Source organism: Rhinolophus hipposideros (genome assembly GCF_964194185.1).
Source record: "Rhinolophus hipposideros genome assembly, chromosome: 23".
Classification (NCBI taxonomy): domain Eukaryota; kingdom Metazoa; phylum Chordata; class Mammalia; order Chiroptera; family Rhinolophidae; genus Rhinolophus; species Rhinolophus hipposideros.
In genome coordinates this window covers 20208460-20352638 of record NC_138069.1, presented here as the reverse complement: position 1 = coordinate 20352638, position 144179 = coordinate 20208460, and the positions used below count along the sequence as shown (strand labels likewise).

Sequence of the window (144179 nt, the reverse complement as noted above, 5' to 3'; positions counted from 1 at the left end):
TTTGTACTTCGAAAGGTTTGCACTGCCTGCCTGGTGTGGGTAAAGAGATGGAGGATGGCAGACGGTTGCAGTCAGGGAGTGAGAGAAGACGATGGCCTGGCCTAGGGACATGGCAGCAGAGCTAGAAAGAAATGATAAATTTAAGAGCTGTTTTAGTTGTCTGAATTGATAGGTCTTGGTGATTTACTGGCTGTGGAGTGCCAAGGAAAAGGAAGATTTAAAGAGGATGCTTTCCGTTTCTGAAAACTTGGTGGCTGGTGATGCCATTTGCTGAAACCTAACAAACAAAGGAATACTCAGTTTTGGAAACGTTGGTTTTGAAGTGCCCATGACATATCCAAAAGAATGTTCCTGAGGGCTGTTGTACACAGGATCTGGCACTCAGGAACCTCTGAGAGAGAGAGAGAGAGAGAGAGAGAGAGAGAGAGAGAGAGAGAGAGAGAGAGAGAGAGAGAGAGATATTTAAGAATTATTTGCAAATAGATAGTAATTGAAGCCGCGGGAATAGATAAAACAATCCATCATCTGTGTAGAGCATGAAGAAAGGAAGATCTAAGTCAAACTCCTGAAGAACACCAACGTTTAAGGTATAGGCAGAGGAAGTAGCTTCCAAAAGAAGCTGAGAATAATCAGCCAGAGATGTAGGAGGGGGGAAAATCAGAAGAATGTGAACTCATGGAAGCCAAGGCAAGAGAAGACTTTATAAAGGAAGGAGTGGTCAACAGTGTCAGATACAGCCACGAGGCCGAATAAAATGAGGTCTGGGAAAAGGCCCATTGAATTTGACCATGGCAGCGATGAGGGCGGAACCCAGACTGCAGCAAACTGAAGAATGACTATGCGATGAGAAATCGTAGACAACAAATGTAAACAATTCTTTGAAGAAGTTTGTTATGTCTATATGTTAAAAAAAGAAAAAAGAGAGAATTGGATGCAAATATTCACACGAATTATCTCTTAAAAGACACATTGGTCTTGGGTGTCAAAATATCTCAGGGGAAACATTTTCACATGAGTTTCCAAGATAATTTTCTCATCTCTCCATCTTGTGTGAGAGCATAAACTCAGCCAAAGACAGTTATTCTAACTCAGCTTAAATTTCCTTTCTTGGGGCAAAATTACATATGTTTAGGTAGGCCTTACAAACCTGTCACCTGTTAATTATTTTTGTGACTGTCCTCAGAGTGCGTTCCAAATTCTTCAACCTGCTCTCTAACCACTGAAAGATCATGAGATGAAAGTGTACATAGTAGGGACTCACTGGCTAAGTGATAGAAACTAACTGGTTAACTTAAGCAAAAAAAGGGCGGGAGAGAGGCGGATTTATCAGAAGGCTAAGAAGGAGCTCACACAAACATGCAAAGCTAAAGAACCAGAAAGGACAGAAAACAAAGCATCTTGGGGCATCTACGTGGCAGGAATTGATAAGAACTATCTCCAGGGTATCATCCTCAGGTGCGTGGCTTCCTTGGGTCACAAACCTACCTATAGCCAGGAGAGGGAAGGACACCTTGATTGACAGTCCCATCAAGGGGAGGAATGGATGTCTTCCAAGAAAAGCTGAGGCTGGACATTCACCACAGCCCGTAAGAGATGCAAGTCCTGGAGCACCTAGCTGCCTACACGACCTCCTATGGTTGAGCCTGGAGCAATGATCACTGAAACCAACATTCCCTGCAGCCTGGCTTTCCCCTCACCAGCAACGCTCCTTATTTGGCTACGACTTCTACTTGCCTCTTCTTTCCCCATCTCCTTGCTAGGCTTCCACATATAGACAAATCTTCATGCACTACAGCAGAACATGCTGTTGATCTTTCTGGCCCACCTACCTCCTTCCTCCAAATTAGAGTTTCAAATCCCTAAATTCAGCCTGGGACATTGATGGTTGGAGCTGCTGAACTCCACACCTCCCCTACTTGGCTCATCTGATGAGTGGAGACAGCTGACATCGACAATTCAGACCCCGAAGTATGTTTGGAGTCTGGATGATTCCATTTGGCTGAATCCCCAGACAGAGGAACTGGAGAGTTATCAAATACCCACTTTCCTTCGTGCTGGGCACAAGCGCCAAGCTGAGAGTCCCAACGTCTTTGTAGTAAACAACCTCACACACTTCATTGTTATCCGAGTCTACCATTGTCCAATATGCACCCCAGTCATTAGTTAATTGTGTGCAAAGAGAAATGTCAGATCTTCCTCTTTTTAACTCAAACATGGAGGAATAGTTGCTTAGCAAAAAGGTGATAGGCAAATCTGACTCTTCTTAAACAGGAGGCTTATTTTGCAAAACAGATGTGTTTCTGGACAGATACATGTAAATGATTTGGGGAGTTGTTTTGTTGTCAAATTCACTAATACCCATTTTCCCTCTGGCTAATGAGTTCAGAACAGCTTCATTTCTGCCTAAACTTCTAAGTTTTTAGAAGCACAATAAAGTGACAATAAAAGGTTCTGATTTGAAAAATTCAGCTCCACTTTTTACTAGGTATGTCGCATTGAGTACATTACTTAATGTTTTTGAAGCCCATTTTTTATGCTTGTAAAACAGTTTGTCTTTGTCTTAGTGACGAGGGCTCAACAACGCACAGTACTTAGCACAAAGTAAACAGCCAATGAATTTTAGTTCTTGAAATCTCTGAGCTCTACAGCTATGTTGAACACCACTTGAAAACAATGCTCTAAAAAAAATTTTTATTGTAAAATTAGAAAATATCTATTGTAGAAAATTTGAAAAATATAGAAAAAGAATAAAGAAAAAAAAATGTCCCTTAATTGCACCCTTGAGAGATAGGTAGATGCCTTTTTCGCACTCAGTTCTTCAAAGTACTAAAAAAAAAAAAAAAAAAAAAAAAAAAAACCTATTAATTAAAGGTTCATGTAGATAAATCTTTAAAAAAAATTTTAATTGAGATGTAATTCATATATGATAAAATTCAACCTTTCAAAGTGTACTATTCAGTGCTTTTTAGTATATTTACAAAGTTGTGCGACTATCACCACTACCTAATTTCAGAATATTTTCATCATCCCCAAAAGAAACCCCATACCTACTAGTAGTCAGTCCTTATTCCTCTCTCCCCCCAGCCCTTGGCAACCACTAATCTACTTTCTATCTGTAAGGCCTTGTCTATTCTAGACGTTTCATATAAATGAAATCATACATTGTATATGACCTTTTGTGTCTGGCTTCTCTCACTTAACAATATTTTCAGGGTTCATCTACGTTGTAGCATGTATCAGTGTGTCATTCCTTTTCATAGCTGACTAATATTCCATTTTATGGGCATAATAAAATTGTGCATCCATTTATTAGTTGATGGACATTTGGGTTGATTTCACTTTTTGGCTATTATGAATCAAGCTGTTTTGAACAATCATGCACAAGTTTTTTGTAAACATATGAGGTGACTTTTTTAGAAAAGTAAAAGCTTTTTTAAAAATCTGGTAGATCTCTAAAATGCTTTCCATAAAGCAGTTTAAATTTATTATTAAATATTTCAATCATTGAGAAAAGCACAAAGAATAATATAAAACCAAGAACCTATCACATAAAATTAATAAATTTTAGCATTTTAACATGCTTGTCCCAGACCCAAATATTACACTGAACATGACCTTTGAGCCCACCTGCAACCCAAAGTAACCACTCTCTTAAGGCAAATTAAAAAATTAGTTCTGCTATATAAGTATCCTCAATCAACACTATTTTAAAGATTTATCTGTGTTGCTGCACGCTGCTTTGGTGCATTTATTTAATCTGTTATACAAAACCCCACATAGATTTATCCATTCTCTCTCTTACTGCTGGAGATTTAGGCTGTTTCCTGGGATTTGTTAATAATATAAACAGTAATGCAGTGAACATATGAGGTCTTGCGCATGTCGTCTTGTAATTCTAGATGTAAAATGGCTGGATTGGAAGTTATGCACATCTTCAACCTTAATTGATTTTGCCAAAATGCTCTCAAAAGTCAGATTTTCTTATTTGAGGCACATTTGTGCATGGTCTTTCTTTCTTTTCTTACTTCCCTTCTTTTTTTGTTGTTATTTTTATTTTGTCTTTTGAAATTCCATCCACAGAGCCCTGAATTTCCTTTGATCTTAAAACTTTTGTACAGTCCTTTTGTGATTAGCTATTATTCAATATATGTAACTGAGAGCATTTACCTTTTCTCTATTTAATATGTAAGATTATCTTTCCAGTTTTGGTGTTCAATGACTCAGGCTGCTTATAAGAAAGATACATTAGACTTAAGAGATATCTTTGATTCCAAGGTGTTTCTGGAATTCAAGTGGGAAGAAAATTTTCCCTGTAGAAAATGTGTGGGAAGAAAACATTGGTAAGGACATTTTTTTTTCTGCTTCTTATGCCTATGACATGTTGATTCAGGGGGAGAGATACTTTGGAGGAAATGGTGTGGGCTTCTTAGAAGAAATCCAAGTGGAAAATCCATGATAGAGTAGAGAGAAATTCAGACAGAGTGAGGTTTATGAGTAAAGCAAAGGAATTGAAATGGCCTAATTATTACATAATTTGAACAGCAATCAAAGAACGGAAAAATCAATTATGGGATATTGTACAACAGAGCTCACAAGTGAGCCAACGCTATATAGAGTCTCCACGTCACACATCATTTCTGATACGGTTCGTCCTCATCCACCTTATTCACCGGATCTGGCACTTCTGCGACTTCTGGTTCTTCCCCAAAGTCAAAATGACCATGAAAGGAAAATGTTTTGAATCGATTCAGAACATCGAGGCAGCCACAACAGCACAACTAAAGACATTCACAAAAGAGGACTTTCAGAACCGCTTCAGAAAGGGGCCAAGAATGATGGGATAAGTGTGTTTGAAGTGAGGGGGAGGATTTTGAGGGGGATTAATAGCAATGTGTCTTTTACTGTAATAAATATTTTTTTATTTAAACATTCACCGTGTTGTTTGATTATACCTTGTAGCAACATGGACAAATCTCAAAAACATGGAGTTGTTTAAGGATAATTCTAGAGCAAAAACAATTGTTTAATGTGCATGAGTAGAACAGACATAAATTTAGCATAGCAGTTACTTCTGGAGGAATGTGAATAGCAAAAAAGAAGACTGAATTTGCAAGCACTTGGAAAGGGTTAAAAGCCTTGTGCTTACTAACAAACATATATTCTGTTAGGTAAGTTTATGTATGTTATCTCCAAATCGTCACAATTGTCTCAAGAGGTAGATAATTTTATTATCTCCATTTTACAAGTGAAGAAACTGAGGCACAGACAGGGTAAGTAGGTTTCCAAGATCTCACCGCTGGTGAGTTCTAACTCCGGAGACTGAGACCTTAAAATCTACACTGTAGGGTCTTCTACAAATGTTAGAAATACTCAATTGCTGGGGATGTGATTACAAGAGATATTATAAGAGAACAGAGCCTGTTTCAATTGTTCTGCTAGAAACTCCTTTAAAAGAGCAGGCAGCTTCTCTGGAAGGATCAGACGATCACTGGAAGCTTAAATATTACTCTTGGCTTATAGGACAGCTAAGCTCGTCCATAAAGCTGGGAGAGGAGGGGTAAATGGTAGCATTTAGCTTTTGTGACTGAACTGTGGGGGCCTTGGAACTCTTCCACCCACTTGAAAAACGGTCACCCATCTGACATTAATAGAAAAAGACCATTAAAAAGCTTTATGCTATTCTGTTCTCCTGGTTCTGGTCCCTCTTTGTCTTTGTTGCTGCTGGCATTTTATAAATTATGGATGCGCCTAGGTGCTGCTGTTCCCCCATTTCCTCTGTAGTGCCGCTCGCTCCCGGTGCCTGCATCGCATCCTTCCTCTGAGCAACGGACCACGCGGCCCAGACCCCACATCAGTGTAATTAGCGCGCCGCACACAGCTCGGGTGTCAGGACTGCTTCCACTCACTGCCAGCCCTCTGCCAGCCCCTGTCACTCACGCAAAAGTCAGCCAAGGCCGGCGGCGCAGGCCCCCACAGCGGAGAGGGGATGCTCGACGTGGAAACTCAGGGTCCCCTGCTGCCAGCTTAGGTCTGGGGATAACTCCGGGGTTTGGCAGCAGCCTCAGACCATGCCTGGTCCCAAAGGCAGACAATGTGGAAAAGAGGGAAATTCATATCTGTCCCTTGACTGGCTACAGAGGAGATTGGGGAGGGAGTAAATGGAAGGTGGCAGAAAACTCCTAAGGAGCCTAGAGCTGGACCAGTCTGGGGGACACCCCCAGACAGGTGTTTCCCCAAGTTTGCTGCTGGTGAGAAGTGTAGTATCAGTGGCAATGGAGAGTATTTGAGGTGGTGTACACAGGAGCACTTTTTATTTTAATGGATTGGTAGTTATTTTAAAGTTCATAGAGAGAGAGGGATATGGATATGGCTATGGATATGGATAGATACCAATACATAGCTATACAGATATAAATAGATATAGCGATAATCTTGCTCATCAAACCCACACTCACAATTTTATGGATATTGTTGTTAAAGTAGGTCTACTCTGGCATCCGATTTTATTCTAGATAAAAATTTAATTAAGCACTGGTGATAGACATGGCAAAGATGATAAAGGGCACACAAACGACAGAGGTTTGGAAAGAAGTGCGAGAGGGCCAGCAATTCTTAATTGTTTCAAGGTCAAGTTTCCCTATAAGAGCTTCATGAAAGCAGATGACTTACCCTTATACGTACACATAAATTTAGGGTACAAAAGCAAGGATTTTGCAGCTCCCCTGAAGGCCATTCCTTGACCTCTAAGGGATACACAGACTCCAGATGGAGACTCTCTGAGCTATACTGTGAACTCCTCAAAGGCAGGAACTGGGCCTTTTCCCTCACTGTATCCCAGGTACACAGGAGATGCTCAAAAATGTTTGCACAAGAAATCAATGAACTGGACTTCAAATACTCTTTTTTTTTTTTCTAGAGGGCCCCAGAGAGATCAATGGATTTGCTCAAGATCACAACACTAAGGCAAAAACCTATGTCTTCTCATTCCCAGCTACTCCACTAAATGTCCCTGTCTCCCACCCACCTGTCTTCTCTTTAACCATTCCACAACTTCTTGTGCCTCTTGCCTGCATCCTCTCTCAAGAATCCAATACTTTGGGGTTCCAGAGATGGAAGAAAAGTAGAAGGTGAGAAGGAAAGGCAGGAAAGCATCAAAGACGATGTCAAGTTTGTCCTGGGCCCTGTGACACTCCCACCCCACCTTCCCCCAAGAACCCTGGTCAATACAGGAGACACAGAGAGGACGCTGAGTCCAGAGCAGCCCTCTGTGCCTTTTGTCAATGATGGTATGGAGTAAAGAGATGGGTATACAGATTTAGTGTGCTTGGAGTATTCTACCTAAGCCCCTTTCCTGGATGGTTATGAGATGCGCAAAGTTTACATAAGAGACCCGTTAATGCTTTTCTCTGGGGTTAATATTTAATTAGACAGTTTATAAAAATGCATACTATTGCTGGAGAATCTGCTTCAGTGTTCGGGTCTTTCCTCTGGGATGCAGTGTTCAGACACAGAATTCTGAGGCCTTTCTAGTTCCCATGGAAACCTTCACCACTGGTGACTCCAGACAGGGTATAGGTGGCAGCAAAGGCCCATGAAGACCCCAGACATAGGATGCAGAAAACTTAAAAAGCTCTTGAATCTCCTCCAAGGGTTCAGTCAGAGATTATCTGGCTGACTGTATATATATCCAGTGCCTAGGACCTCACTGCTCCAAAGTCAGCCTATCCAATTTTGGGACCATTCTGATGGTACCAGAGACTTTCTATAGATTAAGATTGAATCACTTAGCTTCTAGTGGTCTTGGTTCAACAACTTGTGGCCACAGAGACCAAATCTAATTCTTCTATTATATAAGTTTCTAGCTATCATCCTTATTTGAGCATTTGTCTGTGAGTCAGTACTGTGCTAAACAATTTACATACACATCTCATTTAATCCGCACCCAACCATGTGATGCAGGTATCATTCGTATTCAAATTTTACAGATGACATGACAAAGACTACATAGCATGGAAACATCAGAATGGGATTCCAACAAGCCCAGGTGTGTCTATAGTGCATGCTTTCCACCATAATGCCACACAGCTTCTCACTGCTTCCCCTCAAGAGTCCTGGAGATACCTGAAGTAAGCACTCATGTTCCCCTCCCTTTGTGCCTCCCTCAGGCTTCTCTTTCTAGACTAAACATGCTCAATCCCTCCAGTCCAGAGTACATGGTTTCTGCCTCCCCGTCACTGGGGGCCAACCCTGATGATTCTCCTGTACCCACATTCTACTTGGTCTGTGCCCCACTTCAAGGGGGTGCTACAACCTCTCCCAGCATCCCTACTGATTGGTTCGGAGTGCCATGGGCCTTTTAGCCCCTTGTTCAGTGAGATGGAATGAAGTTTCTGTTGGCCCATATTTTATGTTTAGGCTTAACTCCAACCCACTTGTATTTTGTTGCATGATATTTCCTTTTGTTAAGCCATATTTTCCCATCCTTGGCCTTTGTAATTGTTTGTTTGGCACTCTGTGTACATTTTAATTTGTATTTCTCACTAAATTCGATTTTTAAATATGGTCCATCATTCCAACTCCTTGAGATCTTTCAAAACTTGGTGCTGGTTGAATTTGGCCTCAGCTCCCAGCTCTGTGATGTTCCTAAATGTGATAAGCCTGCCTTCCAGGTTTGGAGTTGTTGATAAACATTGAACAGACGTGAGGAGAGAGCTCTGAAAGTGAGATGTATTTGGACATTGCAGGGGTTTTGAGGGCCCTGCCCGTGGCTTCTGTCACCTGACTTCAGAAGTGCAGTGGTGGGCAGCTCACGGTTAGCACCTAGCTCCCGCTCTGGTGTCTTTCTGCTGCTATTCTGCTCCCAGGTTTTTTCCCAGGCCAAGGATGATGACTTATCCCAGGCCCAGCACAGCCTGGATGCTGGGGAGTGTTAACGCTTCCAAGAGCAACCCTCAATCAATGGGACATAGGAGTCAATGGATAAATGCCCAGCTTCCTGTCTTTCAGCTGAGGCACAGATTTCATGGTTCCTCAGTGGGTGCCCAGGGAGGCTGAGCTCCAGCTGCTCCAGTGGTAAGCAGCTCACGAATGCACCATGGATGGATTAGCTTTCCTTCATTGTGTCTCATTTTCCTCATTCTTTCAGCCAGCCATCCTGGGTTCACCTCCTGAAGGCAATACCTGCACCCAAGCTTGTGTCTCGGTTTTTGCTTTCGGGAAACCTACACTGAGGCAGATATTAAGCTGAAGGTAGCAAAGAGATAGAAGGTACAGCATTTCTGTTTGATTTTAGGACATCTTTTAAAAATATTTTATGTTTGAATTTTACGTTAAGAAAATTATACATAAGACATAGAGAAAATTTGGAAAGGAGAGAACTGACGGGGGAAAATCTTGCCATAATACCACCACCTGAATAAAATTACTAGCCACCATTTTTATATACTGTATTTCTTATCAGTCTTTTTCTATGCATATTTTAATAAGAGATTTACACTCTGTATGCTACTTTACATCTTAAGGTTTAACTTAAGGTCTCCTTATTCTTTCAATGTTATCCATCAGTTCTAAAACCATTCCTTGCAATAGCGCTGTTTAATAATGATCTGTCAGTCCTCCCAGGGGTCCCTGACCTCTTGAGGGCTGGGTCTATGTCTTGTTTATCTTTTTTTCATAGCACTAGCTCAGTGCTTGACGTACATTAAGTTCATTAAGGTTCATTAAATTGATGGGTGAAACACCATAGTTTGGCTTTTTAAAATGTGTTTCTTTGTTTGTTTATTTATTCATTTATTGCACCACGTGAATTGTTTCCAAATTTTCAAGATTGTCATTCATGCTGTTATGAACATACGACATTTAGAATGCCTTAGAGTTTCCATCACCCTTGCTCTCCCCGTGGGTAGTATTCATATAACAAACTATGGCAATCCAGTTCATGTGAAAAGTGGTAGAGCAAGCAATTCAGAACATGTAACCGATTTCATTGGCTCTGCAGCTTACCAGCAGGAGCAGTTTAACTTGGATAAACAAAACCGGGCAGGTAACACTAAACTTGCCATCCTTACTGGAAACTTCCATTAGGGTTATTCCATGCTAAGTAGTACTCCACAAGTTCCTGGAGCGGGCACATGTTAATTCCTTCCACTGATCACAGACCTGAGCATGTCCAATTTATTTACCTGCTGACATCACCTAGTTTACAAACAGCTTCTAACACCATGCCAATGAATAAATGAGAATTTAGTAATAGTAATAATAGATCAAATTTCTTTTTCACCTCTAATGTATCAGATACTTTACATATATAATCAATCACATATATTGTCACAGTACAACTTTTTGAGGTAGCTCTTACTATTCTCCCTATGGAATAAATGTAGAAATGGGGACTCAGAGAGGTTAAGTAACGTGCCCGGGATTACGCAGAAGAATAGAGAGTAAAACACGTTTTATTTTCTGGACTAAAATTATTTTTTACCAAGGATTAAATATTAACTGCCAGAACCGGTTCTATGCATAGGTGGAAAAGTCGCCTGCTTGAATTGTATGACCTCAGGGATATTAAAATATTGTTGTAACCCCAAAACTCTACCTATTGATTTATCCCATTATGGGTCCTAGAGATGCCATCGTGAACTTACTTTTTGTGCTATGGTCGTTGCCTGCAAACAGTCCTTGTGAAAGAAAAATAGAACTGCCCTAGTTGGGATAGTATACTGAGACATTTGCACCCACTGACATGTCAACCCAAGTTAGGTTATCAGATTAGATTAGTTAGCCCTGTGCTTCTCAACTCTGGCTGCACATTATAGTTACCGTATTTCCCCGAAAATAAGGCCTACATGGACAATCAGCTCTAATGGGTCTTCTGGAGCAAAAATTAGTATAAGATCAGGTCTTATTTTACTATAACATAAGACCAGGTCTATACTATAGTATAATATAACATAATACTGGGTCTTATATTAATTTTTGCTACAAAAGAGGCATTAGAGCTGATTGTCCGGCTAGGTCTTATTTTTGGGGAAACACGGTATTATTTCTGGAGGGCTTTAAAAATTATTGCTGCCTAGACTGCGCCCGTCCGCCCCCGAGTTTCTGACTCAGTTGAGCTGAGAATCTCAGGCAGCCTTGAGAATCCCTGAGCTAACTGTCCATTTTATAAGACTCAGGAAAAAATGAGATGCAGAATAAGCAAGGTTTGTTGAGAATGACTGTTATGATCCCAAGTGAAAAGGCAACTCCCAAGTTCCATGTGTAAGTGGAAAATACTTAATAACAAAATGGGAGTGAGAAGACCTTAAAGATAAATTTTCTCTCTGTGTTTGCCTTAGACCAGACTGTTTTATTAGAGCTTTATCTTGGAATTCTTGGTACTATCTTCCATCTTCTACCTAATTATTTATAGTTTTTTTGATGACAAATGGGGTCTTAGGCTCTATGCTTAGTACGGGGGTTCCAAAACCTGATTGGGTATAAAGTGGGAACAGTACCAGCCAAAAATGAAACCGAGGTTAAGCCACGCAATTCATTCTACTCAGGTCTCACTACATGAGGGGCAAGCAAAAAAATCAGAAATTTGGCCTGAACCAACAGGATGGGAACTGTGGAGTTCAGGTTAGACAGGGAGGTTTTGAATGGAGGAGAAAACGAATAGCCTGGAAAGGTCCCTGAAACTCTGGCACATAGATGAGGGGGCTTTTATAGGCATTTCTACTATGACCTCAGGTAGGGCCGGAGCCGCTGAAGCCAGTGAGGACACTGAGCCAGGTAGAGATTTCTCCCATCCTCAGAGGAAAGTCAACCTGTCATCTGAAGAAAGAATAATTCCCTTTGCTTATTTTTTGAAAATGAAGCATTAAATTCCACTGCAGTAGTAGTGTTAGAAAGAATTTATTGATTGCCTACTTTTTGCTAGATAGTGTTCAAACTATTTAATTATCTGATTTAATCACCCTAATAACTCTAGAACATATTTACTACCATTTTCTAGGCTGGTTATGGTCAGTCGGTACTCACCAGCAATTTCCATCTTCTTTTAGGTACCTTTCTGTTTTCAAGAGTCTAGAAAGCTAATAATTCACTTCCAGATTCCCTTGCAGCTAGGATTCTAGATGTGAGATAGGTTTCATGAAGTAGATGCAGTCAGGCAAGATTTAGGTGGCAGAAATGAAGTGAAGGGCAACTTGTTGCTATGTTTGCTATTTTCACCTGGCAAGGAAAAGTTTGGAGATACTAATGTCTCATCCCCAGCTTCCAGAGGCATTTTTAGTGGTAGTGGAATCTGGTTGCAGTGGTCCAGTGTCCAGACAATCGCGTTTGCAATGGAGACTTTCCTGATCTCTGGATAGCATCCAAAATGGTATGTTCCAGACTTCAGTTATTACAGTGGCAAGCTGCTGATTGCTTATCATCCCAATAGTGACAAAAGTCATAGCTCCCATAATATTCTGGGAGTCATTCCTCTATGCCCAACCTACAGCCCATGCCTTCAGCCTTTCCAACGATGTGGTAAGTACTTAATTTCCAGTATTAAATCCCTCTTTGCCTCAAAATTCCTAGTTTGATTTCTGTTTACTCCACTGAACCTTTTTTCAAAGATAAGAAAATGGAGTCTTAAACAATATAAATAAATGTCCAAGTTTATACAGCTAGTAAAATGTAGATCCAGAATTCTATACATCATTAGACCCCAAACAATGCTCCAGAATTTAGAAAAGCAAGAATGAAAATTCACAGGCCATATTTCTAATGGATTTGACAAAGCAAAGTACTGCAAAGCCAAGTTCACATACACTCTCTTCCCACTTTTAAACCTATGAGTTGCACTTGTGATTGCGGTAAGTGCTTAACTTAATTGGTTTGCATCCATGCCGGGACCTCTGGGATGCCACTTACATAACTCATCCACAGGAGTCTGTCTTGCCAATAAGTACTTGCAGAGGCCCTCACTCAACAGCCACATTAAATACAGGGCTCTATTCTCTGTGACTAGCTACTTACCTACCCTAATTCTTGGGGGTCAGAGGAACTCAGGGCAAAGGAATAACAGCAGCTGACACATATAAGCACTTGCCACATGCCAGATATTTTCTGGTGTAATCCTCACAACAACCCTGGGAGGCAACCATGATTATTATCCCCATCTTAAAGATCAGGACACTGAGGCACACAGAGATGAACTGTGCCCTGTATGACCTGCCCAAGGTCATACAGCCAGGGAGTGGTAGGGTCTAGACCACCCAAGTGCTCTCTCATTATAATGCTATTTTGCCTCCAAGTCATACTGAGGATGCTTTGTTCAGTTTTATGTACCATGGTAAACTGCATGAAATCCTCCCTGTAGTAGGGTCAGATATTAAATAAACCAACGAAAAAAAATTATGAATGATGGCTCCCTTGAGGATCAGTCCTCCTACGCCTTGCCTCAGCCCACCCCAACCCTCCCAGCATGCAGCCTCTTCCAGGCCTTGTTGCATTCGTGCTTCTGATGCTGTGAACAAGCCAGGCCAGGACATAATCACCCTCACTACAACACAACGTGGGGCTACATTCATTTGCTCCAACCTTTCTTGTCAACACGTTAAATCACCTCATGCACAATGGCTTCCCTTTCCAGGGGTATACAGGGCACAGATATGTATGGTTATAGCACAAGTCTGCGGGCGCAGAGAAAGAAATCAAAGATATTACTAGCAAATGGTTATACCTCACCCTCGGCAGTCTCATGAAAGTTTAAAATCAGAGTAAACACAGGCTCTCTAATTAGACAGCCCTCTTTCTCCTGCCCAGCGTTTCACCAACTCCCATTTCTCCTAGAAATAGATCTTCATGAAGACGAGCATCTTTTTAAAATTCTGCGCTATGGAGAGCCAGACTAAGATGGTTCTGTCGAAATTACAAAACACTATACTTTCAAATAGCTGCTGAATTATTTAGTGACTTTACACTGTCCAAATGCTGGGCTCTTTGGGTAGACAATGTCTTGGTTTCCCTCCTATCTCTTTTGTTATGACATTCAGTAAATGGAGAGATATTGCTCTTCTTAATAATTTATAAAATAATAATCCACATTAAGGATCAAGCTCCTCTGATAGGTTTGGGGTTTCAAATAGGGTAGTGAAGAGAATGAGAAGCTCAAAACTCTCTCCTAGTTCAGTTAAGTGATTGGTCCTGGCATGTTCAAGCTTAACTTTTCAGTATTTGCTTTCTCTCATGACACTGTTTTCTCTTTCCTGTAACTTTGCCTTTACCTGATTGTGTTTTCTTGAACTGTAAACTGTGTTTGCTATCATTTCTTGGCATCTATTTCATTTGGTCTTAGAGTAAAATATGTCTTTCTAGAAGCAGAAAGCAGGGTACTGTGGTGTTTTTATTTTGTTTTGTGTTTTGTTTTGTTTTTGTCAAGCACCTAACATTTTAAAGTTTCCTATTTACTTTGGCAAAGTCATTTTTTGCTTCACCTGTTCCAGGAGGGAGGGAGGGAGAAAAGGAGGGAAGGCTTATTTAAGATGGACATGGGTTTGTGTGTGTGTTCTTTTCTCTCCTGAGTGCACATACATTCCCTCTGTGTACAGTTCATTGCAAGGTTCATGTGAATTCTGTGATGGCTATAGAAATTATTAAAAAGGACAGGTATCCACTTACCAGGACCAGAGAGTTCTAATAAGCTCTACAAACTCCTCAAGAGCAGGGCTCCTGCCTTTTTTCTTACTGTTTCCCCAATAGAGTTTAGTACAATACCTTGCACATCCATCCAGTAAATATTAACTCAACACTTACCGTTCAAACTGAGGATACACAGATGAGTGAAACCTGGAGTATAAGTACATAAACACATATGACATGTGTGAAAAGTGCTATAAAAATGACATGGACACAGTGCTGGGGGAGATCAGAAGGAAAAGCTACCAACGGACTCTGCCCAGGGAAGACAGGAAAGCATCACAGAAGAGGTGGCATTTGAGTAAGGACTTGAAGGATGAATGGCATTTTGCCAGGCACAGGGAGCAGCCTGTGAAATTCATGGCAGCAACAAAGAGTATGACACAATGAGGAAACCACGACATTACTGCCTGTTGGGAGCAGAGAATCCACACAGAGTCTGAGTATGTGGAGTAGAGGCTGAGAAGATAAGCAAAGGAATGTGTATGGCACGCTGAAGACATTTGGGAGTGTTGGCCAGAGTGGCGATAAAGGGGCAGCCTCTCATGTGACTGCTGGGTATGTTCAAAGCATAACCTTTATGACAGCAAATTGGCAATATTGAGCAAAAGAACAAGCACATCCCCTTGACTCAGCAATGACACATCTAGTAATTTATCCTACAGATACTGTGAAATTCCCTATGTACAAGGTTACTCATTACAGCATTGCTCATAAAAGCAAAAGACTGGGGGGAAAAACCTTAATTCCATCAACAGGGACTGGTTACATAAATTATAATATATCCCTAGAATGGACATATGGGCAGCGGTTAAAGACATAAAAAAAAAGAGCACACTCCTTATATACTGGCAGGGAATAAGCTCCAAGACATAGTAAGTAGAATACAAAAAGGATAAGAAAATAGAGTATGCTTAATTGTCTATCATTTGGAGAAAAAAGAGCACACAAAAATACAGATACATAAATACATATTTATACACAGAGACACACACATACATAAAAGCAAATATAGATGCCTATAAGTAATGAAACTTCTCTGGAAAGATACACAAGAAATTGACAATAGTGCTGGGTGGATGAGAAGAGAAGTAGAAGAGGGGAATTTTCACTGTATACCACTTTCACCTCTTCAATTTTGAACCACGTGAATGTGCCACCTAGTCAAATAAATTGAACACAATTAAAACTAAAAAAGAAAGAGGTACGACATAATCAGATGTGTTTTTCCAGAAGGTGAGGACTGTGAGAAGCGAGAACCCGAGAGGAAAGAGACCAGAGGCAAGGAAGACTAATGCAGCTAGCTACGGCCCTCATCCAGCCGTGGCCAGGAGGCTGGGAAGCCCTGAATCCAGTGACGTGAGCATGAGGGAAGGGTACAGATTTCAGGCATCCTTTGGGAGTGATGTGACTGACCTACCTTACTTTGAGCATTTACTGTGTGCCAGTTACTCCATATATATCGAGTCATTTAATTTCTCCTACCAATATAAGAGATTTTATTTGCCTCACTTGACAGTTGAGAAAACTAAAGCTTCAGAGAAGTGAAGTGACTTATCAAGAGTAACACACTTGATTCAAACCTCTACCCCCATGCCATTCTGAGGGCTTTTGTAGCAGCACAGCAAGTGACTAGATCTGGGGGCAACTTGCTGTGAATAGAAAACGAGAGGGACCTCAGAGAGCGCATAAAAGACTTTTGGCATCTCTCAAAGACTTCTGGAGCCCCTGAGGCCATGGGTGGCTTAGGAAAAGAGCCAATGCCTGTTCCCTGGTCTGTGGACTGGAATCAAGGGATCCTTGAGAGGCAGGTGGTTCCAACATCCTGACTCTGAAACTTTGCGAGAAGCCTTGACCTCCCTAAGACCCACTGAAGCCAGAGGCTCCATAAGACACAGCTCCCTCCCTGCCCTCCCCAGGGGTTCAGCTCACTGGCTCCTGGGGCCTGCTAGGGCAAGATGTGCCTCTCCCTCCCCAGCAGGAAGTGCTAGAAAGGTGTTCCCCAGGGTGCTGTTTAGCTGCACCAGGCTCCATATTTTCCTCTCCCATCTCCCTGCGGTATCAAGTGTGTGACTATTGATTTCCTCCCTGCATTTGTTTTCGTTATCCATTATTTATGGGATCATTTTCCATCCTTCGTGCATGAAGGCAAATTTTGTGTAAAAATCAATTGAGTGAGCGCTGCCGATGGCTTGTTGCGTTTTCTTGGCTTTCATCTCTGAAGCACCAGTTCTCAGGAGAAGCAGAGAAGGATATTAGGGAGCATGCCAGAATGGGAAAGGGAGGTGGGGGACGGTGCAGGGTTCAGAAACCTGCCTTAAGACACCTAGCCTGTCCATCGCTTTTGGTCCCTGGAACATTCACACTTGGTTGAACTCACCTGGAAGTCCAGGTAAGGGAGCACTGTCTTCCTGCGCTGATCTAACCCCTGCTTCCCTTGCCCATTTGCTGAGCTGCAGAAAGTCTAACGTTTCCTATAGATTATTTCAATGTAGAAATCCACAGGACTCTCCAGGATCGAGGTTTGGGGGCCTGCTCTCTAATGGTTTATCCTGAAGGTCCCAGGGAAGTCACCCTGATGGATTTGATGTGGAGGAGTGGGGTGATTAAGGGCAGGGCTGACATCTAATAAGCACCTGCTATAGAAGTCAGGCTGAGCATTTCACATATATACTTATTTGAGCTTCAGTACACCTGGTGAGGTAGGAGAGGTGTAAAGGAAAGAATAGGGGGTTTGGTGTGAGAAAGTCCTAGTTAAAATCCCTACTTGGCCACTTTCTAGCTGTGTGCCCTTGGGTAAGATACTTAGCCTCCGTGTGCCACAGTTTTCTCGCTAATAAAATGGGGATAACATTAGTGCTTACCTCAAATGAGGTAAGCCTTTAAAAGTAGGTGACTGGCTCATGGGAAGAACTCAATAAATAAAGGGTCCTCAGTTTCCATATCATTTCTACAGAGAGCCCATCCCTTTCAACCCCAGCTGAACTGGGTACTTCCAACTCTGGCAATTAATTTCCATTGTGTGTATCACAATTTGCCCCTCTCTAAATTACTGTGTACTGCCCACGACCCAGTTAAAATGGAAGTTCCACGAGGGCGGGCATCTTGTGTGTCCCTGTGCAGAGTCTCATAGAGTGCCTGCATGGCACATAGTGGATACTCAATAAACATTACTTACTATTACCATTCATTACGTGCTCCAGGTAGGGGCAGCAAGGCGAAGCCATGGACCTGCCCAAAGTCACAGAACTAGTAAGTGGCACAGGTGGCATTCACCCCCAAGTCTTTCTGACACCAAAGCCCATGCTCTTTCCACTCACCCCACTTTCAAGTTGCCATGAGGTCAAATTCGGGTTACCGTTTGACCAAACTGAACACTGGCAGGTGCTGTTTCCTCTGCTGCATCCTGTTCCCTTTTCCACCTACTTTCACAGTTTGGTGGTGGCCGAGATCTGGGGCTTCCTTTCTTTTCTCTGATGAGCAATCAGTCCTCAAGAGAATGTCCTCCTGCACATTCCAGGGCCCTGACGCTGCCCTAGAGGCAGCCCACTCGAGCTCCCTGCTGGGTTCAGGACACATTTCTATAGGGCACAGTGCTGTCAAAGGGACAGGTCTGCACAGGATGGGAGGCACAGAGAGTCACTGACAGCTAATTCGACTTCCAGCCCCTCTCTGGAACAGCGACTGTGTGATACAAAAGTCACATCATTCGCATAACAAAAGACACTTTTATGCTCTCATCGCTTAGGAAGTTCCAAGGGTTTTAGGAGCTCTGTGCCAGAACCAGAATGAAGATCAAATATATATTTCTTATTATAAATCACAGTATCACAGTTGCATGGCCCAGTTCAGTTGCCACTAGCCACAGGTAACTTCTAAATTTAAATTAATTAACATTTCAGTTCCTTAGTCACATTAGCCACATGTCAAGTGCTCAATGGCCACATGTAGCAGTGGCTGCCATATTGGACTGTGCAGATACACAACATTTCTATAATTGCAGAAAGTTTTATTGGACAGCACTTCCATTCTAGAATCTTTCAGTACTACTCAGCATTGTTGCATCGCTCACTATCCCAACCCCCACCCAATTTTGTATACCTCTTCCAGCAAACTCTGAGAAGTACGAGTATAGCCACTGGGGCCAAAGCCAGTATTCTTTCTTTATCTTATCTCCTCACTAAAGTTCACCCCTCCTTCCCCCCACACTCTACCTCTCGTACACACACACACACACACACACACACACACACACACACACTCTACCACCACCAATTTCCACCTTTTGACTATACACAAGGATCCAGGGGTCTAAGGACCAGTCTAGAACCTCCCTGGGCCACACTGACATGGGAGCTTCCTCATTCTGGGCCACAGGCTCCCAATATCAAAAGAAGATTGGATTGGATTAGCTCAAATATCACAAATTGATGGTCTGTGAGCTAAATCTGGCCTGCAAAGGTGTTTAGTTTGGCCTACCTGATTTTTTTTTTTCACTTTTAAGGAAAGAGACAAAAAGAGATAATCACATTTTAGAAATCTAGATTTCCAGCTCATCTTGAAAAATCATTAAGATTTGCTCACATTGGGCTCATTGCCCACATGGCAGTCACTGGCTGATGCTGAGTAACTTCTGCTCAGCATCACCATGAGATGGGCACCCCTCTGTAGCCCTGTTTGTGGCTTGTTGTTCTTATTTACAGGACCTTCTGGAATTTGAGTCTGTTACTCTGTGAATTGGATCATCTCAAAAGTTTGATCAGCTACATTCCACCTACAATTTTAAATATGTGAGTGCTCTCTCCTCAGGGATAGTGTGGTAGTTCTTTGGACTTAGGTGAGAACTAGGTAATCTAGGGAACAATGAATGAATTGGTTTTCAAGGACCATTCAGTCTCTTTGATTGGAAGCTTCAGTCTCTGTGATTGGAAGCTTCATCGGTTAGCAGGATTGAAGAGTCTGGGCCTGACCTTATATTTTTCTAAATTTGAGTATCTTTAAGCCAATGGCATCCTCTTCGCAATGTAACACATACTTGGTCTCTAGAGGCTTGGTACTTAGATTTTTGAAGAGGTCACAGATCACTTTGAGAGTTTGCTAAAAGCTGTAGACTTAGTAAGGGTGGTAATATACAAATAAAGAGACATAATTTTGCATATAGTTTTAGTGGGTACAAAGTCTCTCTCCACTAAAGCACATTCCCAGCTCTCAGAGAAATCCTCAGACCTTACTTTAGAATCTGGAGATTCCGATTTAAAGTAGGAGATTGGACCCAGGTATCAGCTCCACTCTCTCCCAAAACCTAACCTTAAAATGACCATTAAGAGGTATTTATAGCATGAGCCTAGAGGCACAAAAAGAATGAGAAAAAAGACAATTGGAAAAAAAATAATTGGGGCACTGGAAAGCAAACAGGTAAGAGGCGATTGGTTTACTAAAACTCAAGAAAGCTGAATCCTTCATCAGCAGTGGGAAAAGCTGATAAGCAAACAGAAATGCACAGCAGATTCCCTAAGAGACTTGAGAAGTGATAGCAGCACACATCTCTGGAAGTGGGAGTGAAGATGAGACTGCGGATGGGGGGCCTGGCTGAGAGTGTGCTTAAGAAGTGGTTAGTATTATAACAGCTATGTGTGGTATCAGACGGTTACTACACTTATCAGGGTGATCACTTCATAAGTTATGGAAATGTCTAATCACTATGTTGTACACCTAAAGCTACTATAATATTGCATGTCAACTGTAACTGAAAATTAAATAATAAATAAATAAATGAAGTGGTTAGATGCTCACATTACCTCACCCACTTGGCACAGGTAGGCAACTACCTCACCCAAACCTGGCAGAATAATGATCATTTATTCACTGAAAAATGTTTTTTGTTTTTTTCTTAAGTCGTTACATTTGGAACACCAACCATATAAAAAAACAAAGGAATTAAATAAGATTTTACGTTCTAAATGTTAAAAGCCTTTTTCCTTTTCCTCCACTTAGCACCCTGAACATGGGCAGCCAGATATATGTACTCCAAGCAGGAAATTGAGAGATTCTTCTTTGGAAATCTAACCAGTCCAAGAAAGAAAACCAATAAACAGACAACAACAACAAACACTGCCATTACAGAATTCCATGGAAACACCCCAACCCAGTCACTCTAATAGAAAAGGAAAGCAAACCAGGCCAGCTCATGAGTACAGAGCTTCCATTAAACTTTTTACCTAACTAACCAGTGTCTAATACAAGGCACAGAGACCAAAACTCATATTGAAATACACGCACTTTGAGGGAGACAAACTCTGAAGCAATAAGAAATTTAAAAGAAACTATTAGTAATATTAGGGATATAACTCAGATATAACTAAAAAAGATAGCATCCATGAAACAAACAAACAAACAAACAAACAAACAAAGATTTCTTTTTCTTTAAAAAAAAAGATCTGTTAGAATGTATGACTGGAGAAATGAAAAACTCAATAGAATGGTTGAAATATAAAATTTAGCAAGATGGCGTGGGCTTAGGAGGATGCTGAACTAGCTCGCTCCCATGAACAAACTCAAATATACATGTACATAGAGAGCTGTTAATCACTCCTGTGTGACAACTGAGGGCTGAATGAACAGCTTCTGACAACAAACTACAGAAAGAGACCAAATAGAGGAGGTAAAGAAACCCCAGGAACCCTCGGGGAGTTGGGGGACATCTCAGGGTCAGCAGGGCTGATGAGCGCCATTACAACCCCCTCCACTTCCACAGTGTGGGTGGGAGCTCTAGGTGGGTGTTGACCTACCTGCAAGTTCAAGGCAGTGCCTTCCCAGCTACATTGCCTGGAATCCTTTGCCTGTGAACAAAGAGCCAGAAGGATCAACCGGGTGTCATAACAGGCCCTCTCCTCTGCTCCAGCCTAGTAGGCCAGTGCCCCAGGCGTCCTAAGCACCTGCGGGCTCTCAGCAGTTTGCCAAAACTATTCAACACTAAAGCCTACGCAGAGGTCACTTCCACACAACACCATTTCTCTACAACAAATGAGAGACTGTATAGAGAAGGCTGGGAAGCAGTGGGAGCTCTCCCGGGACTGCGAGAATTCTCCAGGGCCTAAGGTGCTGGGAAGGGTCACTGTCTACCTGCCCTTCCACTTTTATATGGTGGGTGGGCAGGCGCTCTCTCCAGGTGCTCTGGCCTACCTATAAGGTTGCTGCTGTGTGTTCCCCGTGTTCCCCCACACATCCCGAGCCCATTTTGGCACAGAACAAAAGGAGCAAGCAAGATCAACAGGGCTTTACTACGGGCACCTGGTCCCTGCACCTGGAGACACTCAGCTAGGTGCCCCGGATGCCTTAGGCACCCTTGGGGCGGCTACCAGCCTGCCAAAAACAGTCGACACACACAGTCTACACAGAGGCTGCCTCTACATAAAGCTGCTTCTCCAAAACTGGGAGAGATAGCTATTTTGTCTAATTATATAAACAAACATGGGAAGTTAAACAAAATGAAAAGACAAAAGAATATCTCTCAAATGAAGAAACAAGAAAAATCTCCAGGGGGAAAAAAAGGAAAAAACCCTAAGGAAACGAGGTAAGTAATTTGCCTGATAAAGAATTCAAACTATGGGCCATAAGGATACTCACCAAACTTGAGAGTGGACTAGAAGAGCTGAGGGAGAATTTCAACAGAGTTAGATAGCCTGAAGAATACAATAACTGAAATGAAAACCACATTAGAAGAAACCAACAGCAGATTAGCTAATACAGAAGAGCAGATCAGGAAATGGCTAAAAACTTTCCTAACCTGGGAAAGAAAACAGACATCCAGATCCAGGAAGCACAGAAAATTCCAAACAAGATGAAACCAAGACATATTGTAATTAAAATGGCAAAAGTTAAAGAGACAATCTTGAAGGAAGCAAGGGGAAAACAACAAATTGTATGCAAAGGAAATCCCATAAAGCTATCAGCTGATTTCTCAGCAGCAACTTTACAGGGCAGAAGGGCGTGGCAGGACATCTTTAGAGTGCTAAAAGAAAGGACCCGACAACCTAGAATAATTTACTCAGCAGGATTATCATTCAGAATTGAAGGAGAGAGAGAGTTTCCCAGACAAGCAAAAACTAACGGCGTTCAATACCATTAAACCAGCTTTATAAGAAAGTTAAATGGTCTTCTCTAAGCAGATAAGGAAAGACCATAACCAGAAATAAGAAAATATGAGAAAGAAAAAAAATCTCACAGGGAAATAAAGTCAAATATTTAATAAATACAGCAAATCAGACATTTAAAAAGCTACTGCAAAGACCAAAAGGAAAAAGTATCAAACTCAACTCAAACTACAATAAGTAGTTATATCCCTAAATGGGATATAAACTTAAACAGAAGATACTGATTCTGGGAAACTGAGGATTCAACCTGAAAGGGGGTCCTCGGATAACAGTTGTCTGCAGGCCCAGAAAGCAACTAATTCAGCTTGGATTAGGTTAGAAGGTTCCAAGAGAGGTTTCTCTAGGAAGATTAAATTAGATAGAACACTTTGTGTGTTTAAAAGTTTGAGAGGAGATTTATTTAAATGACAAGAGGCTGGGCTTATTAACAAACAGAAGGAACAAAACAAAGGGAAAAAGCAATCATTATTAATGCAAAGAAAAACAAAATATTATGCAGAAAGGAAAAGTAACATAGTACCTTACATGGCTCAGCAGTAAATGTTATTTGGAGTAAAATAGATGAACACTGAATATTGATCTAACCAAAATTAAGATTTAATTAGATTGGAATGGTGAAGGGATGGTAATTGGTATCGGGCATGAGAGAATACTACATCCTCATCTCATTACAGGCAAGTGAATTGGTAATGCCTATAACTGAATGGTCAAGAGTTAGCAATATAAACATGGTATTTAGAGGTAGTGAGGTAAATAGCCAAAGAACCAACTAACAGGGTTGAAAGTGAATTGCCCTGGGGAATCAGGGTATGAGGGGAGTAGAACTGTATATAGTTCTTTATCATAACAAGTCTTGCTAAACTATTTGAGTCTTTAAACTTTGGGCACATATAACTTTGATTTTTTAACATACATTAAAAAGAAAAAGAAAGTCTATTCTGACCCTTGGGAATAACATAAGCACTGACTACTTCCTGTCTAAGCTTCTAGAACACAGTCTGTGTTCTCTTGTTGGCATCAAACCTCTCATCCTTCAGGAAAGCAGCAGCTCTTCTCATGCTCCCCTTCCCCATCCTATGAAACCATTTAAACTGGGTTTAAACTCTGAGGAGTCCAGCTACATACAGGCCAGCAGTTGGTTTGTTCTGGAGAAGATGTGTCCATCTCAACAGGTCATATACAGAGGAGGGCCATGCCAAGCTGGATTCATGCAATTGGTGACCCTGCAGCGACAGAAGGAGTGGCCCCACCAATGTAGTGATCCAATATGGTCGCCAGGAACACACACCTTTCTCTCCAGTTGACTGTTACTGCCTCCTGTCATTTTTTTTAAAAAATCATAGTCAAGTTCCATAACTTGGTGCCAACCGATGTTAAGCTAAATCACAAGGCTTTGGAGGTACTGGCTTCTTTTCTTTTCAGCATCCATGACTTTTCTCTCTGAAGAGGATAGGATACAGGGAGGAGGAGAATACTCGTAGTATTCATAGATTATACAGTATGCTAACAGAGATACTCAGAAAGGTTGGGACTGGCTCCCAAACACTACAGACAGCTAATGGTCAGGTTAACTTGGTCAGCATCTAACAAACAAATTGGTCCTGAGTCCCAGGAATGAGATGTCACTAGTCCCCAATTTGAGTGTGCGCTCTGTGAGGACGTGTGCTGAGCAGGTCTGTTGAGTCCTCCACACCTTGCGCACAGCCTGTTGCTGAGTATTAGCATAACGAATATGTGTTGAATTACCCCATTCTATTTCCAGACCTCAGCTACTTCTGGTGAAGCCAGGCATCTACACAGAAATCAAAAAGAGACCTCATTTCTCTTCAGTTCTTCCATCAACCTGAACTAGAAGATGAAAAATGAATAAATAAGCAAAATTCAGGGTATTCATAGTCATTTTTATAATTGTATTTATTTTGTGTTGGGTCAAATGAAGATCTTTAGAGGCTTTAAACACTGAATACTTTGTGTTACTCCTTCCCCTGTATGAAATTAAAAATACAATCTCATAAAATACATGGGAGGAAGTCCAGCACAATGCTGAACCTGACTACCAGCATGATTTTTTAAACACCAACTATTGAATTCGTCCAAAATATAGTTTTGTTATTTGGGGGTCTTTGCTTTGCAAGTGCTTGAAGTGCACGTTTAATCTGCCTTTTGGTAATTGAGCCCTGGCTTAGAGCTTTCTACACAGCCTGTTGCCTCTGGAACATGCAAGGGTCCAAATGAAAAACTTAAAAATAAAAAATAAAAAATAAAATAAAACTTAAAAATAGTAACCTGTCCTCCCAAACAGTGACACGGTGATCAGGAAATGGAGCCAGGGTGCGAAAGAATGGAAGGAACAAAGGAAGAGAGAAGATTTTTGCTTATTTTTATTTTTATTTTTTTCGTTTTTGGAAGAGGAGTTAAAAATGGGAGAGAACATAAAACCATGTCAATAAGCAAAAGGCAGTCTGGGCTCTCCATCTAGTCCCTACTCTGCAAAACCATGTTTAAATAACAACTCCCCAGTGATGTCTCCTTTTCCCCTCGAAGTTTCAAGTGACCCTCTACGCTAACACTACAGATAGTAGAGTGTTGAGTTCTTCTAATACACTAAGTTGATAAATGAACAGAGCCTAATGTTTTCATTATTATTATTTTCAGGTCTATATCTTGGTATTCCGAAGGGAAAATGCAAAGATAAAAATATTAAAATAATATTTATTTTCCATGCTCCTTTAAGCAAGTTGGAAATTTGGAGATGAAATTTATATTTTTCACTGCAGCAGCCGCAACTCTCAGGTTGGAATGTCATCTCTTTCAAGCACATATCTGATGCTAAAATCGCCCCCACTACAGAGTCACTCACTAAAATCTCTGCTTAAATCCTCCAACATTAGGACTCTTAGCACAGCCCATTGCTTAGACCATGTTGACTGCCAGAGCCTTCTTTTTTGTATGAAACTGAAATTTTTATCTCTGTGACTTTCATTTCCCATCTAGTTATACCTCTTGGGCTTCACAGAACAAGAGTGAGACTTCTTTCACATAAAAGATTTCACCCCTAAAACCATAAGTCCACTTTCTTCTGCAGGAGCAAGCATAGCACAGTGCAAAGAGTACAGCTCTGGAGGCAGACAATCCTGGGTTTAACTCTTCGGTTCTACCATGTATTAGTTGTGTGAGCTTGGACAAGCTGTTTAACCTTCCTGATGCCTCACTTATAAAATATGGGGGGGGGGAGAAAAATATATATATATATATATTATATAAAATATATATATATATATTTCACTTAGGTTTGTAAAACATCCTACAAGGGGTAGCCCTGTGAAATAGGAACACCCCATACCTTCAAATTATCTCCTTAAATTTCAAGATTCAGCTGGATGTACCACACCAATGCAAAATATTAATAATAAAGGAAACTGCTGAATTTGGGGTGGGGAGTGGATATGGGGCGGATATATACAGCGCTTTACTATTTGCTCATTTTCTGTAAGTGAATTATTAAAAAATATAATCAAATTATTAAATTACATTTAATAAACCTACCTAGAATCTTTTTGTCCAGCGGAAAAAAAAAAAAATTCTCTCCTTTCTTCCTTTCACATTTGGTGTGGTCAGGAGCATAATAAGCAAGGCTAGCTCATTCAATTTCAATTTCAATTATTTGATTGAATTCAAGATTCAATTTCAATTATTTGTTGAATTCCTACCATTCTAAAGTGATCACTAGAGATGTTGCTTGTTTTACTGTTATTTGTCATTATTTACTAAATTGCTTTTAGGTCTAATTTGTGCCCAACAGTAGAAAGGTTGCACTAGAATTTACTTTTTTTCAAAAGAGACCACACGTACCTATGGGCCACATATCATGCACAGGATGTAGCTGTAGCCAAAGGTTCTGGGTGCTGCAACCACTGACTCCATGATAAGTAAATTAACATAGCAATGGTGGGGAGGGCAAAACAGGCACAGACATGTTGTGAAATGCAGTGTAAAATTTATATAAAAAAAAAATTTATGCCACTTTTAATGAAAAGAGAATTGGAAGAAATTTTGTGTTTCAGCCTATATACCCAAACTCCAATTTGGGGCAACTGGTTGGGGAGAAAGTGTAAGAAACATCTTCCTAAATCTGGGCAAGTAATCAGAGTCACATGGAGAGACTGTGAAAAATATAGATGCCTGGGCCCCTAGAAATACAGCATCATATTCTCCAGCCAGAGGATGTCTGCTCACCTTCTAACATTCCATGTGTTTGACGGTGATAATAGAATTTCAGTAAATATTATTAAGACTCTTCTTTGTGATGGAGAAACCCTACTGTTGACAGTCAAGAAAAGACGAATAAGAAATTATTGGTCTACTAATAAAATTAGTAGGCTAGATAGGCTATCCTACATGAAGCCCTAAGCAATAGTAAAATACTATCAGAGAAAATGTCAAGTTAAAACGTTGGGACAGGGGAATCAAAGTGATCAAAGTGATCAAAAGGTGCAAACTTCCAGTTATAAGAGAAATAAGACATGGGGGTGTGATGCACAACATGATGATTAGAGTTAACAATACTGTATTGTATATTTAAACGTTCCTAAGAGAGTAGACCTGAAAAGTTCTCATCACAGGAAAAGAAAATTGTACCTCTGTGAGGTGATGGATATGAACTAATCTTACTGTGGTAATCATTTGGCCATATATACAGAGGGTGCCAAAAACATGTATACACATTTTAAGAAAGGAAAAAAGTATTAAAATGGTAATACTCAATGTATACCGATACCAAAAGATGAATACGAGTCACGTTTGACGTCTGCAATGACAAGAGGTGCTCAAAGCGGTTCCCATCAGCGTCCAGACACTTCTGATTATGGCGAACTACTGCTTGAGCAACGTTGGCCATCTCTTAAAATATGTATACGTTTTGGCCACCCCCGGCACATATATCAAATCATTATGTTGTACATCTTAAACTAATACAACGTTATATGTCAATTATATCATAATAAAAATGGGAGAAAAAACTTCAGAACAGACAGAAGAAATTCTGGGAAGTTGGAGACAGAAGAGTTGAAAGTGGTCTGTGTTCTAATCATTCTAGCTGAGCAATGTAACCGGTAACGCAGAACCTCAAAAACTGAGTGAACTTACGGCTACAAACATTAACCCAAGTCAGAACGGTAGAAATACGATGACCTGAGAGCAGAGAACAGGAGCTCTGCTCAGCATTCTCTTATCTGTGGATTCCGGCCAGAGCTGGGATCAGTTTGGGTGCTTGGTGCTACCCTGCTCAGCCCACAGTGAACCCCAGTCCCTCGGCTCCCCACTGGGTTGGGTCTCCCCAGACCTAATGATGAACTACCTGGCTTGGCTAAGCCAGGACTTAGTCAATAAAATGTTCTACTTTCATCTTGTCTCCTACACTCACTCTGACTTTAATTTTTAAACTTACAAATTGTTGGTGTTTTTATTTTTTCATGAGAGGGTGGGAGTTGTGTTTCTGCCACATGGTTTTAGAAGCCTCAGGGCTGGGAACTCAGAAGACACCACGCTTGGTAACCCCTTCTTCTAACTCCACTTCGATTGCTCGACTATCTCTTTGAAAACAAAATAGAAAATAAAAGAAGCCCCCAAAATATCAAATATAAGATATGCCAATGCCGATATACATAAGCTCATGTAATGTCACAGCTGGCGGTTTCAGAAGTCATCTGGTCCAATCCTCTTGTTTTACTGATAGGAAAAGAGGGAGCCAGAACAGGAAGGTAGGTCTCCAGCTCAAAATCTCAATCCTAGTTGCTGGCAGGGCTGGTTAAAAAAAAAATTTTAAACCTAGATTTTGATCTCTGATGAAGTGCATTTTTTTAGTCCACCACACTGTTTCTTAAGAGACTGACTATTGATCTGAAAAATAGTTTTGCCAAAGCTATTTGGAGTCTTTATTAACATTTGGCTCAAGTCTTTATTTTTGCCTTTGGTAAAGTTCTTCCCAGTTTGCTACACTGGTTTCAGTGCATGAGGGTATTTGACCATAAATTCAGATAGTCACATGAAGAATAGCCTTTTAGATTACCTAGTCCAAGAGGTCTTAATGTGGCACCTATAAACTCACGGGTAGAACCCAAGAACTTCAAGAAGTCAGCAAAAATTTTGAGTGTGCAGATGTACATTTTTTCTGGGTTAGGAAAAGTAGTTGTCCTCAGATTCTCAAGGGAGTCCAGAATCCTCACCAAATTGAACTACTATCTAATTCAATTTCCTCAAGTTAGAGTTGGGGAACTCAGGCACTGAAGGTGACTACAGTTGCCAAGGTCACATACAGAGTCAAGCCTGGAACTCAGATCTCCAGGTTCTTTCCACTGTACTATGTGGCCTGTGCGCTGTATGCTGACCACAGATGATTCCAATTGTCCGGATTAACTCTCTTCCCATTCAAGCTTTCACTACTAAAGGAATTCATTGAGAGAGTACACAGGACTCCATACAAATCAATCCCACCCTTGGAACAATGTCTCCCTGTACATCTCACAGCAGTCACTCAGGATCACCACCTTGAAATTCTGTCCGAGATGGAATTGACATTCTAAGGATCTCATCTCCCGTACATGTAAGAGCTCAGCTGGAGTTTCTGCAGTCTGGTTTTCCATACTCAGTCCTAGGTAGGTTATGAAATAATGTTGTCAGTGTCTTCTGCAGTCCCATCATAGCTGTGTACACCAAGAAAAACTCATCTTACTGGAGAAATAGGCTCACTTAGAGGAAGTAAAAGAGTGAAGGGAGATTTTTAACAGAATCTAATAAAACCAAATGCTATAGGAACTGAAGTATCCAATGCATAATGCATAAAGGTACTTCCATTATAAGTATAGTGTCTAATTCCATAGTAATAACAGATAGGTTGCCTTAAATTATATTTGGAAGGAGAAGGGATAGAACTCAAGTCAACCTTAAAACACTCTACTGTTTGTAAGAAGGCAGTTTTTGTGGTGTCTGCACCTCCAAATTGATTTTTGGTTAAAAAAATGAATCAGGATATTCAACTGCCCATTCAATTTATATTTTTTTATTATTGATTTTGTATGAAACTTCCTAGGGTTCTTGGTGTGAGAAGATTATTCAAGATGGTTATATCTCTAGTTCTCTAATATCATAGCAGAAAGTTAACACACAATTACTAAAAATGACAAGTCAAGAAATGACAACCAATAAAATATCTCTGAAGTATACACAAAAGTTGATCATGTTATTTGCCTTCAACAAAGGGAACTGGGTAACTTGGGTCAAGGATAGGAGAAAGACTTTTCACTGCAAATCTGGTTCTTTTGAATTTGCATCATGTAGTATTTAATCAAAATATTAAGAAATAAACCTTGAATTTTAAAAAGAGAGATAGTGCCAAATATGTACTATTTAGACATATAATTAACTTCTAAAAGAAACAGCTGAAAGTGGCTGAGGTTAGGGGGTTGGTCAATTTGCCTTTCTGTATTCAATTTTTAACTATATGCATGAATTACTTTGACAAAATATAAAACTAATTTTTAAAAAAGAAAATCACCTCCCAGCAACTTGTTTTACAGGTAAGAAACAAGTTTCTTGGGGCTCTAAGGGTGGGAGAAATTAGTGAGAGAGCATAGATACACACTCAGGTTGCTGTGCCTCAGACCAGAGCTTTCCTTAACATGGACCAAGAATCTTCCTACGACTGGTGTCTAAATGCCTTCTAATTATTGTTATTATTAGATTAAGACATTTTTAGAATATTTGAATAAAATGGACCTCTCCTCATTCTGATCTTCTGTGCTAATAATTGTACCCCTTTTTATTCATTCAATTACAAGCAAATTGACAGGAGACATTTATATGAGGCAGCTTAAACCCCAGCTAATGGAGTGCCTAATGACTAATTGATCAGATCCCAACCCAGAGAGCAGCTCTGAGTGGCCTAAAGGAATTTATGCAATTAGTTTAGGTTTGGTAGAAATTGAGTGCATATGAAAGTAAGCTTTTTATGGTCTTGATTTATGAGAGCTGGACATTAGCGATATCTGCCAAGAGGTGAGCCGCCTAGCACGCCCCAAGCACTGGGGGCCTCTGCCCCAGGAAGGGATGTGGGGTTTTGGACTTGGGCTGATGTGTGTGTGGCGGGAGGCGGGGAAGGGAGACAAGTAAAGAGAGAAATAGGGGTTGAGAGTGGGACTCCACCAGAAACCTCTTGAAATTACGGTGGTTCCCCCTCCTGATGTAAATCAAAGTAAAGACAATATTAAATCCTAAATTTAGGATTTAAAGACGTCCCATAAGAGTCTGATTTTCCCAGGACGAACACTAGTATTTGTGTCTGGGAAGTCCTAAAATTTAAAGTGAAAAAAGAGAAAGAGAGAGATCTGTTCCGGTACCAGTTCGCCAGGCTGGGCAGGGCAGCGCCGAGGGGGGGAGCGGAGAACTGACGTCTCAGGGAGACAAGTGCTCCCCGCGCCGGCGATGGGAGGTGTGGGGAGGACTCCCGGGGAGGAAGCGGGGCCGGGCCGCCCACCCCTGTCTGCGCAACGCTCCTCCCAAAGTCCGGGGAGCTCCGGGCGCGGAAGGCAGCCGCGGGGAAGCCCTCGCGGGAGGCGCCAGGCGGAGCCAGGCGAACCCTGACCCCGCAGGGGAGCCCTGGGGGCCCGCGGCGGGGGCAGCGGCGTCGGGAGGGGCGGAGGGAACCCTGACCCGATCGCAACCGAGCGATCGAAGGGGAGACTAATTTGTCCGCCGGGGTCCTCGCTGGCTCCATCCGCCCGCGGGGGCGGGGTTGCCGCCGGGGCTCCCGCAGCTCCGCGAAGAGGGGAAGGGGACAGGGCTGGCTGAGCGCCCCGGGGACGCGACCCCCTCGCTCCTGCACTGTGGGGTCCGAGGGCCGCGCCTACGAGGATGGAGGGAAGCTCAGAGCGGGTTGCGTGGGAGACGAGTACACAGACCGACATAGACACAGAGGAACCGGGACGTGAGAAGCGGCGCGGGACGCCGAGGGAGAGACCGCGGAGATGGAGCGCGAGTGCGGGGCCCGAAGCCCGGCGAGGGCGGCCGTGTGCTTGGGTCCCACCACCTCCTCCGCGCTGGCGGCTTCTCCTGCCGAACCCCACGCGCCTGCTCCGCGCCCACCCCAGGCGTCCCCCCAGCCCTGCCCCTGCCGGGGTTGGGTCTCACTCGGGGATGGGTGAGGCCAAAAAGTAAATTTAAAAAAACAACGGGTTTTGCCAGATCTCCCCACCGAACTGCTGAGTTCACTACTTGCCCTGGGCAAGTTACATAAACACTCTATCTCCCGGTTCTCATCTGCAAAATGGGGTTTAAAATGGTGTCCACTCGTAGTGTTGTCTAAGGATGAATAAAGGAACGCACACAAAGTGCTTGGAACAGTACCAAGGGGGGTGGGGTCCGCATACAGGAAGCCCTCCATACGTGATAGATACCATTATTCTTCATTTATCCAACACGTTTGTGAAATACTCTGTGAGGCCGTGCACTGGGTTCAAGGAGGCAGGGGGTACTGGGCAGACATGGTACTGACTCGCCCCAGAGCGCATTTACTGATAAACAAACAGGGTGTTATCAAGGAGTAAGAGGACTAAGAAAGAAATAAAACGGTGTAGTGTGACAGCACGACGAGGGAAAAGAGCAATTTTAGGTAGAAGGAGCCAGCTAAGTCGCTCTGTCCATCTCTGGGCCTCAGTCTCTCCTGTAAAATGAGAAGCTTTGGGGCGCTCTGCCCTCGAGCTGACGCACTCTGACGCGGGGCCCAAAGGTGGGAAGGACGAGCCAGAGGCCGCATCACTCGGGTCTCCTCTGCCCACTGGAGCCCCGCCCCTGGAAGGGAGCGCTGAGCTGAATCTCCAACCACGACAGCTGCGTGGTGCTCACCGGGATTCTGCTGGGGAGGAAGGCTCCAATTCCAGGAGCCGCGGATTAGGGTCAAGCTTCTCGGAGGGCCCTATGTATTCGTACCATGGACTCCTGGAGAGCAAATTCATTGTCCCTTCCACAGCTGAGATGCACAGTTAGCAAAGAGATTTCTTTGATGCCTTTCTGGCTTGCCCCTGGCAGTAGGCGCTGCTTATTTTATGAATGAACAGACTGGCTCACGGAAGGAAAATGTTGATCCCACATGACTCCAAGCCCCGAATTTGACCTTGCAACACTACCTCTTACTTTTCTGAGTATAAACAATGTTTTGAAGAGACTACGTATCCATTAATGTCAGGTGCTGGGCTTATGTGATTTTATTCAATCATCAGAGCAATCCTGAAAGATAGTCTTTGTTCCAATTTTACAGATGAGGGCACTGAGGCTCTGAGCGGTAAAGTCAGTTACTAAAGTAAGAGATGGAGTGGGTACTCTACCCCAGGTCTGGCCACTCCAGACCTGGAGCTGTTTCCATCTCAGCAGGAAAGTAAGAGAACTCAAGCTCCAACGCAGGGTCAAGAGAAGGTCAGGCACACTCAGCAGGGCAGAGGTCACCCCCTGATGGTCTGCTCTGATTCCTACTCTAGGTACCAAGGGCTCATGGCACCGAGCACCCTTTCTGTACTCATGATCACCACTGACTGGGGCAAGGCCCCTTCTAATTTAAACAGGAAGGAAACTGGCTGCCTTGGAATAGAAGCATGAGATACACACCACTTAGACGCTGATCCCACCCGGGAGACACTTGTCTATTCTTGATGGTCTCTGTTCTCCCCTACCCCCTAGAATCCAGAGAGCATTGCTGGAGAAGGGGTCCTTTCATTTTTCATTCATTCATCCAACAGACATCTATTGTCTGCCACTCTGGGCCAGACCTTGAGCTGGGAAATGGGCTTGAAACAGTGAACAAAACTGACACTACCTTAGACACAGAGAGAAGAAGCTCCTAGCCAGAGATCACACAGCTCAGATTCAGGAAGGACAGGATTCTTGCCTCCAACTTCTGCCAGCCAGGGCTCCAACCACCCTGGCTTGTATGTGCCTGGCTCATTGGGGGTCAGGCCCTCGTGCCAGCCACACAGGTGCGTTGATGCCTTCCTCCTGCTCCACAGATGACTCTCAAAGTCCCACCTTGAGAAGCAAGATGCAACTTTCCATACAAACAGCCCTGCACACTGGCCTCACTTTTTCTTTGGTACAGTTTAAAGAAACTCCCAGCTAGACAGTGAACGTTGCAAGTTGTTGGGATTTAGGAAAAGATTATCTGCTATAGAGTGATTTTGATGACTCTTAAAAATATTTTTGTGACGGTTAACAGCCATCAGCAGAGGCTTAGAGAGGTGGCATGACTTGCCCAAGGTCACACGTTAGGAAATGACCCATCAAGATGCACACCAGGCCTGAGTAAACCCCAAACCAGCTAGTACCCCCCCCCACTACCCTCTAGGGGTCGGTTCCTCCAACAGACGACTGGAAAAGGCGACTGCACAATTCTGGAGAAACCACAGCTCCCGATGCTTCCTGAGCCAGCCCAAGTGGAGGAGCTGCGGCGCCGGTCCGGCGCACTCAGGGGGTGGGAGAGGGTGGAGTGCGTCCTGGACCAGGCCGCAGCTCCCGCCCGCCGGTAGAAACTGGTCAAAATACTCATGTGCGCTGGCGATCCCAGGCGCCTGGACCGGACCAGGCGCAGAGGCGCGGGTCCCATTCCTAACCCAGCCGGGCTGGTTCTGACGTAATGTTCCACTCGGGAGACGCATCACACCCTCTCCAAAAATGTCTCCCAAACTTTTCAGGTTATTAGTTAAAAAAATAAATAACAGCAGGGAACTTTTCGAAAAGGAGATGGAGGCGGATATCGGGTTCTTTCCAGGGCCAGAAAAGCCGAAGGCTCTTACCTGCAGGAAATCTCGCAGCCCGCAAAGGCGCGTCTGTCTGGAGCGCTTCGCTTCGTCGCGGGACGCTCACGGCCGCCTCCTCTGCAGCCCGGCTGGGCTCCGGCCCTGTGTTTTATACCACTATAGGCAATTAATATTGCATCAGCCGTATTTTAAATTTTCAAAACCCACAATATAATGTAATGGCATAAGGGCATTTATTATTAAAGGACACCCGATGGAGAGGGAGGTGGAGGAATCGCTGGGGCTATTTCGCAAGGCGGGGGTGAAGGGCTGAGGCTCGGGGCTGAGGGTGATCCCCAGGTTTGCGTTTGCAAAGGGGGGTGGGGTCCGCACTGCGCGGAGGGGAGACCCTCTCTGTTCCGAATTTCGGGCTGGAGGTCTAATGACACAGTGGGGAAATGTGCAGACGACTCCTGAACCTGGAGCATTAATTTTTTAAATCATGAAGGTGTTTCTGCGGCTCACAAATTAAAAGGTTTCCTCCCCCTTTTAGAGGGAGTGGAAGAGAGAGAAGGGACTAGCATCTGCTGAGAACCTACTATGCACAGGGCACTAAGCTAATATCTTTGCAGCGGACATCTCTTTTAGCTTTCCACCGAGAAGCCGAGATAGACCACAGAGTGAGTAACCTCCTGGGTGACAATTCCAAATCAATTTCTGAAGAGACTCCAAGGGGTCCCAACGGACTCCGTCCCGACACGGAACACTTTCCTCCCTCTTTGCAGCCATTCCTTCACTTCCTACAGAACCATTGAATCTATTAAAATGTTTCCTATTAAGCCCAACCACTACCAGATGCCTTAAATAAACAATCTTACTTAGTCCCCACAATAACCTTGTGAGGTAGGTATTAGGACCTCCATGCAGCAGACAAACAATGGAGGCTAAGAGGAGAAATTGGCTTCAGAGTGGCTCAGCCAATGAGTGGAGGCAGTGGGGCTCGGTTAGCAGTCAGGCTTCAAAATTTGTGATCTGAGTCACGTTGAGAAAACAGAGGTTGATAGATTCTCTTGCGGAGACGTATTGAGGGCATTGAAACCCTGAGGTCCGTTAACCTGTGGCCGGATCTCAACAGGGTGGGAGAATGAAGCACCAGGGAAGAGGAAAAAGGAGAGGGGATGGCCAGAGACTGGCCTACCAGAAGTGATAGCCCAGCTTTTCTGGGTTCTCACTTTTAAACCCTTTCTAAGACTAGTACGCTTAGCCTCGGAGAAAGAAAAACACTGTGATTCGGGTTGAAAAATAAAGCATTTATTTTAGAAGTTAATTCAAGGGGTAAAGAGAGAAGAAAACTTAATATTTTATTTGTATTTACTCGGAGAACGAAACCAAAGGTCACACAGCAACACGCAAATTACATGAAGCAACGAAAGGTAAAATGTGATGGGTCTAGAAGGAGTGGCATGAGAAGGATCCAGGCCGGCGGTCTGGCCCTTCTTTCCACTCACAACTATAAGTGAACTTCCACCGAAAAACACCCATATACGCGGAATGGAAAGGAGTAAAGTTAAATAAATAATAGAAAACAACAATGCTAACAATAATAAAAGCGCAACGAGGTTAGACGTGTTGGAAGGACTTGCATATGATTCGGAGACGTTATCATTACTTTCGAGCAGCCGCCTCTACACTGCGCTGGGAGTCTAGGTGGAGAAGCGAGCTGGGGTGAGAGAGTCCTCAGTCCATCCGGAACACTACCAATCCGCCCCCTCTCCAGCGGGCGGGAATTACCCCTCCAACGCCAGCACATCGTGGAGGATGGGTCCGAGCAGATGTTCACGGCTGCTTGCAAACAGCTAAGCGATCCCAGTCTGTGGGCCCTTTTCAGAAGCCGGACAAATGCGGAGAACAGCTCAGAGCCCGCAACTCCCCGCACACTTTCCCTGAACCTAATCCATGCTACCTTAGAGAATTTACAGCAAACCAAAGAATGAGATGGATAAAATTTAGTTGGGGAAGAGAGTATAAGGCTATCCTTTGGAAACATACATGATTTATATATTCTAAATAAATCTCCAGTACATGGTTGTGCCCAGTTAAACTTTGCATTACTATGTATTACTTCCTTCCTATCCCCCTCACCCCTTGCCTGATCGCGCTTAGCAAAGTGGCGCCTTTCCCCCAGAGTTGTGTGGTCGAGCCAGTTCACTATCCCCTGCGTTTGGGCTCCTGCCCTGAGGTCTCGCTGTCCAAGGCGCAAGGGCGCTTTTCAGCACCACGGACAGCACAAGACCCTCCAGGCCTGCACTTTTCGTGAATTTTTTCTTAGCGTCAAAACTTTTCGGGTGGGAATAGAATGGAAAAAAGAAAGAGAAGGCTGGGAGGCAACCAGGCGGGATAAAGGGGAAAGTCTGTGGCTTTGGGGGAAGAGAGCCTGACCTGCCAGGAAACATCTTGGAGTCCCCCATAACCGTCCCGCCGGGACGCACACTCAACTTTTCCTGGCCCCCGACGCTGCGCCCGCAGCAGTCAGTGGACAGCCGAGTACTTCATTCGTTTCTGTTTCTGTCTCTGGTTGCAGAACCAGACCCTCACCACGTTTTTTTTAAGGTCCAGTTTCTCCGCGATGGCCGCGATCTTCTCCGATGAGGGCCGCGGCTGAATAGCGAAGTAGGCCTCGAGTGAGCGCTTCTCCGGCGCAGCGATGGACGTGCGTTTGCGCTTCCGCTCACTGCCGTTGAAGAGCTCCGGCTTGCTGTTTTTCTCTCGATAGGCGGCCTCGGCTTCCTCCAGCCAGGCCTGGAGCACTGGCTTGAGCGCGATCATGTTGTTGTGCGACAGCGTGAGAGACTCGAACCTGCAGATGGTGCTCTGGCTGAGCGAGCCCACGCCCGGGATCTTAAGGTTGGCCAGCGCCGCGCCCACGTCCGCCTGGGTCACCCCCAGCTTGATGCGCCGCTGCTTGAAGCGCTCCGCGAAGGCCTCGAGCTCTCGTGGGTCCGACTCCACGTCACTGAGGCATGCAGGCATGGCGCTGTGAGGCGCCACGGCGTGTGGGTGACTCATGCCCATGGCCTGGTGCAGGTGGCCCATGGCGCCCAGGTGGTGCGGGTGGATCTGCGCCGGCATCACCGAGTGCTCCGGGGCGCCCAAGCCGCTCACGCTCAGCGTGGGCGAGATGTGCTCCAGCAGGTCGCCCTCGAGGCCCTGGTGCACCGCGTGGTGCGGGTGCGAGGTGAGCGCGGCCGGGTGGGAGATGGGCACGGTGGACGAAGTGGACGTGCAGGGCACGCTACTCATGGTATGGTAGGTGGCGTCGGGCTTGAAAGGATGGTTCTTGCCGTGGGAGACAATATCCACCGCCGCCAGAGCTTCGGCGCGTGCCAGCAGGCTCTCATCAAAGCTTCCAAATATATTACCCTGCAGCTGCAAGCGAGAAGGCGCACAGCATGGTCAGTGGGGAATACTGTCAACTCAGGATTAAAACACATTTTCAAGCAACCGAGATGCCTCTCCTCAAAGCCCAGGTCATAAAAATTAATACGGAGACAGAAGCTCTGCTGGAACAGACGTGTGGATCAGACACATGAATGAGCGAGAGGGCGCGCCGGGAGAGAGCGCAGGGGAGACAAGGAGAGGAGTTCAACAGCGGCGATTGTTCTGGGCGACATGAAAAAAACATGAAGCGAGTGCCTGTCAAAAAATGTGCCTTAGAGCGGTAATTATGCTCCACTACGTACCTGCGGGGCTGGGAGACAGACTCGGCGCATGGCCTCGGAGCCGGAGTGCAGGCTGGAGAATTTGGGTTCTTGAAGCACCGGGTGCATGCCGAAAGGCTGCTTGGCGTTCATGGCCATCATCTTCGCGCGCCTGGCTGGGAGGCAGCGAGGGACATGGATCAGGCTCGTCTCGCTCGCTCGCCGCGCTCCAAGTGAGTGCCGCTCAGCGCCCGCGCTCCCCTCGCCCTCTCTCTCGCTGCCTCCCCTCTCCCCCACCTGCTTCTTCACTCATCTTACAAGCAGCCTGCCAGGAAGGGCCCGGGCGCGCGCAGGCGTGCTCACGCGCCCGGGACTCGCAGGGGCCGCCCGGGAGGCGAGGACAGGCAGCAGCTCTAGGCGCGCCGCTCTGCGCCCGCCACCGCTGCCCCCGCCTCGGCATTTATACCCGGCTCCGCCGGGCCGCTCTCGGTCTGCCCCGCCCCGCCTGGCTCCAGCCTCGCCGACCTTCCGGATTCTTTCTTCTTCGTGGACGTCGCCCTCACGCCAAAGTCCCAGACCTCTCCGTCCTGTCCCAACTCGCACTGCCCAGACCTAAGGGCAGCCCCGGGCTGAGTGGGGTCCGGGAGCTGACCCTGCTCCCACCCTCCTCCACACACACACACACACACACACACACACACACACTCACACACACACTCACACACTCCTTGGCGGACCGGCTGCCGCCAAACTGTCCATTTCCAGGGCGCTCCTGGCCCCACGCCCGAGCCGTCCACCAGAGTCCGGCCACGCAGCGCAGCGAAGAGGCGCCTCCAAGCACCCAGACGGGCTCCAGGGAGGGTGAGGGGGTGCCAGAATGAGCCCTAGGTGACCCCTACCCCCAACCACCCGCCTTAGAGGAGAGGCGAGAAGCAACCGCCTGCCCAGGAGGTCTGTCCAGGAGGTCTGCGGCTCCCTCCTCACGCTGGCCTTTCTTGCTTTCGCTTGAGAAAGACAATTTGGCCCCCTCGCCCTTCCCCCAATCCGCCAGTCTAAGGACGCTTACTAAGTCGTTTTTAGAATGGAGAGTTCGGGACTGCACGCCCACCTGGGGAGTCAGGGCTCTTCCGCCCGGCCGCCGGCGCTTACAAACCCCATTCCCCGAACAGCTACCTTTTGAGCTCCTAATATGCGCTGGGCAGTTTAGAGAGTTAGCTCGGGTATTCTCACACCCTATGGAGTAGGTACTGTTATTCCGCTTACAGCGGAGGAAAACCAGGGTCTGAGGGGTTACGTGGTCGGCCCAAGACAATACAGCTGGCTTGGAGCAGAGCCGCGCCGTCACTCGTTCCGTTATCCATCCCACAGATATGTATTGGTGGCCTATTGTGTGCCAGGAGCCACGGAGGACTTCCCAGGCTCTTAACCACTTGCTACTTTGTCTTCCTTCCCGAAGTTTCGGGACTGGAGTGCTCGGAGGTTAGTACTGCCCCGCCCCCGCCTCCCCTCTGCTCGCATCCCCTTTCCTTCCCTCCTCTCCTCTCCTTTCCCTGCGCTAGTAAACATCGTGAATAATGGATGGGGAATCCTGGGACCGCGGCCGCGCCGCCCTCCAGGTTCGGAGAGAAACCCTGAGCGCCCAGCTGAGCCCACCTCACTACCGCGGTCGCCTACGCCCTGGGAGAGGCCTCCGGGTTTCAGAGATCTGATCAGCCAGCGGGCTCGACCTCGCGGGCTGCGGGGTGTGGGCAGGTTTCCCAGAATGTTAATATGGGGAGGGTGGGGTGTTGGATGAGGCCACCCCTTAGGCTAAGAGGAAGCCCTGCCTCGATCCGGGCTCCCCACCTTCGCGTCCCGCCAATCCCTCTTCTCCGCTTGGGAGCCCTTGCTGGGTCCCGCCCTGCAAAACGGCAATAGCACACAGCCCAGGTGCGGGAGTTGAAGCACTGCCCTTTCACTAAACCTCTCTGAGGCTCGGTGTCCTGGGCTCTAAAATGGAAACTGCACCACTGTTTGCCTTCTTGGGTTCTGGTGAAGACGTTTCGAGCTAAAGGCAAAGGCAAACATTGAGCACGAACCTTAGTGCGGAGTAAATCTCGTCCCAAGCTGGTGCATTAAGGCCCAGGACTTGCCCTCAGATTCAAAACGCACCTCTGCCTCTTGCTGATGGAGAGGTAATGAGGCACCTTAAGGTCTGGTACTGCAGTTTCCTCATCTGTTAAATGGAGATAATAGTTTCTCCTCCACTGATGGTTGTGAAGAATACACTGAGATAGGCATCTGGCACCGTGCCTGGCACACGGAACTCATGGAATGGCTGTGCCTCTCTTGTTCCTCCTCAAATTAAAGAGAAAGCATCTGGAAGTGGGAGTGGCCTGGGTTATCTTCCTGGAGAACGGTTTGTCTGCAGGTACACACAAACTGGTTCCTTGCTTGTCTTCAACATCTGCTTTGTGCCAGACCCCATGCAGAGGGCAGCTGGGGATCAGACTCCGAGGCCAGCCCTCATGGAGTCACCAGTCTAAAATCCACTGCAGGAAATTGGAAAGTTGCGCTACAGTGGAAGGATAAATTCATGCACAAGACACAGAGCAAGGCTGGTGGGATTCTTGAAATACAGAACGTGTGCCAGAGCCGCGGGCCTCCAGAGGGCTAGATTTTGGAAAGCATTCTAACACTTGGTTCCATCCCACAAGAAGAGGGCTGGACTAGATGATTGCTAAGTGCTTCCAGCTCTAGCAAAAGACTATCATTCTGGGTTAATTTAACTGAAAGACATTTTGAGCAAGTCAGAAGCTTCTCTCCAGGGACCCTCAACTCCCCAGAAGCTGAATACAGTATTATTTCATCACCAGCATTTAGGACTTCTCATTCTTCTTTTCCACCCAGTGCTAGAAGCCCAAAGAGAAAGGGGAAAGGAAAGCTGGGGATACTGTATTCTCCAGGGAGAAGAATCTGTACCTAGCTCGGCCCATGGTGCCCTGAAACCCACACTCACTCCATAATACCCTAGTTGTCTGTGAAACAACCTTCAGAAATGGGAAATGGCCCATCCACATCCATCCTTCCTTGCTCTGTCCCCTTAGGTGTCTGGGAGATAACTAGCCAGGGTCAAAGGCAGGCAGGAGTCAGAGAGAGAGCAAAACCAACTGGCCCTATTATGCCAACCTTCAGCTCAACAGCCCCTACTCCAGCATCGTGAGGCATTAGGGTCACAAATCAAAACCATCACTTGCATCTGGCAACCTGTTTCCTGGGATTTTCCAATCCTTCCCTTCAAGGAGGTTTACTACTAGCAGCTCTAGGCAGCCAGCACTAAGATGACACCCATCTTTAGGGGCCGGTCTTCCTGAGAAGGCCCTGGAGATAACAGACTGGAGAAGAAAAGGAGGGAAAGACCATACAGAAAGCAATTGGAAGGAGAGTCTTAGAATAGAGTTGATAACATCCTCTATACTTTACAAGATTTGCAAACTTAAATTCTGTCAGGGTCAAGTCCAATAAAATAAATTTGCTGGGTGTATAAAAGGGAAGATTGGGACTGTGGTAAACTGGAGAGCACATACCCCCTCCACCTCACCTTAAATGAATGAATTAAATTCAATTAAAATTCACCCATCACATCACATCACATATGGGCCAAACAAAATCTGAGGGTCCAAGTAAGAACACATGGACATTTATGCAAATAACACTAACGGGGGCATTCTCTTCATTCTACAGGCATTTCAGAATACCTATTGACAGCTGACTCTTGTGATTGGTTCTGGAGCTGTACAGCACGCTGTTCCAGGAGCTTTGAGTCGCGTGGGGACATAAGATTGCCACATGTAACTCTAAATCAGGACACTCCTGTTACCCAACATGATTATTTTTTAAAACCCTGACCTAATTATATAAGGTTCACCGAGCGTCAGAGAGTTCTCTATCTTTAAGTGTTTTTTTTCATCTTCCTCTATTATTTCCAAGTAAGAACATACTGTTTTATGGTCTCTGCACCTGAAAGGACCCTGGGACTTCCTTGAGGATGAGTCTTATCTGTCCCTGTGTCTTCAGTGCCAGGTCTATAGGCGAGGCATGATGTAGGAGTTTAATATAACAATTTGTGTTGAATGAATGCATGCATGAATGATACCCCCCCAGGACTCTGGCCTACGATGATGATGATAAGAAGAACCATCTATGGACTGGTTCTTGAGTGCCAGGCACTGGGCTATGCGCTTTAGAAGTTTTGTATACTGAATCCCCACAGCAAGCCTGTGGGGTTGGTATTATTATGTCCATTTTACAGATGAGAGAACTGAGACCCAGAGGGATTGAGTTCCCCAAGGCCACACAGTGAAGCACAGCAGGGTTAGGACAGGAACCCAGGTTAATTCTAACTAGCATCCTGGGTTACCACCAGTTCCTCCTCCCCCATCCCCTACACAAGCTCAGGGCAAAGGAAGTGGGGTGAGTCAGGCTTTGCTTCTCTCCCAGAAGGCTAGAAGGCCTCACTTTCAGAGGCTCAGAAGCTGGCCCTGCTCCAGGCGTGCTTCCGGGGCGGGCAGAGGCCACTCGGAGAAGCCAGCAACTACCCCCTCCCACTCCCCTCCCTGGCCACGCTCCACCTCAGAGAGTTGGGGAGGGGGAAGAGGGGTGGAATGGGAGACGGCCCCATAGGAAGGCCGAACTCAAGATGCCATCGCGGGGAGGCAGCTGGCGGGGCTGCCCGGCCAGGTGTTCGCAGCCGCCCGCCTCGTCTTCCTCTCCCTTTCTCCCGTCTCCTTTCACAAACTTCTCACATGTACCTGCCGCCTGCGCAGCTGCTGCCGGCCTCGCCTGTCGGCCGCTGGCCTCGCATTGTCTGCGCAGGTCCGGAGGATCCGAGATGCCCAGAGGGACTCAGGAGCCCGAGGCTGGGCATCCGTGAGGGAGCGGCAAGAGCCAGGAGTCCTCCCCTTCTCCTGGGGTCCCCCGCGGACTGAACGCTGGCGCTCAGGCAGTAGGGCTCCACGCAGGCCCGCGACCCCTCACCGCCTCAGTTTCCTCATCTGAAAAGCAAGGGGACTGAGCCAAAGGATCTCCAATAGCCCTTCTCCATCATGCAGTTTTTCACTGAATACATTAATGTGACAGCCATTATGTTAGGAGATAGGAATTCAGCTGCAAATAAGACACACACCCCTACTCCCACTTAGGCCCCTACCATCTCCACCTCCCACTCTCCAACCCCCAGAGTTGATGCTTCAGTAACAGGTGAGAGAGGGAGGGAGGGAGGGAAGGAGGGAGAGGGAGGGAGGGAGGGAAAGAGAGAGACAGAGAGAGAGAGAGAGAGAGAGAGAGAGAGAGAGAGAGAGAGAGAGAGACTCCAGTAGTGATAACTGCTACAGAGAAAATAAATCCGGGTAATGGAATATAGAATGGCCAGGCAGATAAGGAAGGAGTGACCTTTGAGCCAAGGCCTGAGGATAAAATAGAAGACAAGGGGAACAATAGGTGTGAAAGCCCTGAGGTGGGAGCAAGCGTGAGGTGATCAGAGAACAGCAGGAAGGTTAGAATGATGGGAGTGTGGCAAGGAAACTGAAATTTGTGGGACGGTGCATAGTCAAAGGCAGGCACTGGATTTTGCAGGGGCAGTGGGTTTTGCTCCATAGAGAATGCGGAGCCACCAGAGTGTTTAAGCAGGGCAGTGATAGGATGAACGGTCTACTTCTGGTGGCCGTGCTGGACTCGGGTTGCAGTGGCCAAGGGGGCAAGAGAGAGACCCCCAAGCGTTCTGGGTTTAATCTGCATCATGGAGAATCAAGGTCAACCGTTTGGATTTGAGGTGTCCTTGCCCAGGAGACTCTTCCCAATAACCTCCTACAGTCAGTGCTTGGTTTTTTCATACTCCCTTTCCACCCTCCGTGTCGGTCCCTTTGAGCTCTAGACTTTAGAGTATCTGTGCCATCAGCACTATGGCCAGTTCTGTGCTTGTCCTCAAGATTCTAGACTCAATAAACACGTGGTCCTATTTCTGGTACATGAGGACTAGCTTTGCCTTCCTCCACTCCAGTTCATAGGTATCTTAAGAGGTCAAAGTCATAAAGTCAATCCCCGTGTGGCCTAGTTGGTTGTCATTTCTTCCATGGCCAAAGGAGTAGGCCATTTCTCTTCCCCAGCCAGGTTGGTTGGGAAGAGGCAGCAAGATTTGGGGAACGGTACACAGGAGGTCTGCATTCACAGATGGAGATGTAGCTGACCCGCTATGTGAACCCTCACAAGTCACTCAGGGGCTCTGGGTCTCATTTTCCTCATCACTACAAGAGGGTTAGGAAGACAGACTCCGTCTGGGCCCTTTAAGTGCGGATACATCAAGGTTCTAAGTATAGACCTGGGAAAGAGGGTAGAGGTCAATCCATCACCATAAATGGAAACCAAGTTCTAATGTTTCTATAGGGTTCTCTGCAAGCAGACCACAGGGTCTCTGTCGCTTCCTATACTCATCAACTGCTTGTTGAGCTCCTCCTCTGTGCTGGGCATATGCGTGGTCTGGAAATACAATGAGAAAGAAGGACTTCATGACTCCTGCTTTAAGAAGCTTAGTCTGGGTTGTCTTATTCAGTCTTCACAATAACTATCTAAAAGTGAGCAGTATTCCTCCAACTTTTCTTTACATACAGATAAGGAAACTGAGGCTCACAGGTGAAGTACCTTGTCTACCAGTGCACAGCTCATTGTTTCTTGAGCTCTTACTCTGCTTAGCCCTGTGCATTCTGCAGGTGAATCCTCCCAGCCACCCTATCTCTACGGTAGGTACTATTAGCATCTCTATTTCACAGATGGGCATGCTGAGGCTCAGAGAAGTTAAGCATGTTCCTTGAGGCCAAACAGGAATAAGTGGTAGGGATCATAGGATTTGAATTCAATTCTGTTGCCCCAGACCACAAGCTTTCCCTCCCACACTATGTAGCCTCCAGGAAAAGGGGGTGAAACTTCCTGCCACCTATTGACTTCCCCCTTAAGCCCTGGAGCAGCCATTAACCAGCCTCTGTAATTTAGGAGAGGGAGAAGGAGGAGGAGAAGGAGGAGAATGAGAAGGAGAAAAATAACAAGAACAAGAACAAGAAGAAAGGTAGAAAAGCAAAAGAAAGAAGGAAAATAAGTGTAGGCTTTGCTCCCATCAGGGGGGAAATCGGCGTCTTGTCGCCTAGCTCCATGCCCTGATTTATGATAAAAAATTCAGAGGAAATCATTTATATTTTAAAGGATCTAAATAGCTGCATGAAAGTTTTATCTAAAGTGCCACTGTATTTATAGGCAGTTCTTCCATGCTGGAGGTAATTAATAGATGTATAAATCGCAGGGCTCCCGGCTCTCCTGCCTGCAGGGCTGGATGGCGCGCGGGCCTTGGCACTCAGTGACCACGTGGGAAGGGGCAGCAGCAGCGGAGAGACCGGCCCACACGCCATCCTTGCCCCCGGCCCCGTGGTTTGTGAAGCCTTTGCTTGGATCCCAGAGCTAATTCATATTAGATTAGTGGATGCAGCCCAAAGTGGGGCTGCGGTTCCAGGCTGCCCAACTTCTATTCCCTTTCAAGAGTGGTCAAAAGAGAGCACAGGAAGCGGCCCCCTTCCCTCTTTCCTGCCCCATGGCCAGCTCCAGGGAATTTACTGCTGCTTTCTGGCCGGTTTTTACCGGAAGGCCCGAGTAAATGAAAGCCTGGTCTCCCTCTATCTCTCCTCCGCCCCAACTTTAGCCAAACTCCCATTTCTCTCTCTGCGCCCCCTGCTTATGATGCCAGGCGCTTGTTTTGGAAAAGGAACCAGTTGAGAGGCCGACAGCTCTCCGCTTACTTTAATTAAGGCTGTGAAATATTGATGATTTTGGCTCTCTCCACAGCCGCCACACCTTACAAGCAGGGAGAGAAGCCCAGGGATGAACACGTTAAGGAAGGCCAGATGGTTTCCCTTCAGAACCACCATACAGACCTACAGAGGTGTCACTGCCTGAGATCATCACCCAGCCCTAAATAATTGATGGGTCTCCTGAATTTGAAAAGGAAAAAAATCCAGCACGCTGGACATAACAGTGATGACTCATTGGGTTGAACCTTTGGCAATGAGGAGAGGGTATGCTTACCTGGTGGGCTGAGGGTGGACAGGCTGGGGGACAAAGAGCAGCCCCCTTGGTCCTCTTTCTTCACTGGGTCCCCTCCAGCAGGGCCACGTTGAACAGCTTTCTGTCAGGATATAGGGCAAAGAGAACCTTCCCCATCTAAACACACTCTTTGCTCTTCCTTGGAGGACCAAAGGTGGGCATTCCTTACCGAGGAGAAATTATCCAGCTCCCTTTGTAAAGCTCTTTAATTTTCCATGCTCTGATAATATACCACCAAAAGAGTGGGTTTAAAAGAAACGTACACAGTTACCTATTTACTCTACCATTACATTTGAGTTGGGGGATAAATGTGTGTGTGTGTGTGTGTGTGTGTGTGTGTACCAGGAGTGCCAAACAAATGTATGCACATGACTTGTATTCAACTTTTGTTATTGGTATATATTGAATATTACAATTTTAATATAGTTTTTTATTTTCTTAAAATGTGTATACATTTTTTATCTATATGTATATACTTGTCCTGTGGCCTTAAACATAGCACTACTGAAAGAGGTACCATCCTGGGGCATAGAGATGTTTTGACCTAGTGGATTCATTTATGGGACCTAGAAGGGAAGTGCTGTTGCTGATGCTGACAGTGGTGGAAACCTTATCTTCCAAGGCCCATGCCTTCTGTCTGGTCTAACCCATTTGGATGAACTAGAGTAACAGATTATTTCAACTTTTGACATAATTTGACCTTGCCGTTGACATATTTTAATACATTAGTCCAGAAGGGTTGTACAGACAGTTGTCTTCTCTTTACTAAAATTCATCACTTTAAAAACAAAACAAAATACTAAAAGCAAACACTACCCATCCCATTTCTTACCATGTTCAGTTACCTATAATTATAAAGTTTCTCAAATAATTTTTTAATAGAACTATGAAGGTCTGGCCCTATCATAGGGCTCAGCATTCAAGTTCTAGCAGAGTAGAAATATAGAGAACCTGAAAGTTTCTCTACCGCTTTTTCAGACATTTTTTTCCTCTTGTTCATCCATTTCTTCTCTTACATACTACTTCCTGAGCAGTGCAGAAAGTTTTGCATGTATTTGCAACTGAGCCTTTTAGAATTTAAAATCAGGTCTGGTGGTAAACAGAGGGACTTGGAAATGAATGTCATATTCTAAAGGGCCATAAGCCTCATGATATGGTGGGTACTCTGTTACATTTCATTTCACGTTTATAACCTCCTTTTCCTCCAAAGAACATATTACACATAATGGGCCAGTTTCAGGTACAGAAGGAAATGACTGCATCCTTTGTGAATAAGTGGTAAGTCTTCCTGATTGGCGAGCCTCTGCTAACTGCTCTGAGTGGGGACAGGCTCAGTGATGAGCAATAGCCAGAGAGCTTAGGGGAGTCAGAGCAGCTGCCTCTGAGTTGCTAAGACCTAAACGAGGAGAAGAAACCAGCCATATGACAATCTCTGGGAAGAGTTTCTGGGCAGAGAGAATAGTAAGGGCTGTTCTCCAAGCTGGGAATCAGTTTACATGTTCAAAGATCAGGAAGAAGGCTACTGTGTCTGGAGCCAAAGAAACAAGATGGAGAGGAAAGGGAGATGAGTTCAGAGAGGTAAAGGGATTAAATAGGACCTAACAGCCATAGTAAGAAACGTGTGCTTTATTCCAAGTGCAGTGGAGAGTTTTAAGCAGGAGAGTGCTAAGTATTTTGATAAAAGTCTTATAAAAGGGGACACAACCCAGGCTAGAGGCAGGTTGTCATCAGGGAGGTTTTCCAGAAAAAGTGGTACCCTTGCTGTTCCCTCTGGCTGGAATGCTCTTCCCCAGAGCCACGTGGTTCACTTTGACATTTCCTTCAGATGTCAGTGAAGCCTTCCCTGACCATGTAAAATTCAGCTATCTCTTGTGCTTTACTTGTTTCTATAACACTCATCATCTTACAGACCTTATAGTTGTATTTTACTTGTTTACTAGTTTATTATCTGTTTTGCTAATAGAATGGGATTTTGATGAGGGCAGGGAATTGGGTTTAGTTACTTCTAAACACGTAGTATCACAAACACTGCCTGGAGCTCAATAAATTTGTGTGGAATAAGTGAACTAACATTAGTTGGATTTTAACAACATCTGATCTTCAGACACAAAGAGTGACACTGCCTGTACTATAGGTATATATTTTTAAAAGTTTAGCTTCATCTATGCCCCCTCATTCAGAACCCCATGATTAAGGGGAGGCCACACAGTTTACTGTGGTCTTACAAGGTATCAAAAGGGAGTGTCCAATGTGGGCATTGATCTCACCTCGGACTGTGCCCCCCCCCTTTCTGCTGTAGCCACAATGGCTCTCAAACATGCTAATCCCATTCCCATCTCAGAACCTTTGCCTTCCTGTTCCTATGTCTAGAATTTTCGTCCCCCATTTCTTCACATGCTGACTCTTCCTTGTCATTCAGTTCTTAGCTCAAATATCACCTCATCAGAGAGTACTTCCCTGACCTTCCCTGACCACCCAATCAAAATTATTTCCATCTACTCCATCGCCCCATCAGTCACTTTCTATCCCATTACTCCATTTTAATTTTCCTACCTAGTATTACCCCCTATTTGAAAATGACTTTTCCTTCACTTGTTCATGTGTATCACCCATGTGCTTTCACTAGAATATAAGCTCCATGAAAGCAGACAAGGTCAACCTCACTTTTCGTGGAATCTCCAGTGCCTCGCACACAGGAGGTGCTCTAAACATGTGTTGAATGAATAAAGAAATGAATAAGTAAGCCAGACAAGCTAAGGTTGGCATGGAGCTACAGAGTAAGTGATTGGCATTGCCCAGGAAATCCAATTCTCAGTTCCCTCCTCCCTTTTAGACCACATTGCCTTCCCGATGTATGTGGGAAAAGATACCTGAAAAGATAAACAAGAAGAGCCGAAACTTTTCTAAGCCAAAACTGAAGGGGAAATGCTGAGCTCTTGCAGAGGAAAGAGGAAGCATGTCCCAGCTTTGGGAGGATCACTGCTTCTATTGTTCACCTGAGCCTTTGGGTCAAGAAAGCAGATTTCTGACATCATAAAACCGATTAAGACAAAAAAAGAAAAAAAAAACTCGACACTGGCTATGACATGACTGTTCCATTGTACAATCTGATCGAGGAAATGTATCTAGGATTACCCAGACAGTCAATTATTCATGAGCTAAACGTCCAGGCATCAATTACCTGGCTTGATGCTCTTATTCATTAAGGAGATTGAACAGCCCAACTTAACAAAGCAGGAGAAAGTTGCTAAGTAACAGAAGTTACCTGACCAGCCCACAACACTGCCCCCTCCACAATATGAGTCCTTACATGGCAAGAGAGGGCCCAGGGATCACCAGCACAAGAGATCAAGTGGTAAACCCCACTGGGGCTAGTTTCGGCTTTAGCAAAGGGAAAGGGGCTGCGGGCAGAGGGTCCGGATTTAGAGACAGCAGAAGAAACGTGCAAGATATAAACTAAGTTACCTTTGCCAAATGAGGGAGATATTTACCAGAAGGAATAAGAAGATTTCACGACACATATTAATGAATATTTAATTAAAAGTCAAAGATGCTGGGCAGCCGGCTTGCTCAGTGGTTAGAGCACGGTGCTCATAGCACCAAGATCATCAATTCGATCCCCACATGGGCCAGTGAGCTGCGCCCTCCACAACTAGATTGAAGACAACGACTTGACATGGAGTTGATGGGTCCTGGAAAAAACACACTGTTCCCCAATATTCCCCAATTAAAAAAAAAAGCCAAAGATGCTTATCTAGCAGATAATTGAGCAAAAGTGGACTACAAGTGTAATAAAAATTTCCCTGGTTGCTACAAATTCTTTGAGTTTCTCTTCAGGCATCCATCAAAGAAAGAGTCTACAAATCATTCTAAGGATAGGCAAATTTGCAAATTTACAAACAGGATACAAAAGTATTTCCACTGCTTTCATCTTTCCAGTAAAAGAGGGAGGAAGAAGCCAGATGACAATCAGGAGCTCAGGATGGCTCTTTTCCAGGTGGCTTTCCCAGGGGAATGCTTAATTTTCTTGGAGGAATGCCTAGAATGGGAGGGGGCATGCCAGGAATGGCAGGAATGCCTGGGCTCATTGACATTCTTAGGGATCCAGAGGTTCTTGCAGCCATGCAAGGTCCAGAAGTTATGGTGGCCTTCCAGGATGTGGCCCAGAACCTGGTAAATATGTCAAAATATCAGAGCAACCCAAAGGTGATGAATCTCATCAGTAGATTGTCAGTCAAATTTGGAGGTCAAGTGTAATGCCCTTCTGACAAATAAAGCCCTTGCTGAAGGAAAAGCAACGGAGATCACCCAGTGGAGTCTCAATAATACAAACCAGTGTACCTCTGACCTTCTCATGAAGAAAGCTGGGGTGCTTTGAAGAGAATCCCTACCCTTCTGCTCCAAATGCAGCTGTAACATTTTATAGTGGTTTGCCATAGAGTATTTGTTCAGATAATGTTTTCCTACTAGGAATTACAAACTTCAAACACTTTTAAACCTTAAAAATATTTTTAAACAAATTAAAACGGTGTGTAAAAACCCTACGTTTTTCTTTACTAATCATTTTGGTGTTTACCTTTGAATTAATTGGGCAAAGAATATACTTTAGTATGGAAGATTTATTGCTCAGTTTGGGTGAAATAAAGGTGTATTCATGGGAGGTAAATATAAGATTTAAATAGATAAAATTTTAGTTGGCTACGTTTATGCTTACTGAGGATTTTGATTTGTCTTTTTAAATGCTTTATTTTTTAAAAAATGGTTTATTTTGATAAAACTACTGGGACCACCAATATTGCAGTAGGGACTGGAAGTATTGGCAGGGTGGCAGCAACCTTACTACATTTTAGATAACATGTATCCTTTGCAGATGTATTTAAATCTTATGCTGCGGTGAAGGGGTGGTTTTTATCACGCAGTAGAGTTGGATAACTTAGCTCTGTTTTTGTCTGATACATAAAATGAATGTTTCATATTATCTATACATGGGGAATAAGGGGGAAAAGTTTATATAGAGGACACAGAGCTCATATAATTAACTTTCTCCTTATAACAACTTGTTCTGCTATAGATAAAACTATAGTCCCTTTGACTACTACTTCTAGTATTTGACTGTATTACTTTTATCACCAGAGAGAAAAGACTTCCGTATTTTCAGATTTGAACATACAGATCTTGAGGAAAGGAGTTTGTGTTTTGGGCTTCAGTGGACACAGCTGTTGATACAAGGTTATCCCACAAAATCACTCACCACATCCAATGTATTGTTACCGGACATAATGTGATGCAAGCGGGACTAGTTACATACTTTGCAGGGCCCAGTGCAACATAAAAATATGGATCCCCTGGTTCAAAAATGATTAAGAATGTCAAGATGACAACAGCAGAGCATTAAACGGAGTGAAGGGCCCTTCTAAGCACAGAGCCCTGTGCAGCTGCACAAATGACACATCCGGGAAGCTGGGCCCAGATTGCAGGGTGAAGAGTGCCGGCTTGGCTTTGAGTGAGGCAGACATGGGTGAGAGAGACACGGGTGGGAGCCCTGTCTTCCTCTTGACTCACTGTAAAACTTCAATGAGTCTCCATTTTTTCGGTGATAATAGGAGCAAAATGAAGATTAAGCGAGACAATGCCTGGGACATGCTACCCACCCCATCAGGGATAATTACCTTTAATGTTGTAGAAATGTTAGTGACAATGGAGCAAGGCTACTCTAGGCATGGGGCTAAGTGTCTGGATGGGGTAACCGTTACTCAAGCATGGGAACTCCAAAAATAAGACAAACCATGTTCTCTTTGCACTTGGGTATCACCTGGTCACCGGGATCAGTGGAATTCCTTTCTTCCCACAGCTCTCAGCACCTCAGTGGAGCCTGATTTGGGTTGATGTGAATATTTCATGTGAGGCTGTTGCAAGTTTGATAACTGAGATTCATTCTGGGCCAACATAATTTGGCTCATTCATTCATTCACTCATGAAATACTTTGATGATCATTTGCTGGCATTAGGGAAACAGATAAATTAGAAGCAATCCCTAGCCTCAGGGTGGGGTAATGGGCCTGGGGACATGCATTCTGAAAAACACAGTCCTTCACATGAATGACGGGTTCACATCTTTTTAGGTCTCAGCTCAAACATCAGCTCCTCAGACAGGCCTTTCTCCACTATCCTCCTTAAAGAAGACTGCCAATAACTCGTGCAACCACCCCATTTATTACCTACAGAGATCCTTATGTTGACTTATTTGTAAGCAACATGGACCGTATCGTGTGCATCTCTGTGTCTCTGGAACATAGAGAAAGGCCTGGCTCATAGCAGAAGCACAGTAAATATGTTTCAATAAATTAATGAATAATGTACTAGAGATATTGGATGATAGTATGGGAGCAGAGAAGCACTGCATTCTGCCTGAAATTGCTCTGGCTTCCCAGAGGAGGGGCCATTTCAGACGATTCTTGAGGGATGAGATGGAGTTTGACAGGCACACAAAGATAGGAGATGTGCCAGTCTGAGGGGACAGTGTGTGCAACAGTGAGAGGCCCAAGAGAGTTCAGGAACTACAAATGTTTTAGCAGGACAAAAAGGCAGGCTGCAGGTCACATGAGGACGGGAATTAGGCCCAGAAACTGAAGTGGAAAGCAGGTCACTAAAGACATTGTATGTAATTCTAAGGAGGCTGCGTTTTATACTGGAGGCAGTAGAGCACACGCCATTTATCTGCCCGCTCTGGGCCAGGCACTGATCTAATTGTAAACAGATACAGCAGTGAGCAAGTCATTCACGACCCCTGCCCTCAGGGAGCTTAGCGTCCAGCAGGGAAGACAAAGCGACATAAATACAAGATGATTGATTATCTAGTCATTACAAAAGTAATTAAAAGCATTGTGATTAAACATTACAGAGAAGAGCAGGGGATGATGAGAGCCCATAACAGGGAGATCTAACCTAGCCTAGGGATTGGAGAAGCCTCCCTTCTTTGACTTTCAAATTGGTCCTGGAAAAATCCATTGCTTGATATCAAAAATTGACTTGAATTACATTGGGCAAAAGAATCTCACATATATACTCATGAGTTCAGTATGTCCATTCCCAGATACATTTGGTTTGATGCCATTTACATAATATTTTAAAGCATGCACAAATATTATTATTGTGTATTGGTGCAAACATATAGCACAAAGAGATGCAGGGAACAAAGGACACTGGGGTACAGCGGTTCTCTTGGGGGTAGGGGCAAAGCCCCAGTTCCACTGCGGAGGCTGAAATGTATTCATAATGTTTTATTTCTAAGCAGGGGATAGATACATGGGTTAATTTTATTCTCTGTATCTTTTCATATGTTTGAAGTATTTCACTTTTTAAAAAATAAAGTTACCTGAAGTCTATAGTAAGTATTTTTTATTAGTTATTATTACCATGAAAGAGATTGTACCACATCTGTTCTCCAAGACAGTACAAGAAATGGAAACACATATGTGGTACCAATTCTTTCACACATTGCAAGGTAAATAAACTCTAAGTCCATAAAAAATTTTCTTATATTTGGTCAAAAACTTTCCCCAGTCCTGTAAGTCTTTCCCACAAATGCTGTATATAAAACAAGAAGGAAGTAAAGAATTGCTAGTTTTTAAAAAAAATCTGTCCTTGTGAAAACAACTCTTTTTATAAACTAAGACTCTTCAGTGACTGGCTGGACCTCTTGCAAATTCCCTTTATCTTTATTTGGGAAAGAGGCAAGTAATATGAAAAGCAATCCAGAGAAGGCAGAAATGGCTTGGAACCTCTAATTCTCACCAATGCCAAAGTCTAGGCACCAATGGGACAGCACCCTGATTGATGGTTAAGTGCATGGGATGGCTTCCTCTACCTCATCATAAATGGCTTTCAGTAGTCCGCCTCTGAAGGGACTCCTGAAACTGTGTGCCTCTCTGGGCTCTGTGACTGAAGTCAAAGCTGGAATAGGGGAGGAACAACGGGCTTCCTGTTTCAGAATAGTTTCTCATGAGTCCATGGTGGGTCTTTGGGGCAGTCCTTAAAATAGCCAGTGAGGAGTAACTGGACTGGCAGCCAGTTATTGATCATTCAGTAGAGTGCTAGCAGCTGTCACCAGGCCAGAGTAATAGACCATGTACTTGCCCTCCCCTGGCAGAATACATTTCCCCAAATCCTTATCATGGACCCAGAACTAAAAGCCCTAACTAATTTGCTACATCAGCAGCATGATGTCTAATAATATCCTCTGATAAATGGAGATAAATAGCGTTTGGAAGGTGGGCAGTGCTTTCTAGATTGACAGCCCAATCCTAGGAGACACAAAGGCGTCAAGCCATCATCTGAAGTGAAAGTCTATAAAACCATCAGCAGTGGAAGCTCTTTTCCACACTGGACCTGTTTCAATGGGCTTATTCAATTGCTAAATCCATCTGCCCATCCATCCATCCACCCATCCATCCATCCATCCACCCATCCATGTATCCAAACATGGCTCAATGTCTTGCTGTGTCAGGTTCCATTCCAGGTTATGAGATAAGAAAATGACCAGGATTCTGGTCTGGGCAATGCTGACCACATACCGGAAATAGGACTTGACATAAGATTTCTAAGGAAAAGATCCTCCGTCGGGCTATGATATGCCATGTGAGTTAGGTGATGAGCTCAATGATGATGGCTAGATAATCTTGTTCAAAATGACCAATAAGTTTGTTATATTCCTGTGTCACTTATATTCAACTGGCGATGGCTGTCTGGAATGCTGTGATAGGAATGACTCTCAGCAGAAATTCAAGTGGTGGGAAAGAACATGGGGGTTGATTAGTGATGTCTGCTACCAGTGAAGAAGGAGAGAGTTGGTAGCACATATTTGCTTTCTCTGGTGCAGTGAAAAGACAATGGGCTAGAAGCCTATACATAGAAACTCTGATGTGATTTTTCTCAATAATGGTGTATCTTAGGCATATTAGTTGCTTTTCCTGTCAGTTTCCTTATCTAAGAACAAGGATGATAATGTTTGCTCTGCTCTATCTTCCTCCAAGTTTGCCAGTAAGAATTGAATGAAATAAAATATAAGGATAATAATTATATCATTATAATTATATTCTAGGTAAATCCTGTACTCAAAGAATTAGTTAGGCTGGAATCTGAGGGGGAAAGGAGAACCAATCAGCTTGTTTCTCTTTTTTTATGGATTTAGTTTTGTTTTCTGGTTCTGTCCATACTACAAAAAGCATTTGGATGAAGTACCGGTGGGTCTTTTTGAAGGAACATTCAAAATAGGAGAAGAGTATCAAAATTCCTTAAAAATGAAGGGAACACAGTTCTCATGAGAACCCAGGAATAGTGGCAGCTCCTGGAGACTGGTCCCCAGTTCAAGACAAGGGGGTGGTTTATGATCAAAGGTAGCCCTAGGACCTTATCACTCTCTCAGCAGCAGGAGTCTGATCCCCCACATCCTGACAACTCTTGTGCTCAGTTACTCCTTCTCTGTGATGTTGGTGACAATAATGATGGAGATGAAGATAGTATTGATACCATGTCAGGTACTTTGCCAAAGGCTGTACTGAGATTTCTTCGTTTAATCCTTCTACCAGGCCCATGAAGCATTCTTATTTTAGAAATGAATTAAACAGAGTCTTAGGAGGCTAACCAACACCCAAGGTCACAGAGCTAGTGAGGACCATCTGAAAGCAAAATCTGGTGAGGTCTCATCCATTACATTCTACTGTCACTCATCCTAGAAGTCCCCAAGCGAGATGATATAGTGACCCAACAAACAGTAATTTATACCCTAGGCTAGGAGTTAGATTGACAACCCTGAGTGCTTCAAAAGTTGGGAGTTCTGTGATTCTAGCCCATGAATACTGTTGGAAAGGACCATTGTTTTAAGTAGACGGTTATTTTTCAGGAACAGGTAACTTGATGGAGCCTAAGTGGGCACAATTAACCCAGGAATGTTGTAGTTCTATTATTCATGATTTTTTTTTATAAAAGTACTTTGGATTAACTTCTAGCAATGCAGCAAAAATTAGAATTTTCTTCCATTTCACTCATATCACCTGTTTCTATTCCCAGAACTCGTAAAATTTCCATTTTCTAATATCACATTTTACAGAGCCCTTGTCCATAATGTACACCACATCCTTTTACCATTTACATCTTAGCAGGTAAATAACATTAATTTTAAGAAGTTCCCATCACATGCTTCTTAAGAACTAGCTAAAGTCTATATATAGTACAAATGCTTGGGCCTGTCTAGACCACCAAAAGGAACTATTCTGCCATAGAATATTGGGTAAAGCTTGTTGAATTGACAGCCCCCTTATCCTCTCTGGTTTCAAAATATCTTGTTGAAATTTCACATCTTACAATCATGTCCATTTTGCCCACAAAGAGAATACAGGGACTTACAGATGGATAGTATGGCCAGATGGAGCTCAGCTTTCAGTCCCCAATTCAGCTCAAGTTTAGGGGCCAGAAAGTCCTACCCTTGAGTTGGAAAGTTACAGAGATTAATTTACCTGCCTTCAGAGTATGATACATGGCATCTAGTCATAGGTTTGTTTTAAGGGGTAAAAATAATGTGTGCCCGGTGCTCAGTATCTGAAACACTTAGTCCTTCATTAACGATGGCTGCTGCTCTTATCATGCCCGTGGCAGTGGTTATCATGTCCATTTTCCCACATCAGTATAAATCTCTGTCGTAGCCTTTTCAAGACTGCATAGTATTCCACCACTAGAATATTTCACAATTGATTTATTCATTTGTATTTTCTGAATTTCTTAAAGTGATTATAATGTGTCACTTGAGTAATAATAATAATGTGTCACTTAACTAAGTAATAAGAACAATATATTTAAAGACTGGTACTTGCAGTCACTTTTCTTGCTATTAAATAGGGTGTCAGGTATTAAAAGCCCTCAGGAAACACACCCATTTGTAGGTATAAGTAAAGTACTATTTTAGGATTGTTGAAGAAAGTCTCACTTAGCTGATCTTTAAATAACAAACAAAATTTCCACCATATCATTACTAAGTAAGCAACACAGAGAAACCGAGAAAATTAGATCTCTTTCTTTATTCTTTGCAATGTTTACAGTATTCAGACTACAAACATTAATGTTATGTTAGGCTTGTTCACTAGTTTCATTAAGAGCCTGACTATAAATTTTCACCCCAATCTTTATATAAGCATGGTGTCTTCAACAGTGTTTCCTTCTATTATTCTGCATTGGGCAAGTGGACTGCTTAAGAACCCCCACACACACAGGTAAATAAGTACAACTGTGTGCCACTTTCATTGCTGGAGTAAAGTTCCTTATGTATTAAAATAAACATGCATATTAAAATATCACAGAAAGTTTTTAAAGGCATATCATAATTTCAAACCTATTATAATGGATCTCTTCTCTTCTCTCTCTCTCTCTATATATATACATATATATGTACATATATATGTAAATATATAATGAATATATATGACTATATATTATATATATATAAAACATGTATATATATTTTTATATATATATATATATATATACATACATATTAAGGCAAATGAAATGCATTATATAGCTTATTCTGAAATGAAGCATAAGCCTTTATTTTTCATTGGAGGTTTGAAGGCTTTCTCCAAAACAGTGTAATGGGAACAAGGACAACTGTTTCTCTTCCAACTGTGAGACTAAGTTACAGCTTTGCTATACAGTTTATTGTCTTCCCATTGCTTCTGGTGTGATGTTTGCCTTGTTCTAACTATATGGTTACCCCCAAGGCTTCTGGAAGGCAGGGGTGTGGGAAGGAGGTTTATCAGGCAAACCTAACCAACACTTTGCAAAGGGCCATTTCAGTCCACTGAGGGGCTGAGAGGCCACGGAAGGGTTTGTGTAGTCCATAATGCACCTATTACGCCCTTTCCCAAGGGATCGGTTCTACTCTTTCGTAGATTCAAGCATAAATAAATACACTTTGCCTGTGGCATTATAGACTTGTGTCTGTGAAATTGTGAGCGTGACTTAGCTCTGGCTGTGTCATGAAGTGGTAGCAATGGAACTTGGTGCCTCCAGTACGTTCCTTAAAACAGAACGGGATGAGAGAGAATCGATGTATCTAATGTCCAACAAGAGCTGTGGGATGATTATAACCTCCAAAAAGTCTTTAAATCCACAGACTTGAAGAACAAAGCTTGGAGGACAAGCTCGCAGCAGTCAGAGCTGGTCCCTGGGAATCCACCCCTGCTTAGCCCCTGCTTAGTGGCCGGCGCTGAAAGGTGTGGGTGCAGGTAAGATCGAGAGCCCTCTGTCAGGCTCTGGCCAACAATCCTACAGGTGGGAAATGCCCCATCAGGATGTGTTCACAACATTCGGAATGGCAGATAGGTAGCAAGGAAGATGCCTCTCTAATAAACGGGGGCCCGGTGGGTGCATGCAAAAGACAGCATGCAGAGGAGGCACTGGCTTCCCTGGGAGACAGTGCGCGATACAGCTTAAGAGCACCAGTTAGTCTAGAGTCTGAGGGATGGGAGCTGGAACCCCTGATTTGCCTCTTCCCAGCTGCGTGACCTGGGGAAAATTAATTAACCACTCTGAGCTTCAGTTGCCTCATTTATAAAATAGGAATACCATTAGTACCTACCTCCCAGGGTTAGGGGGGAGTTCTCATTACAACTGCTGCAGACAAATGAGTACGTGCCATATGTGGAGGCTGTTCCATCACTAGTCATGCTCCCCCAAATCACACATGACAGAAACAATAACAGCAGTAACAGTAGCCGGCATTTACCATGCATTCACTAGGGGCAGGCACTGTACTGAGCGTTTATGGGCACTATTGAATTTGATCCCCACAACAAGCCGAGGCAGCAGGTATTATTTGTATCCTCACTTCGCAGTGTGAAAACAGAGGCACAGATTGTTAAGTAACTGTGGTGATGGAGACAAGCAGTATCTGCACCTGAATTTGATCCCAGGTCTGAATGACTTCAGAGGCTGTCCCTCTAAAAATGCTGCCTCCACCAAAGCACAAAGCCATCGGAACAGACAGAGCAGATTCATACATAATTGGTGGGCTCAAGGATGTGCCATGCGTAAGCAATTTGGCAGTAAAAATTCATTTTTCCCCTGAAGAGTATTATGTCTCTAATACTTTCTCCTTTAATTTCTTCCTTCTGATGCTCTAGTGATCACAGATGTGGGGGTATTTCACAGAGAGTGATTGCTGCCACAGAGGAAGAAAAGTACGCATTTTAAAAGGTTATAGGATTGGTGAGGGCTACCAGAGAACTTTGCTGGATTCCCAAGTTATAACTGGAAAAATACACTTTTTTGTAAAATACAATCTCTGTAAAAAAAAATTTTTTTACAATCTCTGTAAAAACACAATTTTTTGTAAAATACAATCTCTGTAAAAGATTGTCAAAAAATACAATTTTTGTAAAATACAATCTCTGTAAAAAGTTTTTTTTCTTATTGTGAGCTCATTGTAGAAACATTAGAAAATATACATCGAGATGCACAAAGAAGGCAATTAAAGCAATTTATAACTCACATTCTAACATTTTAGCATATGTCATTCTACTCTTTTTTATTCTTCTGGACACTTATATTCATTCATACATCAGCTGATTCCCACCATCTTCCCCCTAAGCTCTCTCCTCCAAAAATGTTGCCTGTCTCCAAAACGGTACCATTTGCCTAGCTGCTCAGGACAATATTTAGGGATGATGTTCCTTTCCTCTCTTGCACACCCCACATCTAATCCATTGACAAATCTCATCTTTCCCACCTTACAAATACATCTACTTTCAAGGCCATGACTCATGTCCAGACCACCACCACCTCTTGCCTTCTAACCGGCCTCCTGACTGCTATCCTTACCTCCTTTTCTCTCCAATCAATTCTCAAAACAACAGCCAGAGCGATCCTTTTTCAAAGAAAAAGCATTGTACTAGATCTGTGCTCAAAACCTTCCCATAGCTTCCCATCACACTCAGAATGAAATCCCACGACTTTCCCAAGTGCCCCAAAGTCCTGTGTGATCTGCTGCCCTCTCCCACTGCCTCCACAATCTTATCTTCCCCACCACTTCCCACTCTCAACCCTACTTTCTGCAACCCAGCCTCTGGAATAGCAGGCCCCCACTCTGCACTGACTCATCCATCTGTGGGGAACCCTCTGCTCCCAAGTTTGCACATGACTTGCTTTCATGTAGGTCTCTGCTCTATTTGTTTATGGTCTGTCTCCCTCACCAGAACGAAACTCCACAAGAGTAGGGGACTTTGTTTACCTTGTTCCTTGCCGAGGTCCCATATTCTGGTACAGTGTCTGTCACCTAAGAGAGATGAACCATACGTGAGACTAAAAATTACACAAGCAAATGTAAAATTACAGCTGTGATAAGTGTGTGTCCTAGTCAGGACAGGCTGGGGTATGCTGCAGTAACAAACAACCCTACACCTCAGTCATCTTGAATAATAAGAATTGTTTTTCTCTCACAATACATGCTCATCATACACCATTGGGGATGGGACGTGGTCTCTGCCTAGGTCCTCCTCACTCAGCGATAAAGGCTGACTGAATCTCTACCATCCCACAGTTGCAACTCCATGGCAGGGAGGAGAACTTAGAGCAACTTGGGCTGCTTCTTAAAGGCTTCTACAGGGAATTGGTACATGTTATTTTTGCTTGCACAGCAAGTCGCATGGCCATACTTAACTCCATGGAGACAAGGGACACATGACCCAGTCACGCGCCTAGACAGAGGGGCATCGGAAGCACAGGGCGTCCACAAAGTCTGAAAACATGGCAGAATCTACAACAAATAGTTTATTGATATAATAATTCATGATAGAACTATACGTCCCTGTTTCCAGACTTTTGGAGACCCTGGTCACCAGCATGAAGGACTCTCCCAGCACTGCATAGAAAATGTCTTTCGCATCTATGGTGACTCTGAAAACACAGGTCAGGGATCTGACCCTCATGTGTGAGAAGTGATGTCTGAGCTGAGATCTAAAGGATGTGTAGCTAAAGGAAGAAGGAGGACGTTCCAGGGAGAGGGAACTTCTTGGGCCGTGGGCCGATGGTAGGGGGAGTCATCAAAAGAGTCAAGGGGGGGAGAAATGGAGATGGGACAAGAGGGGCAGGCAGCAGCAGCGCTCTGAGTGCGTTTGTGTGAGGGGAGTGTAGGTGGGCATGTATTATTTTTACAAAGCTGGTATCAAACTCAAATTGTTTCGTAGCCTGCTTTTTTTTAAATTTAACACTGTGTCACAAACAACTGTCCTTGTCTTTAGAAACCCTAATACAACTTATTTTTAATGACAACATAGAGTATCACTATATAACCAAATCATAATTTATTTCATCAGCCGCCTACTGTTCAGCTTTGAAATGGCTTCAATTTTTTTTTTTTTTTTGGTACCACGGTACATGACGCACACTACAGAGGAGACCCTTGTAATTCAGCCTTAGCACTCTTCCACCATTATTCGCTTTGGATCATTTTCTCAAAGCAACATCACTGGATAAATGGATGCTCACCTATTTGAAGGTCTTTTCTTTTTTTGGCCACTCTGTACTCACACAACCCATATGGCTTTACTTTAAATGTTAAGACATCTGAAAGTGATTTCCCTAATTTCTAGCACAATACATTATAAGAGTGGAGGGAAGGAGTTGGGAGGAGAGAGATAGATCTCCAAATGCACAGGGATATTTCATTGAAACAAAACAGCAAAACTCATATATCAGGCAACAGCTTCCAGTAAGTACCCATCATCACATCCACAGTATAGATCCCTCTGGCAGCAAACATTTAGGGGCCATATAATTCAGGAGTCATTGTCGAAACAGATCAATGGTCCTGCACATGATAACAAGCTTTCACCCGCAATTGAGAGCTGGGGAGTCTGGGCCTCTCTTGACAGAGCAACCTGGACTATGAATGGCAAATCACCATTCAGCCCTCAGCGGAGGCAGCACTTTCCTTTCCAAGCCCAGCCCCCAAGCAGCGGAAGGGGAAGCAGTGTGGCTTTGTGGTTGGATTAGAGGACTGGGCCATTAGAACTTCAAGTTCTCTTTTGGGCTCTGCCCATGACTTCTCCCACGGCCTCAAAACTGTCTGTCTCCTTTTTCTTAATGATGAAAGACAGACATTACTGCTAGCTTCTTTCACAGAAAGAACACATCCAAAGGCTTAAAGTCTTCTAACAGATTCTGGGCATCCATAAAGGAAACTTTGTTACCCAGGGTAAGTACATTTTTTCAAAAAAACACCACCATTGTGTCAGAGATTTTGTTGTATTACATCAGAAAAGCCTAGGTTTCACGGTCATGTAAAGAGGGCGAATCAAAATGAAGACACCAATGAGAAATAAGAAATGTGACAAATTGTCTTTTCTTTGTCTCCACGAAGGACCAGTCAGCAAAAATGATATTAAAATATGAAACTTCTTGGAAGTCTGAAAACAGTGCAGAAGAAATAGTTTTTATAATTATAATTATAGAAAGAAAAGTTATTGGTAAATAATAAATGTAATAAATGCAACGTGATTCCCCTTTTAAAAAATTGTGAGGACATAGACTGTACATGGAACTACGTTAAACACAGAAAAAATCTAGATGCATAAACACAAAAAGTTATCAAGTGCTTGTTTGTGGGTTTTCATTTTCTTCCCCTTGGCTAATCTCTATTTTCTGATTTTTCTATAACGAACGTAAATTACTTGAGCGCTAAAAATTACTTTAAAGTAAGTGATGAATATTTTAGAGGCCAATGATCTTTGTGAACCTAAATAGAGAATAAACCGGGAAGCTTTCATAGTATCTGTATGGACACGATCCAAAACTAAGTAATATAAAACATTTGTTTTCATTGGAAAGAAGTAAATAAATCAAGGGGATGAGGCATTTCCTGACTTGAAGTAGACATAATCGGACCTGATTAGGAATAGTTATCGACTTCTGTATCACCATTTAGAAAACTCTGTCTCTACATGTTGTTACCGATCAGATGCTGCTTGTTCTCTGCAGATGATGGAGATTTTAGTTGCAATCACGAAGCCAGTCATCACTTCAGATTACTAGTCGTCACCGACCCACCACCAAGCACCACGCAGTCTGCTGTAAGTCTGGAGGGCTCTCACAGCAAACAACACGCGTCCACGTATTCCAAGCACAAGCCTAGTGTATCTAGTAACCGAGCAAAGTGGGGTTGATAACAAGCCTATATGTGGTGCTCTTCTTACAGACTGCTTGCTCATAACATTCTTGGGGAGGGATCAAATGCAATGATGAAAGAATAGAATGAAAATGTATTTTTAACCTGACCAGCATCCATTCCTCCTTCTACTGTATACACTCCAATTTTGCTCTGGGGAACGAGCCTTTTCTGAGTGGATACAATCTTGGTGAGACTGTCAGTCAAGAGTCCTGCCCTCTTCTGGCTGATGGCTCGGGATATGACTCAAGGTAGGACAGGCACGTGTCCTCTACATGGGCACTGAATTCTGAGTGAACTGACAAGGACAGTAGGAGCTCATTCATGACCATGGCAACCCCCAAAAGTACGGTGCCTTCCTTCCTGTTGCCTAAGAACTGCCTGGTTTCTGCCATTCCTTGAGATTTTCAGCCTTGTCTTCAATTCTATATGATACTCTATATTTCCAGTATATTTCTTTTTTGCTTAAATTAGCCATATTTCATTTCTATTCCTTGCAACCAAGGAGCCCAAAGAGATAGAAGACCCCTTTTTTATGTACCACATTCATATCTGCAAAGTCACAAGATGATACTGGATAATTGCCCGGGCAAGCGGACAGAAAATATCTGCTAGTCCCTGAAAATGAAAAGAATACAAACATACACCTATATATCACAGTGCTCTGAAAATAGCACCTTTTGGAAATTAAGATGAGTCCCTACCACCACCATCTGCTATAAGAAGAAAAACATTCTGAAGTCAAACTAATGCAAAATAAACTGAAATCCTGGGAAATGTAACCCAAAGTAGTGGTGATATAGCAGCAAAAGTTTTAGTGGCCCCCTCAGGGAAAGAGTTCTGAAGAGGGAGAGAGGAATAAAAGAAACAAGCATGGGACAGCATCACATACAAACTACTCTAGGCTGAGAATCAAAAGCTCTGGTCTTTAGGAAGCAATTATGAAGCCGATGAGTCCAGGCATTTCTAACGACATCACTCAGATCTAGAAAGGAGACAGCATTATTCGTTCTTTGTCCTAATGCCCAGAAGACAGTCAGGCTAATACTGCCTAACAAAGATGGCTTTCCCTTAATCAGGTATCCACCTATGGTTCAATCACTTGAGGTCACGAAAGCACAAGGTCATGTTATCTAAAAAAGGATTCAGAAGCCCAGCCCTAGGGGAGGAGAGGACAGTTATGAAAGACCGGGCAAGAGCTGGAGAAGTATTTCTCCTGTGCAGGGTCATTTTAGAAGAGAGGGGATTAGAAAACGGGTCTGTAATTCCCAGACTAACGTTTCAACTACCAGACCACATCATCACTTAGACTACAAGCGGTATGATAGAGAGGGTCAGCTTAGCTAATTTCCAAAGCCCCTCAAGCAATAGAGCACTGTGGCAATGTTTAAGTACAGGTTGAGGATGATTTCCTTCGTAAACAAAAAATGTTTATTTGCAGCATATGTTTCAATGGCGGGATGTATATTGCACAGTGACAGAGTGTAGATTTTGGAGTGGAACTCCCCGAGTTCAATCCTGACTCTCCAGTTTTACATAAAGTCTCCAGTGCCCGTCGTATGTTGATTTTGAGGGATACATGAAATAACCAATGCAAAGGACTCATTGCAATGCCGGGCATTTTATTTTTATGAGATATAAGAATTCCACTGTTCTGATGGCAGAAAAAATTGTCGGAACAAAAGCATTTATCTCTCTTTGCCTGATTTCAGTTTTCAATTCATCATAAACTCATAATCTGATGACCAATCCGATCTCAGAAATAATTCCTTATTATGATTACCTCTTAGGATACGGTGGAATGTACAAATCAGAAATTGCAATTTTTGTCGTATAAGCATTGATAACTGACTTTTGTTTAAGTGATGAGAGAAAAGGAAGGACATTTCTCACTAAACCCTGGCTTACACAGTGAATCTTAACACTCACTAACCTACTCCTTCCCCAGCGCCCCTTGCCCTCCCCCAACCCCCACCTCTTCCCCCAACTCCCTCCCTTCATCCTTCCTGTTAGCATCTTTCTAGCATTGTCCTAGCTCCTGTGATGTTCCCTCCCAGGACGATCTTCAATAGAGGGAAAAAATACACTTTTTATTGATTTCATTTCATATACATTTATGCTGTTGGTTGGCTGCTTTTATGTTACATCCAACCTTCAGAATTCAGGTTGAATATGTCATGCCGTGGTGTGCAGGAGGCCTGCCGAGAGAGCGCCCCTGGACTTTAATGGGAGCTGAGTACATTCAAAGGGAGAATTTTGCTTTCAGTGTATTTAACACTGTTTGCCTAGAGTTCTGTCTCCACAGGGGCTGACATCTGTGTAAGACAGCAGGGAGAGGAGCTCCTGGCCTCGGCCCTGCTGAGAACAAAGCCAGGACACCTGAGAATTAAAAGGCTCCCGTCCTTCAAAGCATTCCTAGGAGTTATCAGCCCCTGCCTATCTCGACACTTTTACTACCTATGTGTGCAGCACGAAACAATTCATACACAGCATCGCCGTGCAAGTTCGTAAACTTGATATAAACGGCATCATATTGCTTGCATCCTATTTGCCACTTGCTTGTTGACGGGCGTTATGTGGTTGAGATTTATCCGCGTCACCTGCGTTCATTCATTTTAATAGCCGCAGAGCATTTTATTGTCCAGCATGTTTTATTTCTTAAGCTGAATGGTGGCTACCTTTTCTAAACTTTACAGGAAGTCTGAAATCTTTCACGATTTAAAAAAATAAAGCGAGTGATGTCTTTTGGGTTTCCCTGGACATGGAATGCTTCTTGCAGCAACACTTGGCTGCCCTGGAAGGTAGCAGAGTGCAGCTCCCCACTCATCCACGTTCCTGGCTCTGTTCCTGGCTCGAGTGCAGCAACTAATAATTTTATAATAATACCTGGTTGTGTTGATTGAACATGTAGGCTGTGCCAGGCACTTTGCCAAATGCTTTGAGAGAGTGATCTCATTTAGTCCTCATCATGATACGATGGGGGAGGGGTGTCATTATTACCCTGCGTTTATAGCTGAGAAAGCCGAAGCTCAGAGGTTTGGTAACATGGCCAGCATCTGACAGCCAGGAAGGTGTGGAGCCAGGATTGGAGAGCAGGCCTGTCTGACTCCAGGATTCCCATGCTAACCACCACACCGCATCTTTCCATATGTAGGGGGGTGGGGGGAGCCTTGGCTTGGTCTCAGTTGGCCTGTTTCCTCCGCAAGATCCTGTCACCCAGACACCAATGGTGGGATCAGGACAAATGAAGCACTGGGATTGTAACCTCCGTCCACCCCTCCTCCACTATGGTAACAGTGAAGAAAACACACTTTAAGATGGTTTGATCTACATGTTACAATGGTCCAAAGACCAGATACTACCCCATACCCACTTCCACCCACTGAACACAGGTATTTGCCCAGTGTCTGCACACACACACACTAAGGTTTGTGACCTATCACAGGGGTTGGCCAAGAGGCTCTTTTGGGTGCACCTTTAGACCTTCAAGATTTTTCTTCAAATGAGGTTATACCTGATGTCATTGTAATTTTTCTTTCCCTCTTCTTCTTTCCTCCTTCTATTCTTCCTTTTCTTTAAATGCTAAAAGCATTTATATTATTTAATGTGAGGATTTTAAATATGCCAGTTTCATATTCTCATTTTTCTTTCTCCTATCTCCCTTCCCTTCCCTTCCCTTCCCTTCCCTTCCCTTCCCTTCCCTTCCCTTCCCTTCCCCTCCCCTCCCCTCCCCTCCCCTCCCCTCCCCTCCCCTCCCCTCCCCTCCCCTCCCTTCCCTTCCCTTCCCTCCCTCTTTTCTTTTATTCACATCTCAGGAGCTTTTAAAACATAGCAGTAGCCTGGACCACTGAGAAGCCTTACTTGGGTGCTGGGGGCAGGGGAAGGGCCAGGGTCTTGTAGGTCATTCCCTTGAGTGCTGGGAATTCCCTCAGGTGCCTCAGAGAACGCTCAAGCTCTTCACCAGCCAGACAAAATGAAGCCTCTGGCATGGTTCTGTATGCATTATCTGTAGAAGGCCTAATAAAAGGTAACATGAAAGAGATCAGGGTTTGTTTGTTTGTTTTTAACCACATGTCCAATCCAAATTAGCATTGGATGTGGATGAATAGTTATTAAAAATTGCTGTTGCAGGACCAAGTTGACAGGTGACACCTCTCATCTGCAAACTTCCCTCCAAGTATCCAACCGCCCCACAGTTACTAACTGTTCTGCAGCTGCGCTACCAAAATCCAAGCCAGTGGGTGAAAAAAGCAAAAAACTTTATACTTCTGAAAAATATCAAAATTTTATTCGTCAGTCAATTGGACAAGATTGATTCCTAGCCAGAGATCTGATCTGCCATTTTAATAAATTCCAATTTAATAGTTCTGAGGAGGACCCCTGCTCCTTCTACAAGTCTGCTGTGACAAAACCTAGGTGAATTATTAGACAGTTTTGTGCTGGTTTGCAGAGTGATTAAAACAAGTGGCCTTGAATGATAGCATATGTTATAAAGAGATGGAGCCTTTCAGTTATAAAAGATGTATCAATCAGGGGAAAGCAAATACAAATTAATGTTTGATGAGCAATTGGATATTAATTGGTACCAACTCTGCTTTTATGTCACTTTGATGTGGAGTGGATCATAAACATGGTAAGCGATGCTAATAATGTATGTTCACTTCAACACAACTTTATGGCGCCGTTTATTAAAGAAACCAATATCGAGGATTGGGTTGTGAGTACACTGGCGTGCACTTCTGCTATTGTGTACCTTTACCTAACACTCACCATGCAGGCGTTCAGCCACAGCCTGCAGGGCATGTTGCTGTTGGTTAGACGTGTGAGAGTCATTGCCTAATTTTCATTTTATGCACCAATTCTAAATCATAGTGGAAATAAATTTAACAACAAACTAGGGCTTTATACTTTATTCCAGAGTTTCGGGGTTTTTTTCGTTTACAAGTGGCATGCTCTTTTCTGAAGTTAGCAAGCTCAAGGAAAGGAATGTCATGTTAACATCATTAAGGAGACACTAAATAGACATTGCAGTGTAGTCGAATTTAGCCAACATGGTTATGCCAGCTATAACCCCACATGTTTTATCTCTAATACAAAAGTAATATTTTCCAATTACAAAAATGCAAAACTGATACAGGATCACTAGTAAAAGAAACAAATAAATACTATCTTTTAAAAATTGAAATGGAAACATACTGGATAATGTTTCATAATCTCCTTTTCTCCTTTAGCAATTCATTTAGACAGTTGTTTATTTCATCTCACCTGGATTCATAGCCGAGTTCTGCCTTTCCTTCACTGTGTGACCTTGGGCAAGTTACTTAATCTCTCTGTGCTTCCGTTTTTCATCTGTAAAATTGGTAAAACAATATGCACCTTAAGGATTATTGTAAAACTAAAGGAGACTTTTTTTTAAAGGAGACATTTTTAAGGACATCCTTTAAAACTATTATTTAACACGCAGCACTAAGTCTATCTTGTTTAAAAAGTTAGCTCTTTTTATTACGACAGTATTATTTATAATGGGTGGGGTCTAGTTAGCTGTATTGCCAAACTATAATTTTTTCAACCAACCTATGAATCCTGGTTTTTCAGGTTGACACCAACTTTGAATACCTGACATTATTAGCTTGGGATCAATCTTCAGGAGCCAACATGGCTAACAAAGCATCTAAGAAATACAGCTTCTCTTTACTTTGCCATTACTTTTTAACACAACCATATAGGATACTCTCTCATTACATTTGAGGTACTTCTGTATTATAAACTTATGCTCCCAGTTTTGTTGTTTTATTTTTAAATCAACCACACATTGCCTTTGAAGTGTAGCCCAGCTCAGAGCTAGCTGAACAATTTCTTGAGATCCTTAGTAAGTCCTAGAGGGTATTTTGTTGACATTTGGAGGGTAAGGTTTGCCTGCACTCGGTGTCAGGGCAAGGTAAATCCTGATGTACATTTGATGTTTTTCATAGAAGGAAATCTAATTATTAATTAGGCTAAAACTCCAAGGGAAGCATTTCACTGGGCTATTTGTCTCAGAACCTATATATTTTTATTGTCTGCCATTAATTGGACAGGTTATTTAAAGGGGATGTGTATTAATAAAAGGGAGGGAATTAAAAACTAAATTGGGGCAAGGGTTTCACTGTATGTATATCAACTTAGAAGAAACCCCCAGCAGGTAATGAAATGGGGCTGTTTTAAAAGCAGAGAGGAAGAGAGTCAAGTGCACAGACAGGAGAAATCCTTGTGTTTGGGATTTGTCTGATTCAAAGGGAGTTTTGATGTAATATTTTGTAAATATGTCAACACAACAAACAGTTACTACTTGCATTTTATGTTTTTAAAAAGGAAGGTTTCTGTGGAAAATTAGAAAAACAGATCATGGAATAGACACCTGTGATGGAAGTCCCTTAGCAAACAAAAGACATGTGTTGCAGCTTATTAAAAGAGGTTTCCTTTTATTGCCCTTGATGGACTCAGAGGCCATAATTTCCCCTCAAAAGTAAATGGCCTATTTTCAAAATAGGCAGAGAGTCCATGCTCCTTATATTTTGCTCTTAATTCAAGAAATATATCTAACTGGAGTCTAACAAGAGTCAATTTCAGAAGAAATTAATGAGGAACATCCATTAATTATTTATGCTCTGAAACAGTAGGTCTGCTAATGTTTCTGCTAATCACCAAAGCTAAACAGATGTATCTTCATAAAGACAATCTTGAAGACTAGAATGAGTATAAAAGAGGCACAAATAGAAAAAACAATACGTATATGTACAGTGATGACAGGAAACAATAATAATGGATATATCACTGCCCCCAAGATATTTGTTTAAACTGCAAGGTGCAGTAAAATTGTCAGAGCAAGTTCTGTTCACGTTTTCCAACATTTAAGTGTTATAGTAAACGATAATAAGAATTGAATGTATGAGGACTAAAACTAATGCTAGAGAATGAAAAGAATGAGATAGCTACTCTTTTAAAACAGCCTTTAGAAAGCTGCCCGATTTCCATAGGCATGTTGAAAGCAGCACCTTTCCTGGACCTTAAGTGAATAGTAAGTAAGGTTATACATTATGAAATCATCATATACAAGTCAGAAATGATTCCAACCTTCATTCATAGTTGGTCACAATAAAATCTGTTCGTTCCCTTTTTGAGTTGCAGAGGTCGTGTTAAAATAGCCCCCTGTAATTCTGTGATCTGCACTTGGAGAGGTTATGGTTAAAGTGGGGTTTCTGAGAGCTGGATGGAGCACCTGGATTTAAACCCTGGCTCTTGCACTTACTAGCTTTATAACTTGAGCAAGTTAACCTCTCGGTACCTCAATTTCTTCGTTGGCAAAATGGGGTAAGAGGACCCCCCTCAAAAGGTTATAAAATGAGCTCTCAGGATACCCAAAATATGAGCTCGGTTTTTATGAATTATTATTATTTTCAAGAGAGCTTTATTGTGGTCGATTTATGAGAATGACAGTCCTGGGTATTGTACACAGACATCCCATCTGCACAGGCGCAGCTTTCATACCCGAATGAGAGTGACAGGCTCCACCTTGCCTCCTGTCGTAGTCTCAGGCATGATGATATTTCTCCTGGTTTTGAGCAGAACACAATGCCCTCCATGTTCCAAGGAAAGTTGGCAGGATGGTTGGTATCCACCTGGTGACCAAAAGGAGACGGGTTTCCTAACCCCCTCTTTTTCTTAGAGCTCTCTCCCGACCCACACTGGAGACTGAGAATTAGATCCTTTCCAAGGCACTTGTAGCATTCAGACCAGAACCCAAAGAGTCACTGGGAATGACCTGTCCATAGAAAGGTCACCTATGTCCAACGCATTACATGTCTTCGATGTGTGGAGTATGGCCCTAGAAAGCACTTTTCATACTACATGCCAGAAGCACTTGGGGAAGTTTAGCAAATATATATGTATATGAATGTGTGTGTGCATATCTGTATTTATATTGTGTGTGCGTGTGTGTGTGTATGCAAGCCCTTCTCTAGGACCACTGAATGAGAATCTTTGTAGCTGGGGTCTCGTAACCTGTGTTTTTAAAGTTCCCCAGCAACCTTCTGCTGTACAGTCAGATGTTGGAGCTATTATTCAAAGGCCGGGATTCTCAACATCACAGTGCATTTGTGTGTCTTGTATCACTTGCTATGATTTCAAGATTGTCAATGTTTACAAAACGTCCGCTACCATAAACTAGGGTAGATTTGAGGTGATCCCCCCATAGTGAAGTCACACTCCCTCACTCGTGTTCTCTCACGCTTCCCTGCATGGAGAGAGGAGGGAGTTAGGTTGCCAGTGCACAAACCAGCATCCTGTCTGATCTCTGCAGGAGTCTGTAGTGAGTGAGTGCTAAGTGATGGGCTGAAATATTGTCCGTGTGGGTGAAATATTGCTTTGTCTACCAGAAAAAAATCGGGGGTCAGGGGACTACTTTCAATAGCTAGTACAATACACTCATGAGAGTATGCATTACCAACCAAGAGGGGTGGGCATACCCTGCCACGTCTACAGCAGCCCCACAGCGTGTTCTCCTCTGGGCCAGAATGACAGTCTTACCGTTCAAGCAAGTGTCTCTCAGTGGCATGAGCCCACTCTCAGTGCATCGGCCTCTGTACATTTTCCTCTCTGTGACTGCACAGCTGGAGTGGCTTCAGCCAAGGACCCACCGAGATCATAGAGGAAATAGACATGAAACGATAGAAGAACAATAGATGCCTTTAGTATCCTTCCTCCCCTGCTTTCCACCAACCCCCTGCACATTCTCCTTTAGCATCAATGATTCCTGGACCAGTCATTAGGTTGTGAAATTAAAATAGAAATACCACAGAGAGGAGAACCTATTACCTACAACCAAGCTCTCTGGAAGTAGCACATTAGCTCATTTGTCCAGATGTGGGGAAAATACGCAGGGGCTGGGCAAAGCGTCTATGCCATTAACTGCACTAGCAAAACCAAACCCAATGTGCAGCCAAAGCTTTCTGTGTCACTTCAATGTGTTATTAAACAACACAACCTGTCAGGCCATGTAAATAGCACTGCTTTCTGTACAGAGACCAACTGGATTCAAAGAGCCACTCACGTGTGTGGCGACGTTATATTTAGGTCTTTTTACCCACACCTGTCATGTTTCTATTTCCCTCTCCATTTCTAACCATGAAGGACATGCTTATTTGCTATGTGCGCTGTATAAATAAACACATAAACTCTCACAGAGCAGAATGCAATTCATCTGAAGTAGAATCACAAACTTCATAAACCATAAAAATGAAAAAAGGTGGGGGGGGGAATGCAGAGATAAATAGTTTGCTGATTATCCAAATTGGTAATCCTTACATGTGTTGTGTGCCATACTGCAGCAAAACTTTCTAATTTGCCTAGGAAGGAATTCAAAATGACAATTTCCAGACCACTCTTGTTTAGCTGATCTGCACAAACTTCTGCTCAGGTATTTTTACTTTAAAACAGATACTATTATCACCTTTAAAAAGCAACATCCATCATTGCACGCATTACTAAAATATCTGCAGAGTGTATTGCAATAACACACCAGATAGTGGGAGAAAGGAAGAAAATGAAACAGCTATTCCAGAATTTCTCTTCTTCCCAGCGTCACCAGCCTCTTATTGCTCAGAAGGAGATAATTCTTATAAAAATCTGAGCTTCTTAGCCTTATTAGGTTATTCAAAAATCAACTCATATGGGGGAAAATGGTAAGAGCATTTCCTCTGTGTTTATCATTTAGTATTTCCCAAATAAATGGGAAGATAATACTCATTTGTTCCTGACACAACGCAGTTCTTCAAAAATTCTGTACGTTACTTTTCAATATCGCTATCGATGCATAGTGACAATAGAAATGTTTTCCTACACAAAAGTCTCAAACTCTCATGTGATCTGTGACCCCAGGTGGGAAGTACTTATATAACATTGTAAAGGTTTGAATGATTACGTAACCTTTAGGTTTATTGCCTGAAAAAAAGGGCTGTGTTGGTTACAAGATAGGCTCATTTTTTGTGTGTTTTTTTCCTGCAGGTGCTTACCCTCGGGGGTGACAGTGTAGTGTTAGAATGGAATCCACAGGTAATATTTATGACAGTGAAAAAGGCCCCTTCACCTAACTTTTCAGACCTAGTCCAGACAAAGCCATTATCAAAAATGTCACTCCTGCTATCCCCGTTTTGATTTTAAATTTGAAGTGCAACTTCACCTCTGGCTTCTGGGTAGTTACATTAAGCGAATCGCTCCAACAATAAGAAAGAATAAAGCAGGAAACAAAGAAGAGAGACTCCCAGTGGATTAAGCACAGTGCCTCGGGGATCCCTGAGGGAGTCACGTTGCCACAGCCTCCTTTCTTCCTAAAGGGGAATCCTTTGCTGCAGGAAAGGGGGTAAAAAAAAAGAAAAAAGTACCTGCAGTTTTATGAATAGAGAGATGGTGTCCTGAGGAAGTGTAAAAGAGAGAGAGACACAGTCTCAAAGAAGGAAGTCTCCCTCTGGTCTCTTTAATAAGAGGGAAGTTCGAGATGAGGAGCGACAAGCAAGCACAGGAGAGCCCATCTTTTCCAGGCAAAATGTGTGCCTAGTTTCCAATGTTTAAAACATTTTTAATCTTCCAGAATGTTCAATAAATCAACACATTTGCTTAAATGGTTATCATAGAACCGACTAAAGAAATAATAGTTTTAAGAAGATGATTCTTTTCACAGTCTGTATCATTTGAATAATTTTATAGAGATGGAGAAAATGACTGCTTGTTTTAAATGTTTTTCTGCCTTTTATCCAGAAACACAAAATCCATGAACAATTTGTGGTTACTTCACATACATGGTACTAATGATATATCTATTTAATAGCTAATTCTAGTGTCCCCCGAATACATTCTATAGGCAAAATAGTTTTATCAATTTTTCTATTTTAATTGTATTCCGATGGTCACTCCCTAAGGAAGAATTCATTGACCACAGTTTTATACGCAGGTATATATCCTCAATTTACATAATTAAGAGATTCACACTAAAGGATTTATCAGGCTGGAACAGATCATATGGCACACAACAGAACAGCCAATGAGGGTGATTCTGAAATATGACTTAAATTCCCAGGTCAAAGGGCTTGAGACTTTGGGGACATATTTATGCTTTTCTGTGGTGTATTACATGTGCATATTAAAAAATAGTTATGTTCTACCTGTGGAAGACTGGTAAGGGGATTCTAGTCAGGAAAGCGACCCCTTCAACCTTCTGCAGTAGGTAACTTCACTCATCTCATGGCTAGATGTAATATACACTTACAATTGCTAAGGATTAGAAAATGTCATTACCTAGAGTCTAGTTGTCTTTATCTAGTTGATCAATGTGTTATATTAAGAAATATAAAAGAGCAAACTCCGGTATAAAGTATTCCCTTCTCTTTTCTCCAACATTACTAAACACACTAGGCAATTCCACAAGATTTAATATCCAATGTAGAAAATTCAATTTTAGTGGAGAATAACTCCATTCATACAATTCGATGAAGATTAGGAGGTCTGCTATGAGTGGTTTACATTTCACAAAGTACTTTCAGAGATATTAACTCATTTAATGGTTATTGCCATCCTGTGAACATTAAATGGGCACTAATATTCTAATACCCATTTTATATGAGTAGACTGAGCATTCAAAAGACTAAGTAATTAATCCCCGCTCACACTGGTTAGCAAAAATTGGGACACAAACACATTATCAAGCCAGATATAGGGGGCTCCAAATCTCTGCTTTGCTTGGAAACTATGGGTGACACAACCAGTCTGTGCGTCAGTTTTCCCTTGTACAAAAAGGGAAAAATCATAGCATGCCTTATAGAGTTGTTGAAAGGACCAAGTAAGAATGTTTGAAAACATGCAGCACAGTGTCACGTGAGCACTGAAATGGTAGCCAATATTATTTTGACCACAAGGCTGGGGCTGTCATGACCGCCCTACAAGTATGGCTGAGGAAGGCCCAGGTTGTGGGAGATGAGCTGCCTGCATCAGACCTGCTGAGTCCTCCAAGTTCTGCTTGCCTCTGAAGGAAGGATCTATTTTACACTGGGAATACTGACACTAAAAGTACTACACAGAAATGGTACCCTACTTAAAGAAAGCAAGACTTAAACTAAAAAGCAATTCATAGGAAATATACTGGGAAATAATAATAGTCTTCACAATTCCCTTTTCAAATTTACAATCACTTCTTAGAACCATTAAAATTGACTGTGGTGAATGAAATAAAAATTAACCCAATAAAAGGCAGAGATAGATTGCTCTTTATTACCTCTCCTGGTTCTTCAAGTCATTTACTCAACAGTTAATAAAGGGCTTCCGTGTGCAGAATATTTTACCATCTGATCTGTTTTCTTAGTTATTTATAGTACACACCCACAAAAACCCATCATATTTCTGGGCAAGAATGGTCAGTGATGACCCTACTTAAATGTTAAACAGAATCAAAACTCATTGTACTTTTCTATTTTAAGTGTACGAAGTTTCTTTGGATTTGGATTCTGATTTACGTAGGCCACAAAGAAAGAAAAACAAGTGAAACCATCTATTGTAACCAATTCTCCCACCACCCTATGTCTATGAAGCATAAAACTACTGTCAGTAATGAGAAACAAAACCTCAAAATGAATAAAAAGGCTATCCTCCGGGGCTGTGAAAAAAGGAAAGGCAAAATAAGCAGTGTACTGTTTTTACAGACAATGTTCAAAGTTTTCTGCACATGTGAACGTACCAGTTGGGTTCTTTCCTGTCCCTAGATACGGCCATTTCTAAGAAATTGATAGGTGCTTCCAACTCACAAATAGCTTTCCAAAAATAAACTCAGCACAGAAGCTTGCCATAAAGAGGCCTTAAATAAGTAAATTCTCACTTTTCAGTAGATTGTAATTGTTTCCTTCCATCTTTAAAGATTTTTCTTCAGCTTTATCTGATTTATCAACAATAGTCACTTGGAAGGAAAAATGAAGAGTGGATGAGACTTCTCTGACATACTTGGGGCCTCAGGAGACCACACAGCACCATTCTATTGGGATGACTCCAAATAATTTTCACATGAATGGCTAAGTGCAGAAATGTATAATTTATTAGGACTTAAATAAATCACAGGGAGAGAAGTGCTTTAAAGTTATGGGTAGAAAATTTTCAAAAAATGAAAAATTATAATTCCAAGACATTAAGTTCTATGTATAAGATTCTTCCCCATAGTATTTAATATTTCAAAGGGAAATATGGTGGTAATTTTTTTTAAAGCACGTGCTTTTTTTTTTTTTTACAGCATTTGATAACAGTGAAATAATTTCCCCCACACAACTCAAATTTTAAAGGGTAAACAAACACCTTTCTAAAAACATGTAGTTACCAGCAGAATGTTATAATCATCTTGTCTCAGCAATTTCCCTGATATAGTTACCCTACTGGAAATATTCCCAATGACTACTAAATTTGCCAAGAATAAAAAGCTTTTTCTGTTGAATCTATTAGAACATGCCTATTTTTCTCATGGACTGTCAAAGAAAAAAAAGCCCCCTTTGTCCCAAGGGTACTTACATCTTCTTTTATTTTTATTTTTTGCAGATAACAATTATTACCATACCATTAGTAGTCAAATAAACATTTTGTAGTTGCCAGAATAGCAAAAATTAAGAAAACCACAAGGATTTAGAATGACATTACTAAAATAAGACATCTGAACATGGAAAAAAATCAAATAATTCTATAAACAACAGAATATGAACACCAGTTTTATTCACTGAGCATATATTCTTTTAAAAAAATCTATGGCATAAACATAAGTATGAACACTGCTATTCTCAGCACTTTCTGCCTAGAAAATTCAGTATACTATATGAAAACATCATTAAATTAAAGCATGTAACTTAGTTATGTACAACATGATTTTTTTAATGCCAAGGTTAAAAGGAAGAAGGCACCAGAAATATTGAAAAACACAAAGCAAGGTAGAAATACTGCAAGATTATCATAATTCAGTTTGCCACAGGGAAAACATTTAAGATAAAATTGAAAATAAAATAAACATAGGTTATGATATAGCCAAATTATTGCGAAATGTATCAAATTGGCTGGCTGTACATTATAGAGGTCACAGAAAATTATTGCTTTAAAATGTTTCCCCACCAATTAGCATAAATAAACTGTTTGCTATGGTTTCCAATATGCTACCTAAAAACACAGTGTTGCCCCCCAAGGGAGCCTGGTTCCAATCCAAGGCAGATGAAACAGAAGGAGCCAGAATGGCAGTGTTTGACAGACACTAATAAAAAAGACCAGTGACATTCTACAGACTTGCAATATTCCATGTTATTAGAGGCAGCAGAGCACAGAGGTTAAGAGCATGAGCTCGGGAGTCAGACCTGTGTTCAAATCCTAGTCCCACCACTACAGGCCACGTGACCTCCAGGAACCACTTAATCTTGCCAACACCCAGTTCAAAGCTGAACAAGGGAGGTGAAAGCACCTTCTTCAAAGGGCTGCTGCAAATACAGGATGCAAGCAACTACTGAGCCATCACCTGGTCCAGTCTGCATGCAATACATGCCACTTACTAGTTTACAAAAGTGAATAGTTTAGATTAACTAGTATAATTGGAAATATTGTTTTTAAAAGTTAATAGCTTAAAATTATCCACCAGTTTAACTGAAAATATTTACTTGGTACCTTGGAATTACAGTAAAAGTCAGGTTTTATTGCTTAAGGAACCCCAAAAGGAATGTACATGGACAGAGAATAGAAATACTGAAATGTACAAGGAATATACATTTCCATGATTACTGCCGATTACTTTGCAGATTGAAATGGTTTTCTTCTGTGGATTTCTGAAGATATGGCAACATTCTCATCAACATCTTTTTACCTTTTAGGAACTGGAAAAGCTCAGGCATGTAAAGATACAAATGACACACCTGCCCAAGATTAAGTGACACGAATTAGGTAATTATTTTTATATAGTGGTTTATCATTATCTACTATTTATTGTAAACTTACAGGGGAATGTGTTTGAAAGGGGGGAAATTCAATGGCACAAGTTTGGAATATTCACAATTTTCTCACCAAGATATCAAACTTAGTTTGTTCTGATGGTTGATAGCTAAGTTGACTATGCAAAATTAAATTAAAAATCAAGTAAGTCTTATTGATTCAGACACTAAAAAGTTGTACTTGTATGGACTTCACGGACAGGTCTTTTTTTAAAAAAAAAATTGTACAAAGTGATTTGAATTTCCTAAGAAGTAGTACCAATACACTAGTATTCCACTCCCTTCCCAGGACAAATAATGACAAAAATATAAAACTGCAGACAAGTTTAAAAAGCCACTCGCAGTTGTCTATTTTAAAAATAAAAACACTATAAAATACCTTCATGTTCAAGAGCATCAAATCAATAATGACATGGATGTATACATTTTTACCTTTAATTTTAGGCTAATGGTCAATTTCAGACTCTAGACTTTTCCAAGCAAAATACAGACTATTAAATTATCATTTGATACTCAAAATAGTATTGATGTCACAGCAAGGAAGAGAGTAATTTAAAAATCCAATGCACCCTGCAACTCAATAGGGTAGTGTTTTCCAAACTGCGAGTTTGAAAGCCGAATAGTGGGTCCTGACAAGAATAGAATAAAAACAGTATCAGGTGCATATTGAGTAATATGGGTATTGTTTGGTGAACTTTTGTTTAGGTGAACTTTTGTGTGTATGTATACTGGATCACAATGCAAAATGTGTTGTTCACTGTTAAGTTGCTGTGAAAAAAATTCAGTCACTGCTCTTAATTTTTGCCTTCTAGAGCCCTCTACAGGCTCTAAATGTTAAAAACTTGAATCCTACAGGAAACAAACAAACCTTTTGTTGGAGGGTGGTTCAGGAACTAGAACTCAGTAGTTTATCCAGGACAGACGTTTACACAAATAGACAGTGTTTGGTCTAAGAAAAACTGAATGTGTGCAGAGCCTCAATCCTGAAGCCAAATCATCCTCAAGAAACCAAGTTAATTTGGCAAGGTCTATATATTAGCCCTTATTCTCTAATTTTAAATCGGGAGAAATATGTCAATATCTCACAGTAACAGCTGTCTGTGATAAACTAAGAAGAGATGGACTCACTAGGACTTTAGACAACTGTTAACGAGGCATTCAATTTTATGAGGTGTTTACAAGGCAATACTGAGAAACAAGGTTAGGCGACTAAAAGGCTTGTTTCCAAACCCCTACTAGCAGACAAAGAATTGAGTGAAGAACAATTATGATCAAGTACTAAACCAGTATGCTATTCTTTTAATAACTAATGGACCACTGTATCAAAGTACAACTCTATGACATAGTTAGAAAACTGAAGCAATGTAGAAAATACAAGCTTCTTTTCATTGAAAACAAGCTAATAGGCTACTAGATTAGGGCTTTCTTCCCGTTCCTCACAAAAAGATAACACGAATACCAAGAAAAAGTAGCATCGATGTTTTTCATGCTTAATGACCACCACCACCACCAAAAAGAAAAAAAGTTGCAGAAACCTAAGAGCAGACCAAACTACAAATATCTTGCAATCATCAAACACCGTTCTGACCTTAATTTCACCTGTATCAAGTCACCTATCTCAGAATGCTGAGATGGTTAACTTAAGGTCGATTGTAGAAAATGGGTAAGAGGCCAAATGGTAGACAATTCTGTAGAAAGGAGATCACTTGGCAGTAGAATCAATTTAGCATAAATGGTGGTTCATTAACACATGCAAAAGCAGTTTTGGGGTTTTTTTTTTTTTTTGAGTCAGTGTTGGTTGACCCCTCAATTAGCTGACACTAAAAATGATACAAAAATGAGCAGGTTTGCCCTGCAAGACGGTGTTGGTCTACTTGTTTAAAGGAACCCTGTCACCTAAAATAATCCCACATGTTGACACACAGGCTTGTATTTTTACTATAACAGATCCAGACTAGATAGTATATTGGGGCTCACGATTCATAATTTGTATCAAACTCAGTAAACCATAAAACCAGTAATTTCTGTTAATGAGGTGTATTTTAGTAAAATATTTGGACTTAATAGTAAACAGATATAACTATGCTCAGAATTATGCTTGTCGCCTCCCAAAGTCCCAGAACTGTTTATTATAAACATATGTAGGATGAATTACCATCTATTCAAAACAAATGGTCACATAACTTATTTGCTATATACTTAATTCATAAAATACAGATAAAACTTATTTGTAAAGAATTAAAATGAAATTTACTCCCATTCTTTAGTATTTTCCTGTATAAGCTGAGATTTAAAGAATGACTCTTCTTAGACAATACATAATCATGTGAGGGGCGATTTTATAAGAAAAGCAATTTTTAAAACGAGAAAGTAGTAGCCCAAGTGATACACTTGGCTTTCTTATCACCACCCAGTCCTTAACGAGTATAAGCTCACTTCCTTCTCTTGTTATTCCTTACAAGCATTCATCACAATTAGAGGTCATCTCTTTAAGGAGAGAGATCTTTCCCTTCTCTATTCCACTTAAGAAAAACATCCTTTCTATTATTGGCAGGCATATTGAATATCCTCAAGATAACATTAAAATAATTGCTTTTATAAAATTGTGCTTTACATCTGGGATATCAACACCCATCCATGAACAAAGAAATGTGGCTAGCAAAGCTTACTTAGAAGTAATAGTTGAATCCACTTCTTTCATTTGCAAGACCATCCTGTTGAGGGAGTTATTCTCCTGAATATTTAATAGCCAGTGACTTCAGTACCCAAATTCATACAGTGGCATTCTCTCATGTACATGAACCCAACATAAAACACACATACATATCCAGTACTCACTCACTCTCACACACAAGCAAGCATGCACATACATTTTCTTTCTTTCCAGAACAAGTCAGAATTACAGCTCTTTTGGTGATTGTTATAATTTTTGGAATGGTTCATATATTTTCCAAATTCTTTTAAATTCGTAATGCTTTTCTGTTTTTTCTTTTTTTCCCAATTGTGAACCATTCCATATTGCATCTTTATTGCAAAAGTCAACATGCTTCTTAGAAATTCAGATTGTAATCGATAAAACAAACATTACATATATGAATTTAAATGTATAAACAGTTAGAAATTCAACAATATCTCCTATTATACTATTACACAAGTTCACAATTTTGTAAAAACTATAATACAGGCATACTATACATCAAGAGGAACCACTATTCCTTTTCACATGATTTTTTTCTTTTTTTTGAAATAATGATCCATCACTACGGACCTTTTTCACTCTAACAAGACTGTTTTCCAATTTATCATATTAGCTAGTGACCATGTTTTCCCACTGTTACAACATGAAGAAATTGAGAAAAATTCTGCATTCCCTGGGGTTACCGTTCTAAGCTTGGGCAGCAGTCCACTAGTAAACCAGGCTGACCTAGCTGGATTGATGGTTACCTCGTAGCTAGTTAGAATGATGTCATACACATTAAAAAGAACAGAATCTGCCTCAGGTGGTCTATTTTATCTCTGTAAATGAAGATACCAAGGAAACAAATCATGGTAGTTACTCACTTTTAAGAGAAATTCTAAACGCTTAGGGATATGAGGGTGGGGATAAAAAAATCCTAAAGGAAAACAAACAAAAAACATATAATATATATATATATATATATATATATATATATATATATATATATATATACAACGATTTTATTCTAACATTAACTTAAATTTCCTAATATTTAACCCATATTTTGAATTCATTTTTGAGTCAAACGTGTTTTAGAATTCTTAGAAAGAACATTTTAAAAGTATTTTAGTCCTATTTAAGATGTATTAAAAATGAAGTTTTATACAAAGGGCCTCAAATCTTACTGGAAAAAGTAGCTATCTATTCTTTAACACTCTTCTTTCAGCCCCTCTCCCAATAACTAAAAAAATCAAACAGATCCTCAACTCTCTCTGTACTGAGTATAAGATGTCAATTTTGAGGTTAAAAAATCATATGAAAAGGAATCTCATTCTGTTGAACTGTCAGTCTACTGAAAATTTTCTTACAGCTCCATTAATTTACTGTAATTTTCAGTTTCCAAATACAAAAATACAACAATTCTTATTGAAATCTATACGCTGGTAGTTTTAGTACACAAAAAAAACCAACAAATTATTTACAAAATTATACAGTTTAAGAAAAAACTTTGTACAAAAAATATATAAATCCTTTGTTCCCTCTATCACGTTTAAACTGTCAGGACTCAAAATATTCACCACAATGAATCTTTCAAAATATATACCGACTGAGCCACAGACATCAAGAAAATTTCATTAAGAGATGATGGAGGAAGGAGCAAGATTGCTTATTCTAGGTACCCCATTGTAATGTTTTCCATTCTGTTATAAGCTTATTTTAGTTTCAGTGTTATCAGAAATATATTAACAACCTAGAAAGAGGAAGTCCTTATTATTATGAAGGGGAAATTACATGAACTTAAAAAAATGATCCTGGTTTGACACATCATTCCAGGAAAACATGTAGAAAAGATAATCAGAACGTGGGATTAAACTTCTTGTAGCTAAGTAAATCTAGAGTCCTGATGGTTTTAAGTTTCTTAGTGAATAGTTGCTATTTTGAGAAACAGTCTTTACCTCAGGAAACAAAATCCTTTATATAGTGATCACCAAGAACCTTTTGAAGCCAACAGGAAGTTTCAAATTTTCACACCACACACATACAAAAACATAGATGTGTATATCCTTGAAAAAGTGACATCCTATGTACATTAATCATTTTATTTCCCCAGGGGTCAATACAGTGTAGTGTTGCTCCTCTGCTTTTCCATCTAACATTCAGAACACAAGGACATAAATTTACATATATATTTTACTTAACAGATACTCTACTCTATACAGTGTACAGTAAAAATGCACACAGTGAAGGAAACTGTCTACTGGAGGATGCATGTTCATGGATAGCAACAAGCTACAAAATTATCAAAAAATAAGGTCATCTGATCAGTCAAGTTATGACTCCCATTTATTACTAGCATACCCATGCCCCCTCCCCTGTCCCACCCCCACCCTACCCCATCACTTCATCATCATGGTTTAAATTTAGAAAACAAATTTCAAAAAAAATTGTTTTTGGACACTTTTTAACTCTTTTGTATAACTATTAACTAAACTGAAGATTTAAAAAAAAAAAAAAAAAAAAAAGCTGGTGACTGACTCTCCGCCACAAATCCTCCCATTATTCTCATCAAAACACTTACTTATCAAGGTTTAAACTTTTTATTGGGGGTTGACTTTTGGTGGCCCAAAAGACTCACTTGTCTCAATAATGGGTAAGTCAGGCCTATTAATAAAAAGGCAGGAGAAAGAAAATGGTGAAGAGAAAGGGGTCAATAGGTAACAGCCTTTTACATTCTGATGTTTTGTTTTGTTTTTTTAAAAAAGGACCAACTGAACCAATGCTTACTAATTTCAAAGCAAATTAAGGATCAGCAGGAGCAGTCCAAGAGAGTTAATATGATGACAGAATGAAAACACCATGGAGCTAACTACCATTACCTTATAGCATTTAAGAACACAGTTTGTTATGATTTACACTAAAATAGTACTTACTACTGCACATAACCCCCCATCAAAAAATTTTAGATTAAATACAAATTGGGCTCCTCCTCAGTAAAAAAAATTAAATTTACTTTTCTTCCAAGACAACTCTTGAAAGCAAAGGGCTATTTTAATTACAAATATCTCCTACTGTCTGACAACCCATCCATAATAGCTAAGAGTTAAGAGATTCCAGGCGATTTTGACATTTAATGAAATTTTATCAGATTATAATCCAAAATAAAATTTCTGAAAACCCTGTCATTTACAACATAATCCAACACCAATACCAACAAAAACAGGTGGTGTGGAAAATAAGGCTCTAGAGAATATCCATGTCATTCCTGTGGATCTTCACAACTGTGTAAAAGTCACTAGGCCTTTGGTGCTTTAATATCATGAACAGTTATGAGATGTGTTTAAATAGCAAACTTGCTGTCCTTAAATCTACTGTGTTGAAAAGAAAAATAAAAAAAAAATTTTTGGCTCATTGACTTCTTTAAATAATTTTAAAAAGTTGTTCTTCTAAACAATATTCCTAAAAATTATACAGCTCGTATCAGATTTCATCTTCGCCATGAACGAGACTCGTATTCATCTTCATCTTCGTCATCATCATCATGCAAAAACAAATCTGGGGTTTCTGTTTCCTGAAGAAAGAGAGGGTAAAATTTGCTCAGTGCTACAAGAAGTAAAGTTTAGTAAAGTTAAGTAAAATAGTTAAGTAGAATAGTTAAGTAAAATAACTTTTTAGGCCAAAGGACAAACAGATGAGTATACAAAGCCCAGGCTGGATTTATAAGTGATGCACTCAGAGTATCTTTCGGGGCAAAAAAACCCAAAACATTTTTTTAAATGTACGTATATTCTCCCCTAATTTTTTGCTTCATTTTAATAGATTTCTATTCTAGTATCATTGAAAAATAAATATATGAATGTTTAATAGAGAAAATGAAAGAAAAATTACCTATGTAGTGTTTTTGATAAAACTAATTTTATTCCATTAACTTAAAAATGAGAAAAGTAAATGACCACTCAAACTCCTAAACCTTCCATATAATCCGATTATTGTGAGGGGAGAACATACTAATTTCTCCATGACACTGATGACATTCCTAATCTTATATAAAAATCTAAAATGTTACACAAAGTAGAAATACGTACAAATAGTCCCCAAATACCAAGATTTGTCTTTTCTTTCTTGCTTGCTTAATGCAGATTTTTCTTTCCTTTCTTTGTTTTTTAACACAGGAAATATTTCTCCTTTTGTTGCATAAAATTAACCATAAGGTTAGAAAACTCTTGATTGACCGTAAATGCTAGACATCTTTTAAAACCAAAATCGTGATGAACCCGGAATAAGCTGCAATGCTGGCTAAGTGTCTGTTTTAATAAACTAATTAGAAATATAGGAGTAAAAAAGCAAAATTAATTCTCATATATTTTAAGAAGTTGATTATTTAGTACACGTAGTATGTATAAGTCTTTTATTTTCCTATTCTTCTCTCTTATATCTAACTTCTTTACACTCTGATATTAACCAACTGTATAGAGAAGGAAAATAAGAAAATCCATTACCTATGGAATTTGAGTAAGCAAAACGCTAAAACAACCTGATAAAATTTAATTTATTCATGTAATCCATGTCCTTATTTACCAGAATAACTAGAGCAAATAAAGCCAAAATAAATGCAAAAAAAAATAGTCTTTCCTATACTAAAAAATAATCTCCTAAAGAGCTTTTTATATTTCTGCACCTGTTGGTTCTTTAGTAAACTTCTAGACTAGCCTTAACTAACTGTATGCATGAAAGAATTCAAGATTTCCCTTTAATCCTATTTACTGTCAAGAAAAACATGTATGTAATTGGGAAACGATCTAATTCAACTCTTATTTTCAGTCATTCAATTTACCTCCTCCTTGACTTCTTCTTCCTCAGTCTCCGTGGATACAGAAGGCACCTTGGATTTGTGCCATGATATTTGTAGCCGACGGTCTTTGAATTTTGACCCTTGGTTTGAAGCCTAAAATAGATTTTAGGAAAGCACAAAAGTTTGTACTCACATTCACTAATGATTTCTTCAAATTCTGCGTTATTTAAAAAGGGTAATGATGGGGAGAAAAGTCTGTCAAACTGTATCTACAAAAAAATTCCAAAAAGAGCTAGAAAAGGTGAAGTCTTTTTAAATTAGTAAACCATATGTTCTGGTTTGCCCAGGATAGTCCATGATTTATATCTACGTCATGTCAATAGGTTCCGTCTTGGTTTGGATGATAAGATCATCATTCTACTTCGAAAAGTCATAATAAGGACAACAAATAAAATTACTGGCCTTTGGCTTTGATGATCTACATGTTTAGACTGAAACTTTTAAAATATAAGTATTTTTTAAAAAAACTGTCTATCTCATGTCATCTCATATAGCCCCACCTATATTTGACAATGCTATTCCCACTTCCTGTTCTGAAATGCTATATAATAATGACAAGTACTCCCCAGCTCACCTACACATTCAACAAACGTTAAATACCTACCATCCTAACTCAAGATAAAACCGCTGTTTCAAATTATTTTTTGGGACAATCGTCTAAACATTTTTTTCCTCCCCAGCAAATTTCAGTAAGAGAAAGCAAAAGTTTAATTTTAAAGACAAAGAAACAGGGACAAAAGAAGAGACCCAAAGAATCATAAAAATGAAAGCTTAGTCATTCCAAAAGCTTTCCTATCAATGGTGCTGGGTTGTAGACTATCCTCAATACTTGTCTGAGAAGACAGTGAATGGGAGGGAGCTTTTGGGGTACTGGGAATATTCCATTTCCTGACCTGTGGGGCAGGTATATGGGAGTTTACCCTGTAATAAAGCACTGAATTATACATTTCTAATTGGTATAGTTTGTTTTAATAAACATTTTAAATCGAATATTATCTTTATAATTTTAAGAAAATACCAAAGAGCTAAGATATTTATGTTAAAAAAGCAAGGTTTGGAACGTAGTTATAATATCATTCCATTTTAGTAATTTTTTTTAAGTGAGAGACTTTATGTATGTATTCTTATACTCATAACTTTTTTCTATAAAGACATCGAAGAATAGTGACTACCTTTTAAGAGTAGGCAAGGAATAAGAGAAGTGGGGTTATATTTACTTTTTACTAACCATATGCTTCATCATTTTGATGTATTAACTTTTTATCAAAAAAATAAAAGATTTAGGACTAGCTTATTAAAGTATCACATACTTATTAAAATGCCTAATTTTTCTATACATACACATATTCTTTCTCACACATGTATCTGTACTATGGCTTGAAATAACGAAATACTGGGAAAAAGTTAGATGTCCATCAATATGGGACTGTTTAAATCTAGTATGGTACACCTATGCAATGAAATACCATGCAGCTATTAAAAGGAATAAAGCAACACCATAGGCTCTAATATATAATCTCTAATAACATTTTATACATATTAAGTGAAAAGTGCATATGGACAAGAGTGCTGTATAACATGCCACCATTTGTGTAAAACAGATCAAATGATATATATATATAAATAATATATATAAATATATAACATATATAATATAAATAATATATATATATATATAAATAATATATAAAGAATATCTCTGAGAAAATATGTGAGAAATGGAGAACGGTAATTGCCTATGGGGAGTGAAACTGAGTGACTGGAGGCAGAAGAAAATTTTATTTTTCAATGTATACACTTTGATTTCTCTACACTTTGTGTATGTGTGTAGCTCCCCAAAATAAAATAATTCAAATGTTGATATATGAATGTATGCATAAATATGAGCAAATCAATTATGTACCATCAATGAAAAGTTATATGTAATAACTCAGAGGTACTTGGAACCTTAGATGTAGAATTCACTCAGAGAGAAATTCATCTAGCCCAGCCATTTTCCTAGATCAAAAACTGATGCCAAATCTGTGCCAATCATCATTCATCAATCACCTGACAAACATGAAAAAACAAAACTCAAGTGCTGCTGAGGGTATGGGCAAACACATAATCTCACGCAAGGCATAAATATAAATTAACTATAAATTAGTACAACATCCTTAGAAGGTTATTGGCAAGCTGTACCAAATTTTAAATACGCATGCTTTTGAGCCAGTCATCTCACTCCTGCAAACTAACCTGAAGCAATGGTTCTCAACTGGGGACAATAATGTTACTCGAGGGGGCATTTGATTGTCACACTGACTGAAGAGCATGTAGTGGCATTTAGCTTGTGGAAGCCAGGGTGATGAAGGTCTTGCAATGTGGAAGACTGTCCCACATAACAAATTATTCAAAAATGCCATATCCAGTAAGATGTATAAAACATTGTTCCTAATAACGTGTTTCCCTGAAAATAAGACCTAGCAAGACCATCAGCTCTAATGTGTCTCCTGGAGCAAAAATTAATATAAGACTGAGTCTTAGCTGGTGGTCCGGTGAGGTCTTAAGACTGGGTCTTATATTAATTTTTGCTCCAAAAGACGCATTAGACTTGACGGTCTGGCTAGGTCGTATTTTTGGGGAAATACGGTAGTGAGAAGATGGGAAACACCCTACAAGTAACTGGCCATCAACAAGCAGTAAATACCAGTAGTTCACGAAAGAGGGATTTTTTAGTAGGGGTTCGGGGAGGGGAATGGGAAGAGGAATACTTTCTGGGTAGGTTTATTTCACTATCTTTAAAAATGTCTTAAGAAAGGTACTCCTCCTTTTCAGCTTTAAACGTTATTAGAGGCCATGATATTTGTTGTTACAGCCACCCTGACACCATAAAGACAAAGGCCTAAAAACAAAAGCCAACATAATAGGAGAACAGAGGAAAAAACATGAAAACCTGTGTGGCTGAGTTTAAGAATTAATAAATCTGTAAAACATCCCTACCCCTAGACGACTTGAAAATAAAATAAATAAATGTCCCTGTTTTCCAAGTTACATATATGTTACCTGCAGCCAATGTATCCTGAGAAAGTGTGCACTACTTTCATAATCAGGAAGAAGAAAAATAAAATCAAGATCTACTCCATCACTGAAGATAACAGCTAAATTACATTACCACAGTTCAAGAACTGTGTGGTTAAACTGATGCATATTCCTTCAAAATGCAGTTCAAGTATTCCAAATATTTAGTATAAATAACTTTCTGTTGTATTGTTGAAACCAGCCAAAGCTCTCTTTCACCAGGGTTTGTAAAGGAATGAAGCTTAGCTTCTGTCCTCTCTGCCCTTAAGCAAGGTTCTGGGACTTAATATTTTTAGCTCCTGACCTAAACTTTAATATTAATATTAAAATAGTCAAAGGAAATTCTTTAGGAGGGTCTTTAATACCCTCAGATCTCTGTCAAATGAAAGATATACAAATAAGGATTCTGTTTTAAAAAGTTCTTTCTGGACTCACTGATTTTATCTGTTAAATATAAAAAACCCTATTTATTATATATCATTCCATATTTTTAAACTTTAATATTTAACATATGAAGTAATATAATAATATATACCAGGGGTCTGTAAAATACAGCCTCAGGCCAAATGTTTCCATTTTCACTAATATAAAATGTGCTACACCAAGCATACTTACAGGTATCATTTGCATGCAACCATAACAATTCTCTTATGATAAATTGTTAGAAGCAGATTACTGGATACAAGAATAAACTGAAGGACTCCAAAATTGGGTCCTCACTCTTCAGAATGACTTCACTAAAACCCATCCATCTTTCATATAATGTTCTTCCATGATCCGTTCACAATTAAGGACAGTAAAAGAATACTGAAAATATACATTTTACCTTAGCCTTTACAGGATATAAACAAACAAAACAAAATAAAACCTTGTGGGACAGCCGGATGGCTCAGACAGTTAGAGCATGAGCTCTGAACAACAGGGTTGCTGGTTTGATTCCCACATGGGTCAGTGAGCTGCGCCCTCCACAATTAGACTGAAGACAACCAGAGCTGCTGGAGGGGCGGTGGGATGGCTCAGTTGGTTAGAACGTGAGTTCTCAACAATAAGGTTGCAGGTTCAATTCCCGCATGAGATGGTGGGCTGCGCACCCCCTGCAACTAAGATTGAAGGACAACAACTTAGAGCTGACGGACCCTGGGAAAACACACTGTTCCCCAATAGTTCCAGATAAAAAAATTAAAAAAAAAATAAAACATCAAAGAAGAATTATCCTTTAAGTCTGCTAAATATATTTACAATATCTAGGCACATGTATTTCTGTATTTCTTTCAAAGAAAGCATACCGTACTGCCTAAGTATCTGTTACTAGGGTAAGTCTGTTTCTAGTACTCAAGGCTGTCTGATAGCACTTTATCAAAACAAGTAACAAAACACCATTAAAACCAACTTTTTCTTTAAAAAAAATTTTTTTTTTAAATTGGAGAATATTGGGGAACAGTATGTTTTTTTCCATGCTCCATCAACTCCAAGTAGTTGTTCTTCAATCTAGTTGTGGAGGGCGCAGCTCAGTTCCAAGTCCAGTTGCCGTTTTCAATGTTTAGTTGCAAGGGGCAGAATCCACAATCCCATGCGGGAATTGAACCGGCAATTATGTTGTCGAGAGCTCACACTCTAACCAACTGAGCCATCTGGCTGCCCCTCCGGAAGCTCAGTGGCAGCTCGTTGTCTTCAATCTAGTTGTGGAGAATGCAGCTCACTGTCCCATGGGGGAATCGAACTGGCAACCCTGTTGTTCAGGGATCATGCTCTAACCAACTGAGCCATCCGGCTGCCCCTAAAACCAGCTTCTTGAAGTTACCTCATATAAGGTGGCTTTGTTTGCTCCTTCCCCAAATGCCTGGACATGCCCCTTTCCACAAACTGAATGCCGTATTTCAGACTTATCCAATGTTTGTACGTAAAACTTGGTTATCATTAGATGCTCTAGAATGATTCTACTTATGAGAAGGAAGCTGATCTATTTGAGCATGACTTCTGGGTTAAAACTTAAACATCTACACTACATATAGTCTCCAGTGACCCTCAAACCAGAGCATGCAGCTTCCTACTTAATAAGATTACCTACTTTTTTGCACAATTGGAATTTTCTGTAAAGTGAAATTTATAAAAATTCTGCCTTACATAACTCAGTATTATCACCTCAATGGAGCTGGCACTGGGTCTAAATGGGCACCTTATTTGGCAAGGAGGTTTTCATTTTATATGCTCAACATTAAAAGATAAAAATGAACATTGATCCAGCCTCCACAAGAGAAGCCTACACGTGCGTAGTGCTCCTCCATGTATTACTACCTTCTTTACTCCTCAAAGAAGTCACTTAAAGCCAGTCTCCCACTTTACAAAAAAGGAAATACGGGTTATACTAGCCACGGAATCGGCTCAAGAGTGAACAGGCCACAGCCCAAAGGTTCTAAAATCTGGACACTTTACAACAACCCACCATTCTCCAACAGTCAGGGTGAAACAGGATTAATGGGCATCAAACTAATAAGAAACTTTGGAATAAAGCCTTGCTCCTTCAGATTTCCCTCACCATCTCTAACACTGAATAAGGCTGAAAATGTTTTCCTTCAAAGTTGTTTGAGGAACAGGGGTCCTGGATGTTAACAGCCAACTGTGTATTTCTATCTTGGTCCTACCACTTGTTTGACCTTGGTTAACTTACGTTCAAGTGTCAGTGTCACCACTGGTACACACAGGATTTCAGGTGCACGTTCTATAGTTATTTAAGATTAAATGAGATCTTAATGCAAATGCTCTAGCACAAATAACACTCAATAAATAGTGAATGAAGTAATGAGTGGTTGGAGACTATATTATTTATGTACAAATAGCCTTTACCTGTACAAATCTGTCTGTCTAAAAGTAAATGGTAGCCACTGTACACAGAATATAACTAAACACGCTTCTTATCCTAATGAACTCTTCCTTTGAATTTTGCCTCCATCCCAGATTATTTTCACTTATTGACTATACACACCTGTATAGTCTAACCCTGTAATAACCCTAAAACAAAATCAAATATAGCTCTGGAACAACTTGTCATTCCAAATGCATTTAAGAGGAGTATCATGGAATTACAGAGCATTAGCTGCTTCTTGACCTTCAAGTATATTAATAAGAATTTGCTAATACGCATGTTTTTTACAACTTATTTTCTAATCTATAAAACATTTGACATTTATACAGAATGCAGCCCGGAAATGCTGAATACAGCGTTTTTAGAGTTAGCATTTGCTACTTTAAGAACTTACTGAGAAATGCTGAAGTAAATCATCTTTTTCCTCTTCGGTGAATCCCCCAACTGTCAGTGCTTTGGGGCGGTGATCCACCACCATGTGATTTAGTGAGCCCCTTCCTCGACTTCCTCGACCTCGGCCTCTTCCTCGACCTTGGGAGGACATGGTCTTTCCTCGACCCACAGGCAAAATACCTAATCGTGCAGCCTGAATAATAACAACCAAAGGTAGAATAAAATACACATTGTTAGACTAAACCTTGGAAAATAGAGGAAGAGAAAAGTATTTATTGAGATGTTAAACGGAGTGAGTCAGTATCTCCTTTTAAGTCTCACCTCAACCTGCAACTGACTAAGTTTTTTCCGTAACTCAGTTGTATCTTCTCCTGAGGATAGCTTCTTGTGAAGATCCAGTTCAGTATCTAATAGTTCTTTCTGGGCCTTTGGAAAAATTAAGAGTAAAATGTATTTTTTAGATAACTTGCAAGATTTTACTCAGAAGATAAACACTGTACTTACAGAATGACACACAGCTCTTTTGGGAAAATGGAAGTGAAAGTATGTAACAAATATGGGTATTTTAGAGAAAGTAACTTTACAGATGTAATACTGACACTATGTAGACAGTGTGTCAATAAATATAATAAGCAGTATTACTCTTTAAGATGGCCTAAAAATCTGTCTTGGAAACAATCATCTGAGATGAGGGAGCTGAGAATAATATTCACATAATAAAACATCATAAATGAAACACAACGGGGCAAAATAAATTATATTGTAAAAATTCATTAATGGTACAAACATAACAGTTATATAACTGCTTTCAGGTATGAACCCTGTAACTATTGCCACTCTTTTTTGGGGATAAGAGACAAATAAATTACCAGTCTTCAGGTACATCACTTTGAGTTTTTTTTCCCCCAAAGTCTCTCTTTTTTTTAAGAATTGACAAGCAGTTATTGTGCGTGGTTTGTTTGTTTTTTAATTTTATTGGGGGGAATATTGGGGAACAGTGTGCTTCTCCAGGGCCCATCAGCTCCAAGTCATTGTCCTTCAATCTAACTGTGGAGGGCACAGCTCAGCTCCAAGTCCAGTCGCCATTTTCAATCTTTAGTTGCAGGGGGTGCAGCCCACCATCCCATGCGGGAATTGAACCGGCAACCTTGTTGTTGAGAGCTTGCGCTTTAACCAACTGAGCCATCTTTCCGCCCCTCCAGAAGCTCAGCGGCAGATTGGTGTCTTCAGTCTAGTTGTGGAGGGTGCAGCTCACTGGCCCATGTGGGAATCGAACCAGCAACCCTGTTGTTCGGAGCTCATGCTCCAACCAACTGAGCCATCCGCCCTCCCGCCCATAGTCTCTTTAATTTTCAAAATGTGCACATACTTTCTATTAAGCTGGTGCAAAAGAAATTGCAGTTTAAAAGGTTAAAAATAATTGCAAAAACTACAATTTTGCACCAACCTAATATAATTGGAGGAAATGTCAATAAAAACATTTTTATTATATTTTTAGAAAGCAATTTTAATAAAACACTTTACATTCCTATACTGAGAACCACAATTTCAAATGTAATATAATACTGTACATAAAAATTTATGTTTTATATATCTGACAAATTCATTTCCACTTCTCAAAGGGCTGGAAATTTATCTAAAATCCCACTACAGAGCTGTGGTATAATGGAACCGCTGTGGAAAGCAAGTATTCTCCTACGATAAGTAAACAAATGGAAATTAACAAAATTAGACTTAAACCGTCTAGAAATTCTAACTCTTCCTTCCAATCAAATGTCACATTTCTGCCCATCTTAAAGCCAATCATACCTTTTGACTATTAAAAGGAATAGTTTTATTATAGCATTATTACAGAATTACAAAAAACTACTGAAACAGGAACTATCTAGCAGTTTCACCTTCAGCAGAGAACCAAAAATTCAATTAAAAAACACAACTTTGTTCAAACAGGGTATTATCACCTATTTCAAAGAGAGTACACAGCAACTATAAAAATATTTAGAAAACTTGTTACTATAATTATCTCCCCAGCAGACTATCAGCTACGTAAGAGTTCCATTGTATTTTCAAAGTGCCAAGCACATAACAGATGTTCAATAACCCTATTCTTAATGAAAAAGACAAAAAGATACCTCTGTCTTGGTCTTTACTTTAGATGGTGTGGAGGCTGCAGAAGATGTTTTTAATTCATCTTTTAATTGTGAGATCTTTTCTCCAAGCTCTTTCAAAGTCTTCATTACGTTTGCTCTCTCTTCTGGTTTCATGTTTTTGTTTTTTTCTAGTTTGGATATTAGCATCTACAAAACAAACAAAAAAGTAAAACCATGCTTAGTAAAGTTTAATATAAATAACCCTTAAAAACTTTATCCATAGTAATATCTTTGTAAAATCTATTCTATACATCAATTCCAACAGGCACATAATGAGTCTTACCTTTTGGCATTCTATTTGTTTTTCTAACACTTCTTGTCTCTTTTTCCTCATATCTTGCTGTAGCTTCATTGCTTCCTACATGAAGAGGTAAAGAAAAAATTTCGTAAAGGGTAACAAAATTTGCCAATGATACATAAGGCTACTTTATTCTAAACTCATTTCTTCTGAGCCATCCCTATATAAGACAGATTTTCCTCCTAATCAAAAAACAGCTGAAACCGGAGATAAACCTTTAAATGTATTTTCCCCAACACTTACAAAAGTTTACATTTATAACTGTACTTTTAAATATATTTAAAATACTGAACATTAATTAGTTGCATCTATGAGGTTTATTCACTTGAATGATCTCATTTGCCAGTGTAATAAGCCAAATCCTTATTTTTGAAGTTTAAAGTTTAAAAATGTGAGACGCAGCTACAGGTTAGAAACCATAGCACAATCTATGGTTTTTGCCAGGAAAATGTTGCCTCCCACCCCTGTGTACTTAAATCTCCACTTTTACTGAGATAATACACACAAATATCTATTTTATTTGAAAAACTCTGTGAGCTTAAATCTAAGATGATAGGAAACTCAGAATTGAGTTGTATGAATAATAACTACATGTTATACTTTATATGAAACATTATCTAACTTACAAGGCCAGAAAGGAATTAAAACAGAAGATAACGAAATAAAATGTCTGCTTCTGTTCCTTGGAGAATGAAAAAACATGACAGCTCAATATTATTTACTTTTATACACACAAGTCTTTCCTTGTGCTTTAAGTAGCCACTAAATGGCAATTGCGAAAACATTTTTTTATGCTCGTTCATCTTTTGTTCAAGAGTACACAACATCAAGCAGCAGCTAAATAAACATTATGATGTAGTTCCATAACAACATGAACCCTTCAAAGGTGTTAACATAACCACTTAAGAATTCAATGGGTCCTTTCCTCTTTAAGGAAACAAGAATCAAAGCTGTTACCTGCTTCTTTTTAAGAACTTCTTGAACGTCATGAGATTTAGACCCTGTACAAAGTTTTGAAGGAGTCTTTAAGTTTGAAGAGCTGTAAATTATTTTTGGATGGCCTGGAGATGAAAATATCTATGAAACACAAATATGATTAAATTAAATCTTAGAAATGCTTTAAAGCCATTTTTTAAAAAGACTGCATATATTTCTTTTTTTAGGAGTTAAATTTTTTTACATTTAAAAAATACATTTATAAAACTAGCTCTTTACATTCAATTGTCACTCAAATACAAAAACATGAATTAATTTTTAGCAACAATGTTCTATTTCTGAATGGAATCACATATTTTTCTTCTCTTTGTATTTTTTGATTGTGAGACAAAGAACAAGCCCTGACCTCTAGGAGCTCTCCTGCCACTCACAGCTAGGCTTTAGTGTCCTCTTGTTAAACCTAAACAATTTCACAGAATATCAACCCTAGACAAGGCCACTCTTGCAAACATGATGGATCAAGCTAATAACAAGACCACTCCATAATCATAACTGAACACAGAATACTATCCAAACCATAAAAATGATTAAACATTTCTCTATCCTGGCGGACAGAAATGACTATAACTTCTTTACCAATCACAGCTTTTGCCATTCACTCTAGTCTTCCATCCCCCTGGGTAAGATTTATTGAGGTATCTGATCACAGAACTACTGTTTCCTTAAACCCTCCCCCAAATCACCGAACACAGTCTATTTCTAAAACAAGTTCTTTCTAACACCCTCTAAATGAAGTGTCCTACGGTTTCACTGTGTACCTTCCCTCACTGAATAAACTCGACTTGTTCAACTCTAGGTGTGTTCCTGGTGGTCTCTGGATGGAGGGTACTGTCTGTCATAAGTTACTTTCCATATGCTCAGTGCCAAATGAGAACACAGGTTTCTAACAACCTTCTGAGAATTAAGGTACTTTGTAATCATAATCTTAACATTATATTTAATCAAATGCTCGCTGTCCTAACACACTCCACTCTTATTTATAAATTAACTTTCAATACATGACGTATTGACACAGGAGATAATATTAAGAAGTTCATGGAAAATTAAATAGTGTAAATAATATATCCAAATACAAAACTACTCTCAATCAAACAATACTTAATTATCTTCAAAATTAAGCTTCTATACATAGGAAAGTCTCTCAAGAACTGTAGAAACTCTGCATAGCTGACGTTCATGTTATGATTATTAAAACAAAAATGAGAACACCTAAATTTCCTGAACACCTATTATGTGTTAAGCACTGTCCCGTTATGTTTTACCAATGAAAAATTTAAATCTCCATAGCAACTCAGTTTATTGAAAAGGAAACCAATGCTCACAAGTTATCAAACACAGCTAGTAAGAGGCAGGTCAAGTCAGGGCTATCTGACTTCAAAGTCTGTAATTCTTTTTTTCCCCTTTCTTTTTATAATGAAATTTTTGAAACAGACAGAAGTATAGTTATATAAAACACTTGATATATCCATCACCAAGCAGCAACAGTTACCAATACATAAAATAATCTTGTTTTATTTAAATCCCCACTACATCTTTACACTACACACATCATTTTCTGTAAATATTTCAGTTGTATCTGTAAAAGCTCAGGACTTCTTTCTTTTTTAAACATAACCATAGTATCATCATCACACTTAAAAATTAAGAATAATTCTTTAAAATCGTTGAATAGTCACATTTTCCAGATTGCGTTAGTTTTCTAAATATTTTTTCCCATTTGAATTGGGATCTGTTATGGTCCATACAGTGTAACTGGTTACATCTCTTTTAAAGTCATCTTTAATTCTGCTCCCTCTCTCCTTTTCCTTGAAATTATTTGTTGAATAAACCAGGTCACTCATCCTGTAGTATTCCGTAGTACAGTACCCTTGAACTTGTTCCTCTGTCCTCTAAATTTTTAAAAAATTGATGAGTAGATCTACAGCCTTACTGACATTTTTTCATTCTTTGACAGAATTCTAGTAATCTTCGACAACATCCTCTTTTTCTGCTTTGACAAAATATTTTAGGCTCATCTAGAACACTGTCAGTCCCAGATCTGTGGAGAGCCATTCCCCTGATGCCTTGAGGTGCTGTGGGATTGCAGGAGGGGTCATTACCATTGAGCTGGTCATTGTTTCTGAACTTCTTCAGTGAGTAGGATCAGGAAATGTTTTGGAGATTTTTTTTGTTGCTTATTTGATTTTTAAGATAAAATACAATCTGACTTTATACTGACACTTCAATTCAAATGCAGGACTACAGTGTTTTCACTTAACCTTATCTATCTTGCATCTCTCTTTTCAACCACACTGAATATCTCAGTTGTCAATGACGCCAATGTAATTCCTCATTTGACTTATTCGACAATGCCCACAAACCCGTTTCAGAATACCAGCATAGTCAGTGACATGACTGCCGAGCTTTCTTAAATTGCTTTTTGTCCTCAGGGTGTATCTCGTTAAGAATAGGCAAATAACTGTTTTAAAGCACTCTGTGCAGACATGCTAGTTCACTTTTCTTTTTAATTTTTAGGGGTTACTTTCATTTCATTTCATAATTACGTACAGCATTTACATGTTTCCAAGACAAATCGACAAAATAAGACAAAGTCAAAGTTGTCTAGTTTCTTCTATCCTTGCTATTATCACCAAGATTTAAATTATGTGATTTTTTTTTTAATTGTAAGCAACTGCTTATAGTTGCAGTGTTCACTGCCCCTACTTTCTTATACCAACAGTGGTTGACTACTGTTTTTGTTCCATCTTGGCCTTTTCACTTAAGATATCCTGATGACCACCCCACGGTATAATGATATTCCTCATTCTTTGTAACAAATTGCACATACGCTGTTGTACAGACATACCACACTTGAAGTAACCAGTTTGCTACAGATGCACATTTGGGTTGTTTTCAGTCTTTTGCTATTATAAAGAGTCTACAATTACTAGCCTTACACATGTCTTTTCATAATTTTAACTAGCGTATCTTTGGCATAGATCAGGGGTGCCCAAACTTTTTTCAACCTTTTTCACCAAGGGCCATATTCGGTAAAATACACAAACAGCCGGGCCACTCACTCGAGGTGAAGTACATATTGCCTCACCTGGTTTATTTAAGTAAACTAAATATATTTTTGGAATTTGCTGTGGGCCAATAACAAATGGATAGCGGGCCGCAGTTTGGACACCTCTGGCATAGATAGTTAGATGGAAGGTTACTGATTTAAAATAAATGCATACATAATTTGTCAGATACCGCCAAATTTGCTTTCATGAGGCTGTACTATTTAGCATTTCCATCAGCATCTAAATTTCAGATCCTTTTGGAAGTTATTCTGGTTTATTATGTAATTTAACAAATGGATCTAAGTTCACAAAGAAAACTTGAGGTTGAACATAGAAAAAAAAAATGGATCTAATTCCATCTTTTCTATATGGCTATCCAATTGTCCCAAAACCATTTATCATGAAGTCCACATTTCCCCCACTGATGTAAAATAGTGTGTTGGCAAATAATAAATTCCTATTTGCAATTGAAGTCTATTTCTCGATCTATTCTGTTCCACTGGTTTTCTTTTCATGTGCTAGTATCAAATTGTTTTAATTATACAGACTTCATAGTATTTTTTTAATGTCTAGTAGAGCTAGCCCCCTTCTTGTTCTTTTACAGTTTTCCTAGCTCTGTTTGAAATAATCACCATGCTGGACAGTCACTGTTTAGATAATATCCCTAAAAGCAAAAGAAACTACTTAAAACACATTTCAAAGTTTGACTTTTGATTACGACAGAATCCCCTTCACTATGTTCTAGATTATAATAAAGGGGAAAAACTATAAAACAAATGAATAAAGATACCTGCCTATTAATAAAAGGCTAAAATTCGCCAATTCCTATTTAGCTTGGAATAGAAAGAAAAATTTAACTAGCAAATGTCTGGCTGCACCACGGAAATGAGGGAAGTATACCTGCCACACTGATGTTAGCAGCTGTCACACTTATCTTGACCGAGAGGAAACAAGACATTAGAAATCTGGTTGATAATCAATTTGCTGATTTCTTTGTGCCACTGAACGACTCTAAATATATTTGAGGTTCACAGAAACACATTACCTGGCAATCCTCTCCACCACCACCTGACTGATTCAACAAGTGGGCCGCATCACTCTGGTTACCACTGGCATGTCCCAGACGGTGTTTAACAGGAACTTTGTTAAGAACATATGCACCTGGTGTCTGTGGTTTGCTCAGCATCTGCATAGACAAAATAAATACAGATGTGGGAAGTTTTTTAAATGCCCAGGAATGACACAAATTTAGGAGAGTGACTACCCTGGGGAAGAGGGTAAGAAAATGGGAAGGGTGCTTCAATTATCTATGAGGTTTTATTTTTTAAGTGAGTGGGAGATACACAAATGATTGTTATTATCCATACTTTTCTGGATGTCTGAAATATGTCACAACAAAATGCATGTATATATGTGTATATATTCAGAGAAAAATTTCTAATAATTTTGTCATGTTCCTTTCAATATGTAATGCTTTGAAGACTTGAGGGTTTGAACTAACAGTAGCTTGATATGAACAATGGTGTGCTGTGGCCACCCCCAAAACAAAATGCAATCTTGGACTGCATTAACATAACAGGATCTAATGGATCACAGAGGTGATGGTATCACTCTTACCATTCAGCCAACTTCTAGAGGAAGCATTCACCTTTGGACCTTAACATGAAGTGGGACATAGACAAAAGAACTGCAGAGATAGGTGCAAAAAGCAGGATGATGAATGGAATTAAGACTAGGTACTATATGGAATACGTTTTATTTTACAATTTGAATGCATTTAATCCAAACCAGAGAACACCTAGCAAGAGATTGTCATCAATATCTAAACAGCTCTAATGCATGGTGGCTTGCTCTTTTCTTCCTTCATCTATTCATTCAAATATGTTTTGAGCAATATGTGCCAGGCCTTGTTTTAGGCAATAGGGATACAATGCATAAAACACGACAAAATCCCATTCTCTTGGAGCTTCCATTTCAGTTTTAAAAGGAACAAAATTTATCTACATGGGAAAAAGTAGGACGAAAGGATGGGTAAAGGGTGACTGGTTCTAAGACAAAAACTAAGAAGTTCTAGATTCAGAGTTGTTCAGTGGTGGGTGGTTATCATCCTTTAGTGTTGAGAAGAATCACTGTAGTTATGTCTTAAACATGAAGATTTATGGGCCCTATATCTAGAGACTGACTCTGTAGGTTTGGAAAGATAAGGCCCAGGAATTTGCACTCAGGTAAGTGAATCTGATGTAGAACAGCACTTCTCAACCTTTCGGGTACATAAGAATCACCTGGAGAACTTTATTAAAACACAGATTCCTGGGCTCCACTCAGTGATTCTGACTAAGCTGGGATAAGGCCCAAGAAATTGCTTCCAGGAGATCAGACGCTGCTGGTCTGCAAAACAAACTGAATGGCTCCGATGTAAAAGACCAAAGGACCACAAACTGAGAAACACTGATCTGGAGGGTGGGCCTAAGGAACCTCTAATTCCCTGTGAACTAGCAGATTACCTTCTGGATACCTCCATGTACCGTTGAGGGAGAAGACTGCTGATGAAGGTGCTGTGGCAGATGATGGTGCTGCTGGGACAGGTGACTAAGTGTTTGCTGCTGTTGCAGGAGCAGCTGTGTTGGGGACTGTAGTGCTGGTTGCTCATTATTTTCTCTATGCCACAGGACTCGAATGAATCGGTTGTTTAGAACTGCTTCAGTGCTGGAAATGGCTTTCCTGGCTTCCTCATTGGTAAGATACTGGATGAGGGCTGCCTCTGGATCTCCCTTAAAAGCAACCTGTAAGAAAAAACAAAAGCAACAACAACAAAAACACGGATATTAACAAATAGTTAAATGCAAATAAATTGATAGAGAATTCAGAAGTAGAAAACAGCCTGCTGAAATCCACTGTGAATCCTCTGTTAAGTTCTCTATTCCCTAAAGGATGACATGCCTATTTCAAAATTATATATGGAAGAATGTTATATTATTTAATAAGTAATCCTACTAATGTTACCTAACCACTTGAGTTAAAGAGTTATTAGAACCTTTCCTGATATCTTACATTCAAATGAAGTCCAGAGAGAGAAAATATTTTTACAATAACAAACAAACAAAATACACCATAAAAACCCAGGACAAAGGTGAGTATCTATATAACCTTAGGTTTGGGAAAGCTTTTATATGTGTACCTATAAAGGTAGGGGCCAAAGAGTCAGGAAGCAGATTTGACCACGTAAAATTGTAAAATCTCTTGTCAGTCCAAACATGCCACAAAGTAAACGACAAATAGAAAAAGGAGCTTTAATATCTATGACAAGCAAAGGCTTAGAAAAGCATTATGATAAATGCCTTCATGAAAAAGGGATGAAGACAATAGATAGGTATATCCAAAAGAACTGCAAATGCTATATAAATTAGAGTCTACATAGTAATGAAAAAAAGCAAATTACAGCAAGTATAATTTTTCACTTATGAACCTTTTCGTTTAAAAAAATTGAATGGATCCATATAACAGTGTTGATGAGGTTTCAGATGCTGAATTTGGGAGTATCAATTGGCACAACGCTTTTGGAGAACAATTTGTTAGTTCAAATAAAGTCTTAAAATTTTCTTTAATTCAGCAACGCATCATAAAAATTAATTAATTTTATCCACAAGGAGACTTACCACAGCATTGTTTTTATATAAAAGAGAAACAACATAAATTCCCAACAGCAGAGAATAAATAAGTCATGGCCTACTGCTATGGACTGAATTATGTGTCACCCACCCGACATACACCTGAATTCGTATGTTAAAGCCCTAATCCCTAAAGTGGCTAGAGATAAGCTTTCAGGATAGGCTTTTAGGAGGTACTTGAGCTTAAATGAGGTCATAAAGATAGGGCCCTAATCAGATAGGATTGGTGGCCTTACAGGAAGAGATCTCTCTCCAGTTTTCCTTTTCCCTCTCTCTCCTTCCACCTGTGAGGACACAGTACAAAGGAAGCTATCTACAAGCCAGAAACAGTCCTCCCAAGGAACCATTTTGGCCATCACCCTGATCTTGGATTTCTCAAAAATAAGTTTTTGTTGTTTAGGAACCCAATCTATGGGATTTGTTATGGCAATGTTAGCAGACTAATATATCCATCTACACCAAGCCATCTAATCTTTCTAAATGCGATAAAGCATAATGACCTAGGAAAAATTTAAAGAAAAAAAAGGTAGAGATATTTGGTATGGTCACATCTTTTGTATTTTTTTAAGTGTGTGAAGCATTTTTAAAAAGAGAAAAGGTGTGTGTGTATTCTTCCATACAAATAAATATAGTATGTCTTTTCATCAAAAGATTAATAATTGTTATTGCTAAAATTAAACTTGTACTACTTTTGCACTCAGGGAAAAAACTGCTTAAAAAATCTCTCGAAAAGAATACTTTGGATCAATTCTTTGAAATACCAAGTCCCCCAATACTACCTTCTTAAACTCAGTTACAGAAATTATATTTTGGTTTGATGGAAACACTAAGTATCAGGGGTAACTGACTGAAATTCCAACTTAAAGACACTGTCAAGTACCTTCCATGACAGCATAACACCCAACCACGAATTTGTAATTTCAAATATCTAACAAGTAGGCAGTAATACAAAAGCTACAATTTCACATTAGATAACATGTTGCACTGTCTAAAATTCTCAAGATTAGAACCATTTTTAACCAACAACTACTTTACCACAATATAAAAGTCAGGCAACAGACACAGTGACTATATTAGAAATTACCAAGAATTTCACCTATTTAGAATACTAAAGCAGGTGATAAAATCATTTGTCCAAAGATAGAACTATAAAAATACAGTAACTAGCCCGGTGTCATTCAGGAAGAGGTTGCAGAAAAGAACCAAATCAATTCAAAGAAACAGCTTAACAATTAATTACCCATCATTAATTTGGGTATACAGATATATAGTAGAGTTTAAAACTCTTAGCAGTGATGATCAGACTAATCACTGGCTCATTTAAGCAAAGTGAGCTGGTAGAAATGTTTTCAAAAATGCATAAGACACACAAATTTTGTCACCAACACAGCCATATTTACCTGGATGTTAACAATAGTTCCAAATTTGCTGAAGTGTTCATTGAGCTTGGTGATGTTGTTCAATTCCTGAGGGATTTTCTTGACTTCTAATTTGGTATTTGTATACTGATTCTTTCTCAAGAATCCTGGTTTACTCTGATTGTTATTCCCTTGTCTGAAAGGAATATTAATAAGACTTGGTTAATTATCCCACCTATGCCTAGCCAAGAGATATGTAAGCAAAGCGTGTAAGGTTTTATTTATTAATGTGTCTTTAGTAAGCACTTAACGTTTTCAGAAACTAGTAAATAATTTTCTATCATCCTTAATACATGGGAATAGAACACGTTGAGAGAAAAAAAGAAGACTGAATGGCAAATGATCATAAAAAAAGGCCCAACTACAATTAAAAAATCATGCTAAAAAGATCTACCACAATTATCAAGGAATCTAACATTAAAGAATAGAACATTGTTTTTTATGGTGCATTTTTCAGCTTCTCCAAAACTACAGAATTTTTGGGATGGCTGGATGGCTCAGTTGGTTAGAGCGCAAGCTCTTAGCAACAGGGTTGCTGGTTCAATTCCCACGTGGGCCAGTGAGCTTCACCCTGCATAACCAGATTGAAGACAATCACCTGCCACTGAGCTGCCACAGGGGCAGGATGATGGGCTGTACCCCCTGCAACTAATATCGAAAACTGCGACTGGACTTGGAGCTGAGCTGTGCCCTCCACAACTATATTGAAGGACAATGACTTAGAGCTGATGAGCCCTGGAAAAATACACTGTCCCCCAATATTCCCCAATAAAAAAGAAAAAAAAATTAATTAAAAAAAATATATATATCTATATATATATATAGACATATATATATATTTTCTTTTCATTTCCAGGGTCTCAATAATTCTTAATATTGGGTTAGGTCTATAAATAAGTAGATACAAATTACAATACCAATTATAAATATTCTGTTAGCTTTGCAATTTTCTAAGACATTCTAAGGATGTCTTTAGACACAACTTTGAGACACAGTTTGATAATCACTAATTAATGACAACTCTTAATTTTACAAATTTACTAATGCAAACAAAAATAACAAAAACACCAATTTGATGTTATTAATTAGCAAATTATCTTACTTTCCCAGCCAAGGTTTCTTTGTGAGTGGTCCTTCCAAACCACCCACAGCTCTTTTTCGGCTATCTGGTTCAAGAACTACTCTGGTTATGTTGCTATTAATTGAAACAGGAACTGGTGGTTCAGTCTGGATGACAATGTTAGCAGCTGTTGGAAACAAAAATTAATGTTACTAATAAATGCATTACATTTGGGGAATTTCAAATGATTAAAATATTTAGTCCAAAACCTAAGAAAGTACTGTGGATAGCACCCACTATCACTTCCTTTTCAGAAACACCTAAGCAACAAGAAAAACTTATCAACTGCATCCTTTTTAAAAAATATAATATCCAATATTTAAAAAGTAATAGGCAACACCCATGTAACAAATGATTCAGACAAAGATCATCAATGGATAAAAAAATAACTAAAAAAAAAATGAATGAATGAATGAATGAATGAATGAATGAAATGTTGTTAGAGAATAAGATATTTATCTGATACCAAAGTATCACTCCACAAATTATTTACTTTACAATGGAGAGATTGAACAATTATCACCTTAGGTAAGCAATCAAACTTAGCACCATAAGTAGAGTAAAATTACTTGTCTCCTGATGTAATTCAACAAGAAGTTCACCTGGATAGGATGTTATTATGGAATTATGATTTTTCTTATGTGTGGCAATGATATTGTGCTTATTCAGGATTATCCTTATTCTTAGATGTAAAAAAAGTGTCACAATCTCTACAATCTCAAGTGGTTCAAGAAAAAATTGTGGGAGAATGAAGGGGGTAAAGGAGGCCATGGTGATTGAAGAAGACTACCAGAATTTGGTTGGTAAGCACACAATGCAATATACAGATTATAGAATTGTACACTTGAAACATATAATGTATTACCTAATGTCACCCCAATAAATTTAATCTAAAAAGAAAAAAATGTGAGGGGAGCAGGGAGGAAGAGAGAAATGTGCAGGCATACAAGCAAGCATTCATGTCAAAAGGTCACAAACTATTAACAACTGGTGAATCTAAGTGAAGGTATTCAGGTGTTTATTGTACTTCTTTGATTTTCTATAAAATTTTTAAACTTAAAAGTTGAGGGAAAAATCCAAATCCAGTATTATGAATTGATGCATTTCATTCACAAGTTAAGACTAAAATACTGTAAGAAACTGATCTTACAATGGATTACATGTGGATGGGAAGAGGGATGATAAACAAAAAGGCAAATAACCTAAAAATGTGCCTGTTATATTCTCACTATCTCCCTAACTTTAGCAATGCCATCAAAAGTAAAATTAGCAGCAAATAATAACATATGTAGAACTGGAGGCTGGGGTAAAAATGGGGGTGGGGGTGGTATGTTGCATTTCATCTGTATGACAGGAAAATTACACAGATTCATTCACTTAACGTGTATTTCTTCAGCATATGCTATAGCCCAACAGCTGTATTAGACCTTGGGTATAATGACTGAATAAAATAAATATGATCCCTGCTCTGTAGGGCTTGTGTTTTCAGAGGATAATGGACAAGAGAGCAACTGTGATGCATAAAGCATTCTAGAATTTATGTCTTCCCTAAAATAGTTACCATTACCACCTGACACTGCCTAATGCTTTTCTTTTATAAAGTGCTTTATAAAAAAGAAAAGAGATATAGCTGGAGGTTAAGTGACTTGCCCAAGATGACAAAGCAAGCCTGCTGTATAAAAAACACATAACTTCTACACTGAGAGAGATTAATGGATTACTGTGTATCAATGTACAGACAGCCCAGCCTAGTGACAAAAGACCTGAAATTTTAAGAATATGATCTTCCGACTAATTTCAGGTACTTTGGGGTAACAATATATGTTTTATATCACAGAAGGTAAGAACATATTCTTTGGAATTAGATAGACCTGAGTTCAAATTCCACTTCTGCCATTAATAGCTGTGTGACTTGGGTAAGTTCTTTAACCTCTCTAAGCCTCAGTGTCTTTATCTGTAAAAAGAGAATAAAAATCATATCTCTTTTAAGAAGTTGTTGGTAAAGAATATGAGATAATAATACATATAAGAGCATTTGGTTTAGTCAACACAAACTGTTGGCCTGTAGTGGTAATATTGTTATTAGTGACAGTAAAGAAAAGTTAATAAAATCAAGATAGGAAAGAACAGGAAAATGTTCACCACATAATTAAATTAAAAAAATATGTCAGGATGGCACATGGCCATTAAAATTAGAAATCTAACGATAATAATAAATTGAAATCTCATCAAATGCTTTACCTTTTTTTGAGGAGAGGAGAAAGAAGAGTGTGAATCCATACTGAAAGTAAATGCTTGCATTTAATCTTTTAAGGTTTGTGACTATGGTTTCTAAAGGTCCTAACATGACTGTAATCAAACACCAAAAATGGTCAATTTTATGGTTCTCAATTGTTATTAGTGCAAAGCACAGCTCTTATGATACAACGTAGGCCTTTAAATGATCAGTTCTTTGAGGGCTAGGGACCATGTCATTTGATCTTTCTATACCAGTATCTATCACAGTGCCTATAGTACATAGCTAAAATAGCCTGAAGTCCTACAAAAAGCGAATCAATAACATTAGTATTATTTTTACTTAAAAATACTTTCTAATTACAGCTTTAAAATTTGGAAATAAAGTTATTCAAAAACATTTGAGATGATTATAATAGCACCCTTCAGAGATAGTGTGTTAAGTACTTTTAGAGCTTAGTGACGTCAGAAATGTTATACCTAACTCTTGTATAACACAGCATGACAAAAGAGGTGCTCTCACCTCTTGGATTTGCATCCATATCTCCAGAAGTTAGGCCAATCAGGTTTGGGCGTTGTGTCTGTGTTCTTGAAAAGAACTGTCTGTACTGAGATCTACCAGAACTGGTAATACTGGGAGCTTCTGGATTATAACCATCTGGTTCATATGAATCTGAGGGAAAATAAAACAACAAAACACATAACAAATCAGAATATGTAAATTTCTCATTACTATAACTGCAAAAATTGAATTTTCTTCAACAAATTTATCAATCCATATACATTTCTCTTTGAGTTTCAGTATGTAGTTACACCTATTGGAAGTGGAAGAAATAAATATGCTCCATCACAAAGTACAGATACACAAATCAACTCTTAAGTATCGATATATTCATTTAATTTTTATCATATATATTAATCACCCAATCCAATCTTCAATGCACATTTTTAAGAGAAATTTTCACATTCATAGAACACCTTATATAAAGGACTGGTTGAGATTCCTCTGTTACCATGTCTCACCAATTTTTAAGTACTCTTTTAATTAAGGGGGAATCAATCTATTAATTAGGTTATCTGCACTTTAAACTGGAGAGATAATAGCTAGTTTCATACATAAAATATATTTCAAATGTTTGACTTCAAACAGCTAAATAAGATAAATTTTATATTTATCAATATAATTATCTTGCTACTACCCACCTCATCAATGCCTTTTGTCACGTCTCCTATGTTTTCGCAACAAATAAAATTTGATTTTTAAAATTCTAACGCTAAGCAACTATTTTGTTAGTGTTAACAAAAATTCTGAATGTGCTGATCTCTAAATAGTATATATCCTCTTCACCCTACATAAAATGAAAGGGTTAATATTGAGTGAAGGCACTGATTTTCGCAATTGTGATTTAGAAGTCCTTGCATCTCTTTTTATTTTTTTTCCTTAATGGAAAAATTCTTTACGTCATTCATAATAAATTTCAGCTGCAAGATAAGCTATTATTGGCCAATCAGTTCTACGATTCAAAGTATAAGATCATCAAATTATGGTTTAAAAAGTTTTAAGTTGCCACTTGTTACTCTAGACAGAAAATCTATCATTAAGGCTCCTAAAAGTTTTAAAAGTTACATAATCAAATGACCTTGTTCTATAATTCCCGGAAATACACAGAACCCAAGAAACTTCAAAGTCCTTTTATTAATTATGAACTGAGATCTAAAGGCAAAGTGATAAATATTAAGAACTTCCTGAGACGTCCACAAAGCACTCCACAGATCTTCCAACGTGTATGTCAACAGAAGAGTTTTCAAGCAATCAATACATTATACAGTCAGTCCATACAACAAGGGGCAGAGAGAAAAAAAGACATGTTTATCCACGATCAGAAAGAAACCAGATGTTTTTGTTTCAAAGAAAAATTAACCCAGCTTTTCTTACAACATATAATTATTAGGAAACACACAAGTAGATACTCTCTTCCCATCTATCAGATTAGAAACTAGTTTAAGGAATGACTTTTGTTACCGCGGCACTGAAAGTAAATACAGAGGACACCAGAGATATCCACACAGGAGGCCTAATCATCTAGCAGCCACTAGGGACAAACCAACGAAGCAGAGGAACAGAAAAAAACCCACAAACTATCTAAGAGCTTTAATCAGGATGTGTGACAGATCAGGATAGCAGGTCATTCCTTAGGCTGGCCAGCTTGTGGTACAAAAGGTCAGAAAGGTGGATGGCCATCCGTAGCAAAGCTTACCTGGGACCAGAGGGGTAGGGCTGGAGACTGAGGTATGGTACCCAATGGAGGATCCCATGAGGTTGCGAGGTGGCACCAAACGAGCTGCCAACAGAGGAGGCGGTGTCCCCAACTGAAGTCGCTCAGATGCAGCAGCACCATGTTCACGAGAGTACATGGGCTGTCCTATAGAGGAAAGAATAGGAGGGCAGCTGGGATTGAGAGTCACAAGCTTCTCTTACTTAGGTAATGATGTATTCCTGAGACTTGAGCCAAGAACAGAGAAAGTACACCAACAGGAACAGTATTTGAGAAAGATGTTACCGAGATTCTAACTCAAGAAACAGACATGCACTGGTTAGGATGCATTGAGGTATAAAAAAAGAGTAAGAATTAAGTAGCATAACTGCATAATCTTCACCTTTTATAAGATTAAGTGAAATAATTATGTTTTAATTTTACTGGAAACTGAACATTCAACCACATCAAGTTATTAGACCAAGGAACTTTGAACTACTATTCATGTCGAGTTTTGCATCCGATGAGACATATGGTTATAAAGGCTGTCACACCCATCGGAAAACAAAAACATTTCTCCTCAAACTCACATAATTTCAGGTTGGCACAAAATACACTCCCATATCTAGGAACAGAAAAAACAACAAAGGAACTTAAAAAAAAAAGAAAAAGAAAAAGAAAAACATCACCACAAGCATAACCTACTTTTGAAAATGTCTAAAAGTAAAAATTAAGAGTAAAAATTTGTTATCCCATGAGTCGGTGGATAACAAATATAAAGAAAAAAAAAGGATAAAATCCCAGAAAAACAAACCAGTCACTGTACATATGAAATTATCTCAGATATTAAGAACACTTTTTGAAAGAAAGCACATTTAGGTGCAAGAATGTCAGACACAATGACGCCAAATTTTGTAGAACAAGATTAAAAAAGACAAAAACCTCCCTTTGGTCATGTAATAGTATCTCTTTCACTGACTACACCATGAGAGACCTATTTATAAGATTTATTTAATATTTTATATCTGAAGTCAGACAGACATTCACTATGTGATACAAGACAAAATAAAGTGAATTTAGAATTTTTTTAAATACCTAATGAAATGTCCTTGGAAGTTGTAGTATTCCAAAATATTTTTAATACACTTTAATACAACTAGCCACATAGCACCCACTTGATTTCAAGTAAATACAAAGGGGAAACAGATGTGCTAAACATTACTACCCTTCTCTTCCCTATATACGGAGGAGGTGACCAATCATACTGTATAACAGACCACACACATACTGTGCATTCAGCACCAATCCTTTCAAAATTTACTCAGAAAAGGATAATCATTACATTGTAAATACAATTTAGAATATTCTCAATGATGTGAAAATATATATCCATTTGAGAATGATCTACTGCAGAGAATTCCTTGCAGAATGAAGAAATGTGCTAAAGAGAAAAGCGGGAAGTACAATCTCAGTCAGTATGACTAGTTTAAATTTATGACATAGCACTCAATGTACCGAGTATACTTAATTAATAACTATCTCAAAGTAAACTGGAAACTAAAAGGCTAGTTCACACAATGTCTTTTTAAAACAAATAACAAAGAATATGCTTTCAAACCTTTTCAGAAAGATGGCTGTTTAGAAATTCACAGAATTAGAATATGACACTTTTAAAACCTCTAATGAAACGAGATCTTGGCAGTAATCACAATGGCTGCTGAAACCAAGAGCACTTTTAAAATGGATGGATCAGGATGAAAACACTTGCACCTACTGATCAGTATTTATAATACAGAAAGGAGACAACTTGATATTATGTATATGATGTACTGCAATAGGAAGGATATAACCCCATCAATAAAATAATTCATGCCAAAAAAAGAAAAAGCCAGATGTGAATCGAAGTAAGTCTCGTGATCTAACAATTTACAAGAAATACAGAGGATAGAGGAATGTGTTAAATGATACCAGGAGATGCAATGTGCAAAGTCCAGAATGTGAAAAAATACTACAGTACAAATGACCTGTTTCTTCAACAAATAAATATCGAAAGGGAAAAAAAGAGGTAAGGGAAATTGTTACATTTAAAGACTTAAGAAACTAAAAGTAATGGGTAACCTTGTTTGGATCCAGCTTCAAATCAATCAGCTGTAAAAAACCATTTATGACATAGTTGGGAAATACGAACACTGACTGGATATGTGACAACAGTGAACTTACAAACTTTTTGGGGATTGTGATAAAGTACTGTGATTGTGTGAGTTTAATCCTTACCCTTTAAAAATATGTAAGTTTTTACAGATAAAATGTTATGTTTGGGGCTTGTTCTAAAATAATCAAGTCAGGGGTGAGTTATAGATAGATAAAGCAAGATTAACCATTTGTTTATAAACACTAAAGCAGGTAAATGAGTACATGAAGATTACTATAGTATTTGCTCTCCATTTGTGTATATTTGAAAATTTCCATAATAGTTTTTAAAAATCAAATAGGTTACAATAATGGTGAAGATGAGCCATTCACAACTTATATTCATTCATTCAATTTAGTTTTGATCAATGCGGAGTATGACTAGATAATTCCAAATTTCAAAAATACCAAGTTCATGTTCCTATCTTAAGTTGTTCATATATCTTACATGCCTGATTAGCAACATTTTTATATTCGCATTGTTAACTCTAGTTAGTCGAAGACAGTCTTTATTCAAACTAAAATTTTAGCTACTCTTTGTAAGTTTCCTGATTTAATCTTTAACACTATGCACATGGAAAAAAATCCTAAGTTTTAAACAAAAAGCCCAATTAGAAAAAATATAAAGTTACACCTTCCAATTATTGGCCATATTTATGTGTCTTCTCTATTAGAACCCAAGATCCCTGGCACACCTTCTGAAGTTCCAGGGCCTACCATGCCTGGGGCATAGTGGGAATTCTTTAAGGCACTTAAAGAAGGGATGAAAGCTTATTTATTAAAAGTATCTCAATGACAAATATTTCTTTGGATGAGTATCTCATGTTGAAATGGACAAAATGACAACTAATGCAACACAAATCCAAGGAAGACACAAGGGGAGAAAAACTCTAGTCAATATACAATGCTTTTGCTGGAGACTGATTCACTTTTCTGAACATCAAAGTCTATGATTCTGCACAGAGAAATGTTATGCATTCCACAGAAACAAGTAATCTCAAGTTCAGGAATACAGTGTTTTAATAATTTTACATAGTTAAGACAAAATGTTTTTTCAGAATGATAAAGATAATTTATGTAAATTCGTTTGAAGATTGACAACTATCTTTAAACTAAGATTCAGTCTCTAGAATCCAGGATGTTATAGTCTACTATTACTTTTCCACACACACTAGGCAGTGACAAAACATTTCTACTGTCTTCTTCAAAGAAGCAAAAGAAACAGATCAAATTTAAGGCAGAAACAGTATACTTAAAAATGGTCTTGTGAAAAATCAAAAAAGAAAAAAGAAAACATACACTGAATTGATGACCTCAAATTTGGGTAAAATGTTTAAATACTTCAGAGGAACTAGTTGATTTTAATAGGTATATGACATTGATGTCTTCCAGACAATTCCAGTTATATCTCATTATTTAAGCCCTTTTCAGAGTATGTGACATTTTAACAAATATAACAAAATTTCAGAGTTTTTTAAAACTATAACCATTTGATAATTAACTTTTAAATAACATATATCCTATCAATTTTACAGTTGGGTTATTCTTTTTCATCCTTTACTATTCCATTGTCTTCTTCCAAAACAACTGATAATTACAGACTAGATAAAGTTAATTTTTGGCAGAATTAGTTCCTTTGTCAATTGAGCTTCTGAAGTACTCTGCTCATTTAGTTATAACAGCAAAATACACTGTAATTAGTTTTTGGGTTTGGGGGCTTATTGTTTGTTTGTTTGTTTGTTACGTATTTCTTTCCACTATTAGATTTTTCACTTCTTAGGAGACATATTATTTCTTATTCATCTGTATATTCTTAGTACAGTTCTAGTCTTACCTCCAAAAATCCAGACTTCAGTTTTCTATATTTATTTTGGGTTCCCATTGATATAATTTTCACAACTTAATACCCATTTGATACGCTGTTTTTCATTTATAAACATTCTCTGTGTTATGAATTTCAATGGTAATTTTAATGACAAAATATCCATAATTTAAACTTTCCCAACTTGTTAAACTTAGAGGATAGCTCAAGTTCTCTATTACAATGCAAACATACTACTATATAGCTTTTTAATTCATCTGAACTGAAGCAAGTTCTAAGTTTTTTGAAATTACCAATTACAGTATTTAAAAAATAAACGAGAGTATTTAAAAAATAAATTTGAGAGATTCAACTTAGATCTGTCTGAAAGGCAATTAAAAAAACATTTTTAAATCAAATGAATAGAAAGATACAAAAAATGTATGACTGACAAACTACATATATACTACACCAAAAAGAAAACACCAGAAAACAAAAAAAACACACACCTTTTTATAATGTTTAAATTATCAGGAAATACATATTAGGTTTTCAAATACCTTATAAATTTTAGAATCAAACTTTAACTTTCAAGGAAAAAAAACATAGTTTGCATAGAATTTCAAATTAATATGAATATTCTCTAACTTTCGAAATATTCAGCTGCCAACCAACTAAATCTCTACAAACACTGACACAGCTCATAAAATTATCATCTAAAGCAGTAATTCACAAATATCAATGGGAAGTTATTACCTTTCATTAGTCTGAGACAGAAATGGGAAAAAATATAACTAATATTTCATAAAAACAAATATACAAGGATTGTCCTTTATTCTGATATTGTCCTTTTGTGGTGTAAAAGTGTATTTTTAAAATTGAAATATTAGATATTTTCATATACAGCACTTCACGTGGCAAAATAAGAAGTTGCTAACTATATTGGTCCCCAAAGTTTTATTAGATATATTACCACCCTCTGAAAAACAATTTGGAATTTCTGTTCTAAAAGGCCTTTACTGACATGCCACAAGATATCCTTGCTTTTAAAAGTAGTAGAAAAATGGTCTACAAGTAACATGAGCTCAAATATCTTATTCATTTTGGCTCCCTACTGTCTACCATATTTCCCCGAAAATAAGACCTAGCCGGACAATCAGCTCCAATGCATCTTTTGGAGCAAAAATTAATATAAGACCGGGTCTTATATAATATTACTATATTATATAATATTATTAAATTATATAACTTTATGTTATATTAAAATAAGACCCAGTCTTATACAATATAATATCATATAATATCATATAATAATTATAATATGATATTATACTATATAAGACTGGGTCTTGTATTAATCTTTGCTGCAAAAGACTCATTAGAGCTGATTGTCCGGCTAGGTCTTACTTTCGGGGAAACATGGTAGCACGAGGCCTGACATAGTAGGTCCTCAATATGTACTTGCTGAATTAATATTAAAAGCTGAGTCAATGAAATGATAACTGTCAAATTTTTAGAAATTAAAACCAAAATGGAATTTTTATAGTTATAATGTTAAATTTAACAATATTAAAATAAATGGTAACTGCCAGATTTTTTAATTAATAAAAAAAATGGAACTTTTATCGTGAGTCACAATGCTAAATTTAATAGTATGAAAATGTGCCATCTATAACAGACTCAATTCTCATATAAAGCATCCATTTTTCATATTTGCAAGTCCAACAGCATTAAGAAATAATGTTAAGAGCTGATCTGGGGGGAACAGACGAAAAGGGATTGGTAACTATTGAAACTGAGTGATGGAGAGTTCATCATACTATCATCTATATTTTAATGTATGTTTGAAATGCCCCATAATTAAATAACAAGATGCAGCAAAACAAATATGGACTATAAAAAGACACTATAGTAATTAGAAAACTGAAGGAGTTAAGTGTGAAACAAGAAAAACAATTATTTAAATATCAGGTATGGTTTCTGTTCTGAAAAAGCTCAGCTGAGTATAAGATTTACATACATGAAAGGAAATCAAACAGAGGTCTATATACAATTGTGTCATCATATAATAAATGTTTTTTGGGACTGTAGGAGTTTAGAACAGAGACAGAATGTTTCCTGTGTACTCAGAAAATTTGGGCTTTAAAAGAATAGGAGAGCATATTACCAGGAATGAAGACAGGAAAAGAAAGCTGAGTCATTCCAAAGGCAATGGAAGTAAAAACTAAAATAAACAAATGGGATTATATGAAACTGAAAAGCTTCTGCACAGCAAAAGAAACTATTGACAAAATAATGAGGCAACCAACTGAATGGGAGAAGATTTTCGCAAACAGTTCCTCTGATAAGGGGCTAATATCCAAAATATACAAGGAACTCATGAAACTCAACAACAAAAGAACAAACAACCCAATTGAAAAATGGACAGAGGACCTGAAGAGACATTTCTCCAAAGAGGATATACAAATGGCAAATAGACATATGAAAAAATGCTCAACATCGCTAATCATCAGAGAAATGCAAATGAAAACCACAATGAGATATCACCTCACCCCAGTCAGAATGGCTTTCATCAACAAAACAAATAGTAACAAGTGTTGGAGAGGCTGTGGAGAAAAAGGAACTCTCATACACTGTTGGTGGGAATGCAGACTGGTGCAGCCGCTATGGAAGGCAGTGTGGAGGTTCCTCAAGAAATTACGAATAGAATTACCATATGACCCAGCAATCGCTCTCCTGGGTATCTACCCCAAAAATATAAAAGCATTTCTCTACAGAGACACGTGTACTCCAATGTTCATTGCAGCTTTGTTTACGGTGGCCAAGACATGGAAACAACCAAAATGTCCTTCGATAGATGAATGGATAAAGAAGTTGTGGTACATATACACAATGGAATACTATTCGGCGTTAAGGAAAGATGATATAGGAGCATTTGTGACAACATGGATGGATCTCGAGAGAATAATGCTAAGTGAAATAAGTCAGACAGAAAAAGCAGAGAACCCTATGATTTCACTGATATGTGGTATATAAACCAAAAAGAACAAGACAAACAAATGAGAAACAAAAACTCATAGACACAGACAATAATTTAGTGGTTACCAGAGGGTAAGGGGGTGGGGGGTGGGTGATGAGGGTAAAGGGGATCAAATATATGGTGATGGAAGGAGAACTGACTCTGGGTGGTGAACACACAATGGGATTTATAGACGATGTAATACAGAATTGTACACCTGAAATCTATGTAAATTTACTAACAATTGTCACCCCAATAAAATTAATTAAAAAAAAAAAAAAAAAAAGAAAGCTGAGTCATGACAGGGGTACAGATGGTATAATTGGCCTGACCAGAGAAGGCGCATGTTGGCAAATAGTGAAAACAACCTTACCAAGAAGGGAGGGTAAATTAGAAAGAGTTAGAAGCCACAGAGAGAGGTTCATCTATGGTTTCAAAGGAAACAAGTGGCCACTGAAGAGTTCTCATGAGGAATTCAATGTTGGTTTTCTCAGGAAAATTAGCTAAGCCACATTATGTGGTGTGACTTGGGGTGGGGGGGGGGGCGCGAACATAATGTAATCCAGAAGATAGTAGCAATAATCCAAACATGAGGTGATTCTCAAGTGTGCATGAGGGGAGAAACCACAGTAGGAATATAGAGAAAGGGCTACTTCACAGGAAAAGAGAAAAAACATTTTCCTTAATTACATATAAAAAAGCAAAGCAATGAGACAGTCATGTCAAGGTTTCAATTCCAGGCAATTAGGTGTTATTTCCATTAACAAATAGGGATGGTGGAGGTAGAAACTTAAGGAGAAGATAATAGTCATTCCTGAGTGGTTCAAATTTAAGGAGGTAATAACCACCACTATATTATAATAAATAATCCTTATATATAGCTTATTAGGTGGCAGGTACTGTTCTAGATGCTTTATATGTATTAATTCATTTATTTCTTAAAACAACCTTTAAAAGGGGCATATTATTATTTCCATTTCACAGAACAGAAATTTGTGATAGAGAGGTTACGTAACTTGCCCAAGTCATAGTGACAGTAAGTGATGAAACCAGGATTTGAACCTGGGCTTAATCATGTTGCTGAATTGCCTCTTCATAACATGACAGAGATGTAAAAATGTTTATGAAAAACAGTTACATAAAAAATAAATTTATCCATAAAGTTACCTGGCTCTGCAGAGAAAAATCTCACAATCTAACATTTTAAACAACCAGCTACCTTATTTTTATGTTTTTGGACAAAGGAATTTTTTTAGAAGCCTTACTTAGCAAAATAAAAACAACAAAAGCACCTGAGAAATACAAAAGAATTAGGATTCATGAAAAATATTAGTTAAACATAAATGTCACAAATAACCTAACCACTAAGTATTACAGTGTAAATGATGCTATCTTCACTTCAGCATACAAGTTAAATAATTATTAGGCACATTTTATCCAACCTTTGTATACTTAGGACATAAGCCTTATGCTCTGGGAATTTAGTCAGAGGAATAATGTAATAGAAGTTTCAAAATAAATTCTCTTTAGAAGAGACTAAATGTTGCTACTCTACGGCAGAGTAGGCTTCTCTGAAACAGAAGGCCTTGCCTTTCTCGCATTATCACACACAGTTAAGACATGGCTACATAGCATAATCACATAATGAACTGCTTGTAAATACAAACATAATTTTTACATAGCACTGTCCAGAAGAATAGAAATTAACTGTATTTTTTAAAGTATAACACTGATATGGGAAAACTTGGTTTTTCTATACCCTAGCAATTTTAAGTCAAAAGAAACATTTACTTACGTTCTGATACTGTATAAAGGAGGTTTTGGGGTAAAGGAGGAGGTAGTCTTGCTCCCACTGGTGCAAGATTGGGCACTGCACTTGTCCCAGGCTGGTCACGATTGTTTATTAAGCTTGACTGTGTTATGGGTGGTCCTACAGATAACAAAAAGGAAAAGATAGAGCATTAGTATTTCCTAACTAATAAAAACACTCACTGTAAAAGTACTAATTCGGGTATTCATACTTAAAATACCTACTTTGGCTTAAACAGAATTAAGGAATTTGATAATATGCAGACTTAAGCACTGTGAGTTACATAATTAATTAAAATGACATTTTAGTTCTAGAATATACAAAACTAATCTAGAGTGAAAAAAAAGCAGAACTGGTTCTTCTGCGGGGTGGGAACGGAAAATGGCGGGAAGCGACCGGAACAAACTTTCTGGGGTGATGGTAAAGTTCAATGATAAACATGTTTAAGTGTAATCATGACTGCAATACATTATAAAATACCATAAAAAATAAAAATGGAGAGATGAAAAGATATGTGATAATATAAGTATAGTAAAACATTAACTGTAGAACCTAGATGGTGAGTATGTGTGGTCAGTTTCTTTCAATTTTTCTGTTTGCTTAAAATTTTTCACAGTAAAATGTTGGAGGCAAATGACATTCTTGGATTTAACCTTTAAAAAGGTGTGTTCCCATCCTAGAATAACGTTTATTACGAGAATTACTATATATGAAGATACTTTTTCACCTGGAAGTAAACTCTCAACTTGAGCTTTACAATTATACCATTTATGTGACAATATTAAATATTCACAAATGCTAAGTTAAAAGAAACATATTTCTATTGACCAGATATATGCATTAAATGTCTCGAAACCTCTATCAATTTTAAGGAAATATGTTCTGTAGAGAACGTTGCTGCAGGAAAGCTAAATGACAGGTAAACACGATCATGCTAAACCATTTTTGCGACTTCTTGTGAGTCTATAATTTCAAACATAAAAAGTAAAAAAAAAATTGAAAAAGTACTTTAAACTGAAACTAAATGACAATCATTTTTTAAAATAATAATTTGCAATCCCTTAGCAATGTTAAATGTCATCAAGTCGATATTTTCCTATACACACATGTAAACTGTCCACCCTATAATTTTTTTCAATTACATTTAAAAAATTTAGGGGGCCGGCCCGGTGGGTCAGGAGTTTAGAGCTCCGTGCTCCTAACTCTGAAGGCTGCCGGTTCGATTCCCACATGGGCCAGTGGGGTCTCAACCACAAGGTTGCCAGTTCAATTTTCGAGTCCCGCAAGGGATGGTGGGCTCCGCCCCCTGCAACTAAGATTGAACACGACACCTTGAGCTGAGCTGCCGCATAGCTCCCAAATGGCTCAGTTGGTTGGAGCACATCCTCTCAATCCTCTCAAGGTTGCTGGTTTGACTCCCGCAAGGGATGGTGGGCTGCGCCCCCTGCAACTAGCAACAGCAACTGGACCTGGAGCTGAGCTGTGCCCTCCACAACTAAGACTGAAAGGACAACAACTTGACTTGGAGAAAAAAAAAAGTCCTGGAAGTACACACTGTTCCCCAATATAGTCCTGTTCCCCTTCCCCAATAAAAATCTTAAAAAAAATAAAAAAATTATTTCAATATTCTTGAAGAAATTTTCTTTAAAGACTGGGAAATTTCATTAAACTACTGGCATGTTTTGTTTTTTTTCTGACATCTTCAAAACACTGGCTTCCTTAAGATGCTATCAACTATCAAGATTTTGACTCCAGGTCAATATACATTAGGCCACTATTGATAAAATTTATACTTGGAGGTACTACAAATAACGCAATGCAACAATGGATGAGAAAAAAGGAAACAGCATCTTAATTATGGGAATATATTCCAAATTCTATTATTAATTTACTTTTCAAAAACTAAATCTACTGTCAAGTTAGCTAAAAGGGATAGCTTCCAACTATAATTCCCTGCTAAAGAAATATTTAGTGAGCATATACTTACTTGGTATGGGAAGCACAACAGAAGGTGGAGGCTGGCCATGTCCTTGGGGAACAGGAAGTCTCATGTTATGGCCAGGACCTGGACCTGGGCCTGGGCCTGGGCCTGGACCGGGACCAGGGCCAGGGCCTGGGCCTGGCATCGGAGGCATTAACATTCCAGGAGGTGGTGGAGGGGGAAGCCCAGGAGGTGGTGGAGGGAAAGGAATCATGCTTGGCAGAGCAACTTCATCAACAACCAGGGGATCATTTCCATGATCAAACTGACAAAGGTCACCAAGTACACAAAATCCTCTTTCTGAAAGAATAAAAGAAGAATCTTATTATGATCCACTTAGAGATCAGAAAATAAACAAAATAAGTCGCTGATAAACCCACCAATCTGATTTACAAAATGTTTTTCTCCAAAATGTTTTCCTAGTGTTATTCTGTTAATCATCACATATCCCTGAGGTCGGGGCAGGTATACCCTACTTGCTACACTACGAGACCACAATTTGTTGAGTTAGCAAATAACGGAGTCAAACAGGGTACTATCTACTACTCACCCATTTGCTCTGAAGTTTTCATAATAAAAAGTCAGATATTTTAAACAAATACCAATTTAACAAAGGCTGGGGTTGGATGGAAATAAGGGACTTGAACTAGATGATATAATTTCCACTATCTATTTTCATATTATTCTAAAGCAACCATTTTTGCTATATCTACAAGTTGAAACTTTATTTTAAAATATTCAAGTGAGCATCATGTACCAGGTTATTCTTTCTTAACAGCAAAATATTAGAGAGTGGGCATCATGTACCAGCATTCTTTGTTAACAGCGAACTATTAGAGAATATATCAATAAGGAGTAGGTTAAATATATTTCTATACTTATATAATACTAAAAAATACTGAGGAAGCTCTTTATGTATTAATGTAAGATGACTGCCAGGAAATATTGCTAAGTATAAAAAAACATTACGCAGAAGAAAGTGAGTAGTATACTAACATTTATTTAAAAAAGAAAATCTGGGAGAAAATATATATTTGTTTATATACATATGCAGAGACTATGTTTGGAAAGATACACAAGAAATTGATCAACATTAAATTGGCCTTGGGAAGGAGATCTCTGTGGCTGTAAGGTCAAGGTGAAAGTGAGGAAATGCTTGAATTATGATTTACTTCTATTCCCTACTTAAAAATAAAATGTAAAAACATACATATTCTACATTTACAGAAAAAATGTTCTAATATCTGCAATTTGCTTCAAATAATACAGGTCAGGGAGTAGTGTTGGGAGTACAGATGAAAACAAGCTTGCCCGTGAGTTAATCATTGTTGGTGTGAGGTCATGGATACAGTAGAGTTAATTACATTACTTTTCAATTTTATAAGTATTTAAATATATCCACAACAAAAAGTTAAAATACACATATACATACATACATACTGATCCATTCAGTCATGCAAATGGAAAGTCAGCAAATAACAAATTCCCAGCACTAAACTCCACACAAAGAAATGATAATTCCTGTGTGTACCAAATTTGTGGTATATACTGTTTGTAGCAACAAGAACAACAAAAAATAAAGGGTCAAATCCAAACATTCCCTTAACAAGAGCCAAACTAATGAATCAAACAAGTAAATAAGCATACGCCAAAAGAGATCCAACTACTCATTCATCCCTTTTAATAAAATCTGAACTACAATCAAAAGGTACGCAGTACTAACCACGTCTGCTTTACCAGTACTTCTGGGTACAACATGAAAGAGAATTTTTACCGTCATAATCTCTGCATCGCCTCTTTGGTGGTGGGTTTCGACCAAAAGAATTGGAAGAGCTATGATTGTTATAGTAATTAGACCAACTCTCTGTTGTGTTTTCAGAGTGGTGTGCAGGTGCAATCACAGTCACTGTGCTGGGAATAGACTGTGCCCCCGAGGAGTACTGCTCGGAAGAGTTTGGAGGTGGTGCAGGTGCAGGCACATACGAACTCTCCAAATCATTCCTCTCACTCTTAAACTTGGATCTTTCCCTGTGCTCTGCTTTAGAGACAAAATATAAACAAGAAACAAATAAGATCAGACATTTATTATTAAACTATGTTTATTTTCTGACTTACAAAATAGGAAAGATGAAATACTGAAGTAAACTTACTGAGCTATCCATGTTTCAAAGTGCTCTCATTATTAATATATCCTAAAAGTAGGAACATCAACAACGTGATATATCTTGACCAATAACTTGTCTAAAATCATCTTTTATAACACCAACACTAATACATAACAAAGAAAGGCCAGCTTCTCCCATGATATTTAATAAAAATACTATCCAAGAATTGACTCCCAAACTAATATCTCAGGAGATCAGTGGTTGGGAATCCAGTAATCTATTTATATTTTTTTCTTTTTTAATTTTATAAATTCTAGGCAACCTTAAAGCAAATCAATTCTTTCTTGACTGAGGAGAGAGTGGCAGGCAATCCTCTACCTCCACTGATAGCTTTGTTGATTAAAGGACAATTGTCTCAGTTATACAAATGACTTAAGTGTACACATGTGCATACTGTGATACACTTATACAGCTTCTTTTTAGTCAACCTCCTTTGACTCTATCCTCAAAATAGAGCCCTGTCTTTGTAACAAAATCAATGTTTTTGGAGACAATTCCAGATTTTACACTGCTCAGACATAGTAAAGGTACATGAGCCTTTAAGGGAAGTTCTGGTACTCTTGTGATATAGGAAGATAAGCAACTATGGAGTTTTTGGGGGGAAGCCTCATCTACTCACCAACATTCCTGTTTGGATCCCGGTCTTTGCTGCGTCCCCGGCTTCGGCTTCGACTCCGACTCAGGCCTCGGCTTTTACTCCGGCTCTTACTCCTGCCTCTCCTCCAGTCATACTTCTCCCGGTACAATTCATTCCGCTCATAATACCGGTCATAGTCTCTCCACTTGCCATCTTCTCTTTTCTTCTCACGTGTTCTATAATACACAGATATAAAAGCCATATGTACACTATAGAAACCAAGTATGCAAACAAATAGGTAGTATGAAATACCCTTCCTGATTCATCAAAATTCATAATATCTATGCTTTTTTAGAAAGCCATAAGAACACCACATAATTTGTCTAATCCATTAAAAAGAAACAACATTCCCTCAAGTACACTGGATTGGGCGAATTGAAAAAAAGAGGTGAATCCAAAGTATGGGGAGGCGGAGGGAGAAAAATACATATTTAAAACTAGACAAGAAAAAGGCTCAACAAAGTTTTCCTAAACAAAGACTAAATTTTTAACGGTAGGCTGATTGTTCAACATATACAATGCACTACTTGTAATATAAAATGCTATGGATGATTTTAATACTAAGCACCCCTAACCAAATGGAACATTTCATTATTATTCTCTAAGGAGACTGCTCCCACCCCTGAGCTCTTGGGGAAAACACATAATGATGACTGTTTATGAAAAGAAGAGAAAATATGACAAAGACAAACAGAAAGAATGGAAGGAAGAAAGGTAACATTCTCTTTCTTTAATCAGTTCAGAGAGGTCATTGCATATTTTGAAAATCCCTTTAATGCCCTTCTAAAGTAACTGAAAAGTGAGTTTATCAATGTTTTCTTTATTAAAGATAAACACAAACCTTCGTTCACTAGATTCTGAACGAGTCTTCTGGGGACTAGGATATTTCTTTTTTCTGCCATCTCGTTCTTCCTCCGCTGGCTCCTGAAATACCTATATGAAAACATTCATTAGAAACAAGAATAGTCCTTCTACAAACTATAAAACACATCCACCTGGTAATTTTTCTGGCACAAAGAGAGCACAAAGAAATAAACAGAAATACTAAAGTCAAATTCCATCAAAAAAAAAAAAAAAATCAGGGCTGCCAGCTGGCTCAGTTAGAGCGCAGTGCTCATAACACCCAGGTTGCCGGTTCAACTCCCACATGGACCAGTGAGCTGCGCCCTCCACAACTAGATTGAAAACAATGACTTGACTTGAAGCTGATGGGTCCTGGAAAAACACACTGTTCCCCAATAAAAAATTTAAAATAAAAATCACATCCAAAAAGTTTGGCAACAGGGAAAAATTAAAAAAGATGCTGATGATGTTAATTTTTGAATGTTAATTGAAGGTAGAGAATAGCAGTGTAGGTGGGAAACAGCAATTTATACTTTTAATTCAAATAGTAGAAACAACAAATCTCTATTTCTAAGCAACATATAGTAAAACAATTTGTTTTCCTAATTATAAAATATACTCACACATAAATTCATTTGAGAAGGACATTACATTTCACAGAAAAGGTTTAAGGAACAAAAGGTTAAGTTAACGAACACTATAAAACTATTTCATGTGAATTATGGAAAAATGATATTATAATTAAGGGAAATGTTAAGGCTTCTTTTAAAGCCTAATAGTCAAGACCAACCAAAAACAGAGAACTAGTGATTTTATTATTGTTTTTAAACAGAAGTTAATCACAAAACAAATATATAGCCTTTACTAAAGACAGGTGAAATAAAGTCATTTGCAAGAACTGAACAAATGCCTATCTAATGGAGAAACTCACTTACCTCAAATCAGGAAATGAGTGAATGGAACAAGAGATAACTATTTAATAAAACTCAGGCAACACAAAATGGCAGCATAAATGGCAACCATATGGTGCTGGCCCAAACATTGTATCATCATTAGATGAGGTTTAAAAATCATTCTCTCTACCAATTTGCAGGAAATACAGAGGATATATTACTCCACTGGGAGGTAATCAGCAAAATCCAGACAGCAAAAAACTCTACAGGACAAATGACTGAGTTTCTTCAACAAGATAAAATTTACGGAAAGAGGCAGATGAAGAAAAGAATGAGAGAGATACATAGGTAGGTATTAAGGGGGTGGATTTAAAGACTAAGAGAGACTTAAAAGACATCAACTTGGAGGTCTTTCTCCTTCTTTTTGCCTTTCTGCATTTTCCAAGGATTTTAAATTTTTTAAAAACACTTTCTTTTTTTTTAAGGAGAGCGCAGCTCACAGTGGCTCATGCAGGGATCACACTAGCTACCTGGATGTTATGAGCACTGTGCTCTAACCAACTGAGCTAAGCGGCCACCCTCCCAAGGATTTTTTTTGATGACTTAATTCTTAAATTCTTAATTCTTTGATGTATTAATTCTTAATGGAAAAAACTATATTTTAAAAGTCAAAGGATCCTAAAGAAATGAAAACATCAAGCCACACAAAAACTTGTCCGTCAATGTTCACAGCAGTATTATTCCTACTGTGTTTCCCCGAAAATAAGACCTAGCCAGACAATCAGCTTTAATGTGTCTTTTGGAGGAAAAATTAATATAAGATCCAGTCTTACATTATATATTATATAATATAATATATATACTTTTATATATTACATATTATATATTATATGTTATATATGAGACCCAGTCTCATAGTAAAATAAGACCTGGTATTAAATATTATATATTATATAAGACCCAGTCTTATATTATAGTAAAATAAGACTGGGTCTTATATTACTCTCTGTTCCAAAAGATGCATTAGAGCTGATTGTCCAGCTAGGTCTTATTTTTGCGGAAACATGGTGATAGCCAAAAAGTGTTAACCACCTGTCTCTCAACCCAAATATCCACCAACTGATGACTGGATAAAGAAAATGTGATATAGTCATACAGTGGAGTATTATTCAGTTATAAAAAATGAACTACTGATACATGCTACAACCTGGATGAACCTTGAAAACATTATGCTCAGTAAAAGATGCTAGTCACAAAAGTCTACATATCTTGTAATTCCATTTATATGAAATGTCCAGAAAAGGCAAATCTATGGAGACAGAAAGTAGATGAGTGGTTGCCTAGGGCTGGAGAGGGGAAGTGAAGGGAGTAGGGAGCACTTGGAGGGTAATGGCTAATGGATACAGGGTTTCTTTATTGGATAATGAAAATGTTCTACAATGAACTGCGGTGATGATTGCACAACTCTGAATACAATAAAAACCATGGCCATTTGTGTTACACTTTAAATAGGCGAACTGTTTGACTGGCCAAGGATGTGTAATTATTCAAGCCGAATGATGCGTGCATGGGGGCTCATTATTATCTGGCTTCTTTCAAACATTTTCATAATAAAAACTTTGTAAGTTAACAAAAGTAATCTGTATTCTTACCTATTTTAAATAAAATTTCTAGAATTTCATGTGATGAGGATATGTTTTCCCACAATTTTACACTTTTATTCTGAAATTAGTTATAATGGCATTATACTGTCTTATGTTTCTTGAATTAGTAATATATACGTAGACTTCATATACCAAAACCTCTTACCTACTTTGCTCCTACTATTCTAATAATATGAAAAGTACATTTCTTTATAGAATCAGATGACCAGACATACTAATTTTAAGTTTTTCGTCTTTGTTGTCCACCTGACTTAAATTTTTCTACCTCATATCTATTAGAAGTCTGATCATTACACATCTGTTTAAGAAGTTTAAATTATTTATTATCTTGGTCTATCATGGCTTCACAAGTGTGACAGCCTCCATTCCCTTGGACCATTTTGGATACAAAAGTGTACTAATCGGGGCAGGATTGGCCTTATGTTAATGGATTGGTTTATTGGCGGGGGGCGGGGGGGGGTGATGAATACATGGGAATTCACTATAATATTCTGTCTCCTTTTGATGTTTGTTGAAAATACTTAATAGGTTTTTAAAAAATAAAAATGAAATAAAATATTTTCAGACAAACCAAAGGAGGGGGAAAGTTGAGCAAGAGGTTCATATATTTCTAGCCATAAATCCATACATTGTATCAAAGAAAAACTGCCTTCTAACATTTCAGATGATCATGGTATCAGTGAATAAGGAATTTTAGTACCAAAAAATCTATTATCTTCATGGATTGTCTTTTGCACGTTCATGAACTCAGACAGACAGGGTAAAGGGGTTTAATAAGAGCCAATTATAACTACAGCAAGTTTACAAGTAATTTTCCAACTGTATATAAAAAGCATCGTTCATACATATGAACCAAGTGTTTTTCCAGCACCAGGATGAGTTAGCTGTTCCAAAGATTCACATTCTCTCACCTGGTTCTTCCTGTGACCAACAGTCTAATTGTAAAACAACTAACTGATGGTACAATATAGCTTGAAACCAAAGTTGAAAAATGGCTAGTCCTTAGATGGGTCTGCTCCTCTGTACCCTGCTCAACTGCATCAACTGAGCACATACCAAAAATTAGACAATTAGCCAAAGGTATGTACTACCTCAAATCCCTTTCCTTCCACATTATCTAACAGAATTGCTACAAAATATTATATGAGCTATTATTCACATCAGTAATAAAAATTAAGTTAAAGAATATTAGAAAACAGGAGAAATGCCAGACAGCATCATTTGGAGTAATTATACAAAGAAGCAGATACCCATTTTGCACAATTTTCAAAATTTGGATTTACTGCAAAGATACGAAATGAAATAAAGCAACAATTTTTGAACTGTTCATTCAAAACTCCAGATAATGCAGTATTTATTTTATATTCAAACCAACTATCATTCAAACAGACACTTCTCCCATTTTAAAAAGACTTTCTGAGACAATTAGAAGTCATGAGCCAAAACCAAAAAAGTGATAGTGGTCTCAGTTGATCTCAATCAAGTATAGCCACATTTTGTAATTCAATTAGCCTAGCATTTAAAAACGTTATCACAAATGACAACTAGATGCAGTATGTGATACTTAGAATGAATTCTGTACTGAAAAGGAAAAAAAGCAAGCTATAAAAAAAAAAAAAAAAAACGGCACTGTTGGTCAACGGACAAAATTGGAATACAGATAGTAAATAATTTTATTGATGTTAAATTTACTGAAACTGATAATGGAATTATAGCTATTTAAGAGAATATTCTTATGAAATACGCAGAGTATTTAGAAGTCAAAGGTCATGATGTATCTGACTTACTCCCAAATGATTCAGGGAAAAAACAATTTTGGGTACGCATATACAGAGAGTAAGAGAAACAAATCTTCAATATGTGAATCTAGGTAGATGGTATATGGATGTTTGGGATACTATTCTTGTAATTTTTATGTAAGTTTGACATTATTTCCAAATAAAAGTTTATTATATAATTATGAAAAAATAAAAGTTGAGCAACATTTCTGTATAATAACCAACATTTATGTGCCAGGCACTGAATTAGGGGTGTGTGTGTGTGTGTGTGTGTGTGTGTGTGTGTGTGTGTAAAATCTCATTTAATCTTCAATGAGATACATACTACTACAACCATCATTTTGCTGATGTACAAATAAAAGTTAACTTTAGAGCTACTATTTTTACTCATTCAGCCTGATTTTGGAACCCATATTCATATAATACTATGTTGTCTATACATAAAAAGAATTACAAATGAACTCTAAAATTTCTTCCTTGGTTCAAACGATTACAATCTATAATCACATTTTTATATTTCAACGTTGTAAAAACATTTTTCCCCCCTTTTCTTTCCTATGAGTAATGTTTATAATTACGTTAACTACAAAAAAAAAACAACTCTGTATGGTTAAAAAAGAGAAAATCAGGCGGCCGGATGGCTCTGTTGGTTAGAATGTGAGCTCTTAACAAGGTTGCTGGTTCAATTCCCACATGGGATGGTGGGTTGTGCTCCCTGCAATTAGATTGAAAATGGCAACTGAACTTGGAGCTGAGCTGTGCCCTCCACAACTACCGTGTTTCCCCCAAAATAAGACCTAGCCAGACAATCAGCTCTAATACGTCTTTTAGAGCAAAAATTAACATAAGTAATTATAGTAAAATAAGACCAGGTCTTATAATAATTATAATATAATATAATAAATATAATATAATATAATGTAATACTGGGTCATATATTAATTTTTGCTCTAAAAGACGCGTTAGAGCTGATTGGCTAGGTCTTATTTTGGGGGAAACAGGGTAGATTGAAGGAGAATGACTTGACTTGGAGCTGATAGGTCCTGGAAAAACACACTGTTCCCCAGTATTCCCCAATAAAAATTTAAAAAAAAAAGAGGAAATAATTTCTCAATTTACATGAAAATATGTTACCTAATGAGTTCTCCTGAGGTTTAATTAGTACTTTACTTTTAGTCAAGCCTCCATATTTAACCAAGTTTTCTTTTTTTAAAAGTCACTGGATAAGATTCTGAATTCCTCAACATTGCTAAAATATTACTTGATTCTAAACAAGCTATCTGAAATTCTCCCAACTCTTAAAGTCCAAGGAATTAGGAAGCCCTGATAAAGAATCTGCACCATGCCCAAACCCACAAACTTTAATAAATAGATAATCACTTCTCATCTAAAGATGTCAACTTCCAACTAAGAATGACACCGATAATAGGATCTAAGAAGCGCCAAAAACAAAAGAAAACTTTGCTTTACCTCTTCTTTAATTTCTTCTTTTTCTTGGACTGGTGGTTTTGGCTCAGGCTTAACTGGTTCCAAAGGTGGAAGGTAGTTTTTAGTATAGAGACTTTCGAATAGTTTATCCACAAAACCTGAAGTTTCTAAGGAGAAGAAATATTTAAGTGTTACACAAACAAAAACTTGACAACACACACCGCATTGGCAAAGCAGAGGAAAATGCGACATCTCATGTACTGTCAGTGGGACTAAAAATGAGTGTAACCTTTATGGGGGAGAATCCCACTTTGGGTTTTTAAGTCTTTCAGGCATACTTGCACATATACAAAATGATATATATATATATATGCAAGATTATTTGAGTATGTTAATAGTAGGAGACTGAAAACACCCTCATTTCTATGAATAAGAGATCAGTTAAATAAGCTATGTGACAAACATGCAACAGAGTACACAGCAGCTGTAAAAAGTATGAGTACTGATAATATCAGATCTCAAAGATATAAGAATAAATATTTGTACCTGTTTATATTTGCATTAAACAACTCTGAAAGGACAAAAAATAAGTTGTGTACTGGAGGTAGGAAGAGAACAGATGAAAAACAGGTAAGAGAAACTTTTCACGGTATACCTATGTATTGTTGGATTTAATACACTGTCTACTCAAAAATTTAATTTAAAATATTTTTAAATCAGTTGAAAAAACTTTGGCATGAGAATAACACAGAAGTATCTTCTAGTGTTTTACTTAAAGGCTGTTCTATTTTGTAACTTTTTCAGACTAACTGAATGGGGAGAACCAGATAAATTTGTTAAAAATATAAGTATCAAAATATTTGTTATTCAAATCCAATTTAAATAATTTTCATTGGTCCTACCCTAAGGAATAGCTAAATTGCATGTTAAAAGTACAACAGACTTCTTACAATGCAATTATTATACATTTTACATAAATAGTTGTTTCTAAAATGTCTAATTTTGCTTCAGAAAAGCATCTTTTCATAAACTTATTAATCTGTGTAATATTTTCCATGATTATAAAACTGTTACCTCTTGTGAACTATTACACATAACTTTAGATAACAAATTAATCAGACCCTTCAAAAGCTTTTATGATCACTTTCTCCATATGCTTCTGCTTTCTAAAACATTTTTTAAAAATATTACTTTTTTAATTTAAAAGACATATAACCCAATGAAGAAAAAGCATAAACATCTAACACTAAATAATATTCAAGATATACTGTTTTTTCATAAAACATATTATAAGAGTATATTTATTTGAAACCACTTTAATGTGACATAAACATGTACATAAATGTAGAGCTGAGCACATGTGGCTGTTTAGATTAATTAAAATTAAATTTAAGACTCAGTTCTTAGGTTACATGAGCCACATTTCAAGCGCTCAATAGCCGCTAGAGCTACTGAATCATAAAGGGCATATACAGACCACACCCATCATTGCACAAAGTTTTACTGAACAGTGCTAGTCTGGAAGATATACACACCATACATAAGTAGACAAAAGTGATTTTTCTCTATGGTGGCAAGTTTGTGGCTATTTATTTTCTTCTCCTTTTTAAAATGTTCTTTAAAATTCTTCCTCATGTGTATTGCTTTTGTAATTTTAAAAAGTTACTAAAAATCTTTAAAGCATTTATAACAAGGAATTCTTAGATGTCTGAAGATATATTTGCCTTACCCAAAAGGTCTTTGCTGTTTTACCTTTTTTTTTAATGGCTGTACACCTCACATGACTTATCTTTAATGGAAACGAAGTAATACAAATTAGTATATTTAAAAAAGGAAATACTCATTTGTACTGCAGAGCAATTCTGTAAGTATTAGATTTTTTAAATACAGAAAAGCCTTAAAATGCTTCTGAAAAATATGTAATCCTATGTTTCAGATTGAAAAGTCATATTATCTTCTTTTTCTCAGCAGCTATTTGAGTTAAAAGGTATCTTCTTAACACCAACAGCAAGGTCAACCAATAAGTGTGCATTATCTACATTCCTGTTCATCTATTCAACAATATTTATTGAGTATATTCTATGAGTCAGGTACTGTAGGTTCCACATCTCCACTCTCAACAAAGGGAAAGGCCAAACAGAGGGTAGGAGGGAGAGACACATATAAACAGGCAAATAAATATATGACAGGGAGTGACAAGTGCCATGAAAAAAAAACCAAATAAAGCAAGGTTGGGAAGAGGAGAGTTACTAGGGGTCTGGGTTTACTATATAGATTGGATACAGGTACCCAGAGGAAACTACAGGAAGGTGACATTTGAGAAGAGACGAGAAACCACAAGGAAAGACACAATGCTTCAAGGACGTCACAGTAAAGAGAGTTCAAAAGCCCCAAGGTGGGAACATGTCTGCCATGTTGGAAAAAACAGCAAGGCAGTCAATGTGGCTCGAATGAACAGTGAGGAAGAAAGGTAGATGAGGTCAGAGAAGCAGCAGGGAGGACTCCAGGGAGCTCGGTGCACTATGGAAAGGACTGTGCTGAGAAGATGGGAAGTTAAAGGAACAAAGACAAGAGGATCATACCATCTCTTCTTGGATATCAAGAAGCCCCAGCCAAGAGGGAAAACAACAGATAGCTTTACTGTCCTAATAAACACTGAGAATAAGCAGGTTCCTTATCCTTAAATTGTTACCACCCCCCACCCAACCATCAACTAGGCTCTGCCGCAAGCCACGAAGGACCCATTCACCTAAAAAGCATCAGTTACCACTGCCTCAGTATAGGAAATTAACAGAACAGAAAAGGGAAAAACAATTCTGCCAAAATACATGATAAACAAGCATATATTCAAGTATTTAAAGGACCCTACCAATTTTTCTCCCTTCCATATTATGCATTCAAGATTTTGACAGGAAGCTTTAAATTTAAAATCTTTAAATACTTGGAGGAAGGCCCATAACCATTACCTTTTTGTAAAAAGACGTCAAGTTGATCAGCACAAAAGGCTTTCAATTCTTTCTCAGGTTTGTCCTTTTTGACCAGCGCTACAACATAGTTGGCTAAGGCTGAAGGATCAGCATCACATCTAGTTGGAGACAAAACAAAAATTTAAAACACTTTTTTCAAATGCTATGTCATTAATAAAGTCACCCCTATTTTGGAAAGCTAAAGGTCAAAAACTTTAAAAGTGACTGCAAACACAGGTGACTATTGTAACAAACAACATACATATAGTGCAAGTAAGATGTTCCTTTTCTGCTTATTTTTATAAAATAGTTTGCGTCCTATTTTCGATGTTCTAATTATACCCAGAATTTTGAAACAAATCTACATTGATTTTTTTTTCAATGGTAATAGGGAAGAGTTGGCAATTGAGCCTTAGCTTGCAGCTTGACTCCCAGCCTGTAGAAGCACTGTCAATATCCTCAGGAACTATCTGTTCCATGGGACCTATGAGGAAGAAAGAGGGGAAGCAATGGGACAATTTCCCCCTTTCCCTGGAAGCCCCGACACCAGCATCCAAAAAAGGCGATCAACTCCACCGCTAATCTGCTCGAGTATCTTAAGGATCTTTTCTAAAAAGTGAGGACACAAGGATGGCATCTTAAATATTATTGGCAAACACTTGAGCAAGGAAGAAAAGATGTGGAAATTAGAACAGAAAGGGTAAGAAAGGAGGTGGAAGGGCAGCAGAGATAAAACCCTTATCTACTTCACTTTTTTTTTCTAGTTAGCAGTAACCTGACTTGGACATTCAAAATCCTATGCCAGCACAGCACACGATCCTTGAGTTGCCAACTCCTGACATATCTGTCAGACTTAACGTTTTATCTACATTACATGAAACTGAAAAGTTTTTATGTTGTAAATATATATTTATTTTACTATTCTATTTTCCTCAAAAATGTACATTTAAGTGACACATATCTTTTGTGTTTTCATAGGATTATTTTAAGAGGTAAAATGAAAAAATTCCCAATGACAGTAAATAAAATCAGTATGCAAGTAAAGTGATTGTATCCCTGTAAAACACTATTCAAATCTAACTAATCTTGTTCTATTACTATACTCCTTGGCCCTCCACTGTCAACCAGACAGTTAAAGTTTCAGCTCGAGTATCAATCACATTTCCATTCCAACAACTTTATGATTAGCAAATAAAAAAAAAACAAGCACTAGCACCTTTACTTCCTTCTAGTCTACGTATTTAAAGTTCATAATTCAGTAAGATTTTTTAAATTATTGCCAATATTAACACTGTTGTGGGAAAGGCTGGTTTTTGAAATAGCTATGCACATTTATGCATCAAATTCTAAGACAGCAAATTTCAATGACTGTCAATTTTACAAAATTCAAAAGCTAATAAAAATAAATTATGGCCAATGATCAAAGTGCACAAGGAGAAAGTATAAGTGCCAAACATGATGAGCTACATACTAATAAAAACATGCAATTTAAAAGCCTGGATTTTTCTTTAAAAATATATATATAAATTACATGTTGAAGAATTATGAACAGATTATCCTAGTAAATCCAATTGCTAAATTCTACAATGGATGTATAGCTGTTGTACCTTCAAAAAATGTTACACATGCCATGTCCACCTTGGCTATTCCATGAATACCTCAAAGTAGAGCTGTATAGGTAGACTTAATTTCATCTTGAGAACAATTAGATACTTGATCAGTGTAATTCTAATCAACATTCAAATGGGGTGGGAGTTACATTTCTACCTTTACTTAGAAAGTTCAGATTCTGTATAAAAAAACAATTCTAAACATGGAAAGAAAGGGATTTTTAAAAATACAAATAAGTAAGAATGGCATAAAGAGGCAATGTTATTTTCTCTGGTGTTATGTCAACTTTCAAGGAGACTCATGACCTGATGGTACATGGTGGGTAAGGAAAGATACAAAGTTTCTAGTGAGAAACAGGCTAAACATTCAGATTACTGGATAAATGAGGTGGGTTAAACATACCCAAATATCTTACAGATATTTAGTATTCAGACTCTGAAAAACAAATGGAGAGTTAGGCTGCTTCTAATGAAATACATTTTGATGTGACACTGTTAAACTTAAGATGAATAGTTACCAGAAGGTAAGAGTAGTGGAAGATAGACACCAAGAAATAAGTGACCACAGATTCTAAATATTTATTTAATGTGCATGAACAACTGATTGTTAATATCATCAGAATTCTACACCAAATACAAAAATGTGTTTAAACCAAAGGAATAGGCCATTTAAGTTAAGAGCTAATATGAATCCATCAAGTGTACTCGGAGGAAAATCTCCAGTCTGAAAAAGTAAGTTACACCAATTGAATGGTGAAATTTAAACACATTGGGGAGTTTTATGTTGTAATTTTCTGTGCCTTTATAATTGTTCTTATTTATTCTTTTATCACCCCTTACTATATAATTTTTTAAAACTGACAATTACAATAGTGTAGTAGCTATGGTAGCAATGCTAATAAATGCCCAATAAAACATCCAGAATGTGCCACAAAAATCCGAGCATGACTAAGATCCTTGATAGATTACTAGAAAAATGCAGGGCCACTTCTTACCTCTCTACCCAAGAAATAATACCTTTGAAGAGTAAAACCATTTAGCTATTTATTTGTAACCTAAGCTTACGAAAACTCATTTCTGCTTAACTATAGGGATAAGCACATTTTGGAATGAAATAGATTTCCATTTTCAGATCCATGGCAATGTTAAACATACGTTTCCAAACAAAAAGGGGCTCCTTTTATAAAAAAAAGTTTAAAAAACATAGTAATACCCATCTAAAATTACTATTCTACTATAGTCTTTGAAAGGCCTTAACAGTATAATCAATGAATTATTATTCATTTGATATACTAGATACCTAAATTTGTAAATATTAGACAAATTAAGTGATTCACTCAAGATCAGAGAGCACCTCCATGGAACTAAAACTCAGCTGCAATTCCACACGAGTAAAATCTCTTTCACAGCACATGCACTTTTCTAATGTATATCTATCTACATTACAAATTCATGTATCATTTTGAGATAAGTCTCAACCAATAGTTAACCTTCAGTTAAAATAAAAACCCAACAACAGGGCCAGCCCAGTGGCTCAGGCCGTTAGAGCTCTGAAGGCTCCGAAGGCTGCCAGTTCGATTCCCACATGGGCCAGTGGGCTCTCAACCACAAAGCTGCCGGTTCAATTCCTCGAATCCCGCAAGGGATGGTGGGCTCCGCTCCCTGCAACTAAGATTGAACACGGCACCTCGAGCTGAGCTGCCTTGAGCTGAGCTGCCACTGAGCTCCCAAATGGCTCAGTTAGTTGGAGCGCGTCCTCTCATCCACAAGGTTGCCGGTTCAACTCCCACAAGGGCTGTGCCTTCTGCCACTAATGGCAACTGGACCTGGAGCTGAGCTGCGCCCTCCACAACTAAGACTGAAAGGACAACAAATTGAAGCTGAATGGCACCCTCCACAACTAAGATTGAAAGGACAACAACTTGACTTGGAAAAAAGGCCTGGAAGTACACACTGCTCCCCAATAAAGTCCTGTTCCCCTTCCCCAATAAAATCTTAAAAACAAATAAACACCCCCAACAACAGAAGTTTCCTAAAGTTTAATGAGGTCCTTAAAATTTACACCTTGCATAATAATGTTCTAAGAAAATGTTTCAATTATATATCTTTTAAGTTATTAAAAAAATAAAAATCAAATAAGATGAATTTTTATTAGGGGAAGTTAACAGAACTATCTCCCTAAAAAGGTCTTATCTGTATAAACCTCAAATTTGACCTTTTCATTCCTAAGGAAATCTCCATTGCAGATGTATGACACATCTGCTGAGCTGGTACATCAGCTTTACAGATTTCAGACATGTACCCAATCTCAAGGTCTAAGAGTGAAGGTCCTTCCTTACCTTAGGCCCCAAGCCAAGAAACAATACTAAAAAAAAAATTAAAAAAAAAAAATTACAGTCTACTTGTTTTAGGAAAAGCCAGGACTATAAACCTTTTCCACTTTCAGAAAAATCTACATATCTCTGAATATTGGCTTATTTTGAAGTTCTACCTTCAAAATACCTTTGTGTGGTTTTTGTTTCAGAGGTGAGAGAACTAATGAATATGCTATTAGGCCACAGGTAAAAAACCTCCTAATCCTAACGTGTATCAACCACCATTAAAAATATTCACATTCTTGGGTGGCTGGTTAGCTGGTTAGCTCAGTTGGTTAGTGTGGTGCTGGGAGCACCAAGGTTACCAGTTCGATCCCCGCATGGGCCACTGTGAGCTGTACCCTCCGTAAAAAAAAAAAAAAAATTCACATTCTTCGACTAATATAATAGCTGTTCTTATGTGAAACTAGCCTCAGGAAATAAAGCCAAATATAGAAAATATTATTGGTACCTAAGAGACAGTAAAAATATATGTTTACTGTATAAAAACAGCATTATTTTTAACAGAAAAAAGTAAAGTCAAGGTAACCATTCTTGTTGTTGAATGCTTATGAAACCATAGGCATCCAAAGTGATGGTTATAAAAACACACAAATATGAAAAATGCTTCTGGTGTAATGTCAATTAGAGAAATCAAGATAAAAAAATTTTACATTTGAATCAGATTACAACTACATGGAAATTCATACACAAAAGAAAAACTGGAAAGAAACATACACAAATAATGTTATCGTTTTCTCTCCTTTCTATATTTTCTGTAATGCAAATAATGCTTTTACTTTTACTTTATAAAAGAGTAAAAAACCAAAAGGTTTGACTCTGAAATCTGTCTCCAGATTATTCCTTTAATAAGACAGTACTGGAAAAATAAGTAAAACTGAGCTTATTTTATCAAAGAGTATATAGGTTATTAACTATTAAGTTCTAAGAAACTGTTAACACATATTAAAGATATACAAATATTGGTACTTCTACTTTTCAAATAAAAGCTTTCATCTTCCCCTTAATTAATTTTCATGAATTAATATGACATAGCATAAAATACTCCTAAACTTATTTTGGGTGAAAAATGCATACACATACATCTGTTAGCTGCAAACACCATTTTGATATTTGGACTATGGCTCCCTAGAGCAGTAGGTACCAACTAAGCACAGCCAGAAAATTGGACTATTAAAAAAAAAAATCATATGTTTCTAATCGTAGACCAACCTAAATATACATGAGGACACTGATCCATTCCAACATTTACTGAACGTTTACTAAATGCCAAGCATCTTGCTGGTAATGGAATTTACTTTGAGCAAGACAGACCTTCTTACCCTGCAGTCATTGGCCAGGAGATGGGTGTGAAAACAAATAATTACAGTACAAAATAACAAATGGTTGAAAAAGGGATTAATAACGAAACAACACTGCGAGGATGAAAAAAGACAGTGGTAGAAAACGCAGGGCTACAAAAGCAATTTCTGGCTTCTAGCCTATAGCAGTTGGGCCAGGAAGAATGAAGTCAGACATATTTAGGAGGCAGACCAAAGGACATAAGAACAAGTATGTTCTTAACTTAGTATGCTAAAACTTGCCAAGGAGTCTTCTGGTCAAAATAAGTCCTTTTCAATGCAACATTTAAAGATTTCCTTAAACAAGTCCCATAGCAGTTTAGAGGCAAACTAATTTTTTGAAGCCACTGAAGTACACATTAGAAAACTGTCAGTACTTTCAATTGTAAGAAGATGCCTCCAAAATACTCATTTCACCCTAGTAATTTATTTATCAGGGAGGTCACATCTAACAGCTAGCTGCAAGGTGATGATTTTTCCTCCTGTTTGAGCAACTGCAGAGATCACTAGTCAGAGCTTAACTTGATAAGGGTTGCAAACCTATAGCAACATGTAAATTCTAGAGTTCAACCAAAGTATACCCCCATGACCAATAAATATGAACCAATGAAATAGTCTCAGTCCGTGAACCTTATTGCTGCCTTTTCCATCACACTCAGAGATGACATGTTCAATCTCCTAGTACACTTTAAAAGACCTTGATATGGCCTGATCTCACAGAAACCGCACATCAAGTCTATGGCTTTCACTAGCAATTCCTATTCCTGCCTATTCAGCCCACAATGAGACTCTAGGTCTGTCATGCACTAGAATTATTTTGTAAGTGGCAGTGATGCTTACCATTAATAAGCAAAATATTTTTGCAGAAAGTTTAGTGTATTTTCATATTCCAAAAACCATGAAATTTCATTTATATTTAATGAGTTGAAGTACACAAAGCAGTATACAGTCGGCATCATTAATATTCAAACCATATGTGTGAAGTAAGCTAAAGGCTAATACAATTAACTATGTTTAATAGATAAAGGTTAGACAATGTCTCCAAAGTCACACAGTGAATTGGAGATAAAAACTAGAAACTAAATGCCCTGATTTACATAGCAATGCTACTAGGATGGATGGATGGATGGATTGGTAGATGAGTGGGTGGGTGGGTGGATGAATGAATGGATAGATGGGTGGGTGGGTGGATGGGTGGATGGATAGATGGGTAGACGGATGGGTGGATGGGTGGATGGATGGATGGGTGGGTGGGTGGGTGGATAGGAGGATGGATGGATAGATGGATGGCTAGATGGGTAGATTGGTAGATGAGTGGGTGGGTGGGTGGATGAATGGATGAACAGATGGGTGGGTGGGTGGATGGGTGGATGGGTGGATGGGTGGATGGATGGATGGATGGATGGATGGATGGATAGATGGGTAGACGGATGGGTGGATGGGTGGATGGATGGATGGATGGATGGATGGATGGGTAGATGGTTAGATGAGGGATGGGTGGATGGATGGGCAGGCAAACAGGCAGATGAAAGGACGGACAAATAGTAGATGGATACAACTGTCCAAAAAGTATTACAAACCCCTCTATTCTTTTCAAGACATATACCAAGACTAATTTTTACAATAAGCCAAACAAGCAGCGGTGAACTATATATATTCAATATGTAAATACATTTCCCATTAGAGATTTTTTTTTTTGGTAGAAATGCATGTTTGGTATTGAAAAATGCTTGCCTGAACTTTTACTACACTTGTAGAAATTTTTTCAGTGATTCATTTACCACCTACATGTACTTAGAACCTTACTTTTAAGGGGTTCACCTACTTAAAATGAGCAGTTATTTTTGATAGAAACCACATCTCCTAATTGTGCATAATCCCTACGTAGCCTCTATGACTAGGATATCTAGGATATTTTTAAAGTAAGGAAAGATGACCCCAAACAAAGATCTGTGAGTTCAGTCTGTTCAAGCAGCAGTAGGAAAAGAGACAGAGAAACTTCTTGACTAAGATGGTTTTTCTCCCCTTTATGCATTGCCAACAAAAAAATGGTCTGGGTATTCCCCAGCCAGTTAAGGAGTCATTTCTTCCAGGCTCCCTCCTTCTCTCTTTCGTCTAGTAAAAGTAAAGATATGTCCCACATCTACAAAAAGGAGAGGAATGTAACAGATGAGCTCTTAAAAGCACATGATTATTTCTAACTTGTCGACAGGCATTCATCACATGTAAACTGGATTGGTTTGGAAACATCATTACATGTCTTTGTTTCACCAGTGATATAAAGTAACACGTTTAAAACCCCTAAAAAAATGGAAATTTTCAGAAATTTAGTTAACTGTAAATTAAATAAGAAAGTGCAGTGGGAAATCATGTGCACAACCACAGTATGATTCCAGCATATCCACTGCAAATATACTATCTGAAAGCCTAACAACTGCTCTGAAATGCCATGTTGTAGCAACATGCCAATCTGCCATGAAAATTTCCTTGAATCTGGAATATGCAAAAAGTAAATTTACAAATACAACCCTCTTTAGCATATCATTTATTACATTTTAGGATGTCTAAACAAAACAAAAAATTATCTTCCATGACAACATACTAGAAATGAAAATGTATGTGATATCTGCATTTGCATTTACTATTTCTTATTAATACTTCCATTAAAAACTATTATTACTTGTGTGAGTTAAACATATTTTTATTTTGTAATTCTAGGACAGGCATTATATTGTTAAAGTTTAAGTTAGTAGTGATTTTACATATTTTTAACCCTAAAAATGTTAACCAAAATTAAAGAGACTAGAAAAAGAAGCATGATGAGTGCTTTGAGTTGAACATATAACTCAAAACAAATGGGCAATGTCACTCCAATAATTTGAGTTTTAAAAATAAATTTTAGGGGGCTGGCCCGGTGGCTCAGGTGGTTAGAGCTCCGTGCTCCTAACTCCGAAGGCTGCCAGTTCGATTCCCACATGGGCCAGTGGGCTCTCAACCACAAGGTTGCCAGTTCGACTCCCGCAAGGGATGACGCAAGGGATGACGCAAGGGATGACGGATGGTGGGCTGTGCCCTCTGCAACTAGAAACAGCGGGTGGACCTGGAGCTGAGCTGCGCCCTCCACAACTAAGACTGAAAGGACAACAACTTGACTTGGAAAAAAGTCCTGGAAGTACACACTGTTCCCCAATAAAGTCCTGTTCCCCTTCCCGAAAAAAATCTTAAAAATAAATAAATAAATAAAATAAAATAAATTTTAAAATGGGGAAACTAAATCATTTTGAAAGGTAACCTTTACTCATAAAAACTACTAAGTACCCATGAACATTTATCAGTATAAATAGCCCAAAAAGCATAGTGAAAACACTCTTAGGAGGTTTAAGTTCCTACCCAAAATAAATTTTGACATTAAGAACAAAAACAAAAACACTACCTACCGTGAAACACTTTAGGGAGCTTTACAAAACAAAACCAACTACAATGTTAAAACTTGTCACCTTCTATCCAAGACATAAAATACACACGAAATACCTTTAAAAGGATGTCTACTAAGAAAATCAGAGCTTGTATGAAAAATTGTCGCACACGCAAAGGCAACAGGCAATAGCAGGTGCACAAAAAAAGCGAGAGATACGTTTTTCTGTTTCTTTTTCTTTTTCTTTTTTTTAATGTTAAATAACACAAAGGTAAAGACTTTTTTTTCAAACATACTTTTCTCAGCCTTTTCCACCTGTGGTCAATTTCACCAATCAGTTTCATTATTTCTCAGCTCTATCCCAATTCCTCTCCATCTTTTTGGAGCTTGCTCTAAGACTTTTTACTTGTAGGAAAAGCATGAGGCACACTGAAGACTCCCACATTCTACAAAATGTCCCAGGGCGCCCCTGCGTCCCTTTCACCTGAAGGAGACCACCAGTGCCGTAAAACTCGGGAGCCCTCACCGCACGTTCATTCCTACCTGCGCTCTCCACGCACCCCTCGGCCTCGGAAGGCAAACAGCCCTTCGGACATCAAAACGGCCGTCCCCACCCTCCCCGGCACTAGGCAGGCACCCTGGACTGGGATGGCTCTCCCCTCGGCGTTCCCCTCCCACCCCGAGGCGCCCAGGTAGCAGAAGAGAAGAAGTTGGGCAAGATGTCTCAGGAGGACCAGAACGACAGGGGAGTAGCCGTGGTCTCCACTGCCCCCACCTGACCGTACGTCCACACCTCCCGGACTACCGCTCACCTCCACGTCTGAAAAACTCGGTTTTTCCACCGAAGTGGTGTGACCTAATGCAGCAAAGCCTGCCCGGCTCCTCCCCTGCCCCCTTCCCTTCAGCCAGGAAGCCCTCACCGTGGAGGGGCCGGTGCCTCCCTCCCCGGGGAGGTTCCAGAGCTGTCCCCAGCCCCCCTCCGGCATCCCCTCCACGAGGACTTCACAGACCAGCCCTCCCTCCCCCAGCGTCCTAAACACTCACCGCACGATCCTACCTGGTGGAAGTGGGTGTAAAACAAACAATAAACGGACACCTCTGCCCTCCCTTTCACCGTCCCTGACACTACACAAAATATTTTTTTTTAAAAAAAAACAAGCCCCTCTCGTTGTTTTCAGCCTCCCGACGATACGCCCTCACCCCGACATCTTCCGTTGCCCTCTCCACCTTCCAGCGGTGCTCACGGGACCCTGGCTTCTTCCCCAGCCTGTGACCCCTCCAACGCAGGCGGGCCCCTCGCAGCCCCTCCTCCAACAACAACGACAACAATAACAGGAGACGTCGGGGGGACCCTTCCGAGTCCCCACCAAACACAAGCACCTCGCGTTCTCCCACCGCCCAGGGCTCCGAGCGCCATCCGTCCCTCAGTCACACCCGTAACCCCCTCCGCGTCCTTGCTACCCTACCTACCGGCCCCCCACCATCCCTCAAACGCTTCCAGGCGCACGCAGCCTCCCTGGGACTACCTCCGAGTCCCCAGGCACCGCTCTACTCTCGACCCCTCCGGGTTCACCCACGATCGCTACGAGGCCCTCGACATGCCCGCTATCCCTCCCTGCCCTCGTGGCTTTAAGAGGCCGCGACACTCGGCGTCCCCGTCCCGTCCCCCAGGGCCGGGGTACCAGCGTTTGGAGAGCCCTCGGCATCCGGCTAGCCCTTTCGCGATCGCAGGGTCCGCGTCTGAACACCCCTCGACAGCGCCGCCAGCCCCCTCGGCTCTCCAGCAGCAACCCTCTAAACGCGCGCACCGGTCCTGCTCCCCACCACGGCGCCCCGACACCCGTGCCGGAACAGCCCCGGCCGCCCTCGCCCCCCCCCCGCCGGGCCCCACGGCCTCCCCTCCCCGCCCCTCCCCCTCATCCCCCCACAATGGTGAGAGTACTACCGAGAAGACGGCGCCGGCACCTCCGGACCGCGGCCCTGCAGCGGCGCCCTTCCTCACGCCGCCTCCCCTCCCCCCACGCCCCCGCGGGCCCCCCAACGCCCACGCTCGCCGGCCCCGGCCCAGCCTGCCTCACTCACATCGGCTCCAATAACTTGGCCAGCCAGGACTTGAGGGCATCCACATCCTCTATGAGCATGGTGCAGGAAAGGCGGGCTCGGCCGCCGCTCTCGTTCAGGCCTGCTGCGGGTCTCCGCTCGCCGCCTCCTCACGCCCTCTTCACAGCTCTCAGTGCCCCAGCCCACCCGGCATCTTAAAAGACTTCAACCTACTCCCCCGGCCGGGGCCTAACAGGAACTAACCCAAGAGCCCTCACTCAACCTAGCGCGACGGCTCACGTGGGCGGGAGAGAGCATCGAGTGGCGGGCGCGAGAGCCAATAGAAGAGAGAGGGCCGTGCGCACAAAGCCAATGAGAAGACTCGCTCGTCCCGCCGGCCAGTCGTACCCAGTTAAGGAGGGATATAGCAAGGTAGGTGGAGAGCTTACGTGAACTCCTGGTGCAAGATGGTATCTTGGGAAAGGTGCTGTGCCTCTTAAAGGGGCCGCGGCGCCTTTTTAACCACGCCGCCGTCCGACGC

At 39.6% G+C, this 144179-nt stretch overlaps 2 protein-coding genes across 3 annotated transcripts; both read right to left on the bottom strand.

The window, feature by feature from the left end:
* Window positions 1-37126: 37126 nt before the first annotated feature.
* Window positions 37127-38457, bottom strand: POU4F3 (POU class 4 homeobox 3; the record flags this gene model as incomplete). Its single annotated transcript, XM_081036093.1, has 2 exons — window positions 37127-38023; window positions 38338-38457. The coding sequence occupies 2 exons, from the start codon at window positions 38455-38457 to the stop codon at window positions 37127-37129; spliced, it is 1017 nt and encodes a 338-aa protein (XP_080892219.1).
* Window positions 38458-83418: 44961 nt separating this feature from the next.
* On the bottom strand, window positions 83419-143950 carry LOC308491905 (RNA-binding protein 27). 2 transcript variants are annotated; one of them, XM_081036091.1, is made up of 21 exons: window positions 143681-143950; window positions 132859-132977; window positions 129935-130059; window positions 124128-124219; window positions 123269-123462; window positions 122259-122522; window positions 120491-120784; window positions 118489-118623; window positions 109687-109851; window positions 107952-108101; window positions 105176-105320; window positions 104056-104209; window positions 101492-101770; window positions 100033-100173; window positions 95902-96021; window positions 94930-95004; window positions 94629-94793; window positions 92818-92922; window positions 92498-92689; window positions 86166-86276; window positions 83419-84902 (listed from the first exon to the last, which is right to left on the bottom strand). In XM_081036091.1, exons 1-21 carry the CDS (start codon window positions 143737-143739, stop codon window positions 84819-84821), a joined length of 3168 nt encoding a protein of 1055 aa, XP_080892217.1. In that variant the 5' UTR covers window positions 143740-143950; the 3' UTR covers window positions 83419-84818. The 2 variants fall into 2 exon arrangements, with proteins under 2 accessions (XP_080892217.1, XP_080892218.1); XM_081036092.1 differs by having other exon boundaries at window positions 122259-122519; window positions 143681-143923.
* Window positions 143951-144179: the final 229 nt, after the last annotated feature.

Coding starts and splice junctions, on each gene's coding strand:
- LOC308491905 (XM_081036091.1), bottom strand. CDS start 143,739: ATGCTCATAGAGGATGTGGATGCCCTCAAGTCCTGGCTGGCCAAGTTA. Junction 94,794..94,929: donor AACAAATAGAATGCCAAAAG/GTAAGACTCATT, acceptor TTTGTTTTGTAG/ATGCTAATATCCAAACTAGA. Junction 84,903..86,165: donor AAGAAGAAGTCAAGGAGGAG/GTAAATTGAATG, acceptor CTCTTTCTTCAG/GAAACAGAAACCCCAGATTT.